Genomic DNA, 144,179 nt, shown 5'->3' on the forward strand with positions numbered 1-144,179 from the left:
CTGGGAGTAAGCCCCATTGACTAGAATGGGACTTACTACTGAGTAGAAATGCATAGGACTGGACTCTTAAAAGCTCAGCATCCCACCTGTGAAAGAAGCAGGACAGCTGTGGCAATGGGGAGGGCTGAGTATGGAGCTGGGGGGGGGAAGGCAATGGAGAACAGCAGCCTTAGTTTCCTTCCATCCCCAAGTGTCAGGCTGCAGCGTATTTGCATAACTCGATGCAATTTAGCACAACACAACAAAACACAACAATTTATTTGTTATTCACAAACAAAATTGGACAGAATGGACCATGTGATTGTGTTGTGATTTTTTTCTTAATCGCGGTGGGTCACAGAACAGAACTCACGCAGGCTCCACCTGTACTTTTCAAACTCTTTTTGATCCACTTATCAGTTTTTTAGAACAAACACTTGCAGAGTAGTTTGGAATTACCATGAAGCTAAAAAACTAGCCATATTTGTGAATTTTACTGAAGCTTTTACCTTACTGCATGTCTGAGTACTGCAGTTGATAGTTTTGCTATGAATAGGAAGGTTCTTTTTACTTATTTTAAAGATTAATATAAAATATATTTCATCACACTGGACAAAATTAAATGTGAATCAGAAAATCCAACCACTTTGTGTTTAATTTATTTAAATCATAGTGCAATATATGGCAATATAGTCATGTAAGTTAATAATAAACTTAACATTTGAAAACTGCAGTTCAGTTTTCAAATGGCTATTTTCCTATTATTGTACACTATTCTCATACTGTTTACAGAACACCTGATTAAAGCATGTCTCAGGTGTACTAACAGTATTAATTGGCACAATCACATGGTCCATTGTGTCCAATTATGTTTGTGAATAACAAATAAAAAGCATCACTTCTAAAGACTATTAGTGGGATTGCAAACTGTAACACAATTTTATTATAGATTCTATTTGTGCTGTGTAAAACTCAAAGTGAAATACAGGTTCAGATTGCTTTTTTGCACTGTAACAGTCACATTAGGTAAGTTGCACATAAATAACTTCTGCAAAAAAGTAGGAAGTCGGTCTAAATACTAACATTCAGGTTTGAGTTCCAGGTTTGGGTAGCAATGATCATGTTCTGCAGAAAAAGAAAAAGTGGGAACATCTGGTCTTCTCTGTTAGGTTATAAGCTTGGAAGACTACTGTTCCTAGCTTGGCAAGTCAAGACAAAATAGACAAGGGTTGTTTTGACTTGGGAAGGAAAATGAATTATCCACAATCTATCATTGTGATGTGATTTAAAAACCTTAATATGTATTCTAAATCTTTCTAAACAGGGTTGTCAGGTCCAAACTGAGACAGATCCAATTACTTCTAGGTTTGGGAGGGGGGAAGCAGCTGTAACCCCTTATGTGACTGGAGGAGGGATGGAAGTCACATCTCTTTTAGAGCTGTGCAGATGTCTTTGGGTAAGATTTGAATGAAGCCAACACAAAACTTGCATTTTGGGCTTACTCCTGAAATAAGTTTACAAATTCAGCCCCCCCCCCCAGGGAATCTTGATGTCCCCTGCACAGGTAGCCCAATCTTACTTAAATTCTCAGAACACGGAAGCCAGCAAGATCTAGATCGGGGTGCTCACACTTTTTTGGCTCGAGAGCTACTTTGAAACCCAGCAAGGCCCGGAGATCTACCGGGGGGAAGGAAGCGTCTGACAGACACCCCCTTTAATGTATGGAGCCCCTGCTGGAGTCTAGTCAGTTTGGTCAGTTTTGTTGCTGCATGCCTGAAGAGCAGCTAAAGTGTCAGTTTCAGTTTCAGTTTAGTGTCAGCTAAATATGTCAGTTTCGTCTAGTCACTAGACGAAACTGACATATTAACAGTTTAGAGAAACAGGGCTCCGCGATCTACTCATTTTGCCTTGCGATCTACCGGTAGATCGCGATCCACCTATTGAGCACCCCGATCTAGATGGAAGTGACTTGATCCTGTTAGAAATCATGTGATTGTGTCACATACTCTGGAACTGCCAGTCAGCGCAGCAAGGCTACCAGCACAATCGCTTGCTGCCATGTGTACTAGCCAGTGGCCAAACCAGCATCTGCTGGTGAAAGTTAAGGTGGCATTGAGTGCAGGTGGTGGAAGTAACAGGAATGGGAGTGGGAGGTATGGGGGAGTTTCTGGACAGGATAGGAGTGGGAAGGGAGGCAGAGCAAGGGAAGGAGAGGGTGTCTTTGGTGCCAAGAGTGTGTGGTCAAATCCTATCCCTTTCTGCTGCTTTAATGTGCCTCGGTCCCATGCCAGCAAAGCAGAAGTCTAGATAAACAGCATCTTTCATTTTAGAACTAATCCAGTTGTAATTCCTGGACTATTTTCACTCCATCAACTTGACAGATAACTTGTGCATTGTGAACGTTGTGATAATGTAGACCAAAACAGATTCATGCTGCAATATTGTTTGGTCCTGCCATTGTGTAGAAGACATTAAAGTTTGAAGACTAGTGAAAACTTTGTACATCGGAGCAACTTTATAATATTATGTCTACAGAAATTTTTAGTTTTCAAGGCAGAGAGCTATCTAATGCAACTTTCTCAATGTTTTTGAATTAGTTTGGTAAAGTATCCAAAAACATTATATTGAATTACTGATTTCAAGTGTGCAGGTCAAAATAATATATAATAAAGAAATATGCTGCATGTCAAGCTTAAGTAGTTCTCAGCTAGTCTTCCTGTAAATGCCTGTCTCAGGAAGTGAGATCTTGCAAGTAGTCTACATTGGTCTTACAAAACATATTTTGGAGCTAAACATGAGAATTTATACGTCAGTGTCCAAAAGCAGTTATCTTTGCCAGCCATTGATCTCTAAAAAGAAAAGATTTATTTTGTTTCATACATCATAAGAGATTGAAGCACATTTGAACACTGTATGCTGCTATGTATGGAAGGACACAATATAAAAAAGATGGAAAGGTTTGTTTGCCTGGCTCAGGCTCAACCTTGATCTTCTGGGAGAGTTGTTTTGATGCTCAAGGTCTGATTTCGGTCTTTGGGGGATAGGGAGAGAGGCAATGTCACCCCACTGCAACTACAGTAACAGTAAAGCAAGACTTCTGGACAACTGTGCTTTTGTTCCCAGGGCTTATCACTAGTAAGTACAATTTAAATTTGGAGGAAATTTTTTTTCCTGGTTAGACTAAAAGAAACTTGAGTCAGACGATCGTCCTAAACTTGTGTAACTGGTGAGTGCAGTTGGATCTTCATTTCTGAATAATTTAAGGGTGATAATATACCTATGTTATCTGATGTAGCAGTTCAGGCAAATAAAGACATCTATGTGGTTTATTAGATTTGGATTTTGGATGAATAGAATTGGGCTTATCCCATAAATCTGGAAAGACACTGAAAACCTTGTCTGCAAGGTTTTACAAGCAGACATAAACTAAAATAAGAAAGGGTCTTGTGGCACATTAAAGACTAACAAATGTTTTAAAGAATAAGCTTTCATGGACTACAGTCCATTTCATCAGATGCTTGGAGTGAAAGTCTCAGCAGGCAGGTAATTTATACATCGTACAACCCAGCAGAGTGAAGAGGAAATGCAACAAAACTGGTCTTGTAAACTATTACTGCAAGCAAACTCTCAAGAACAGCAGGGAATGCTGAGTGAAAAAAGTTGATAGAGTCCCAACCACCCTGATTGCTTCCAATTACTGTGAAGATACAAGGTTTCAAAATAAGTACCATAGGAAAATAGAGGGGGGATGTTTTTGCTGCTGAATGCTTTGAGGCAAAGATGATGTCTTGTAGTTCTTACAAGGCGGACAACATTTTTTTCTCTGGATTTCAGGAAGCCACTAAAATTCTGGAACTGACTTTGAATTACAATGTGACCAAGGGCCCAATCCTATTATCCTCAGCACCGGCGGTAGATGCATATTGCCAGCTCTGGGTGTCGCAAACATGCTGTGAAGCCCATTTGCAACACCAGTGCTGGTCATCTGCACTGGGAGAAAGAGGGCACCGAGTCACCGGCAGTGCAACTTTTCGGGGTGGGGGAAGGCAGTCTGTTGCAGGGGAAGACGGGATGGGGGAGTGACTGACCCCAGTGGGTTGGGACTGGCACAGACCTCCTCTACTGGATCCTTTCCCCTTTGCAAAGCCCAATGTGGGGCTTCTCAAGTCTGTACTGGCAAAATAACTGGCACAGGCTCGAGTAGCCCCATTGTGGAGCCTGGGGCTGTGCTTGGAGTATGAGGACTGAAAGTCTCCATCCCCCGATGAGACCTCTGGTGGCATCCCTGATGTCACTGGATACAATGTAGCCATTTAGGTGCCGCTGCATTGGCAGCACGGGGGAGCTTAGGACTAGGCTCCTAGTTATTCTATGGTGGTCTTGGTTTATATGTCTTCACTCAAAAGTGTTCAGCCAATAAAGCCGTGGAGCTATTGATGACTACAATTCTGCATACCTTGTCCTTGGAGTATTCCAAGATACAGAAAGCTTTGGAAGCAGAAAAAAGATGGTTGTGGTTTACTCTGTATTATTGTATACTTTCCACTCCTTGAACAGTGAGAAGTTCTAGGGACAGCACTACCCACCTTTTGGCTTTCTTTGCAGGAGATATATCTTTATAATATTTGGTTTGTATACAAACGCATGATGAGCTTAAGGTGGGGATAAGCAGCATGCAGTCCTGACAGGCAACAAAAATACCCTATTTCATACCAGATCCTGAGAGGGACACCTGTGTAGTCTAATGTTGTCAATCTGGATTTGAACTGTAGTAAATACTCCCCTTGTGCTGCTTTCCCACAAAAATCTTACTCCCTGCACCAGTTTTCATATTCCAGGTTCTCAAATGTAGACAATCTAATGGGCATACTTTGCAAATCGTGGGAAGTGGGGAGAAAGATAAGTAGCTACACATTTCTATTCAAAATTGCCCCCTTCCAGTGCCTTTTCCTGCAAAATGGCCTGAAGACAGTTTGTAACATTAGTGTATAGCTGAGCCCACAAAAGGCTAAATCAAAACTCCAGAAAGTAGTCTGAGGCTGCAATGCTCAGGGAAGCCTCTCTCAGCCATGATGATCACTGGGTGATGTCGATCCTGGCACAGGATTTTTCTGAGGGAAAAAGGTAAGAGGAAAAAGTTTGCCGCCTGGACCCGTTCGGGCTGATAAATCCTTGTGTTTTTGCCAGGTTTTTAAATCTGCCTTTCAGCAGTTAGTCTTGTTCTTAGTATTAGCACTTTAAAAACATTCATATGATTTGCTTTTTGTCAATGTTCCACTGGGGCAAAAACCCAAACTTTTTCTCACAACTTTTTCTCACAAAAACCCTTGACTTCCGATGAGCGGCCTTTCCTCAAATGAGGAGGCTGGTTAGAAGGAGGTTGAAAGGGAAGGTAAAAAGAGTCCAACCTCTCCAGAGTGCATGGAGGCTGCTTAAAACAACAGTAATAGAGGCCCAGCAGAAGTGTATACCGCAAAGGAAGAAGGGCTTAACTAACTCCAGGAGGGTGACCGCATGGCTAACCAGCCAAGTTAGAGAGGCCGTAAAGGGCAAGGAAGCTTCCTTCTGTAAATGGAAGTCTTGTCCTAATGAGGAGAATAAAATGGAACATAAACTGTGGCAAAAGAAATGTAAGAAGGCGATACGGGAGGCCAAGAGAGACTATGAGGAACACATGGCCAGCAGCATTAAAGGGAATAATAAAAGCATTAAAGGGAATAATAAAAGCTTCTTCAAATATGTTAGAAGCAGGAAACCCGCCAGAGAAGTGGTTGGCCCTCTGGATGGTGAGGGAGGGAAAGGGGAGATAAAAGGAGACTTAGAGATGGCAGAGAAATTAAATGAGTTCTTTGCATCTGTCTTCACGGCAGAAGACCTCGGGCAGATACCGCTGCCTGAATGGCTCCTCCTGACCAAGGAATTAAGTCAGATAGAGGTTAAAAGAGAAGATGTTTCAGACCTCATTGATAAATTAAAGATCAATAAGTCACTGGGCCCTGATGGCATCCACCCAAGAGTTATTAAGAAATTGAAGAATGAAGTTGCTGATCTCTTGACTAAAATATGCAACTTGTCCCTCAAAACGGCCACGGTGCCAGAGAATTGGAAAACAGCAAATGTCACACCGATCTTTAAAAAGGGAAAGAGGGGGGACCCGGGAAACTATAGGCCGGTCAGCCTAACATCCATTCCGGGTAAGATGGTGGAATGCCTCATCAAAGATAGGATCTCAAAACACATAGACAAACAAGCCTTGCTGAGGGAGTATCAGCATGGCTTCTGTAAGGGTAAGTCTTGCCTCACAAACCTTTTAGAATTCTTTGAAAAGGTCAACAGGCATGTGGATGCGGGAGAACCCATGGACATTATATAGCTGGACTTTCAGAAGGCGTTCAACACGGTCCCTCACCAAAGGCTACTGAAAAAACTCCATAGTCAGGGAATTAGAGGGCAGGTCCTCACCTGATCCAATGGAAGTGGGTATTCTGGTCCCTTCTCCAGAAAATGATTTATTTTACAGGAATTTTTTTTGGGGGGGGGGCAGGGGGGGAGATTGTGAGTTGCTATTCCAGTGGGCCTGGGGGTTTTGTTTGCTCTGCCTGAGCCATAATTTGGTAATCCATTCCCTTTTTCTGAACACTGTCTATTGCCCAGCTGTAGGGTCATTTGGGAACTTGTTTTACCTAATGTTTATCTTGTTCACTCCTACCTAATGTGTTGTGAATCTTGCTTGTTTGGTCCCTGAAGAACAAACAAGTTATTCAAAGTTTGTTGGAAACAGTTTTTGGCTGAGAAAGGTTAATACAATTTCAATTTTGCATGGGTGTCATTTCCAAAAAAATTACTCTCGTGTATCTCTAATATAGTGGTTTTCACGCATTTAGCACCGGGACCCACTTTTTAGGATGAGCATCTGTCAGGACCCACCGGAAGTGATGCCATGACCAGAAGTGACATCATCAAGCAGGGAAATTTTTAACAATCCTAGGCTACAATCCTACCCACACTTACCCAGCAGTAAGTCCCACTGACTGTCATTGTTAAAAGCATATACGTAGTAGCCTGCTAAAAGTACAGATCTATCACATTTCCCCAAATGTAGTCACATACCATGGCAGCATCAAGTCTAATATGTTAAAAATAAAATATTGAAATGAGTGGGGACCCACCTGAAATTGGCTCGTGATCCACCTAGTGGCTCCTGACCACAGTTTGAGAAATACTGCTCTAATATATGTTGTGTTTTGCTTGATGCTGAATTAGAAAATGTCCTTCCCAGCTTGTTCTGGCCTGTTCTGGATGGGTTTTGGCTAAGAAGGGATTAATAAAAGCATTCAATTGGAACAGTTGTAGGTATAAAATATTGTTTGCAAGTGTCTCTTACCACATGCTGCAGTTTGCTGCATTTCTTTCATTCATTAATAGCCATTTTTATCTGTTCCATTGTGTTCTGTTCTGGCTTTTAAACCATCCCTCTTGCTATTGCTAGAAGTGTTTTTCTGTTTGTTTGTTATGATTGAAAACACAAAACACCACCATTTTGTGTTTAAAATATCCAAATAAAAACAAAAACACAACAAAACACAAACACACATTTTGGTGTTTAAGATATTTTTCAGAAATTAAAATTCTAACAGGAAAAGCAGAAACAATACTGTGGCTACGTCTGTTGACACTACATCACCTATATCACCCACCTAGTACACTTTAAAAGTTTTTAATAAAAATGATAACTTCGAATAAAAACACATAACACTGCTTTCTGCCTTTCACATCATGAAATCTGTGAGAAAATAAAACCATTTTCAAACACCCCTAGGTTTTGCTATACAGCACTGTTTCTCAAACTGTGGATTGGGACCCACTAGGTGGGTTGCAAGCCAGTTTCAGGTGGGTCCCCGTTCAGTTCAATATTTTATTTTTAGTATGTCAGACTTGATGCCAACGTTGTATGTGACTGTCTTTGGGAAGATCTATACTTTTAAGAGGCTGCAACATATATGCTTTTAACAATAATAGCAATGGTGTAAGTTTGGATAGGATTGCAGCACAGGATTGTTAAAAAATTTTCGTGCTTGATGTCACTTCCAGCCATGACATCACTCCTAGGTTAATGACATCACTTTCAGTGGGTTCTGACAGATTATCATTCTAAAAAGTGGGTCCTGGGTTATAAAGTTTGAGAACCACTACTATACAGTGTATTTCAATAAAGCGGTCTTGCAGTCCTCCTCATTTTACACTATTGTGTCAGTAGGATTTTCAACCATTACATGAGCACCTTTCAATAACATACTGGGATCATGCAGCCTTGCAAACCGTGTCATATAACAAACTTACATATATAACAGCTTGCTTGAAATTGTATGCTTGTTGTGTAGCATGGATAGAGCCCCCCCCCCCCCATGAGAGGGGGGTAAAGTAGATAATTTGTACCTGGGCCCATGGTTAAAAGGGGAGCCCAGGAGCCAAAGGAGGGGGCCCAGAAATTTCCTGAGATCTTATATTTTCTGATTTCACCCAGACTCGCTGCCCGAATGGGATGCTGGGGGCGTTACCATGGCTGCGTGCCATATGTTCCAGGCTAAGGAATGCATAAGTGACACTCCATAACACAGTATCAAATCTGGGTGGAGACTGGCCTGCTACAGAAGCTTGTTGGCTTGTGAATCAGTATCATGAAGGAGTGTATGGGAGCTCAGGGACACAGCTGCGGGACTACAGCTCCTGCAGAATGACGTTTTGGTACATACAGGACACTTCCCATTCTTGTGTGAGCATAAATATGATGATGCTAATATTATGTAATGGTTTTCTATATTGAAAAGATTTTTAGAGAGACTTAGGAGTGTGTTTGATTTTTCACACTACTTATCTAGCTGCCAGCACCACCTTTCTCCATTGCCACCCTGCCCCCATTGTTTTGTTCCCCTCCCCCTTTGGGCAGTCGCCCCTCCAAATAAAACTTTGCACTCCCTGATAAAATTCCTCTCAGTCCCAGAGCGCAGAAACATTTCAAAAGAACATAAGAAAAGCCTGGCTGCATCAGGCCAAAAGCCTGCCTAGGCCATCCTCCTGTATCTCACAGTGGCCCACCAGATGCTTCACGGAGCACACAAGACAATAAGAGACCTGCATCCTGGTGCACACCCTTGCATCTGGCTTTCTGAGGTAGCCTGTCTCTAAAATCAGGGGTTTGCACATACCCATCACGGCTTGTAACCTGTGATGAACTTTTCCTCCACCAGTCTGTCCAATCCCCTTTTAAAGGCATCCAAGAACGATGCCATCACCACATCCTGTGGCAGGGAGTTCCACAGACTAATGACATGCTGGGTAAAGAAATTTTTTCTTTTGTCTGTCCTAACTCTCCCAACACTCAAGACTGGAAGGCAGAACGCTGCTCTGGTGCAGCAGGCTGGCTGATCTTCCCAATGCACCTTCTTACTGCCTCCTCTGAAAAAGATGCATTGGGTTCTATATCTTCTCAATTGCACAGACAGAAAGATGCGATGAGTCTTGCTGGGATGGAATTCCTCCCCCAAGCCTGAAGGGGGAGCCATAGGCGAAGTGGAGGCTGCTTCAGCCTGTGCAACCTGAGGCTGGTGTCTTGTAACCCTGCAGGACACAGAAAGAGAAACTAATAAGGGGAATCCCCTGAAGGCTTGCATAGAGAAGGTCTGCAACGTCAGTCCCTCCAACAGGGAGACCTGTGTTTTCTCAAGCTGCTGTGTAGGATCAACCCTTCATAGGATAAGGTGACAGGAGTTCCCTCTCCAGTTAGTCAATGCTGTTTTATTGATCTGTACAGCACCATTAGTGTGTATGGTGCTCTGCAAGGGGGAAAAGACAAGTCTCTACCTCCAAGGGGCTTGCAATCTAGCCTTTGGCTCAAGGGAGTCAACAGAGGGTAGGGAGGGGATGGAGTTGGGGGTAAATAAGGGAAAGCAGGTGTGTGATTGTTTGCTTTAGTTACCGTACATCCCAATCCTATTCATGTCTACTCAGAAGTCATTCACATTATGGTCAATGGGGCTTACTCCCAGGAAAGGGTGGATAGGATTGCAGCCTTAGGGCCCAATCCTAGCCAGTTTTCCATCTCCGGTGTAGCCACAATGCAGCACCATTGTAAGGGAACACATGTTCCCATACCTTAAGGCAGCCCCAGTGATTGCTCCTCAACCACAGGATGCAGCGCACACCCCACTGGCACAACTGTACCAGCACTGGAAAATGGGATAGATTGGGCCCTTACTTAGCTCAGTAAAGATACAGACTGGGGTCTGAGGACCCAATCGTATCCAATTTTCCAGTGCCAGTGTAGCCGTGCCAATGGGGCATGTGCTGCATCCTGTGGTTGGGGAGGGGGCAGTCACAGAGGCCTCTTCAAGGTATGGACGCATTTGCTCTCTTACCTCAAGGCTGCATTGTGGTTGCACCAGTGCTGGAAAGTTGGATAGGATTGGTTCCTGAGGCTGCAATCCTATCCACACTTTCCTGGGAGTAAGCCCCATTGACAAAAATGGGACTGACTTCTGAGTAGACATGCATCCGTTTGGGCTCTCAGGCAGGGTGCCAAAAACTTGGTAGAAATATCCCTCTTCAACAGGTTTTGCTGTCAGAGACTTTGAGTGATGTTAAAAGCCTGGTAGGGAAAAAAAGATTGTTGTCCATTGCTCAGCAATTTGTCAACTGTGTCACAGAGCTTGCACAGACAGTACAGAGAGCCTAAAACCCTCTGACTGCACCAGGACACTCTCCCAGCTGTGCCTCTGTTACAGGGCATTCAGGCCTACCAGCCAATAGCAATGTCCTGCTGTTCAACATTTGTCCTTTCCAAATGTCCTTTTCAATATTTGCCCTTCTCATTTTTTCCCTGGAGGATAAACGCTCCCCTCTCCGGCAGTGAAACACACACAATTTCCTGCTGAGCTTTTTGCAACAGGAAAAGCCGGCACTACCTCTTTTAAGAGAAGGCTGCTCTTTTCCATTCTGTTTGTACTGAGACAGGGAGTTGGGCCATTATAATTGCTGCCCTTTGCTGTCAAGGGAAGTATTTTGGTACTCTGCCTTCTGACCCCACCAAGGATCACATGGCAGAAAGAGACTGGGTGGGGAAAGGGTGAATTAGACCAAATAGCAAATCTTTCTGTGCCATAGACTTTGGGACCTATTGCACAACATCCAGCCCCTGACCTGTCTTTGTGGCAGACATTTCCACCATGTTAGTAATGTTTGTCAATTGTGACTTGGCTTAAGGAGGAAGGGTTTAGTAGTTTCTAAAATGAAGATTTTGATTGTGCATGATTGTGAAGAGAGTGGGTAGAAAGTTTTTCTTTCTCACAATACTAGAATCAGGGGTCATCCAATGAAACTGATTCCAATGAAACCCCCCCACCCCCACCCCACTTTCAATTCCTGGGTATTTGCTGCACAGTGCTGCATTGTGGCTGGAGCCTCTGGGACTTGTTAAATAGCACTGGGGGACAACAACAAGAATAGCTCGCTGTTGTTGCCTGAAGAGCCCCCCCCCCACTCCCAGGAAACCTCCCCATTGGGTGTGCAGCCAGGAAAGATAACTGTAAATGGGTCAAGAATGGTGGGCAAGAGTCAGCAGCCTCCACTGGTGCTGCAGGTGGTAGCATGAAGGAGGATTCGCATCTGTCTGCTGCCCGAACATAAGAAGAGCCCTGCTGGATCAGTCCAAAGGCCCATCTAGCCCAGCTTCCTGTCTCTCACAGTGTCCCACCAGATACCTTAGTAAGTACACAAGATAACAAGATATCTGCATCCTGTTGCCACTCCCTTGCATCTGCCATGTCAAAGACAACCTACTTCTAAAACCAGGAGGCTGCATGTACCCATCATGGCTTGTAACCTGTGTCAAACTTTTCCTCCAGATATCCTTCTAATCCCCTTTTAAAGATATCTATGCTAGACACTACCGCCATATCCTGTGGCAAGGAGTTCCACTTGCCACTCAATTTTAGTGAATATCTCCTGTTTCTGGTATTGTGCAAAAGGGAAAGAACATCCCTCTATCCACTCTATCCATCCCATGCATAATTTTATATGCCTCAAACATGTCCTCCTTCAGGTGCCTCGTCCCTCCTCCCTGGATACCATGGGGGGGGGGGTGTAAGCTGGCACACACATATGCTATCCAAAGCATTGGGGAGCATGTTGCTGGGTAGTCCTGCATGGTTTTTGCCCCAAAGCTGGAGCAACTGATATGTTTAAGGGCCATGTTGGGCATGGCTATAAATATGTAACATGGCCTGATGAGGAATTGGTTTGATTAACTAGCAGTGTGCTATTTTTAGTAGTGGGGAGGAACTTCCACTGACTTTCAGTGGAGATCTTTTCTCCACTAAAAATAGCCATGCTGAGGACCCCATGATGGGGGTCAAAACTCTGTTACAGCAGAATGCTCAAGCTCCCCTCCACTCTGTTGCATTTCACCATATTTTGCAGGGCAGGGATGCACAGTGCACTATTAATTAATAAAACAATAAATTGTTATATTATAATAATAATTAATAAATATACTAATTTGTAAATAATAAATATTATAATAAAACTCTTGTGTTTATTGGCATATCTATTGTGACCCTAAACCACCTTAATACTTGAGTTGCCCCCCCCCCCTTAAAGGTAGATGCAGTTTTAGGTGTCAGCCCATTAAGCTCTCACAACTGATTTAACTCTATAAATTGATTAAACTGAGGTTGAAAGTGATGTAAATGCACAATTCACAGGCTAATGTTAAAGCTTTTTACCCTTTGGGTAAAGTTATTTGATGGTTAGGAACGCCAAAAATTCCAACCAATTTTTGGCTTCTTGTGTCAGTTTTGCACACTCAGGGTCCGAGCCATGTCTATAGACCTAGGCACAGATGACTGTATGTTTGTTGATCCAGTTTGCACTTTCCTCTCAATGCTAGGGCAGGGGGTGAGGCCAGTGGATGTGTGGAGGTCCACGGGAAAGGGTCATGAGATGTGATCCCACATACCCTGCATATGCTCAGTGAAGGTATGAAGGTGAGAACAGCACCACTGATTTCCTTTGATTTGCAACTGTTGGTGCTTAAATTTCTAGTTTAATAATGTATAACTCTTTGCAGCTGTGAAGTCATTTTTAAGTTTTACAATTGAAAGGTTTCAAGTAAGCTCTCATCTGATAAATCAAACCAGTTGTGTGAGCATCAAAAAGAGTCTTAGTTTTAATTCCTCTGGCTAGCTGTATCATAATATTGTACTTGTGCTTTCATGGAACAATAGTGACATCTGATGGCAAGTCGGTTTAACTACAAATTTATTTTATTTTTCACATTTTTATATCACCCTTCTTCCAAGGAGATCAGGATGGTGTACATGATTCCCCCCTTCCTTTTGTCCTCACCACAACTCTGTGAGATAGTCAAGGCTTAGAGATAGTGACTGGCCCAAGGTCACCCAGGAAGCTTCATGACTGAGCAGGAACTTGAACCTGGATCTTCCAGATTGGGGTCTAGTACCAGAACCACTGCACCATCCTGGCTCTCACAATTACTTTTTGCTGTATGTACTTCCAAGTACATACTGAAGTACATACATGTATGTATGTTCCAAGTGCATGCATGCATGTAGTACATGTAAGTATGTATGTTCCAAGTACATACATGTATGTACTGAAGCAGGGCTGTGTTCTTGCGCCAACCTTGTTTGGGATTTTCTTCACTGTCCTGCTGAAGCATGCCTTTGAAACTACAACAGAAGGCATCTATCTGAAAGCTCTTCAACCTCTCCAGACTGATAGCAAAGTCCAAAGTCAAGCTGAAATGCCTTCGTGACTTCCTCTTTGCAGATGATGCAGCTGTCACTACCCACACTGCCAAAGATCTCCAGCAGCTCATGAATTGTTTTAGCAAGGCCTGCCAAGACTTTGGACTGACAATCAGCCTGAAGAAAACACAGGTTATGGTTCGGATGTGAACTCACCTCCCTGCATTGCAATCTCTGCGCATGAATTGGAGGTTGTCCATGACTTTGTGTACCTTGGCTCAACAATCTCCAACACTCTTTCTCTCGATACTGAGCTAAACAAATGCATCGGTAAAGCAGCTACCTTGTTTTCCAGATTCACAAAGAGAGTATGGTCCAACAAGAAGCTGACAGAACATACCAAGATCCAGGTCTACAGGGCTTGCATCTTGAGTACACTTCTGTCCTGCAGTGAGTCCTGGACTCTTCGCACACAACAGGAGAGGAAGCTGAATGCTTTCCATGTGCGCTGCCTCCGATGCATCCTTGGTATCACCTGGCAGGACAAAATTCCAAACAACATAGTCCTGGAACTTGCTGGAATCCCTAGCATGTATGCACTGCTGAAACAGAGACGCCTGTGTTTGCTTGGTCATGTCGTGAAAATGGACGATGGCCGGATCCCAAAGGATCTCTTTTATGGAGAACTTGTGCAGGGAAAGCGCCCTACGGGTAGACCGCAGCTGCAATACAAGGGTATTTGCAAGAGGGATCTAAAAGCCTTAGGATTGGACCTCAACAGATGGGAAACCTTGGCTTCTGAGCGTCCCGCTTGGAGGCAGGCTGTGCAACATGGCCTCTCCCAGTTTGAAGAGACACTTGGCCAACAGATTGAGGCAAGGAGGCAAAGAAGGAAGGCCCATAGCCAGGGAGACAGACCAGGGACAGACTGCACTTGCTCCCAACATGGAAGGGATTGTCACTTCTGAATCAGCCTTTTCAGCCACACTAGACGCTGTTCCAGAACCACCATTCAGAGCGCAATACCATAGTCTTCCGAGACCAGTGGCGTCACTACGGTTCATGTCACCTGGTGCAGGATGCCAGCGTGTCACCCCCATGCAGTGGTGGTGGGCGTGGTGATGTACCATCGCTCCGCCCCCACTGATTTTTTGGCTGTACCTTTTAATAGAACAAAGATAGAACACATTCTGCATGAAATTATGCATTGACTGATATATAACATGATGGTATTATTCTTCCAAATTATGATTTTAGTGACTTTGGTCACTAGTGGTGTCACCCCCCCCAAGGGTGTCAACTTACTAACACCTTATTGCAGCAGTTCTCAAACTTTTAGCACTGGGACCCACTTTTTAGAATGACAATCTGTCCAAGACCCACCAGAAGTGATGTCACGGTGGAAGTGACATCATCAGGCAAATTAAAATAAATAAGTATAAATAATTAAAGTAAAACAAATAATCAAATAAGCAGAAGCCAGCCCTGTTCCACCAAGTGAATTTCCTCTGTAGCCTGCCTGCAATAACACCCCCCCCCCTCCAAAATCAGTCAGGTTTTCAGCCCTATCCAGTGCTCAGTTCAGTTTAAGAATTTTTAAACCAGATCACTGTCAGGATCCACCTGGCTTTGCAAGTCTCAGAAAAGTTCACCTTATCAGCTGCAGCCTCTGTTTTGATCCTTTTTAGTGGGGGGGGGGGCTGCCTTCTGGAGCACTTGTTTAGCTGCAGGTGCATAGGATCAGGACCATTCTGGTAGCCTTGCACTCTCCTTCACCTGATCTTCCACACCAGCCAAGGCACGTTTGCTTACTTGTGAGTAAATGTGACCGTGAGGCTTAGTTTAGCTTCCCATAGGTCTCAATACATTCATCTGCTTGGAGGGAGGGACTTCCTTCTCAGGTGTTTTTGGGGGCTGCATTCTTTGGATCAGGACCATTCTGGTGTTGTTGGATTCCTCTCAGCCTGCCCTTTCCAACGGTCTAAGGCACATTTGCCTACTCGCGAGTAAATGCGCGATATGGCTCACTTTCACGTTCCATAGGGATCCATGCATTTTTTGTTCTCCGGTTTTTTGGCCATAACTTTTGATAGAAAGGAGATATTTCACTCAGGTTTTTTCCGCATCCAATGGTATATAACATGATGGTATTACTCCTAACCACCGCGATTTTAGTGTTTCACCCCCCTGGTGCGCATCACCCCCCTGTGCGCGTCACCCGGTGTGGCCCGCACCCCCTGCACCCCCTAGCAACGCCACTGTGGACCGAGACTGAAGGTGGCCAACAAAAAAAATGTACTTCCAAATGCAAATAAAGAATTGAAGACTCTCTTGCACTCTCTCTTTCACTCTGTGGGTAGATGTTTCCATTCTAGTGTTTAAAAAGTAGGGAGAGGACATCGCCTCCAATCATTAAAATACTAAGAGAAGGGATGGAGGAGGTTTAAACTGCAGAGAACTGTTCATGTGCAACAGTCCAAAATAGAAGGAGGAGGAGACTGGACCCAAGACACCTTTTATTTTTAGTGAGTAAGCTCTTCATTGTTGGTTACTCTGAGAGATGCCTATCCTGCTGAAAACTGGAAAAAAAACTCTAAGCCAGTGATTTTCAGCATTTTAATTCTCACAACACACTGACCTCTACGGTCTTCGCCTTGTGTGTTGTTTCTTCCAGAAGACTCTTCCAGGTTCTGTGGCTCTCTTTCTAGGGCAACTGTCTGTAGTAATGAATTGTCTGTCCCTCTTCCTATGCAGGCTCTTCCTCCAGCACACTGTATAATGTAGTGTTTATCTGCCACTTCAGGTTCTGCATTTTTTTGAAAATGGATGATAGTTTGGAAGAACGTTGTACTGCAGAAGGTCAGTCTGTACCAGGGGAAGTGGCAGAAGCAAGTGGCACTTGCACTAAAGAGAGTATTCTGGGGCAGAAACAACAGGTATGACTTCTAAGTACATATAGTATATTCATTAATATTCTTTTAAAGCTTTCATATTTTTCTAAAATGTTGCATTTAAGACATTGACATCACTGGCATAGTTAACCCATTTCTACCCAAGTTTGCATATATGGAACACAGACCAAATGGGTACACATGTGGGCCAGGCAGAAATGGATTAAGTCACCTGGTGCCAAAGGGCACAACCATTTTTTACACCCCCCTATACAACAAAATCAAATTTTATTAATTCCCTCACCCTCCAGGGAAGATAGTTTTTATGGAGGCATGTGAGGTGGACTTGGATGTACTCATTCAGTAGGACTCATGTACTCATTCAGTAGGACTAATCCCATAATTTTACCATTGCTCATCCAGTGTTTCTCTCCCATTCATTTTGCTACTGACTTTTCTGGGACAGAGAAAATTGAGAACTGTAAATCTAGTCTGTGCCATTGAAGATGTGTACCTTTTTATTTTAACAGGAGAAAGAGACTGTAGCTCTGAATTAGAATATGTGTTCCTAGCTCAAATCCTGGCATCTCTAGTTCAAGGATCATGGATACCAAAATACTAGGGCTTTTGAATCTCATATGTTAAAACTGGAGCATGGCCTGGAAAACTATGGAAGCCTGTGTGTGCTTATGCCACAGTGCCTTTTTTAGGGCAGAAGAAGAGTGTTCAGTATTAAGAACATAAGAACATAAGAACAGCCCCACTGGATCAGGCCATAGGCCCATCTAGTCCAGCTTCCTGTATCTCACAGCGGCCCACCAAATGCCCCAGGGAGCACACCAGATAACAAGAGACCTCATCCTGGTGCCCTCCCTTGCATCTGGCATTCTGACACAACCCATTTCTAAAATCAGGAGATTGCGCATACACATCATGGCTTATACCCCATAATGGATTTTTCCTCCAGAAACTTGTCCAATCCCCTTTTAAAGGCGTCTAGGCTAGACGCTAGCACCACATCCTGTGGCAAGGAGTTCCACAGACCGACCACACGCTGAGTAAAGAAGTATTTTCTTTTGTCTGTCCTAACCCGCCCAACACTCAGTTTTAGTGGTTGTCCCCTGGTTCTGGTATTATGTGAGAGTGTAAAGAGCATCTCCCTATCCACTCTGTCCATCCCCTGCATAATTTTGTATGTCTCAATCATGTCCCCCCTCAGGCGTCTCTTTTCTAGGCTGAAGAGGCCCAAACGCCGTAGTCTTTCCTCATAAGGAAGGTGCCCCAGCCCCGTAATCATCTTAGCCGCTCTCTTTTGCACCTTTTCCATTTCCACTATGTCTTTTTTGAGATGCGGTGACCAGAACTGGACACAATACTCCAGGTGTGGCCTTACCATAGATTTGTACAACGGCATTATAATACTAGCCGTTTTGTTCTCAATACCCTTCCTAATGATCCCAAGCATAGAATTGGCCTTCTTCACTGCCGCCGCACATTGGGTCGACACTTTCATCGACCTGTCCACCACTACCCCAAGATCTCTCTCCTGATCTGTCACAGACAGCTCAGAACCCATCAGCCTATATCTAAAGTTTTGATTTTTTGCCCCAATGTGCATGACTTTACACTTACTGACATTGAAGCACATCTGCCATTTTGCTGCCCATTCTGCCAGTCTGGAGAGATCCTTCTGGAGCTCCTCACAATCGCTTCTGGTCTTCACCACTCGGAAAAGTTTGGTGTCGTCTGCAAACTTAGCCACTTCACTGCTCAACCCTGTCTCCAGGTCATTTATGAAGAGGTTGAAAAGCACCAGTCCCAGGACAGATCCTTGGGGCACACCGCTTTTCACCTCTCTCCATTGTGAAAATTGCCCATTGACACCCACTCTCTGCTTCCTGGCCTCCAACCAGTTCTCAATCCATGAGAGGACCTGTCCTCTAATTCCCTGACTGTGGAGTTTTTTCAGTAGCCTTTGGTGAGGGACCGTGTCAAACGCCTTCTGAAAGTCCAGATATATCATGTCCACGGGTTCTCCCGCATCCACATGCCTGTTGACCTTTTCAAAGAATTCTGTGAGGTTTGTGAAGCAAGACTTACCCTTACAGAAGCCATGCTGACTCTCCCTCAGCAAGGCCTGTTCATCTATGTGTTTTGAGATCCTATCTTTGATGAGGCATTCCACCATCTTACCCGGTATGGATGTTAGGCTGACCGGCCTATAGTTTCCCGGGTCCCCCCTCTTTCCCTTTTTAAAGATAGGCGTGACATTTGCTATCCTCCAATTTTCTGGCACCGTGGCCATTTTGAGGGACAAGTTGCATACCTTAGTCAAGAGATCTGCAACTTCATTCTTCAATTCCTTAATAACTCTTGGGTGAATGCCATCAGGGCCGGGTGACTTATTGATCTTTAATTTATCAATGAAGTCTGAAACATCTTCTCTTTTAACCTCTATCTGACTTAACTCCTCGGTCAGGAGGGGCCGTTCGGGCAGCGGTATCTGCCCGAGGTCTTCTGCCGTGAAGACAGATGCAAAGAACTCATTTAATTTCTCTGCCATCTCTAAGTCTCCTTTTATCTCCCCTTTCCCTCCTTCACCATCCAGAGGGCCAACCGCTTTTTTGGAGGGTTTCCTGCTTCTAACATATTTGAAGAAGCTTTTATTATTCCCCTTAATGTTGCTGACCATGCGTTCCTCATAGTCTCGCTTGGCCTCCCATATCACCTTCTTACATTTCTTTTGCCACAGTTTATGTTCCTTTTTATTCTCCTCATTAGGGCAAGACTTCCATTTACAGAAGGAAGCTTCCTTGCCCTTCACAGCCTCTCTAACTTGGCTGGTTAGCCATGCGGGCACCCTCCTGGATTTAGTGGAACCCTTCTTTCTTTGCGGTATACACCTCTGCTGGGCCTCTATTACGGTTGTTTTAAGCAGCCTCCATGCACTCTGGAGAGATTGGACTCTTTTTACCCTCCCTTTCAACCTCCTTCTAACCAGCCTCCTCATTTGGGGGAAGTCTGCCTGTCGGAAGTCAAGGGTTTTTGTTAGAGATTTGCCTGGTATTCTTCCCCCAACGTGCACGTCAAAACGGATCGCAGCATGATTACTGTTCCCCAATGGCTCAGTAACGTTTACATCTCTAACCAGGTCCTGCATACTGCACAATATTAAATCCAGAGTCACCTGTCCTCTGGTGGGCTCCGTGACTAGCTGCTCTAAGCCACAGTCATTTAGCACGTCAAGAAATCCGGTTTCCTTATCATGACCAGAACACAAATTGACCCAGTCAATATGAGGATAATTGAAGTCCCCCATGATTACAACCCTGTCCTTCCTTGTCACCTCCCTGATCTGTTTCCTCATTTCAAGGTCCCCATCCGATTTCTGGTCTGGAGGACGATAGCACGCCCCCAGTATTACATCGCTGCACAAGCCTGGTAATTTAACCCACAGAGATTCTATGGTGGAGTCAGACCCACCTTCAATCTCTAGCAGCAATTGTTACCCTGCACATGCCCGATCTCGTCTGATCTCGGAAGCTAAGCAGGGTCAGGCCTGGTTAGTACTTGGATGGGAGACCACTTGGGAATACCGGGTGCTGTAGGCTTATACCATAGTCTTTCGAGACTGAAGGTTGCCAACCAACTTGCTGGATTCTATCCCTTCCTTAACATAAAGGGCCACCCCACCTCCAACACGCCCCTGCCTGTCCCTCCTGTAGAATTTATAGCCTGGGATTGCGGTATCCCACTGATTCTCTGCATTCCACCAGGTTTCCGTTATGCCCACTATGTCAATGTTTTCCCTTGTCACCAGACATTCCGGTTCTCCCACCTTTGCTCGTAGACTTCGGGCATTCGCATAAAAGCATTTGTACATGGAATGCCCCAGGATGGGCTGCTTATTCGCTCCTTTGTCCCCGCATCCTCTCATTGTGCCAAACCGTCTATCACATCCCATCACGCTACCTTTCCCAATTTCTTCTCCTACTCTGCCTTTGTCTTGTTGTTCTCTAACCTCCCCATCCTCATCCCATAGGGATGATTCTCACATGAGTCTCTGGATTGGCAGGCTTAGTATAGATTACAAGAACTTGGCCTTCTGCCTTTTCCTACTTTCAGCAGTATCTTTTGCCATCACCAGTACCCAATTTTTAATTCCAACAATAGATAGGTAGGTCTCAGGATTGAAAAACTCCCATCCCAGTTTTGGATTGGGTCATGGTTGCTCATAGCCCTGACACAGGTCTGGGGAAGGACTCCTGCTGGAGACCTATAGGGCTGCTATAGCATTCATTTGACTCATTTATAAGGTAGCTGCTTTACTTGTACCTTTCTGGAACTTCCAGTTTACTTTTAAAGTGCAAAAGAAGCATGGAAAACTCCTGCAAACATATTAGGAAGTCTCAGATGTCCCACATGCACACTGCACTTTTTCACAAGTATCTAGACTCAGGAGTCACCAGGCAGATTGATTCCCCCAACAAATTTATGTAGCATGTTAGGATGAAAATATACAAATTCTTTAGAAGTTATTGATCAGTACTTACCACAAGCTTTGGTGGCCATGCAATTGACTGATATGTACCATTTTGTATGTGCTGTTGATGGGGCAAGAAAGTGGATTATTCAAGCATATGCAAGTTGCAGGATTTAGTGCAGGGGTGCTCAAACTTTCAACTTTAGGGATGCTGGACCTTTAACAAGTGTATAGAAGAGAGAATTTCAGCAGGTGTAGCTTGTCATCTGTGGGATGACAAGTTGCACCTGCTGCAATTCTCTCTTCTATACACTTGTTAAAGGTCCAGCATCCCTAAAGTTGAAAGTTTGAGCACCCCTGATTTAGTGGGTTGTGTAAGAGAATGTGATGTGTTGAATTGTGTGCAGGTGCTACCCCCAAAACCAAGGAAACTGTGGTGGAGATAATCCCAATCAAACCTCTGATCCATCACACATGGCACTCAGATGCAAAACACTACAAGGCAATATGTTTGGGCGTTGTAGCAAATGGTTATAAAAATAAATTAATCCTGCCTCCAGTTTACATTTCAGGTTCATCACTGATGGGCGGGGCATTTCAAATTGCAACCATAAGAATGGTCATCTGAACACTCCGATATATCAAAGTTCCAAAATACATGAGCACTTCAAGATGTTCTAAAGTGGTCATATAATTTACACCCTTAATCAGCACTGAAAAGGACTTTGTCTACCCAGTACAGAAGAAGGGGGAGGCTGCTTGAAATCCTTCCATGTGGCAGATATTACTGCTGGATAAGCATGTTTGTGGACGCTGGTTTATCTCGCAAAATAGTTGAGTTTGATCATGTTACCACCAGTTCGATATACAAGAATGTAGATCACAAATATCAGGTTGTTTCAGTTTCAGTATTAAACTAATAAAGATAAGTGGAACTGACTTGTAATTTTTTAGGAACCTAACACAATATGACTTTATTCTCCATTTTCTACATTTTGATCTGTGCATAAATGCTAGTGTACAACTATTTCATTATTAATCCAAATCCAACCCTCTCATGCTTTCAAAAAAATCTCCTAAAAAAATTACCCTGAAATACTTTTCCTAGTGATTACAACGCTAGCTTTGGCTCACACATCTTAGTGCTTTCCATAGTGCTCTGCATGTTTTGCTTTTTTTCGCCAATGATTCTTTCTGTACCTTTTCCTTGCCTTCAGATTCTTCAGCCAGGCCAAGGGAATCAGTGGAAAAAGAAGATGGTAAGAGTGTGGGGAGAAGGGGAACATTTGAGAGTAGCAGAATTTGACTTGGAGCAGTTATGCTTGCATTGCAGGTCACTGAAGGCTGGGTTTATGCTATTGTCCATGAAAACAGTCCCAAACGTCCCTAGATACATACTGAGGGAGAGAAACTGAGTATGTGAGCCAGGCAATTGCAAAGTAAGTTACAATCCAGTCAAAAGTTCTTCTACCCAATCCTCATTGAATGAAATGGAGACTCCCGTGCATTTCAAGAAGACTTGCAAAACACCATCTTGATAGCATGTGCCTAGAGTGCACATCCATTCTTGTGATGTGGCAACTGGAAAATGCTGCAGTTGCAGGAATCACTGAGAAATCACTGTGGCTGCCTGGCTCATATAACATGAGGATATTGCTCACTGCTCATGTGGACTAAAGAAGTATGGCATGAACCAGACCTGTGTTTTTAACTCTACCTGTCTGTGGGCCTTCATCTTAAATGTAATTATATTGGAATAATACTATTTGTCAGTTTTCAGAAGTGTTGGAAATTATGCTGCATGCACTCCCCACGAGATATCCTAAGGCAGTGCTATAAAATTTAGAGCATAATCCTATGCTTGTCTACTCAGAAGTAAGTCCCCTGGTCTTTAGTGGGGCTTACTCTCAAGAAAGTGTGCATAGGAGTGCAGCCTTAGTTTTCTTTAGGTGAGAGCACATTGGTGGGTTACTATGTGTGTAATATTTGTTTCAATTACAGATACAGAAGTAGAGCAGGCACTACAGCAAGGAGGCTGATTTAGCATACTCTTTCTATTCTAGCTGCAAACTTTTTTTTTTTTGCTTGCTCTCTCTCCTCTTGTAATGTGTCACCTTCTCCAAACTCTGATGGGTACCTGATTTCAAAAGTTACGGAGCAATTCCAAGCCATCAGAGGACCATCAGGTCTCGTTGCTGAGAAATCGACCACCATCCCTATCTATTGGCCATCATTCAGTATTACAAATGTACCACATTTATTTCCTTTTGCACTATTCAGAGATTTTCAGTGTGTAACAACCATCTTAGAAAGTGTTTTTCAGGAGTGGAAAGGCTGAGAAAATATCTTTCAGAGGCTGTCTCAACAACGAGGGAACCTGAGGTTGAATTCTGAGGTCACAGAATTAGCTCAAATGATCCACTCCTTGGGTTCAACAGGGAACTGTCTAGTCTGCCTAGTATTAAAGCACTTGCAGCACAATCCTATGTCTACTCAGAATTGTGTCCTGTTGACTTACGTCAGTTAGATTTACTCCTAGGTAAGCATGTATAGAACTGCAGTGGTTGGTGACCTAGATGGATGGTATAGTCAATGATGAGGAACTTCACTTTTCTGCATTACTTGTACCCCCTGAACCTTCACCGCCCCTTTTTCTGGTGAAACCAATAAGGTTGGGATGAAACTGATAAGGTTGGGAGGAAAGTCTTACTAGTTTTACCACTGATGTATAATATTTTAAATACTTATTGTGTGTTTCACTGTTGATGCTCACAAATAGACTTGTGAAAAGGAAAAGAAAAAATCCTCATTTTTTCTTAAAATCCTAAAGAACAGCCATTTTCAACCACTGTGCCATGGCACATTGGTGTGCTGCGAGTGGTCCACAGGTGTGCCACAGGACTTTGGGGGAAGGTCCTTTATTAGTAGGGCCAATGGGGATGTGACTCCCCCCCCACAGCAGCATAGTATGCCTTGTCAATTGTCAAAAACCTGATGGTGTGCCTTGATAATTTTAGTGCCTTGTCAGTGTGCCATGAGATGATAAAAAGTTGAAAATTGCTGTCCTAGAACAAGAACAGCCATGATAGGGAAAGGGGTGAAAAAATGCTTGGAAGAGGACCATCAGTGAGCCCAGTGGCTTGATGTTGCCGGCTGCCTCTTCCATGTTGAGCAGCCCCACCTTTCCTTCCTCCATGCACCTGGCAGCCAAATGGAAGCCACCATTGCCACTTGCAGCAGGCAAGCTGTGGGAGTGGTTGAAGCTTGCAAGATGGATGGGGAAATCCCCTGCCTACTAGAAGATGGATATCCAACTTGTTTCATACAGAAGGCCAAAGTTAGCATTCATGGTGCCTGCTGAGAGCCAGAAGTGACATCATTAAGCCGAAAGTGACATCATTAAGTCAGTGATAAGTACTTTATTCTCACATAGAATAATTAGTGACAGATGACAGAAGAGAAAATGTGCAAATCTTGTTCATATTTTCAAGATATGAGAGAGCCCAATTATCACCCTGGGAGAACCCAATTATAAAATGGGGGACAGGTAAACAGCTTTCTAAGTAGTGTTGTGCTAACATGGCAGTCACAAAAATATATCATTTGTTCTCCTCTAGAAGTGCCCTTCTTTCTTCAGGCAAATTCTGGACTGGTGACTTAACATTTTACCTAGCTCACTCCTCTGCTATTAATGTGCTTCCTCAAATACAAGATTCCATTCAGGGTTATATTTCTAATGCAACACTTTCCTTGGGTAGCCAGATGGCTATGTTTCAAGTACACTTGGTTAAAGAAGCAATATGTGATGTGATGTTTAATGGGAAGTATCCCAAAGGTCAGGCCATTAGCCACTCCTTTTGCATGTTTCTGTTTCAATAATGATTTTGTTATCTCTTGTCAAGCAGATATAACTTTATCAGTGTAATTACTTGTTTGTTTGCTCATAGCAACAGATAGAACGGCAGCTGAAATGCCTGGCATTTCAAAATCCAGGACCATTGCTAGCAGACTTCAACCCTGAAACTCGGGAGCAGCAAAAGAAAGCCTGCATGTCAATGATAAGCCAGGATTGTTTTAATATTAAAAAGAAGTAAGATAGTGCATCCAATTTATTCTGTATTTTTAAGTTGGGTGTGTTTGTAGAAGACGATTAGAACTGAAATTGGAGTTGAAATTAAATCTAGGAAAGGTGGAGGGGGGACCCAAAGGGTGGATTATCAGCCTGTACTGGAAGGGCTTGTGCTCCCTATGAATACTCAGGCTTGCAGCTTGGAGGGAGGTTTTTGGATCCATTTTGCTCCTGGATATCTAGGTGGCAGCTTTAGCATGGACTGCCTGTGCTCCTTTCCTAGATCAGGTGACCTGGCTCTGTTTATCCATGTATTGGTTACATCAAACCTGGATTACTGTAGTGCTCCTTACTTGGGGCTACCTTTGAAGATCATTTGGAAACTTCAGTTCAGAATATTGTTGGAATGCTGATTAATACCAGCGGGTTTGCCTGTCTGCTCCACTGGCTGTGGGTTTGTTTCCTAGTACAATTAAAAGTGCTAGTTAATACCTTTTAAAGCCTTAAGAGTGCAATCCATTCTTAACCCTGGCACAAGTCCCTTAACCCTTGCAGGTGCCTTGCACTGGCTTGTGGTTGTCACAAACATGCCGAGAAGCACATTCATGCCACCATGGCAGTCAGGGAGGCTGGTGCAAGGATGCACGCCGGCCTCCCCATGCCAGATCCAGCCCCAGAAGAGATAATTTTGCACCAGTGGCAGGCCAGCAGCACATGGTTTTGAGGAGGGCATTCTGGGGGCATTCTGGGGTGGGGGAGGACGGACGGGCAGGTTGGTAGGTGGACCAGGCCCAGGAGGGGGTTGAGAGGCCAAATCCTAATCTTCCCAAGCAACCCAGCCTTACACTGGGCTGCTCAGATCTGCAGCAGTGATTTAGCTGGCACAGATCCAAGTAGCCTCATTGAGGTGGCTGGGGCATTACCTCTTACTCTGAGTTGCTCCAGATCTATCTCCAACCCTGCCTGTTCCTGCACAGGTTAGGATTGGGCTGCCCATGGCTTAGGACTACCGCATCTGAAGAATGGCCTCCCCTTTATGAAACTGCCTCTCCTTGAGGTCAGTCAAGGCTCTTCTGAAGGTACTGCTGCTGTCAGAAGTTTGGAGGTGGCACCCTCTGGGCAGTAGCTGTTCCATCTTGGTAGTGAACTGATGCTGAAGCAGAATTCTGTCGTATTCTGAAGCAAATGAAACTTTTTCCAATCAATTGTAGCATTTGGGATTTTGCTTTAGCTTAGTCTCATTAGGTTTTTTTTGTGTATGTTCCTTTTTTTGAGGTGTTTGGTTTTTTGGGAGGTAGTTGTATTGTGCAACATCTGTCTAGAGTTTGTTTAATGGTTGTGTCAGCTTTGTGTGTTTAACATTCATTGTAAGCCTCTTTGAAGCCTCCTATTGGAGTGGAAAGCAGGGGGATAGCAATATTTTAAATAACATAAATAATTGCTGTTCTGCTGAGTGCAGACAATGATATGCAATCCTGTACACATTTTCTTTGAAGTCTCACTGAATTCATTAGGACTTTGCTTCTTCAGTAACTGAGCTGTAGGACAGTCTGCCTTTGATTGCTGAATGAATGCTACACAACAGCTCATAAGCAAACCATGATGGTGACAACAACTGCCCTGTTGTTCATACATTTTTATTTACATATACAGCACATACGAGATAAATCTACCCTCCTTTACAGGCCTTAGTGGCCAGTGATAATACTCCGACATCTCAGCAGCCTTTGGTACTGTTTACTATCAATATTGCTTATTCATCTGAAGAACTTCTGTGACTGTTTTTCTCTCAGCCTTAAAAACAACAGCAATACAGCTTCTCAGGTTGCAAATTAAAGTGTAAGAGTGGCACAGGCGAAGAGGGGCTTCTTAACTTCCTCACTCTGCTTTCTGCTGAAAATACCCATCCCCGCTCCAATCTCCTGGTGCTTTCATCTTTTTTACAACCTCTTGCAAGGAAAATTTTGCAGAGAAAAATACTAAGAAGGATGGTAGGACTAGGTATGATGCGTAGTTCCATTCTCAGGGACCTGGTGTTTAGAACACCTTCTTCAACTTAGCATTGGCATAGCTAAGGCATCCGGCATCCAGGGTCACAAAAATTTTTAACGCCACCCCATAAGACATTGTTGTGCCCCAGCTGGACCTCAAAGGGCCTTCTGGAGGCCTTTGAAAGGTGCTTCCAGTTTTTGCCGAGACTCAGAAGACCTCTTCAAGATCTTTGACAGGTATTTCTGGTTTTCAGTGAAAATCGGAAGTACCTTTTGTAGGCCTCCAGAAGGCCCTCTGAGGCCCGGCGGAGATGCAACAAAGTTGTTTGAGGGGTGTCAAGCTAAGAGTAGCTTAAAACGTTGTTGTGCTCCCACCAAACCTCAGAGGGCCTTCTGGAGGCCTACATAAGACACTTCTGGTTTTCACTGAAAACCAGAAATACCTGACAGCAGCCTCCAGAAGGCTCTTTGAGGCCTGGCAGGGACACAACTTTTTAAGGCACCCTTGGTTAGACACCTTCAAAGGTGTGATACCCAGGGCTTTATACCTCCTTCCCACCAGTCCTGCTTTAGCTATGCCAGTGTAACATAGTATGAACCTGCTTGGCCTTTAAGATCATTCAGGGGACTCTGATAATAGGTCAAAAGTTTGGCTGGTGTTGATCTGGAGCAAGACAGTATCCCCACATCTCTGCTGCTGTTTCCAGGGGGGTTTGACTGTCTCCTTTCTGCACTATTTTTAGATAATGTCTCTGAACATAATTCTCTTCTGTAGAAGTGTTGATTTCACTGTGTAATTGGTCCTGGAGTATTCTTACCTTACTGCTCTGTTTTTATTCTTGCTGGTTTTATATAGGTTTTTATTGGTTTTAATTATTTTAAAGCTTGTATGCTGCCTTGATATGTTTTAAAGTGAAAGGCGAGAGATAATAAGGCAAATAAATAATTGGCTTGCAGCCTCGCCTGGGTCCCTGTTGAACCTCTGGCTTCTTCACTTTCTCCACATAAGGAAGTCTTGGGATATGTTGGGCAATGTTTTTTTGAAATGAATTCCCCTCTTTTCTTTGCTTCACACTCCCAAGATCCACTGAAGTTTTCTTTTTTATATTTTACAGAACTATGAAGAAGTACGACAAGCACGGCCAGCTGCTTTGCAGCAAAACAGATTTGTGTGACTGCCTGGACAAGAACTGCCTGGGCTGCTTCTACCCCTGCCCCAAGTGCAATTCCACCAAGTGTGGGCCACAGTGTCGTTGCAATAGGAAATGGATTTACGACCAGATCCAGACAGAGGGTGGTCAAAGTATTAGATTTCCATTCTGAGAAGCTTAGAAACCCAAGGTAGTATTTTAAGTTCAGCAAGTCATGACTAACTAAAGTTAGAATGCAGCCCTCTTGGTCAAAGCATAAGGTGTAATATTTATTTATTTATTTATTTATTTATTTGCCCACCCAGCGTTAAGGGTGTTTTTGAACTGTTTTCTCAATAATGTTTGAGAATGGGTGTTTTTTTACAATCGTTTCTGGATTCGTTTATGGGTCTGAAGCACTGACTAGACTACTGAAAGCCTTACTGGGACAGCGATTCTCTTTAATGGTGGAGGAAGAGTCACAAGCGCCTTCCACCCACTATGCATGGAACATAACATGTGAGATGCGTGAGTGCGCCTGTACCCCTTTTTCTTAAAAAAAAATAAAAATAAAAAAGTTTATTCAAATCAAACTTAGACCTATCCATGGCTTACCTGTTGCATTTTAGGAATGGTAAGGGAATCATGCATGACGGAGGTCACCTGACAACATAGTGTTGCTTCATCATTGAATGATGTCACTGCAGGAAAGGAAGGAGGCAGTGAGCAAGCTTCCTGTTAGAGGAAAATCATGGGCTAGTTGCACGTTGTGTGGAAACACAGCTAGAAGTGTCCCTGTTCTTAGAAAAAAAAATTTGTTATTTAATCAGAAGAAAATCCTTGGGTCAAACTGCATGAAGAAGCTGGGCAAGGGATGCTAAACACTTTCTCCATCCAGTGTTCCTGCTCCACTCCCTGTCCACTCTCAACAGTCTCGTTCCTTGTGGAGTTTGAAGTGCCTGGTTTCTCATGTTGTCAACATAATTTTGTATCTCATGGTTGGGGTAAAACTGTGTGTGGGGAAAAAGGGGGCACAATTTGGAACAGAAGTGGTAGCAAGGGAGAGGTTTAAGCACTTTCTCATGCCGCTTTTTTTTGCTTATAGTTCTCCTCTGACTCAAAGCTGCCTTTCTTAACAAACTGGCATCAGGACTCCATTTCATGCATTTGTTCGGAATGTGGTGCTAGTATGGTCTTGAGTGCTGAACTGGCCCCTCCTGTCTGCTCCCTGATAGTGAATTGGGTGCTGCTGTTGCTTCTGGTACAGAAATGTTACCCTTCCCCTAATGACAATATGGTAGTATGTTATCACATACATGCTTCTGTGTACATCTGAGCATACCCATTTGCCTAGAAGGCTTCCCAAGATTCTGTATGGTGTGGGAGCCTACTATGTTTCCCAATGCCACGTATTGTTATAGTTATTTTCAGCTCTTACTGACACTTCTTACAAAAACGTTCACTTCTGTCGCCTGCGTGTGGCCTCCAGGGCCTTTCATTGGTGGCAATGGACAAGTTGTTGTACCAGCAGCCTGCCCTTATGCTGTCAGATCATGAGATTTGACATCATAAGGACTAGATAGGATTGGGCCCTCAATGATACTTACAGTCATGATACACCTTTTTTTTTATACTCAAGAATAAAGAAAATTGAGGTGGCATCCCTGACTGAAAGTGGATGAAGAGAAGCGAACATGGAAAAACAAGGATAGTGGCAGCCGTCAACTGTGAGATGGTGTTTGATTCATAAATATTTTAAAGTCAACCCCAAAAAGTTGATATGCTGGTATCTGAGGGAAAGGTATGCATTCTCCCAATGTTGACATAGCCAGTCAAAATCTTATGTACAGGCTGAAGGCCAAGAACACTCTTGCATTGCCATCAGTCAAAATGGAACGAGAAGACAAGACTGATGGAAAAGGGGTAGAAGCAGAAATGGCTGCTCCTATAGAATTTCTGTCTGGATACTTACTATTGTAACAGGCGGTATTTTAGGAAAGTACCATGCCATGTAGAGATGCATCAGTTAGAGCAGGGGTGGCCAACCTTTCAACTTTAGGGCTCTTGGACATTTAGCAATTATGTAGAGGAGTAAATTTCAGCAGGTGCAGCTTGTCACTGTGAGATTGTTAAAGGGTCAAGGGCCCTAAAGTTGAAAGGCTGGCCACCCCAAGTTAGAAAGTTATCAGCTGTATTTCTAAGAAATGATTGGGGAAGCTGCACTTTCTGAATTTCTGCCTTGATGTACTCTTCCCCCACCCAACTGCAAGCTGAAACACCAAGGCGAAGTATGGATGCATGGAGCCTAATTTGTAAATCCAACTTCATAGAGTATATGAGACTTTACTGTTTATCTGGCATGGACATTAAGGTAAGCAGCCCAATTGCAAATTTCCATGCTTCTTGGAGTATGGGCTGGGGGAACAGTAACCACCTTAATGTAGATTTATCTTAAACCAGGGGTGCCCAAACCCCGGCCCTGGGGCCACCTGCAGCCGTCAAGGCCTCTCAATGCGGCCCTCAGGGAGCCCCCAGTCTCCAATGAGCCTCTGACCCTCCGTAGATTTGTTGGAGCCCATACTGGCCTGACACAGCTGCTCTCAGCTTGAGGGTGACTGTTTGACCTCTTGCGTGAGCTGTGGGATGAGCTGCTCCACTACTTGCTGTTTCACGTATGTGAGGCAGCAGTGGCAGCAAAGGAAAGGCCAGCCTTGCTTTGTGCAAGACCTTTTATAGACCTTGAGTTATTGCAAGACCTTCATTCATTCATATAAGTTCATCTTTAATATAGTCATTTATGTAAACTTAATAAATGAATTTACATGAATTTACATGTAAATTAATTCTTTTTTTTTTTTGCCTGGCCCCCAACACAGTGTCAGAGAGACGATGTGGTCCTCCTGCCAAAAATTTTGGACACCCCTGTCTTAAACTGAAAGGCTTAAAAAAAACCCTGAATACATTCTGCATAACTGTATCACTCTCATAGTATTGCTTTTTCAAAAATAATTAAATCTGAACATGATCCCTGTGGCAAAAATCACAATGAAAACTTAGATTATATATAAACATTCCGAGAACAATTCACTCGCAGTGAAAGTTAATGCTGATTCCTTTTTCATTCTGGTTCATCTCATGTTTCATATTGTTGGCGTCACAGTTTATTAATGCGCATACACAGATACATGCTTACATTTCATGCATAATATTCTTAAATGGTAAAGAAACTGAACTTTCTATGAAACCAGAGGGTTTTTCATATAAAATCTCATGAAATGTGATTGGTTTCCCATTGCTTTGCCTGACTGTAGCTCTCTGTAGCTTGACACCAATTGACCCCCACAAAATTGGCTCCGTGACCTTGACCTTTTCTGTTCTTTCTACAGAAACAAGAAAAATCAAGCCATTACCCAGTCCCTCTTCTGGGAGTCCTGGTTGTTCACTTTCACTGTGCCCTCATCAGCTGTTAAATATGAGACTGATAGCGGCTGAAAAGAGCAACTGATACTCCCAAGTGCTCCGTTTTCAGCAGGTGTTATCAGGCTCTAGTACAGTCAATGGTCTATCCAGTTGTTTGAGAGTGTAGTGAAATGTCAGCAAAAGGAGAATTTAAACAAACCTAGTTGTTTTTTTTTAAAAGGCTTGAGTTCCAGGCCTTGGAGAGAGATTGTTCATGACTGTGCTAAGCAACGGAGTAAAGTATGAGTCAACTTTTCCCCCTTTCCAACAGAACCTTGGACTTTTGAAATATACACAACACTTTTCTTGTGTCATACAAGACAGTTTATAGTAGAAGTCAAATAATTTATTAATATATAGTTTCTACTATGATAAAGAGAGCAGGAAGAGAAGGCCCATTATAGATTTGCAAGATGTATTTTCTTTTGTGTTACCATAGGAATTACCCCAAACATAATTATACTTGCATGTTCTTTAGATTAGTTCAGGGGTGTCCAAAGTTTTTGGTAGGAGGGCCACATTATCTGTCTGACACTGTGTCTGGGGCCGGGGGGAAAAAAGAATTAATTTACATTTAAAATTTGAATAAATTTACATACGTTTACATAAATGAATATATTAAAGATGAAGTTATATGAATGAATGAAGGTCTTGCAATAGCTCAAGGCCTATAAAAGGTCTTGCACAAAGCAAGGCTGGCCTTTCCTTTGCTGATACTGCAGCAACACAGACGTGAAACAGCAAGCAGTGGAGGAAGCCCTCATCCCACAGCTCACAAAAGAGGTCAAACAGTGGCCCTCACGGTGAGAGCAGTTGTGTTGGGCCAGTGCGGGCTCCAATAAATCTCTGGAGGGCCAGAGGCTCATTGGAGACTGGGGGCTCCCTGAGGGCCGCATTGAGAGGCCTCGAGGGCCGCATGTGGCCCCAGGGCTGGGATTTGGGCACCCCTGGATTAGTTCCACATAAGGTTGCTGGCTGAAGCTATTCTTGATCTTTTTTAAATAAAATATGATCTAATCTTGAGCATTACTGGAGGCCCTGTTAACATCTTCAGGTTGCTTCTGATAGTCACCTGGAGAGTGATGCTGACTCCTGGAGACTCCAAGCCAACCCTGGAAGCTTGGCAACTTTGTAATTCATGTCATTTTTGTATTCTGTTTAGAGATTGCTCCATTATACCTCAGTTCACCTGCCTGGAAATCAGTCCCATTGTGCAAAAAAGATTTACCCCAGAGTAAATATGTATTATTGAAGCCCAAATCCTAACCAGCTTTCCAGCACTGACATAGCTGTGCCAATGGGACATGTGCTGCATCCTGCAGTTGGGTGGCAGTCACGGAGGCCTCCTCAAGGTAAGGGAATGTTTGTTCCCTTACCTCAGAACTGCATTGCCCTTATCTTGCTGCTGGAAAGTTGGTTAGGATTGCGCTATGAGCCACATGACTCATAACCTGTGGTTTAGAGTAGACTAAAAATAGAAACTTCTGCAAGGCTGCCTTGTAAGGTTCATAGCTGAGCATCCAAAGCCAATATCCTAGCCACTAGACCAAGCTAGCTCTCCTGGTTAGTTAATACTGCAAAATCCTATGTCTGGGAATATTAAGTAAATCCTCCCAACCATGGGTAAATGTTCATAGCACCATCTGGTAAAGGGCAGATGGATAATCCTGTAGTAAAATAATGAGTAGGAGGTGGAGGTGCAAGGCGAGATATTTCTGATTTATATTTATTTTTCTGATCCTGATGTTTGGCATCCCTGTGATTCCCTTGTACAATATGCCATAGATGCTGTGCATATGAAACCAGCACCTTCTGGTGGTTACAAATTGGATATGTAGAGACCAACTTAATATAATGTGATTTGTGCTTGGAGAGACCTCTGCTCATGTGACATAATGCAATTTGCCCTAGTTAGTGCTCCACTGCACTTGTTGAACACATAACTTCCTTCTCGTTGCTTAAAAAAACACTTGATTTTTGAAAACAGATGCCATTTGTGTTGAACTGGCTCACTTTGGTTTGAATTTTTTTAAACCCTTTTTGGCACATAGAGCCCAATCCTATGCATGTCTACTCAGAAGTAAGTCCCATTATAGTCAATGGGGCTTACTCCCAGGAAAGTGTGGATAGGATTGTAGCCATAGGAGGATTGTGCCTGACCTTAAACCTATCTGACCTGTGGTTACTTCACAGTTCTGCAACTCCCAGTATATACAAGTGGGTTGGGAGGCACAGTGGTATCCTTTGCTTCAATGAAAGGACCATGTAAAGAACTCGCAGTTCAATCTTATGCATGTCTATTTAAAAATAAGCCCCATTGAGGTTAATGGACTTTATAGCCCAATCCTATCCCTTGATAGTCTATTGCATGCAGCACCCGCTGATGGAACATGCATTGCATGCTATGATTGGGGGAGGGGGGATTGGGGGAGACCAAATGGACCAGGAGAGGTAAGTAAAAATAATTTTTACTTACTTCTCTGTAGGCCACCTGACCATCAATGGGTCTCCTTGGACCTATGCCAGCTATTTACCTAGCACAGGTCTAAGGAGAGTTGGGGTTGGGCTCAGGCTGGGAAAGGGGGTCAGGATCTGGCATGTGCTGCTGTTACTGAGTTCCACCCCCAACCATCACCTGCCCTTCCAGATCCTCTCCTGAACCACCCACAAACTGCTCCCACTGCCACTCTACTTTCTCCAGTGTGGTATACAGGAGCTGCTGTCAAGCCCTTGGGGCCTCTGGCTGATTGTGCTGGCTGCCCCAAAGTGCACGATGGTAGTACACCTTTTACAGTGTTGCATGGTAAACAACATTTTACCATTGGTTAAATGACAGCAGACTGGGAATTCTGCAGAAGTAAATGCCCAGTAGGATTTGCATTATTTCCAGATGTGCGTAGGGTTGTAAACTTAGGCTGCACTTCAGTACATGCTTACCTGGGAGTAAGTCTCATTGAACTTAATGGGACATTCTTCTATATAGACATTGTTTAACTATTCTCCCTTAATCAGTGGTTCTCTCATCACACACCTTAGGGGACCCAAGAGTCCTGTGGCGCTCACTCAGTAATCACAGCAGCCTAGGCTGACTATAACAGTGTGATCCCAAAGTTTTATGGAGAGCGTATTGCATGAAAATATATCTGCATTGATTTAAAATGATGGGCTGTCCTCTCAGAAAGACCTATGGCTCCAGAAAGTCTAGTTGTTCAAATCCCAGATTCTGACCATTAAGTCACTCCTTTGGGTTTCAAAGGATGTATTCAGATATTTTTTTGGCAACATTCCAACTGGTCCCACTTCATCATTTAATGGAACTTGAGTCTGTCCTGTTCCATAGATTGTACCCATCAATGTCTGCTGAGAGGAGAGCTTCGCAGTTAACGTTCACCAGTCTCTAGCTGTTAAAATCACATCCTTTCAACTATTTCCAGCTTCCTTTAAAAAAATAACACTGGCTAACAATGGAAATACTGTTTACACGCAGTTTTGTAGGTCAGAGTAGAGATCCCCTTAAGGACTCCTGATCTCAAATCAGATGCACTTGGAACACAGCCTTGACAAGTATTTCAAGATATGATCCAGATACCCTGCTTCCTGAACCTGTATAATCTTGTAAAGAAGATGACATTTAAGCTGTAGATTACCAGTGAAGCAGATTTTACATTCTGTGGAGTTGTGGAGCCAACAAACACTCATTTTAAAAGTGAGATGGATACACTCTGTGGGACACTGCACAACTAATGTTAATCCTATAATTCAAATGTGGCCTAATAATAAAAATAATAATACAGGTATTTATATACCGCCTTTCATGGTCGTCAGATTTCTCCTCAGACTTTATTTCAAGGCGGTTTACACAAGCAGGCTATACTAAATCCCTATAGGGATTTTTACAATTGAAGAAAGTTCAGTCTTTCAAGAACTACAACATTTCAGATGGATCCTTTTATGATCTGGTATCACATTCTGGCCTCCAGTTTCCTCCCACGCAAGCTGACAATCCTTCATATCTCACTTGAAGCACGGCCAAAGAGCAGATGGAAAAACTCAGCTCGGCTTGCCAGTGCCGGTGGCCTTGAACTGGTGACCTTCAGCTGTTATCTTCAGGCAAACAGGATGCTCTACCCTCTAGACCAGACCTCCTACCTCCTGGCCCAGGGTAAGAAAAGTTCATATGGTTTCTGCTATCAGAAATATAGCAATTTTTCAGTCCTTAGGCTTAGGTACTGATCAGATACTCAGGGCTGGTCCAAGTTCTCCTGACATGCAAAATGTCCAAGCTGGTATGCAAAATGATGCACCCCCTTACGTGATAATGTGCTGGCCTCTGCTTCTCACAATCTCTAGTGCTCTCTAGCACGGCACTCTCCAATATATTTCCTCTTCCTCTCTGTCCCCCTTTTTCTTTCCCAATCCAGGGAGTGGTAGGAGAAGGAGCAGCAGTGGAGGCAAATGGGTAGAGAGAGAGAGAGAGAGATGAGCATCTACCACCATCCTTGTCACCATCTTGGACAGGTGACCATGGGAAACCCCATGTAGGAGAGGTTGTAATAATATTAAAGATTTGAGCCTATCCCTCAGATTTCTAAACAGATGTCTTCTTTGATAGTCTCCCAAAAAGGTGATTCAACTATCACTTCATAGCTTCTTTTGTTGCTGAACTGGCTGTTGTTACACATGTTAAATCCATTTTAATTGGTCACTTGTCTTGGAGTCAGTGCTGGAAGCAGCATGCAGACTATGTATGCCCCAAGGTTCCTGTAGTGTTGCAGAGATCCATTTCTTGTGCTACAGCTACTTCTCTTGGCTGCCTCATAATTTGTGGGCTCCATTTAAGGAAGGAAGAGATTATCCCTTTATGGGCAGTAAATTCAGGCCAGACAGCTTGCATTTGCCCACCATAGGCATATGTTGTGCAGACCTGAGGCTGAGCTACACCATTAATACACAGAATGAAGAATGGACAGCTGCTTCAAAAGAGGGGCTCAGAACCAGAGAAAATCTCATAATCTCAGGCAACAGTCCCATGAAACAGTAACAGAGAATACCACCAATGCTGATAAATCACCACAGTTATTAAGCCCATGTTGCCTTAGCTCCTCACCAATTTCAGCAAACAGGATGACCCAGGAGAAAAGGCCAGTATGCACACTGGGGTGAGTCAGCTGTAATGCCAAGGAGCAGTCAGAAGCTTTGAGCTCGCTCTCTCCCCCCCCCCCTTCCACCTTTGTGCAAAGTAATTGCCTGCCTCTTATCCTAGTTCCAGGAAACTAAAAAAAACTGATCTTTTGTCCAAATGATGGCATTGGCCCCCACAAACCAATATCAAACCCATATTTAAAGATATGAAAGTAATGCTCTGTACAGACTGAATGCAGTTTGGTTATAGTGTCTGGTATAACAATTAGTATTTGGTCATGTAAAGTAAGGTGGAAATGGATCTTAATGCATAGAAACTTATTGTAATGCATTTCAATGCATCTGTATTTTTTCCACATTTATAAAATTAAATTAAAAAAATAAATAAGAAGCCATGAAACCAGGGAGGTTCCACTGAGCATATGAAACTCGAAGGTGTTCTTTCCCCTTTCGTTTTAAAAACAAGAATATAACAATTTATACATACTGGGCTTAATACCTTGATGCTTTAGTTTTAACACATCAACCCATAACACCCCCCTTAACCCTCCCTCCTGAAATAGGAGCCTGTGTATGTTGACTTGAAAGTAAATCCCATTATGTTCAGTGTGGCTTACGCACAGGTAAGTGGGCATAGTATCACAACCTTATGCTTCCATTTAATGTGGCTGCTGCACGTGATCTGGATGAAAGACTTCAAAGTTAAGCTCACATCCTTTTGCTTTGGATGAACAAATGCTTTATAATCACCATCACTTTATAATGCTTTATGATACTTTATAACAGGGGTATCCAAATATTTTGGCAGGAGGGCCACATCATCTCTCTGATACTGTGTCAGGGGCCAGGAAAGAAAGAATTAATTTACAATTTAAAATTGAATAAATTTACATAAATTAATATATTAGAAATGGAGCTTACCGTAGATACTCACTTATAGTACGTGAAATTTCTGCCAAGTAATAAAATCGCCAAATTTTACTTCGCCTGATCTCCGGATCAATCAGAGGGCAGAGCCTTTCAACTCTGAACAGTTTCCTTTCTCAAGCAGCAGGCAGGCAGGGCAGAGATAGTTTCTGCGGCAACTGGGAAATTCCAGCCAAAGTTAACCTTTTAATCTCCTTCCTTCTGCTGCAGCCTGGTTCTGGTTCTGCTTGGCAAATGCTTGCAAAGCAGGTCTGTTTTTTGAAACACCAGGATGGGACCCTCCTTCCCAGGCTACAATTCAGTGCACCATTACTTCAGAATAACACCCATGGAAAGCAGTGGGTCTGCTTCTGAGTAAAAAGGGCTGCAAATATCTCTCTGCTGTGAATTGAATTGCACACTCTCAGTTAAGTGTTATCGGTTGTATGTTGTATGTAGAGCTTCTGGCTTAACACACCAGACACCTTAAAGGTGGATTTGATTCCTGGTTCAACCTTTTTCACTAGCATATCCCTTGGCAGCCCATCCCCATAAATTGTACCCTTTCTATTAGCAAAATGTTTGTAATTAGTAAGACAAGCCCTCATCTCCTCCATATGAAAGCCCAGAATTCATGTATTTATCACAGTGCTTTCTCTTTTTATCTGTTTGAAGAACAGAAGACTCTGCCTTTGCACTGTTTTGCACCAGAAGTGTGCAGAGAAATTCTGGGTGATTGATCACTTTCCATATTATGTTTCAGCTTTTTTACTGTACTGGTTTTCAATCACTGGTTCATAGATGAATTGATGACCCAAACTAGCTATTGGTGGGGCTTCCACAGCCAACTAGCTACCTCCCTTCCTGCCTTGCAAGGCATTCTGGAGCACGGCCTGCCTTTTTCTGCCATTATTTTATTCTTTTTCAAGTACCCCTAAAGGTCCTGTTGAGTGTCCCTGGGAGTGCATGAATACCAGGTTGGGAACCACTGTTTACTGGTATGTTGTTTACAGTGCACTTACTCTGATAGTGTTTACAAAAAGGTGGTGAAGACCAGAATTTAAAAAAGAATAAAAATGTATCTTATTATCTTTTACTGTGTTTTAAATAAAGTAGAGACTCCAGTTCCTAGGTAACAATTAGTGGTAGGTTATTTTTCAGGATCTGGCCTCGGGTAAAATCAGACAAAACTATAGTCAGACACCCCCCTAACTTTAACCCCCAACTTATCTGAGAGTCATAGAAAATTCCATGATTGTTGACTCAAAACTTGCCCTCGACTTATCTGTGGGGTTGACTTATAGGCAGGTTTCTGTGGTGTATGAATGGATGAAGGTCTTGCAATAGCTCATGGCCTATAAAAGACCTTGCACAAAGCAAGGCCAGCCTTTCCTTCACTGCCACTGCTGCATCACAGACATGAAACAGCAAGTAGTGGAACAAGTTGTCCCACAGCTCAGATGAGAGTTTGAACAGTTCATGCTGAAAGCAGTTGCATTTCCCCAGCACGGGCTCCAGCAAGTCTCTGGAGGGCCAGAAGCTCATTGGAGACTGGGGGCTCCCCAAGGGCCTGATTGGGAGCCTCTGAGAACTGCAAGTGGCCCCCGGGCCAGGGTTTGGGTGCCCCTGCTTTATAATATATAAAGCGTTATAATAAATGCTTTATAATCACTATCACTACAGTCACGAATGTAGATTAAAATATCATATCATATTATTATTATTTAGAATATTTAAATACTGCTTTTTGAACCAAAAGGGTTATCAATGTGGGTTTACATAGCAACTGTTACACACAGCAATCTGTGAGGACCAGCTAATGATCATGTAGTCCAGTGCTGAGCTCAAAATGATACCCCGGAAAGGATGTCACAACCCGAAATGATGTCAAGTGATGGCTTTTAAAAATGTGAAAATTGGGGAAAAACCTGCCTCCTCCCCCCAGCAGCCCACCACCCACTTGCTCTGCCATCTCTCCCAGCCAGTGGCATAGCTAAGGCATCTATCTGCTATCTGGGGGTCAAAGAAGATTTTGTAGCCCCCCCAAATCAAATTTAAGTAAATAAAAAGTGTGCCAATACTGGTTAGAGACACTGTGTTGGTGAAGAGGGATAGTTATTCTCCCCCTGCTAAATATAAGAGGAGCACCACCTGAAAAGTACCTCTTTACCCAGTTAGTGGGGTAACTGTATTATGATACATGGAAATGAGAGCTGACTCATATTAACATCTTATTAGTTCTGTGCTTTATCATAATAGCATCTCATTGGCTCTCAGAACAATCAGTCTCATAGGTCAGTTTTAAAGAAATCCACCTTTTGTTCCATAAGGCAGTTGTGTATTCATTTTCTAGTTAATTGGCCATAACCTTTAATAGAATACAGATATTCCAATGCAGTTTGTTTCATTGCATTCTGCATTAAATTACCTTTCCAATGATATATAACATGGTGGTATTATTCATACATACCAAGGTTTCCATAATTTTGGCCACTAGTGTCAAGCTCAGCCTGTTGCCCCCCCCCCCCCAAAAAAACTTGTTGCCCAGTACAATTGCTACCCCACGCACCTCCTTAGCTATGCCACTGGCTCCCATAATTGTCATGTTGCAATATGTGATCAGCTGTCTTAAGTGCATTATTGCATAAGTTCCTCATTTTCCTGAGTGGTGAGTGGTTCCTCATTTTCCCAATTGCATTGGGAAATGCAATTCCCAATTCTGGTTTCTTTGGAAGGCAAGATCACTGGCAACTTCTCCTGTACACTCCTATGAGTGCACAACAGATCCCATCAGATTAGCCCCAGAAAGTATCCCTGCAGCCCACATTCTGTAGAGGTGTGTGCAAAATACAAGCCATATCTAGCAAGTGGTGCTGTTCTTGCAATCAAGAGAATCTCTCCCTTTGGAATTCCTTGCCTTGTGAAGTGCAGAGAATTACTTTGCTTTGAATTTTGGCAGGCCTTTGTTGGTAGGTTATGAATATTGCCTGACAATGTCTTTTGGCAGTTTTCCTCTTCTCCCTCTTTGTTGCTATTAGTGCTGATTAGTTTCTGCTGTGAATGTGTGTATTTGTTTTTAAGCTTGTATGTCCTGAATCTGAAGCCAAGATCAGGACATTCAGGCGGTACTCCATATCCATGGGGGTTCGTTCCCCCCCCAATAAGGAAACCATGGATATGTGGAACACTTTGTAGTGTCCCCCTGTGCCCAATACAAGTACCTTTGTTTTACTGTAGTAGCGCCTTCAGTAAGGGTGCTTCTTGCTTAACAGAAGAACCAGTTGACCAATTACCAAAGAACCAACTAGCGTGCACACTATACAGAGACTAACAGGAAGCTGGAACTGGCCTGCTGTACATTTCTACTATAAATAAATATAGTCAAAACAAGCAATGCTCATTATGAAAGTTGCTGCGAGCAGGACTCCTGCATCAGTGGTGTAGATAGTGTAGCTAGTCCGTCCCAGGTACCAGGTAAGTACTCCAGGGAACTTACTTCTGAGTAGACATGCCTAGGATGGGGCTGTGATGCTGCAAGCACACCTAATGTTTGTTTTGAAGCCTTTCAGTGTGCATTTTGTTTTTCTGATGCTCCAGCGTGAGGACAACACAGTGATGAGAGGCTGTTGTGCTGAAGGAGCCGCCGTTCCAGGGGGTCCCGCGTGAAAGAGGCGACCCCACAGTTAACCGAATGAGGCTCTGCTCTGTTCCTGCTGCGCTCTGCCCAATGGCTCCTGCTGGAGCGCTCTCTGCCGCCCCCTGGCGACCGGGGCCGCTGCAGCAGTCATGACATGACGCAAGCGGCAGCAGGGGCTGGAGGGCGGAGCCCATCCGAGTTCCCGATTCGGGATTGGCTCTCAGTCCCTTCGCCGGAACTTTATTCGCCTGACCATTGGTGGCGCTGTGGGGAGGGTCGCTTGATTGACAGGGGCCAAGATGGCGGCGCCCACTGTTATTCCGGAGACGGACAGGTAGGAGCAGCAGGTGGTGCCCTCCTCGGGGGTCTGTGGCAGGCGCTGCGGGACTCCCCGGCTGCAGGGACCTTGGGACCTGCACTCTCATATCACACTAGTGTTCTTGGACAGGCTGCGTAGGGATAGCAGTGAAGTTCTCTGAGCATGGACAGATTGCTTAGCAGAGGGGGTCTCTGAGCATGTGCAGAGTGCTTATCAGAGGGGGGTCTCTGAGCATGTGCAGGGTGCTTAGCAGAGGGGGGTGTCTGAGCATGTACATACTGCTAATCAGTGGAGATATCTGAGCACGAACAGGGTGCATAGCAGCGGAGATCTCTGAGCATGAACAGGGTGCTTAGCAGTGGATGTACAGAGTGCATCCCTGAGGATGTACAGAGTGCCTGCCTGCTAATCCCTAAGTAGTTATGGTGCACTCTTTCTCCATTGTTGCAATTAGGGAATGGGGTTTCCAGACCAATCCTTCTGATGGCAGGTAAGGTTATCCCTTTCACCTAAGCCTATAGATCCTTTAGGTTCACTGGTTCGTTGTCTGCAGATTCGCTGTCCACTAGGGTTTCCAGGAACTTAACCCTAGCGGATAAAGAGAACTGACTGTATAAGTATGATTAACACACACCACCACCACCAACACCACCACAATCAACAACAACAGGAAAACACATAATCACTGCAAAATGTCAGCAGAGGTGAAAAAGCTGTTCCTGTTAACCTTATGGGGGGGAAAAGAGTTCAATCGGTACTTAAAAAAATTAACAGAGCCTGAAATTGATGAATGCTGTTGTGGAGAGGGTTTCACCTGAGAAGGCTCTGCTATGTTAACCACTGAATGCACTTCTTGAGCTAATGATGGGCCAGAGAACAGAGCCTGTGAAGCTGATCTTGTGGTTTTGGAAGGTTCATGCGGCATAAGTTCCCTGAAATTGTATGCAACAGTGTTCTGTGCAGGCTTGAGCGCTGATCCCTTTCTTGGTAGAAGTTCATCATGAGAAAGTGACAGGTGTGTGTATTTATCTGCTCCCAGTCTTTCTGTAACTGACTCTATTTCTTTCCATCTTGTCTTTTTCCAGTGTCAGAAAGGCAGTGTCCCTTTTCAACACCATAGATACAGGCAAGTTCTCCCGGCTGCTCTCCCGCATCATTCAGAAGCTTCACCTGAAGGTTTGTAGAGAGACAGAATGACGCATATTGTTGAGTGTGATCTTGAAGTCTCTTATGTTGCTGATAGTTGATAGCTTTATTTGATATAGGCTTAGCACTCTTCCTTGCTTTCTTTTCCACCACTGATAGGCAAAACAGCAGAGAAATATATTATTATTATTATTATTATTATTATTATTATTATTATTATTATTATTATTAACAGTGTTTATATACCGCTTTTCAACTAAAAGTTCACAAAGTGGTTTACAGAGAAAAATCAAATAACTACATAAATACAGAGAAAAATCAAATATACTGTTGGTTGTACAAAAGAGGCTCACCTGTTGATTACAAATGTCATATACTTAAGGGTCATTAAGGAGCCAGTACTTTGAAGACTTGACTTTTTTTTCAAGGAGCCAGTACTTTGAAGACTTGACTTTTTTTTCACATTGGCACAGCTATAGCAAATGCAGCAACTGTCTACAATATTAAGGTATTTCTGTGTAGAGATTCCTATGAGCTCTGATAAATGAATGCTGCTGTTGTATTTGGTTGTGTTGTGGATTCTTTTATATGTTGATGATGTTAAGGTTATATTATGATGTGGCGTATATTAGCTGCTTTATGAGGTACAAATATTTTAACTAAATTATACTATGCATAACTGCACGCAAGCCAACTGAAAATTGGCATCTCAGGCTGGAAAAGTTAAGAGGTGGATAGCATAGATTACTAGCACAATCCTATATGTCTACTCAGGAGTAAGTCTCATTGTGTTGAATTGGATTTATTCCCAGGTAAGTGTGTACAGAATTGTAGTCTACGTGTGCAAAGGATGCACAAAGTTCTCTATAACAGGGATCTCTAAACTTTTCAGCCAAAGGACCACATCAAATATCCATTACAGTGTCGAGAGCCTGAAAAATAAATTAAATATAAAATTTCAATAAATACATTAGAGATGGAACTCGGATGCATGGATTAATGAATGATTACAAATCTAATAATGAATGGGCTCAAATGTCCAGGATTTCTCCAAGCACTAGCACAGCCCAAGAAATAAAGCACACACTTAAATGGACTCCCATTTCCCCCACCCCATAAGCACACTCTGGTTGTGTTCTGTCAACTGGGCAAGAGGCTCTGGGGGTCAGAGGCTGGCTGCAGGTTGGATAGAGGCTCTCTGCGGGCCACATCTGGCCCCTGGGCCTGGGTTTGGAGACCCGTACCCTATAAGATGGTACCTTCTTTTTGAGGAGTACATTATCCCTTGCAATTTTATGTGCTGCAGGAAATGTACATATCAAAGACTTCTGCTCTGTAAAATCCATGTTGCAACCTCATGGTGCTTTTTATTTTTATAACATAGTATTGATTGTGGACTTGAATGTGCTTGGCACTGTGTTAGACTTCAGCAGTTATGTAGACCCTAAATTAGATACCCTTATTTAAACCTTTTAAAAATCAAAATGCAACATGCCCAACAAAACTTTACATTGGATTAATTTTGTTTCTTCAAGGTGTGGGAAAAGAGTGGACTTTTCTGACTTTCTTCTGCTTCCACAGCCTGACTCTGGAAAAGAATTATCAAAAGCTCTCCAGGGTTTTAGAAGTAGTTTGTTTAATGGTGTTGATTGCAGGATTCTCAGCTAAGGAAGTTGCTTGTATATAATGTGACTGGTGTCATGGAAAGGTAGAAATTGGGGTTATTTTACTTTAAATACCAAGATTTTTTCCCCTCTTGACCTGGGATGATTGGACCTGTGATTGGAAGGCATCTGTGAGGCTGAATGGGAAGGAAGGGGGAGTGAGCTGTGTTACTTATAAAACCTCTTCCAGTTGGTGGGGAGGAGACTGAACTTTCTTGGGGTCTGTTGAGCTTAATGCTATTTAGAATGTATTGTGGGAGAAGACTTCTTAGTAAAAGATTAATGTTTTATTAGTCTTATTAGGAGTCTATGTGTTAGTATAGAATGGCTTGTCAGTATTCTGTATCTTTGTAGTACTATGTATTTTAAGTATTTGCAAATAAATTACTCTTTTCTTATTATTGGGAGGACTGCTGGGTTCATCCAGATTAGATCAGTTAGTATTTGGAAGCTAAGAACCCTTATTATTGTTATTATTAACAGTATTTATATACTGCTTTTCAACAAAAGTTTACAAAGCGGTTTATGGAGAAAAATCAAATAACTAATGGCTCCCTGTCCCAAAAGGGCTCACAATTTAAAAGATGCAAAACACCAGCAGACAGCCACTAGAAAAGATACTGGTGGGGTGAGGAGAGCCAGTTACTCTCCCCCTGCTAAATAAAAGAGGAGCACCCACTTGAAAAAGTGCCTCTTACCCAATTAGCAAGGGTTTATGATCACATGATCACATGGTTGCCTGCTATAGTAGAAGGGGGTAGGGGGCATGTGTGATATTTATTTGATATGTGTGATATTTGTGATGTGTGATATTTATTTATTCCAGTGTGATATTCCAGTGCATGTGTGATATTTATTTATTCCAGCTGAATTTATTTGATAAGTCCCTGTACTTGTTTTTAATTTGCACTCAGTCATGATTTGTTGCTAATCTAAGTATTTGATATTTATGGTCCATGGCAACTTTTTTTCTTTCAGGCTGAAAGTACTTTCACAGAAGAAGAGGAAGAAAAACTCCAAGCTGCCTTCTCAGTGGAGAAGCAAAATCTCCATCTTATCCTTGAAACAATCACATTCATTTTGGAACAGGTATCTAGTGCTGTAATTCCAGTAAATTGATATGCATTGGATCAAAATATAGAAGATAATTTACAATGCTTCTCTCTTTCTCAGCTACATGTTATTTGGATACTTGACTTTTTGCTTCTCTTATTCAATATTATATTCAGCTAGTAGTTAACATAAAGATTCCATTTGTATATCAAAGTTCTATTTGGAAACTCATGGCCTTATGAGACAGAATTCCTAAGTTTTTTAAGTGAGTAGGTAAAGTTGGTTTTGCATGACAACCCAGAACCCTGCCTGCATGCAAGTTTTCTGTTTCTTTTAGTGATGGATGCACTTGTGCATAGGCAGCATAGTATTTGATTGTGTATAAAGGATGGATGCACTCCCTCCTCCCACCTCAATGACGTAAGTTTTGTAATGTGGGTAATATTTTTTCAGTATCCTTTGAAGACCTTTTTTTTAAAAAAAAAAAATAATAAGCATTTCTGGGAGTTCTTCCAATCAAAATACCTTAATGTAGGTATTACGACAACCCTGTAAGTTGTAATATCATCTTATTGCAGCTGCGGAGCTGAGCTGAGCCTTACAGGTAGTGGTTGATCAGGGCAGAGGTGAGATTCGAACCAGGAAAGTCCAGACTTGCACCTCAGTCTCTTGGCCACAATACTATTCCAGCTTCTGGGAGTGTAATCAAAAATAGCATTTAGAAAAAATGTGCCTTTCTTTTTCCTCCTTCTGTTACAGGCTGTATATCACAACTTGAAACCAGCTATTCTGCAACAGCAGCTGGAGCATTCCCATGTGGATCATGACAAAGCAGAAGTGTTTGCCACCACATGGGCTGCTGCAGGGCCAGAGACAGTGGAGAAGTTCAGGCAGCGGATTTTGTCGCCCCAGAAGGTAACAATTACTGCGATGCAATGCTTGATGCAACACTTTTTTTTGTAAGATAGAGGGAGACAGGTGCACGTTACATGTGGGGAAAAAAATCCATATTTTACTAGCTCAGTATATATGACAAAAGATAAAGGAATATTTTAATAGCCAAAAGACTGTTTTATTGGTAGTCCAACAATGTAAAAACTTCTTAAGAGGGTGTGTGCAAAATGACAAAAGTCATTTTGAGAATTTAAAACTGCTTAGAATAGAAAATCTATGCTCAGCTATGAAATGTTGATATCACAGAGAACCCATTCATAAGAAGCTGCTTTATACTGAATCAGACCATTGATCTATCTAGGTTGCCATTGTCAACACAGCCTGGCAGCTGCTCTCCATTTCTGTGACAGACTTGTCTGGTGAAAGGAATGATCTAAAGGTCTAAGTGGGTGCAGTATTATTCAAATAAGGCTGCAATCCTATCCACACTTTCCTGGGAGTAAACTTCATTGACTACAGTGGGACTTGCTTCTGAGTAAACAGGCATAGGATTGGGCTCTCTGTCAAGAAAACTGTTAACATAAAGGTGGGATCTGGCAGACTTTTATGGGTAGATGCAGCTACTGAATTGAAATAAAGATCATTGAAGTAGCCTGCATTTAGCATAGTCAAAGTAACATGCAAGTAAACTCTTATCGAACTATTACAGAGGATCTTATTCTTCACAGTGTCTCCTGTTATTTTAATTGCTTGCCACTGGGCTGATTGTTTGCTGTTCATGTGAAATTAAAAACACCCTTGTGAAATGAATATGCAAGCAGTTTGACAGATGTTATAATGTACTGAGTTTTAAGAACCTGGGGCAATAAAACCTTGCTGCAGTCAAGTACAGTCAAGTTAAGATGATAAATGGGTTGAGCTTGGACAGGTGTAAGGGAAGTGAAAGCTGCTTCAAATATCCCATTAGGTAAGTTGGCAGCAGAGAGGGCAACTAGAGTCTGGGCCTTTTGTGACTGGCCTTGGTGAGCAGCTGACTCAGCCTACTGGGTGGTTAAGAGAACACATTTGCAACAGAAATTGTGGTTTGTATTCAATGAAAAGAGCTGCTTTGTAAAGAGCGGAATAGAGCTGGCTTGATCTTCTCCTTGATATACTAGTTTTGTGTTTGGCAGTTTTTAGGATGGGGGTCCCTGTATCTGTGGATCCGGTATTCGTGGTTTCAGTTAACCATGGTTATGGGATGTCCCCCTGTGCTCTCCAGAGGTGAGGGGACATCCCCGGTATCTGCATATTCAGCTATTCACCGGGGGCGGGGGTGGGTGTTCAGGAACAGAACCCCTGCAGATACTGGGTCACTCTGTACAGAGGAGTATTCAAACATGCAGTATTCCTCCTGCAGTTTGAAATGACAATGCTCAAGAAATGTTCCTGTGGACCACAGTTCTGATCATCATGTTCTGCTCTTAGGGCCATCTGAAAAGATATCTGATACACTTTCAGATATCCTCCCATGAATGTGCTATTTCTGTGAACTGGCACCTCCACATGGGGTTGTATGCCCAGCTACTGTGGTCTTCGTAGCTTGAGAAAGCAGTGCTGGAATAGCACAAATTGCAACAGTTGCTTGTATACTTCATTATATACCCCATGCTACTTCATTAAAATGTCACTTCCAGTTGAATGTGGTTTAGCTGCATGCTTACAAGTGTCCCCATGCAGTTTGCAGATGTTCCCATGGCAAGTGTTGCTCAGCCATTGATTTACAAGTCATCAGCCCAGCTATCAGGATACTGCATAAGTCAGGAAGGGATGGGGTAGGATGGGAAGGGAAGGCAGAGGTTGGAAGTGGATGCGACCAGGGGAAGGCTAGATGACATAGTCTGATTGTTATGATGTATCGCCAATATGGCCCTATACTGAGTTCGTTGATCCATCATCTTGCCATTGTCTATGCTGACTGGAGTGGTTCTCTAGGATTTTGGATGGGTCTTTTCCAAAGCAACTGGAGATGCCAGGGCCTGAAACTGGGGCTTTCTGTGTTAAAAGATGTGTGTTCTACCACTGAGCTATGGAATTTCTCCACGTGGGAATCTAACAGAAGTGTGTGTAGTAATCAGCAGACTGACGTAAGTGGGGACTTGAGAAAAGGCTGTGTGAAGGAGACTTTGGGAAAGGGAAAGAGTTTAGTCTCCTTCCCATAGACCAGTGTTATTTAGACTGGGGCGTCACGACGCCCCAGCCTGAGGGCCTTGGCCTCTGCCCCCTTAAGGGGCAGGGGGGAAGGCAGCAACGCGATCCCCAGCATTGCATAGCTGTCGGGGCTGTAGGGACCGGGATGTACTCACCAGTCCCTGCAGCAGCCTTTCCAGGGTTCAGGGAGCCCTGTGTAAACGCCTGCAGGGCTCCCCAACATGCAGAACTTACTGCGGCTTTCAAACTCCCAGAGAGTTTGAAAACCGAAGCCATAAACACTGGGTGCCTTCACGTGACCCAAGGAACACTAAGTCCCAAATCTTTACCAGCTTTGCAACACTGGCATAGCTGTGCCAATGGTGCATGTGCGGCATCCTGCAGTTGGGGGTGCACTCCCGGAGGCCTCCTCAAAGTAGGCGAATGTTTGTTTCCTTACTTAGGAGCTGCATTGCCCTTATGTTGGTGCTGGAAAGTGGGTTAGGATTGTGCCCTAAGTTGCTGTGCTGTTGTTGGTGGAAATAGATGCTCCTTGCATTTCATACATGGCCCCTCCTTTCTTGGGGGGGATTTGCATCTCCTAGATTGGTAGTATCTGAAGAAATTTACCATATGATTTTTCTGAATATGTTTTACTTGCTCTTAGGTGTCTGATATTCATGAAAATGCATGTTCTTGGCAGTATGGGGAGCAGTTTTTTTTTTTTTACTTCAAATGACTGTTGTATCAATAATTACCATAGCTTTAAATTCTCTGTGTGCTATACTTGGGGTAAAAAAAATCCATGCATTAGTCACTGCCCTGAAATTCATTGGAAGAAATTGAGAGTGTGAGTGTTCATATTAACAGCTTGATTAGAGTTACTGCTAATGCTAGAAGCAGCAGAACTATTTGAAGTAGTTTTTAAAATGTGTTAGATTGAATGTAAAATGGGATATTAAATTTTGTTTTTGGTCAGGCTTAAATCTAGTGATGACATGTAAGACTGATGTGGCCAGACTGATAGTTCATTGTGAGGGAGATCGATATGAGCTTTTATTATCAGGTCTTAACTTTGTGGTTGCTCTTTTTTATTTTGTTAGTTGTACTATATGAGTCAGCAAGTGTTTTCTAAAGGAGAGTGTTCGTTGTTCTGAAAGAGAGCTGTAACTCTTTTAATGCCCTCAAGACACAACTTCTGGCCAGTCTATCTGAGTAGGGTTCAGGCACTGAACAATAATCTAGAAAAATAAATTGTGGATGAAACTGGTGCACATTTGGTCTCTTGCTGGTCCTCTGAGAAAGTGGCATGGTTTTGCCTGCATTTTTTTAACCTTATATATGGTTTTGAATTCATGAACTGCAGTCTGAAAATTCCTCCAGCCAACCACTAGCAAACCTAAGGCATCTCTCAGAATGGGATGTCACTATGTAAACAGATGTGACTCAACTGAACAGTTGCAGCCTCTTGAAGCCAGACCTGTGTCTGGTTATGCCACAACTGCTCCAATCAACTGCAGCAGTTCTGGTGCTTGCCTGAACCAAGGACTGCACAAAATATCAGCTCCCAGGAGTGCATATGATTGGTTGGAACTTGGCTGCCACTTGTCTGGTGGTCCTCAGGATCAGGTCAGTGCAGAAGAGTTATGGGTTGTTTCAAAACTTGCCCCTTCCCTCAGTGTAAGTACAAACCCTGTCATTTTAGGTCAGTGATGGTGAACGTTTTGGCCTTGGCATGTCAAACATTCAGAAGATGCCTAACTTGACTCTGCTGGCATGTCCCCCCCCCCCCCCCCCGAACAAAAGAGAAACAATTCTTTACATATTCATTTTTAAAAAAAAATACAGTTCAATCATGTGTTGCTACGTGACTCAAAAATGAAATACCAGTAAAACAAACTCAGTTGCTGTCGGGTGTTGGTGAGTGCTGATGTGTCACCCAAAATGTTGTGGTGTGACATCTTTGACACATGTGTCCTAGAACATGATCAGTATTCCGTGATCCAGTGAACCTCATCTATTTCCTCCACAAATGTGTGTAGCTCAGTGTGAGACTCATACAAAAAGATCTAGCAGCATGACAGCGATGTTCAGTGGTGAGTTAATTAGGAATTGGTTGAAGAGCTTTAAAAATAGGCCACATGTGTGAAGGCTCCAGTGAAGTTGAATCTGTTCTGGGAGGAATTCCGATTGGCTGAGAATAAGGAATGCATTTTGGAGAGCTGATGGCTTATTAGCTTCCCATATTGTTTCTCTGTTATGCTACTTTCAGGAGCTAACAGCCACTGCCTGAAAAAATATCCTCATGTGCTAATGTTTAGTGATGCATGTCTTCTCCCTTTTTTAAAGCTTGTTTCCTGTGCTAAAATGAAGTTGGTCTTGGTTGCCTATCTCATTACAGTGATGGCCATTTTAATGCTGTTATAAGTTGTGTTATGTCCTTTTTAAAAAAATGCACAATGTGACCTGTCCTTCCTCTACATTTCCTTCCTTTCTCTCCCCCACCATGTCATTTATTTTTCCCTTTCGAAATCTGAATGTGAGCCTTTTGGGAGCAAGAGAGCCTTCGTTCATCAATTCCTTTGCTGATATGACATGAAACAAGCGCAAATAAGAAACTTTTTTTGTGTGTGTCTTTTCTGTGATGAAAATGAGAAGTAGAATTCACCATTATTCAGAGTCAGGGAGAGACATAATGCTTGTGTGGTTGAAACGGTTACATCTGAAGGACTATGCAAGCTACAGGCCTGAGCAAAGAGTGTTGGCTGTGTGGGTGTCCCCATACAGAGCAAGAGTGCAAAGGAGCTATCGGGAATTCTATGATTCTCAGTTTGCAGATGGTTTTGGCTATGTGTAAGAGCTGCATTTGTGCATTTCTTCTAACATAGCAAGAACCTCCTTAATTATATTTCTCTCTGCAACTCCCTGAGAATTGGGCTGGCCCTGGCAAGGCTGCAGCACTTAGGACCTGACATATGGTGGGATTAGAGTTCGGTTGGACCCCAATTTTTATGTTGGTTTTTGCCAACTGTAACTGTAAATGTTACCAGATGATTTTGTTCTCTGCTGCTGTTTTTCTCTTCCTTCCTTCTCTCAGCCTTTCCCCTACTGAATTCCAGTGATGGGTTATTCACTGTGTTCACATCTTAGAAAGTTTGTGGAAGAGCTTATTTTTCCAAGGTGGCAGGCCCATCTTCCTCAGAAGTCAGTCCCAGTAGAGGCAGTGGGGCTTCCTCCAGGAAAGTGTGGAGAGGACTGCAGCCTCAGAGCCCTTCCTCTGCCTGTCTACTCAGGCTGCAATGCTATGACACTTTTCCGGGAGTAAGCCCCATTGAACACAATGGAACTTACTTCTGAGTAGACATGCATAGGCTTGGGCTCTCAGGCTGCAAGGCTATGCATCCTTTCCCAGGAGCAAGTCCCACTGAGCACAATGAGACTTACTTCTGAGTAGACACGCCTAGGCTTGTGCTGCAGATTGACAGGGGGGCTGCACCAGTCAGCTTCCTTCCCCTCCTCCTCTGCCAAGCCAGTACCTGGGCGTTCCGTGGGTGCCGCAGCCCATCTCCCTGGCTGGCTGGCTGTCTGTCCTCCTCAGCGTTGGTGCGTGTCCCCCGCGCCTTCCACCGGCTTGGAAGCTGCTAGGGGAAGCAGAGCGCGGGGGGAGGCGGGCTGGGCTCAGGCGAGATCTTGGAGATGGGGGCAGGAGGGGGTCATGCGGTCAGGGGCCAGGCGCCTGCACACCCTGCACCCCCTAGCACCCACCCAGCGAATGGCTCTGTTTTGCTCCCCCCCTCCTGGAATGCCTCCGAAGGGCAGGGGCCCCTGCAAAAAGGTGCCGGAACTCCGTTCCCCCACGTTCCATTAGAAAAAAAGCCCTGGTAAGTAACCCACTTCTCTATGCCTACATAGCTTGTCCCATTTTATTGTGGTCATATATCATGTACTCTAAGCAGTCAGAATTGGATGGACTCTTATTATATTCAATCTTCCTTTCAATAAAATAAGTAGGTAAGCCGTTCTGAAGCCCCAGGCAGCATGTGCTCCATTCATCAAAGATTCTGAAAGCGTAGCTATTCTGCTAGAAACGGGGAGGGGGAGACTGCACTTGAATTGCACTGAAAAGTCATACTGTTCAATGTAGGAAAAGAAGGTTGCTGATTTTGCCTTTGCTTGCTGTCTACATTAATCTGCAGCTGGTGTGATCTGTTTAGTACTGATGCAGTTTTCTGATTTTAGAGTTGGAATTAAACCTGAAATGGGAACTTTATTTTTGTTTGCTAAACATTTAATCCCATTTATATTTCATACACAACTCCAGTCTTCTGTTACATGATGCTGTGACATTGCATTGCATGTCTCCATAATACTGCCCATGTTTTGTGTGCCAAAGGTTCTTGGGTTCAATCCCTGTTTCCGGGTAGGCTGGGAAAAAAACCCTTCTGTGAAATACTGGAGAGGCACTGCTAGTCAGTGCCGAGCTAGCTGGACCAATATAAGGCGACTCGTATAATAAGGCGAATAATCTGACTCGTATAAGGCGACCTCCTATGTTCACATTATTGCAAGGTTTGGGCATGAGAGAGGAAGGAACAAGACTGCAGCTAACAGGTACATTTGAAGAGCTTCAATGATTATTGCCGATTGAGCTTGTATGAACAATATGACAGTGCTATCCTTTACCTCTTCACTCAGAAGTAGATCTTGCTGTGTGCAATGAGGCTTACGCCCAGTAAGTGTGCATGGGATTGCAACCTTTGCTCATTTGGGAGAGAAATGGCAATGACTACCTGTTGCAAAGGAGAGTAGATCAGGTTGCTTATTGTAGTAGCTGTCATTGATCTATCTATTCCTTTTTTGTCAGTGTAAGTTCAGGGCCCTGTCCTAGCAGCACATAAGGTGTTCAAGTTTCAGAGGACTGTGTTTTGAAATGCAGTCATTTTTTAGATGGTTCCCAGATTTTTTTGTTTGGGATATCAGTTCTGATGCATGAAATTCTCCTACAAAGTTCCAACTGTAAAGAGCGATTATCATAAGCAGGTGGAATGCAAATCACGCTTTGTATAGCAATTGCCATTTATTTCAAAACACGTTAGGGCACAGTCCTGCCCCTTGCTTGGGCCGACGCAAGTCCCTTGCACCATCCCAAAAGTATCTCAAAAGTGCTGTAAGGCAGGGAGGAGGTGTTTCGGGGTGGGGGAGGGCGGGTGGCAAGCGTTCCTATTGGCGGATGGGGAGCAGGAGGTGGGAGGGTGGCCAGCATGGCTCCAGGCTGCTTGATTCTGTGCCACCTTGTCTGCACAGACCTACTGGGGTTGATCTGAGTAGACCCATTGAGGCATGGGGTAAGACTTCCCCTTACCGCTGGCTGCACTGCTTTTGGCCTCAAACTTGTGCTGGATGCAGCACAGGTCCACTGGCCTGCCTGTTTCCAGCACAAGTTAAGTTGCTCCCTTAATATGAAAAAAGGGGCGTAACTGTCAGAAGTACAAGGTGATACAGGCCTCGGATATGATGATGCAACATCTATAGTTCCTTAACATGAGGCACCCCTTATGAAGGTTCCAGTACAGCTGCCTAGTACATCTAGCTTCTCCTTATATACCCTGTGAGATATCTTTACTGATAAGAGATCATATATGAGTCATCCAATCAGAAGATAGAGGTACAGTGTTTGCAGAATTATAATTATATCCGCTCAGGTCTCAGGAGTCATCCTGGGCTCCAGGGCCACCAGTCCAGCCATGAGGCCAACTGAATGTGATTGCCTCAAGCAGCCGACTGATGGGGGAGCACTTGGGATTTTCTGTGTCTTGTAAACCTACTGTTAACTGCTGTAATTTTGTGATGCCCATTTCTTCCCAAAATCAAAAATTCCATAAAAACGAGCTCGTTACAGTCCTGGACTTAAAAAACCCACTGCATGATGCATCATTTACAACTTGGCTTTAATGCTTGCTGTTTGATCCATTTCAGTAACAGCAGCTCTTGGACCTCATGTTGTTATCCTGGGGAACTGAAAAACAGCTGACAAATCAGGTTGCCATAAGCTTATTATTGTTGCTAGAGTCAGTAGGCTAGTCTGAATACTTCTAGGGAGAAGATGAACAGATTTAAGAAGACCCTATTTTTTATCATGACTTCTCTAGCCCAGTCATCTTTTTTTTTCCCCCCCCTCTGAAGTTTTGGTAGTTAAAATATTTGGCAACTTTATTTTATAGCTGACTTTTTCATAGTGATAACTTGTTCTTGTAACTGGAGTAAGCAAATTGCAACATACCTTAACTTCTCTAAAAGTACACGATATGGACGAATGTAGAAGTCTAGTTCCCTTTGCCGTCCTTGGGCTATCTGTGTTGGCTAACAGCGAACACTACATAGAATTGAAAACTGAAATGTAGCATTGTCTTTATTTGGTGCTTCCGGTACATCTTTTTTTTTAAATGTTCATTTGTGTTTTGTAGCTTGAGACGGTTGGATGGCAGCTGAACCTTCAGATGGCTCAGTCCACCCAAGCAAAACAAAAGGCTCCTCAAGCTGTGTTAGAACTTGGAGTTAGCAATGACGATTCAAAGGTATGAAGGCTTCTATCATATTCCTCTCTTAATATGGTTGCTGCAATGCTACTGGCAATGATCAAGCTCCCATCAATGTTCAGGTTTCAGAAGTACCATTGAATAGCATTAAAAATGCCATTGAATAGGCCTTGGAGTTTAGTGCTCCCTAAGTAATTTGTTCCTGCTAAATCAGGTGAGTTTTGTGAAACTTGTTATGTGTGCTGACAAATTGGTTCTCCGTTTGGTACTACATTATTGCAACAAAATCTTGACTTTTACCTCTGGTGCAAATTGTGTAAGGATTGAAAATGAATCAGGACCCCTACATACAAGAGATATTTACATGACGGGCTATAACTAACGATAAAGTTATGCAGTGTGGCCCTGCAACAGTACTCTGAAACTTCTGTTTACGTGCAGTTGCTTGCACAGCTGGGACTGTCTTAGTTTTTGCATTTTGCTGTTGAGGTTCACTGCTTGTTAAACTTTGGATTTTAAAAAGAATTTGTTGTCTGTCCTGCCCTTCACTTGGTAGAAACAGTTCAGGAAAAAAACAGTATACCAGTTGAGTACATATTACACAAAAAATTACCCAGTGCTTTTTAATGCTTTCATTTGAAGCCTTGCAGCCTTCTGAAATCCTCTGAAAGGTATTTAGGCTCCTCCTTTGATAGCTCTCTAAGAAAAAAGAAACTCTATAGGTGGGGGCAGCTACTAAGAATGCCTTTTTAAGGGTTCTTTCTTTTTGGTGTAAAGAGGTACAATCAAGAGAGTTCTCCTAGTTTAAAGATAGGTGGGTTGATGGAACACAGAGGAGTGATGATATGAGGCACGTTGAATCCAAGCTATTAAAGGCATTATACATAAGACCTAACACTTTGAGGGCTCACAGCCCAATCCTGATCTGCCTGGACCTGCGGGACCCGGCGGTTCCCTGGTGGACTCCCACTGGATCCAGAGCCTCCAGCGCTACTGTCGGAGGCTCCTCGGGAGAAGGGAACGTTTGTCCCCTTCCCCCAGATAAGGGAAGCAGCCCCACAATGGGGCTACTCACTTTAGCGGCGACTGTTTGGTTGCCGCTAAAGTGAAGGTGCTCGTGTAGGGCACGCAGCCCTCCACGAGCGCCTAGGATCCTGTGGAGCACAGCTCCATGGATCCGCCTCTTCCCCGCCCCTGGAACGCCCCCCACCATGCCTCCCCCCTCCCCAGAACGCCTCCCTCACACCCCTGACCACGCCCCCATTCCCCATTCCGCAGCCTGGCGGTCACAGGCACCGGCGAGTCGCGGAACACGGGTGCCCACCTAGCGGTGGCTCAGTGCCGGCCGGAATGAGCCACCTCTAGCGGGAGCCCGGCGGTAAGCCCCGCAAATGTGCGACTGTGGTCTGCGACATGGAGGCGCGGCGTGGACCACAGGATTGGGCCCTTAGTTCTACCCAACTTTTCATCACTGATGTAGCCATGCAAATGGGGCATGTCACAGAGGTCTCTCCAAGGTAGCGTTTGTTCCCTTCCCTTGGGGCTATATTGGTGCTGTAAAGTTGGATAGGATTGGACCCTGAGTTATGTTCAGAAGACAAGGAATGAGTGCCAACAGTTAAGCAGTGGTGTTATGTTCTTGGTGCGATGCAACTCTGCATATGACGAACCACTGTGTACTGAGGTTATGAAGAGTTTACCCAGAGCAGTTCCGCATACAATGCGTTACTATTGTCTATTTTGAGCTTATGACTTATGACAATCTGTGTCCTCGTTGGGTAGAAAGCATTGTAACCTTTTCATATCAGGCCATTGGCTGCTGCAATCTAGATTTCTGGGCACAGTTGTAGGTTGGAAAATGCCCCAAGCCTGGTAACCAGGGGATAATGAATGTGAGTATGGAAGTGAGTGGGTGCTGTGTCTCTGTCCTTCCCAATTCTTTCTGTTGGACTTTTTGAGGGTGTGTTCTCAACAAACATGACTGCTGCCTGAATGCTACCTTAGGGTGCAAGTGCTTTCCAGCACTAACATAAGGGCAATGCAGCTCCAAGGTAAGGGAACAAGCATTTCTTTACATTCCTTACTTTGAGGAGGCCTCAGTGAGTGACACCCAACTGTAGGATGCAGCACATGTTCCATTGGCACTGCTATGCCAGTGCTGGAAAGCACTGACATAAGGGGTTAGGATTGCGCCCTTATTTTGCGTTAATTATTTTGTTGATGAAATCAACACTGTCTGAACATTCTTGCAATAGAGGCTGGAATTCAACCCCTCCCCAGATTTGTTCTCTGTTCATGGGTGTGATACAGTGCTTTCAAACTCAGTCATACATTTATTCATAAAGATGAAACCACTTTTCCAATCTTCCTGAAATTTGCATTAAAATAAGAGGTCAGTCTGCCCAACCACAAGTTTGGTCCTCATCAGATGTGAGTGAATAAATTCCTGCCGTTTTAGACTTGTCCAATAGAAGTCCTGGCTACTGTTCCCTTGCTGGGGGAAAAAAAAGAATGAGGGATGATACAAAATGGGCATATTAATCCCCTTTTTAAAAAAATCATTTACTTTCTCTTAGGCTCTTTGAAGCATCTCCTGTGCAGTGAAAAATAAAGTTTATTCAGCAGCTGTTCAGTCTTCTGTTGCAGACCATAGGAGTAAGTTAGCCTTCCAACAGCTTAAAGCGGTGTTACATACTAGCAAGTTAGGGGGATGGGGGCAAGCCTTCTCAGTAGTGGCGCCACAGTTATTCTCCCTACTGGGGGAATTAAGATCTACCCCTCCCTCATGGCATTTCTTTGAGGGCTTAAAACATTTTTGTTCCATTTTGCTTTTGGGTTGTCTGCCTCCTGTGCCTCTATAGCAGTTCCTTGTGCGATTTTTGCCTTCCTCCACTTGGTGTTGTCCCCCATTGTATTTCCTTCTTCTTTGTTGTATTGTATTTTCTATTTTTTAATCCTACTATATGTTGTATTTTTTAATCTATAAATTTTAAGCTGCCCTGGACATCTGTTTTCAGCAGAAGAAAGCCGGGGTAGAAATCTTCTATATAAATACATAAATAATACTTTGATGCAGTCATGATAGCAAGAATTGTTAAATGGAAAAACTTAATAGATAGGATTCACAGGAAGAGAGCTGTCTCTTTAAAAACAACTTGGTGAATCTGTTCCATTGCAAACCACAAATGTGTATGCCAGCCTGATTCTGGTGACTTCTCTTGAGCCAGATCTTGTAGCTCTTGCGTTGAACTTCAGAGAGCAGCAAGACATTGCACTGCTTCCTGACCGCTTTCCAGGTTCACTCTATGCTAAAATGATAAGCGTCTCTCTCCCTGTCTAGCTCTGAGTCCTGGGAAGAGGATTGCCCTTGAGTTTTGCTGGCCTTCGGTGCTTCGCATGATGTGTGTGTATGTGGGGGAAGGGGTGAAACTAGGGTTAACAATAGCAAGCACAAATTTGGGCTAGTTGCCAAGGTCAGCAGTTTTCAACCAGTGTGCCACAGTACATAGGTGTACCATGAATTGGCCACAGGTGTGCCACAAGAGTTTGGGGGAAGGTTATTTATTAATAGGGGCGTTGAAGGATGTGAGCCTCCTACTGGTAGTACAGTGTGCCTTGCCAATTGTCAAAAAACTGATGATGTGCCTTGACAGTTTTAGAGCCTTGTCAGTGTGCCTTGAGATGAAAAAGCTTGAAAATTGCTGGGTTGCTCTAACCTGGCTTAAGTGGGTTGAGAAGCTCATTGGTAACTTTGGATCAGTTGTGTTCTTCTACCCCTTACCTACCTTATGGGGTAGTTGTGAGGATAAAATGAGAGTGGGTTGAACTGTGTATGCCATTATGAACTCATTGGGGAAAAAATGGTAGATCAGGAGTGTAAGTCAAGTCCCTGCGTCCTTTCTAATGTTACAGTATGCAGTTCTTTTGGGATGATTTTTTAAAGAGTTCTGATTTAGAAAACTCTATTTTTGTATGCAAATATTAGTGAAGATCACATTGCCACTTTTGAATCTTAACAAGACCAACCAAAAGCAGTGTTGTACTGTACAAATCCTTTTGCAAAAGTATGAAACGAATGCTTGCCTTGAGCTGTTCCTTCTAAGAAGAGTATCAGGAGTTGATCCCAAGTTTGTTCTGATGTTTTTGTCCCCTCTCCTGCTACCTCAGACTATACTCTCTTCTTCCCTTTTAACTCTGAGATCAAGTTAATTTTTTTTGGATGAAATCATTAACTTGGGAGACTGTTTAGTGTTTTGTCTAAATATACAAATACTGACCTACTTGTATTTTTTTTTAATTGGTTCGCTAGGGGGCAATAGAGCTCTTTCCAGTATCTGTGTTTCTTTGACAAGGGGAAAGTGTTTTTCTTTCAAATAGCATTATTGAATCAATTGTGAAGTTGGTAGTTGTGGGAAATTGTGTTTACCGTTCTAATCTGCATATAGCAATCGAGTTCTTTTATATGTATCTACTCATTCAGTGCCTTCTAATCAATATTAAAACAGAACTGACATGGAATATGTGTTAATGACTCTGATCACAGAAACAGTTTTGTTTTTGTTCTGTAATTGGTTTTTGATCACAAACCTGAGCTCTGTTATTAAGCATTAAGTGTTCTAAATTGATGCGGGGGGGGGGGGGGATGATCTTGTTTTGGTGTAACAGATGTGTTTGTGAATGGAAAATTGCTGCACCATTTTAAGAAATTCCAACAGTTAGCAAACTTAGGGGACTTCTTACTTGTCTGCACCATTTATAGGATGTTGCCATAGTTTTAAAAATTTAACTGAAGTGTTTCCATGTTTGGTTATTCTGCCAGAATGGGAACCAAAGATGGGGGACCTGCACGTAGGAGAGGAACATGCATGCCACCCAACATTTTGTCTGCTGGGTCCTTTTTGCCTTCTCCATTACTGAACATAGGTAATGGCTTTTATATTGAATCAGACCTCTGGTGCATCTCGCTCAAAAATATCTGCCCTGATAGGCTGCAGCTCTCTAGAGCAAGGATGTCAAACATAAGGCCCTGGGGCCAGATGCGGCCCATGGAAGCTTTTTATCCAACCCTCGGGCTCTCAGCTGCTGAGCAGTGCTGAGGTGTAACTGCTAAAAGGGCAGCCCCCATGAAAATTGGGCTCTCCCTTATCTTGAAATATGATAAAGATTTGCATACTTTCTCTTCTGTCATTTGTAGTTAATGAATTCCTAAGTGAGAAAAAGTGCTTACTTTTGGTTAAGAGTTGTTTAATGACATCACTTCCTGCCTAACGACATTGCTTCTGGCCCTCAGCAGGCATCACGAATGCCATTCGGCCCTCAATATGAAATGAGTTTGACACCCCTGCTCTAGAGTTTCAGACAAGGGTCTTTTCCAGCCCTACCTGGACATGCCAGAGATCAAACCCAAGACCTTCCTCATGCAATGCATGTGGTTTTCCACTCAGCTACTGTCCCAAGAGGCAACAGTAAAAATGCTTGCAGGAAAGACGGGGGTGACCTGCTGCTGAAGAGAAAAGACACTGCTCAATATTTTGTCTTTTTTTCAAACCAGCTTACCTCTTTGGCAGTGGGGACAGTTACAGGTTAAAAACACTATGTGTGCATGGTGGTTCTTTGGATCATCACAATCCCAAGACCTGATGCATTATGTTACCATTGCTTATGCTTGCTTACGCTCTCATCTGAAAGTCAGACCTGACTGAATACAACTTGAAGAAGATGCTTTCTTAGCTTTTTTTGTCCTGGGTGTTGACCACTGGATTAGGAGAATGCAGTGTCTCCTCTGTGATGAGAGTGAATAGTCTTAAAAGGTGCAGTGAGCTCCATTTATGAGAGTTAAATGAAGTCTTGTTTTTCCTTCATTGTTCCATACTGCCTCTCTCTCTTTTCCCCCTTCTCCTTCACTTACTGTTGGTCTTTATCCCTGTGATGAATTTCCCATGAACTTCCCACATGGGTTGAGGCCATTAAGCAGCATGTTTTCCTGTCTCTTGGTGGTCACTGTGTGTGTGTGTGTGTGTGTGTGTGTTAGAGGCCGGGAAACCTGCTTCAAAGTAGTCCTGACTTGGGTAGTGAGTTCTGGTTCACATCTGGCCAGGATGTAGGAAACTCACTCCAGGGATGCCAATTCCCATGCAAGAGATACTGTATTTAGTCTGGCTTTATCCCTTCAGCCTGTCCTTGAGAAGTTGGATGTGGGAGAGAAATGTTCTTGCCATTGCACACTGAATTATCATTGACTGTTGCTGGAAGAACAAAAATAAAAGTGTTAAAAAATATTTCTGGTTGGCAAATTAAAACCATACAGTTTGAAATGAAGTAGATGTAAAAAAAAATTAACTGAATTGTGCAGACCAACAGGTTAAGATTATTGCTTCACTATTTTGATATTTTTGTTGGCATGCCAAAGTTTTGTTCCCTTCTTCTTGAAATATTTTGCGTTTTAAGTTCTAGTGTGTTTAACTGGGCAAAAATATAGCCATTACGAGATCATCAGTGGAGATCCTGGTAAATTTAGATCTAATCACTTCAGATAGAAATATACATAAAATAAATACACCGTTTGTTTGGGGTTATATTTAATCTGTCTTTCCCCAGGATGCTACCATGAAATCACCTTGACAACAAGAGATAATTTATCTTACGGTAAATTGGATTCTGGTTGCAGATGGTACTTTGTTTGTGGAAGAGTTTCAAATTGGAGACAGACTAGAATCTTGTGATGTAAACCTTTAGAAAGACAAACATTTAAGTCTTATTTTTAAATGTTGTTAGATCATTTTCCCCCCAACCTCTTGCTGTTTCAATGTGTTTTGATGCGAAAGTGTTGCTGTTAAGCGTAGCAGTCAATTTCTTCAGCTTTTTAAGGGATGCATTCGTGTCCTGAAATGACACTGACTTCAAGTGAACAGATATTTGAAACAGAATTCTATTTAAAACTGTTTAGAGCTGGCCGGGGATGATCTCTTCACATTTAATGGTAGTTTTGTTAACGCAATAAGGGTGGGTTCCCATCCACTTCAATATTTTATTTTTAACATTTTAGACTTGATGCTGCCATGGCATGTGACTGCATTTGGGGAATGTTACAGATCTATACTTCTAACAGGCTATTGTGTATATGCTTTTAACAATGATAGTAAATGGAACTTACTCCTGGGTAGGTGTGGGTAGGATTGCAGCCTAGGATTGTTAATAAATTTTCTTGCTTCATGATGTCACTTCTGGTCATGACATCACTTCCAGTGGGTCCTGACTGATTCTCATTCTAAGAAGGGGGTGCCAGTGCTAAAAGTTTGAACTAAAAACTTAAAACCACTGTTGTGAGGACAGGACCAGCCCAGCTGTGAAGAAGGCTGATTCAGTTTGCGTCAGTGGCAGATACAGGGCGCTGTTCAGTCCAAGTCTGCTGCTATCTCCCTCCAGCCAGCTATGAACATGAGCTGCTTTGATCTGCTCCTCACTCACTAAAAGCAAGTGGGTATTGGATAATCTGCTTCCCTCCGTCCTTCCTCGGTGTTAAGGGGAAGATGTCCGTTTAAACCTTGGGTAAGGAAGGACTACCTCACTGTTCCCTTTCTATGTCTCATATGGAGTTTAAAGGGATACATTTCCTTTAAACTGTAAACCCATGCAAGGATGGAACATGGTGAGAATGTAGGGTATTTTATTGGTGTTGGTTTTTTGGGGGGGTAGGGGTTGAGCTCACAAGTGCATCCACCCTGACAAAGGTAGCAGTGGTGAGTCAGAGCAATGGCCAGCAGACCTGGTTGTACCATTCATATATGATGATAAATTTGATTTTTCTCTGTAAACCGCTTTGTGAACTTTAGTTGAAAAGCAGTATATAAATAATAATAATAATAATAAAGTAGAAAACTGTGCATGATACCTGGAAACCCTAAGAGAATGGGATAAAAATGTACTAAAACAAATGTAGACTATTGCAAGATTATTAGTCAAATATCATCTCTCAAACAGTTGCCATGTTTGAGTTGCTGGAGTAACGTATCCATACTGTCAGATGTTAGAAACACTGTATAGATATGACAGAGAACAGGTGGCAGTAACAAGTGCTTCAGCAACCATTACGGTCATGCTTCAGATAGGTGAAGATACAGGTCACCACCTCAATCAGTTGTAAGGCCAGCCGTTGACATCAATCTCCTCATGCAGTTTGCAACAAACAGGTTGGCCATCTGCAGCTTCTCTTCAACCAACTTCATTGCACTTGCAGTTGAGTTAACTCTTTTGTGGCTGTTTTACTGTGATCACTGGCCTGGAAGATGTAACTTCCATCTAAGAATGTTTCCAATGTATCCTAACTTGCATCTTCAGAAATTTTTTCTTTTGCCAAAAATATACCTACAGAAAGTTGATCCTAATATAAAATCTGTGTGTTCCCCCCCCCCCGAAATGCCCGTCTTCACCAGTTAAAAGAGATGGATAACAACAACAGCAGTATTTATATACTGCTTTTCAACAAAAAGTTCACAAAGCGGTTTACAGAGAAAATCAAATGTCTAATGGCTCCCTGTCCCAAAAGGGCTCACAATCTAAAAAGATGCAACACCAGCAGACAGCCACTAGAGAAGACACTGCTGGGGGGAGGTGGACCAGTTACTCTCCCCCTGCTAAATACAAGAGGAGCACCCACTTGAAAAAGTGCCTCTTAACCAGTTAGCAGGGGTTAGCATGGATCAAAAAGAAACCAGTAGGGATTTTCCCTGTCATTTGCATATCCATTTCAAAACCTTTTTGCTACAAGAATAGTAAGGGGGGAAAGAGCCGTTTAATTATATGATCTTTGTCTTGGTATGTTTCCCTGTTAAGAAGCAATTCTTGTGTCATCTTGTCTCATCCGAATTCTGTGCTAATGTACAACTAGGCCTGAGAACCAGGGCTGAGTTCTTCTGCGCAAGCTGTATCTGCTCAGTTGTTGCTTGTTTAGGCTGCTGCTGCCTTCCCCATCCTCTCCCTCAGGCTTAACATTCAAACTGACAACATTTCCTGAAGGATCCTTGACCTTGCATATTTCTGTACAACTTATCTATACACTGTGCTGATTTTTCAAGGAATTCTAATCGGGGCAAACTCAGATAAAGTCCTATCAATGGAAGAAATAGCAAGAAATGCTAGAAGCAATATTTGGTGTTCTTCCTTTGCTTTGCTTTTTTACTGTCGCTGTTCAGGGGAGGGGGAGTAGAAAAGGTGGCAGACAAATAGAGGAGTGAAATCCTGCTTGGAAAGTGAGGATTTAGTTTGATTTGGACCAGGCCATATAAGTAGAATGGCAAACGAAAAGATTAGAGACCTTATTCTTGATGATTTTTACTGCATTAGCTTTTGTATAGTTTTTAAAGAACACAGTAGCTACATGGACAGAATCATGGCTAAGGATATACCTGTGACTCTTTATAGGTTGTTCTGTTCCAGTTGTTGGGACAATCTTGGCCATATGTTGGAGCAAAGGGCACAGTATTTTGTACTGTACTGTATCTGTTCTAAAGTTTGGAGCTTCCCACTAACAGCGGTAGGATTGTTTCCATGAAATTTTCTAGTTGCTGTGTCACAGGCAACTTCACCACTGACCTCTGTTAATGCATAAACTGGATTAAAGGCCATCTTTGCTGTTTTCTCATGGCCGATTCTCTGCTCAAGAGAGACGGCACAAATTTTTAGCTCTGCAGCTTCAGAAATAAAACTGGCATGATCTGAAATGTCAGAGGGAATAAACTTGAAAACAGTAAAAAGTGATTTGCACTTCGATTTTATTACAAATTAATTTCAGCCTGGGTAAATGGATGGTTGCCGTTTACTCCTGAATGTCACAGAGATTTGGAGGGCATAGTCATTGAAACAGGAGGTATTTGGTTCCATTCTATTGCTCTTCTTGCTTATTTTTAAGGCTGTTCCACTGTGAGCCTAGAGCAAGACTGTGGCAAAAGAGCTGAAGAATCTGTAGCAGTTTCCTTTTCTGTGAGTTCTGAGAAACAGATTTCAAATAGTTTAGAATTTGAAAGTGTATCTGAACATTTCACCCTACCCCCCCCCCTTTTAAAACACTCACTCTAGTTCCATGGTCTTTCTGTTAAGACCAACTTATTTTAGTGATAATTTTTATTTGTAATGTTCACAAAACCTGTAACTTGGTCAATATTTTTAATAGTTTGTTACAAAAACACAATTGACTTGGTCTTCCTGGACATATTTCTGCAGTCAACATGAAATAAAGACATACATTTCCTTCAAATGTTGCAGTTTTACTGTGAATTCATGGGTCAAATGTGAATATATCAATTCCACAATGTCTGAACTGACTCTGGGGCTGCTTTAACAAATGATGCTAGGAAGGTCTGAGCATGTCTCATGTGAATTAGTTAATGTGAAGTAGAAAACGGAAGCGTCAAACTGATTTATGCATTGCATGTGAAAATGTTTTGACTTTCACTAAATGTTATGAGATTGACAGCATTTGAAGAAAGCTGTCCGAGGGTATGCTTGGTAAAATGAACCAATTCCACATCACAACCAACCACTGTTAGATTTATTAGGAGAAACACCCCATGGGGATTTGTACAGATTGGAACGAATATTGTTCAATGCATTTATTGATGTTTAGTGAATTTAATGTAGCCATGTCTGTCATGCACACAGTACAGCAGGGAATATGGAACTTGAAACAATCCTCGCCTCCCAAAACTGGCGACTGGAAAGAGAATGGAAAAGTAATTAAATGGTCTATTAAGAGATGTTAAACTGTAATACTAGGAATGTTTAAATGCTGGCCTACAAAAAAGTCACTTATGAATGCATAGGGAAATGATTCTGTGAAAGTTTTGAACCCGATGTTCTAAGGAGTTCCTCTAGGTGTTAGATTTAAATCTTTCATAAACTAAAATGATCATGATAAGAACAAGTTCCTTTGTAGCTCTGAAACTGAAATCTTGAATTGCTGTTAGGGTTATTTAATAATTCATTTTGCAGTAATAGTATGGCATATAACCTGTTGAAGCTTGGAGGTTGACCTACTAAGAGCTTGGAGATAGATGTATATCATTTTAGGTCTAAGAAACCTCACATGAAATATGTTTACTGCTTCTTTGTTCTGTGGGAAGAGATATTAATCAATGTGTGGTTGAAGAGAGTAATGAGAGAATAAGCCAGCAGGACTATTTTTTTCTGAAAAATTGAAAATGCATAGATTTGATATATGCATACTGATAATTTTACATACAGTACTTCTTAGTTTTGGATTTTATTTTGTCAATACCACTGTAAAGCTATAATCCTATGATCACATACTTGGAAATAAACCTCAGTGAATGATGGACTTGCTTCCAGTTATACCTCGGACTTGACTACATGCTTATTCTTCTGTAGTCTTCGTTGCTATTGAAAGAATAAAAGATTTTTAAAAACAGACTTGGTTGGCAACCTTCAGTCTTGAAAGACTATAGTATAAGCCTATAGTACCCAGTATTTCCAGGCGGTCTCCCATCTAAGTACTAACCAGGCCTGACCCTGCTTAGCTTCCAAGATCAGATGGTATTGCGCATGTGCAGGGTAACAGACTGTAGTGAAAAATGTAGATCTTTACTCACAATATATATTGGTTTTTCTCCCAAAATATTTATTTTAAAACGTATCCCATACCTGCTCTGCCAGCATGAAGTTTCTTGGGGTCCTTGGCTAACCTTGTACTCCCCCCCCTTCCCAAGTTAACTGACAAAGGCAAGTAGCAGTGGCAGGTAATAACTCTTCCCATTGGTGGATGGGGAAATTTTTTGGCAGTGACAGTTCCTCCTTCCCCAGCAGCCAATGGGAGCATCCTTATACAAAATGTAGGTGCCTCTGGGGAAAGCTCCCATTAGTAAATGGGGGTGTCAAATGCAGCAATGGCATGAGTCCCAGCTGACTCATACCACTACTTTCACCAGTACTGGGTGGGGTTCAGTGAGCCCTTACCGGGTTGTGACCCTGAATGCTTACTCCTGGATCAGCAGGCCTGCCCACTCCTTCGCTACAGTGGCCATGTAAGGCCAGCTGTTCTCTGTGTATGTGAGAGAGATCTCCCTTGTGTTCAACAGAACTTACACATTCTCTATGTATTTTACTCTTGTTGAGTTCAGTATCTGAGAACTTGGGATTTTTTCATCTTTCCTCCTTTTTTCTTCAGCCCCTCCCCTCCATTCCTCTTATTGAGCTTGTTTATGTTATTTTGGTTTTATTTTTTCCTATGAGCTTGTTTATATATTTCCATAATCTCATTAAATGCCTTTTGGTTGCCTGAGCACTTGGGATAGGGCAGGTAATAAGCAAGTGGCCTGCAACAATTAAATCAACTTGTCCAAGGTGCAGCTTTAATCTGTTGTAGCAGTTTCAGTAACTAGATCTTCCCTGGACCCAGAACAAAGTGCAGAAGAGGGAGCATCACACAGAGCTGGATGAAATGCAAACCTCTGATTTATTTGAACCACTTACTTTCAGCAGTTTGGCTATGTGTGTAGTGCTCAAGGCAGCAGCCATTCTCTTTTGGTTTAGAGCAGGGGTGCCCAAACCACAGCCCCGGGGCCGCTTGCGGCCCTCGAGGACTCCCAGTTCAGTCCGCAGGGAGCCTCCAGTCTCCACTGAGCTTCTGACCCTTTAGAGACTTGCTGGAGCCCCCACTGGCCCGACACAACTGCTCTCAGCATGACAGCCAACTGTCTGACCTCTTGTATGAGCTGTGGGATGAGGGCTCTCTCCACTGTTTGCTGTTTCATGTCTGTAATGCAGCAGTGGCAGCAAAGGAAAGGCTGGTCTTGCTTTGTGCAAGGTCTTTTATAGGCCTTAAGTTATTGCAAGACCTTCATTCATTCATATAAACTTAATCTCTAATATAGTCATTTATGTAAATTCATTCAAATTTAAAATGTGAATTCATTCTTTTTTTTTCCTGGCCCCCTGACAGTGTCAGAGAGATGATGTGACCCACCTTCCAAAAAGTTTGGACATCCCTGGTTTAGAGTCAAACTAGACAGTGTTTTAGGCATGAGATTTGGATCAACATGCCTGTTTTTCCATTCTGTTAATGACAGCCAAATTGGGCCTCTGTGAATTGGGATGATGTAGGGAGAGAGGGTTTAACCCTCTGCTTCATCATGGTCTTGATTGACCCCCTCCCCAGCCCTGTGTGTCTACTATTTGCCTCCCCTAAAGATTGCTTCCAGTGGTGCCAATGGAATCCTTCCACAGGAGGTGGGGGTGCTTTTATGATTCTACTGCAACTAGATGCTTGAATCCTGGATTGCTGCCAGGGAGCTGCAGGGTGTTCAAGAAAGGATTTTGGGATGTCTGGTCTCAATCTGTGGAGCCACACAGCGCTGTCCATTCAGCTCTGAGACATCTGGTGATTATGTCATCACTGGGCACCGTGTAGTCTACAGGAGATGTTCCAAGCTGGCTGGGCCAGTTAATTGGGAGAAGATGGAGCTGGTAAGGGCAGGAAATCTCAAAACGGGCAGAAGCAACGGGCAAAATGGGCAGAAGCAAGGGGCAATGCAGTGAACTGAATAGGCACGTTCTCCGAAGCTCCGGATTTCATCCTGTTTCTCACCTCTTTTCTGTGGGTCCAGGAGATCCGATGACTTTGCCAGGAGAGGTTTAGTCATCCTGAAGGTGATACCCGAGTAGGGTGGAGCCCAGCTTGGGGGGCGGGGGAGGCTTGCTTCTCAGGAGTTGGCAGTGGGGAAGGAGAAGTGAAATCAGGTCTAACTGCAAACCCCTGTGGAGATACCATCTACTGAAACAGTTACCATCTATTGAAAGAAGATACTTGGAAGAACAAAGTACTGTTTGTGTTATGCAAATCCTGGCTTTAAACAACTGACTTTGGAAAAAGGAGAAGGGGAGAGGATTACTCCACCTCATCCTTGATTTTTAAATCTCAGAAGAGACATTTGAGTTTTTGGCACTATATGGAGTATAACTTTATCATTACAGGTTTATAAATCTGCAACCCTGTATGAGATATAAATTTTATTGGATGTTGAATTTTGGATTATTTGAGTGTAGAAGGATTTCTTATCACTGAGTGGTGAGTTGAACATTGTTTGGTCGGTGTCTGTGGGAAACTAAATGTTTGCATTCCTTAGCAAAGAGATTGCCCAGTAAAGAAGGCCAATTCCATGCTTGGGGTCATTAGAAAAGTTACTGAGAACAAAACAGCTAATATTATAATGCTGTTGTACAAATCGATGGTAAGGCCACACCTGGAGTATTGTGTCCTGTTCTGGTCGCTGCATCTCAAAAAGGATATAGTGGAAATGGCAAAGGTGCAAAAGAGGGCAACTAAGATGATTGCTGGGCTGAGGCACCTTCCTTATGAGGAAAGGCTACGGCGTTTGGGCCTCTTCAACCTAGAAAAGAGACGCCTGAGGGGGGACATGATTGAGACATACAAAATTATGCATGGGAAGGATAAAGCGGATAGAGAGATGCTCTTTACCCTCTCACACAACACCAGAACCAGGGGACATCCACTAAAATTGAGTGTTGGGCGGGTTAGGACAGACAAAAGAAAATATTTCTTTACTCAGCGTGTGGTCGGTCTGTGGAACTCCTTGCCACAGGATGTGGTGCTGGCGTCTAGCCTAGACGCCTTTAAAAGGGGATTGGACAAGTTTCTGGAGGAAAAATCCATTACGGGTTACAAGCCATGATGTATATGTGCAACCTCCTGATTTTAGAAATGGGCTATGTCAGATGCAAGGGAGGGCACCAGGATGAGGTCTCTTGTTATCAGGTGTGCTCCCTGGGGCATTTGGTGGGGCCACAGTGAGATACAGGAAGCTGGACTAGATGGGCCTATGGCCTGATCCAGTGGGGCTGTTCTTATGACATCTAGTGGACTAAAGGAAAACTGTAAGGGGAAAATCATGGATTCATCAGGAACAAATTGGGAAAATCTATTACAACAAAAGCTGGAATATTTGCTTGATATGAGTCGACAACAAGTGATCCAAATTTTACAAATCCAAATTAGTGTGGAAACAAGCCAACAGATAAATAAGCTTAATGAAATGGAAGTTAAAGCTACAACAATTAAGAATAATGACCAACAAGTTGAAATGACAATTTTAATGGAGATACAGAAAGATGGGGCAGACTGGAGGATAAGTACCCAAAAGGTTTTGGACCAGAATGAGGAAGAAACATCAACCAACAAGCGTAGTTGACTAAGAGATTGACCAAGAGAAGGGGATGACCTGCCAGGGTCTGGATTTATTGGCAGGAATAAGAAGACTAAGAAGAGGATGTATATCAAAGCATGAACTCTTAAGAAACATTCTTGTGAAGTTTATCAGGAAAAAAAGATGGAAAAGAGAGAAATAAAATTTTAGAGATGATATGCAAGATTTGAATTGCTATTCAAGATACTGACATGATTTGGTAGTGGCGTTATATTTGATTGAGATAAGAAAAAATATATCTAGGTATTTTATAGGTCAATTTTGATGAACTAGGTTTAAATTTGTTTGATATTGTTTTGGAATTTATAGATGGGGAAATGATATGAAGGTAGACAGTTAAGTTTAGAAAGCAATGGATATGCAACATATGAATGGTTTGGTAGATTTGTCTATAATTAGATTTATGGTATTTCATAGTAAATTTGTATTAGAATAAGTTGTATTAATAAAAGAGTTTGAGTTTATTGAAAGAAGGAACATAAAGAATGATGGGAAAAGAAGGGGAGAGATGATTATGATGATGAAATGGTGAAGTACATATAATATGAAACCGGGTTTTTAGAAATGAATATGTATTTTTTGTATATCCCTTTTTTCTTTTTATAATTGTTTTCTTTCCTTTTTTTTCTTGATTTTATTAGGAGATATAAGAAATTATTGGTAGAATGAGTTATTAATTAATTGGTATATGGTATCCTGCGACCTCAGTGTTTATATGTATGTGTTTTTGTATGCGTGTTTTATGTGTTTATGGAAAAATAAAAAAATAATTTAAAAAACCAAAAAACGGTCAGAAGCAGTGGTGGAGAGAGATGAGAAAGTGACCAAGGCAAGAGAAACAGAGTGGGTAGAGGACAGTAAGGGAAGGACCCAGCAAGACGGAGAAGGTGAAAGTGGATGGCAAAGGGGCAGAGTATAGGCTGGGGAAGAAGGAAGGTGAAAGGAAGGAGAAGGACAAATAGTGGAGCTGTGAAGATGAAGACAGGACAGCCTTAAGAGAGAGCCTTAAGAGAGGGGCTGAAGCAAAGAAATGGTGCATGCAGAGAGGGACCTGAGATGGGGGGGGAGGAGAGAGAGAGGGCAAAGAAGGACCTCTGATTGAAAAGGGGCTGCCAGTTAGAATCCTTGGCCAGAGAGACTGGCAGTTGGTGGAGACACAGGGCTCAGGTTAGCAGCTCCCTCCCCTTATAACCTTGCTGTGACCAGAGTTTTCACACCGAGGGGAGTTTCCCATGGGGCTAATCCCTTCTTCCCAGGCAACCCAGCTCCACCGACCTGCAGAAGCTCCTTGTAGACAAATTCTAAAATTTGCTCCAGGGAATGTAATTAGGGGGTGAAGAGCAAGATGTAGGGCATTGACAGGTGGGAACCGTTCTGGAAATGTATGCAACAATAAGCTGCTTCTGGTAGCATATATTGGCCCAGTGTGGTCACTGTAAAGCTCCCCAACATGTCCTATCCCACCCCTTTTGATGTTGAACTTCCCCTCTGGCACAAGGCAGATGGAGTGCCCCCCCAAGGCTGCATATTGCAGTGTAGCAATGGGAGGCAGGAGCAATATCTTCAGTTTTTCCTCTGAAACCTTATTTTATGGGAGTTTGCATGTTGTTGTTTTTTTGTTTAAACTGCATTGTAGGCAAAAGCAGCAAGGGGGAGGATGCAGTTACGGGGAAAAGTGATGGGGTCAGGTTGCTTGCTTTCTGCTTTTTTCTGCAGATTGTGTCCTCTTTCCTGCCACTTGTAGCTCTTTAAGGATCTGTGGTTCCAAACCCAGGTCTGCTGCAAAAAGTCTAGTTCAGCCCTTAGTCAAGAAACCTGTGTTTCTTATAACCCTTCTTTCATAAGAACAAAGCCTTTCCTCATAAGGAAGGTGCCCCAGCCCAGGAATCATCTTAGTCACTCTCTTTTGCACCTTTTCCATTTCCACTATGTCTTTTTTGAGATGCGGCGACCAGAACTGGACACAATACTCCAGGTGTGGTCTTACCATAGATTTGTACAACGGCATTATAATACTAGCCGTTTTGTTCTCAATACCCTTCCTAATGATCCCAAGCATAGAATTGGCCTTCTTCACTGCCGCCGCACATTGGGTCGACACTTTCATCGACTTGTCCACCACCACCCCAAGATCTCTCTCCTGATCTGTCACAGACAGCTCAGAACCCATCAGCCTATATCTAAAGTTTTGATTTTTTGCCCCAATGTGCATGACTTTACACTTACTGACATTGAAGCGCATCTGCCATTTTGCTGCCCATTCTGCCAGTCTGGAGAGATCCTTCTGGAGCTCCTCACAATCACTTCTGGTCTTCACCACTCGGAAAAGTTTGGTGTCGTCTGCAAACTTAGCCACCTCACTGCTCAACCCTGTCTCCAGGTCATTTATGAAGAGGTTGAAAAGCACCGGTCCCAGGACAGATCCTTGGGGCACACCGCTTTTCACCTCTCTCCATTGTGAAAATTGCCCATTGACACCCACTCTCTGCTTCCTGGCCTCCAACCAGTTCTCAATCAAGGAGAGGACCTGTCCTCTAATTCCCTGACTGTGGAGTTTTTTCAGTAGCCTTTGGTGAGGGACCGTGTCAAACGCCTTCTGAAAGTCCAGATTTATAATGTCCACGGGTTCTCCCGCATCCACATGCCTGTTGACCTTTTCAAAGAATTCTATAAGGTTCGTGAGGCAAGACTTACCCTTACAGAAGCCATGCTGACTCTCCCTCAGCAAGGCCTGTTCATCTATGTGTTTTGAGATCCTATCTTTGATGAGGCATTCCACCATCTTACCTGGTATGGATGTTAGGCTGACCGGCCTATAGTTTCCCGGGTCCCCCCTCTTTCCCTTTTTAAAAATAGGCGTGACATTTGCTATCCTCCAATCTTCTGGCACCGTGGCTGTTTTGAGGGACAAGTTGCATACCTTAGTCAAGAGATCTGCAACTTCATTCTTCAATTCCTTAATAACCCTTGGGTGGATGCCATCAGGGCCCGGTGACTTATTGATCTTTAATTTATCAATGAGGTTTGAAACATCTTCTCTTTTAACCTCTATCTGACTTAACTCCTCAGTCAGGAGGGGCCGTTTGGGCAGTGGTATCTGCCCGAGGTCTTCTGACGTGAAGACAGATGCAAAGAACTCATTTGATTTCTCTGCCATCTCTAAGTCTCCTTTTATCTCCCCTTTCCCTTCCTCACCATCCAGAGGGCCAACCGCTTCTCTGGCGGGTTTCCTGCTTCTAACATATTTGAAGAAGCTTTTATTATTCTCCTTAATGTTACTGGCCATGCGTTCCTCATAGTCTCGCTTGGCCTCCCATATCACCTTCTTACATTTCTTTTGCCACAGTTTATGTTCCTTTTTATTCTCCTCGTTAGGGCAAGACTTCCATTTATGGAAGGAAGCTTCCTTGCCCTTCACAGCCTCTCTAACTTGGCTGGTTAGCCATGTGGGCACCCTCCTGGATTTAGTGGAACCCTTCTTTCTTTGCAATATACACCTCTGCTGGGCCTCTATTACTGTTGTTTTAAGCAGCCTCCATGCACTCTGGAGAGATTGGACTCTTTTTACCCTCCCTTTCAACCTCCTTCTAACCAGCCTCCTCATTTGGGAGAATCCGCCCGTCGGAAGTCAAGGGTTTTTGTTAGAGATTTGCCTGGTATTCTTCCCCCAACGTGCACGTCAAAACGGATCGCAGCATGATCACTGTTCCCCAATGGCTCAGTAACGTTTACATCTCTAATCAGGTCCTGCGTACCACACAATATTAAATCCAGAGTCACCTGTCCTCTGGTGGGCTCCGTGACTAGCTGCTCTAAGCCACAGTCATTTAGCACGTCAAGAAATCCGGTTTCCTTATCGTGACCAGAACACAAATTGACCCAGTCAATATGAGGATAATTGAAGTCCCCCATGATTACAACCCTGTCCTTCCTTGTCACCTCCCTGATCTGTTTCCTCATTTCAAGGTCCCCATCAGATTTCTGGTCTGGAGGACGATAGCACGCCCCCAGTATTACATCGCTGCACAAGCCTGGTAATTTAACCCACAGAGATTCTACGGTGGAGTCGGACCAACCTTCAATCTCTACTTTGCTGGATTCTATCCCTTCCTTAACATAAAGGGCCACCCCACCTCCAACACGCCCCTGCCTGTCCCTCCTGTAGAGTTTATAGCCCGGGATTGTGGTATCCCACTGATTCTCCGCATTCCACCAGGTTTCCGTTATGCCCACTATGTCAATATTTTCCCTTGTCACCAGACATTCCAGTTCTCCCACCTTTGCTCGTAGACTTCGGGCATTCGCATAAAAGCATTTATACACGGAATGCCCCAGGATGCGCTGCTTATTTGCTCCTTTGTCCCCGCATCCTCTCATTGTGCCAAACCGTCTATCACATCCCATCACCCTACCTTTCCTAATTTCTTCTCCTACTCTGCCTTTGTCTTGTTGTTCTCTAACCTCCCCATCCTCATCCCATAGGGATGAGGAGTCCCGAACCGGATGCCCCTCGGCTCCTGTCGGCCTTCCCCCAGGGATCATTTTAAAAGCTGCTCTGCCACCTTTTTAATGTTATGTCCCAGCAGACTTTTATTAAGACTGTGAAGGCCTATTTTGGAGGTTAGAATTGGGTGCTGGTTGTGGAGGAAAAGTTTATACTGGGAAGGTAAGCACATCATTCAGTGCTTTAGCGTCTTATCCTTAAAGAAAGAGGTAGTCGAGGGAATTGTGACTTAGGAACATAGCACCTAAGTTTTAATATAATATGTAATTAAATGCATTTCATAATTGCTTATTATCTGGTACTAATTGGACTAGATCCTCCAAGGGAAGGTAGTGTAAACAACAATTTTAGTGTGAAACATAAGATGTGCTATGAACTTTTTATGTTATGCTGTTTTTTTGCTGCTAGTTTGTACTGTGAAGACAGAATTGATTACAAATTTAAATAAATGTATTATGAGGCAAAGTAAAAAAACAAAAAAAAACCCCAGAACTGGAATGAATGATTTACAGATTAGGGTACCGCTCCATTGTCAGTGAAACTCCACCAGTTCAACTTGTTTGGCAAGTGTCTTCTTCCTCAAATAGTTTTAATTTAAGTGTGTTAATTAAATACAATATATTGATAGTGATGAAGTACAAGTAATCGGAAAATGTTTTCTTTTAAAAATATCAATAGAAATTGGACTGGATTGTATCAAGTTTTATTCCTTAGTCATGACCAACTAAACTTAGGATGCAACTCATTGATGAGTGGGGCTGGCTAGCTAAGGTAATAATTTGCATCTGGTAGTCAGTATAGGTTGTTTCCTCTTTCTTCTCCTGAATGCAATGGACGATTGCAGGTTTTCTATGTATCATTAGCTCTCTTCCTGGTTTTCAAAAGAACCATCATGTCCCAAGCACCAGAATTCACACATAAGCAGTTATCAGGAAGAAAAATGACACTGTAAGTATAGTGACAGGACAAGGCTTGCACTTGCACCCTGTGATCTGTATAACCTGCATATCTGGGTCATGTGTGAGCTAGTTGTTTTGCTTTTTCCTTAGGGCTCCTGCAACGTAAAGCATTGTGGGGTAAGGGGCTCTATAATAAAGGACTAAAATTGGAGCTCTTCAAGTTGAATTGCATACAGGCGGGCCTCGGTATCCATAGGGGATCCGTTCTTGGACCCTCTGCTGATACCAAATTTTGTGGGTACTCAGATCTGCGAAATTTACCCCATTAACCCCTTGCAAGGGAACTGGAGCTGTGCTCTGGTCTCCTCTGGAGGGCTTTCTGAAGTGCAGAGAGGTAGCACTGCATCTGTGGGCTTCAGAATGGCCTGGAGAGGAGAAGAAAACACTTTTGGTTTCCCAAGGGAAACCGGAAGTGACTTTTTAGTCTTTTAAGGTATTCTAAGGCCTTGGGAAGCCTTCATGCAGGTGATTCATAGATTTCCAGCTGCTAAGTACTGTGCGATAGTGAGTTTTCTCCTGAGGTACACTTGTGATTGAAGAGGGATTAAGCTGAGCCAATGCAGCATCATTTATTTAGTGTGTTCCTATAGATGAATAAGTTTTTCAGAAACCAATTAAAAAACTCCTAGTGTTGGCAGTTTGTTGGTTTTTCTCCTCTATTTCATGAGTCCGCCAGTCTTCAGCACATTTGTAACTTTTTTGGGCTTCCGTGAGGCTTTGTCAAAAATTGGGAATCTTTAGGACTTGCACTGCTGTGGATCTGTGTGTTTTGTGAACAAGAGTTCCTTGACATAATTGTCTCTGGAGAATTGAAGAGAGATGTGTGAGGCATTAGAGTTAAGGGGGTTGTAATTAAATTAAGCCCAAGAGCTTCCTGTTGTAACAGACTTGAAACGGAATCTTAAATTTTTTTGATTTTGACCTGAGTCTGAAGGTTGGAAGATACTTGTACTGTGTTATAGGCTCATGAAAAGTTGGTCAAAACATTTCATGTTCACTAAAATATATGCACAAAAGAGTTTCTTGCATAAAATTGCTAATTATTTACGCCTCTGCTGTCTCTCATAAGGCTACTATGAGGTTACTATTGACCAGTTGGTATCAGAGCCACTCTGTGCTTGGGAGGAAATGGTTTAAAGATTCTTGAAGTAATGGCTAATTCACATATGATAGTTTTCCTATTTGGGCATCACTTAGGAAAAAACACGTAACATATTTATAACATTTAGTATACAGGTGCAGCCTATTTATCCATGGATGTTTTTTATCTCATAGATAGTCTCTATGGTAGCTGTAAATGTTTGTAAATGTTTACAAAGTCTGTTATCCTTTTGCATGATGATGGATTTGTGGGTGTATGTGTGTGGGGAAAGCATAACTGATGGAAATAATAATGAAGGCTTTGAATTGCTTTTGCATTTTTCAGCTGCTATTTAGTCTTATGCTTGTGTTTTGACAGTCATGTTGGTTAAATTTCAAAAATGCATGTTAACATGTTGCATGAATTCAAAGTGAAATATCGGAAAGAGTCTAAAACTTGCCAGCCTAAAGGGAGTACAGGTTGAGTCTCATTATTCGCGAGGGTTCCCTTCCAAGAACTTGGGTAGACGACAAAAAACACACTAAATCAAATCAATTTTAAAAACAAAGTTTCTTTGCTCTGGTGATTTAAAAACAGCCTTGCTGACCTTTGTAATGCACACAGAGACAATTAGTCTCTCTCCAGGCGCTTAGGCTTCACTAGGAGGCAGCAATCTCTCCCTTCACCAGGAGCCCCAGCAAGGGGGAAAGAATGGAGAAGGTGATAATTGCTACCATTCAGCCATCTTCTGTGCTCAGGGGGAAGGGAGGAGTGAAACCTGCAGAGAGAATGATTGATGGATTGTCAACTGGCTGCCCCTCTGGCATTATTAAATGCCAGACAGTCATGACTGTTTTCCTTTAAACAGTCCCTTCTCATCAGCTTAGAAAAATCTGTGGATACTTAGATTATACCTGTAATCACTTGCATGACTGTCTCTCTGCAACAGTAAAAAGCAGTTTTTTAAACTGTGATTTTAAAGGGATGCATTTTCTCCAGGGATCAGCACATTCCCTTTCATTTGCAGGGGCCATTTGTGTTGAGTCAAATCTGTGTATAAAAAATCGGTGTATAACAAATCTGGACCTGTATACTGCCGGAAGCATGGAAATACTTTTATGCCGCTTGCAATGTTATGTTTAGTACTATGCAAAATGCAGTGTTGACCAAAAGCTTTAAAAATATGGAAATAAAGTGCAAGTACTGGGTAATTTGTGAACAATTGAAAAAGGTGAATATTTAATTTTTTTAATAGCTTAAAAATACAATGATCCTTTTTTAAAGAGATGCATCAGGGGGAGTGTTTGGAGTAGTAGTTTTGCAATAGAATACCTATTGCTGCTGTTCTTAGAAGGAGGATGTGAGGACACCATTCAGGAAAACAAAGCTGCAGGGTCACTCCGTTCTCCCGTGTTTGCCCTTTTCAGATATAATTCCAGAATATGTTGAAATCCACCTATGTGCAGCACAGGTGGGCTACTGGAGGGACGTGGTGGCAGGCAGGAGCAAGACCAAGGAACATCGACAGTTTGTAGTTCCTCTGGAGGGCAGTAACTGTTCTGGGTGCTCCAGAAAAAGCATGCCATTCCTTGACCAGTTCCTCTGCATGGACCATGGGGTGGCCATGCCCCAGGTGAACAGCTCGGGGGTGGTGCTGCAGAGGAGGTGTGTTGCCATGCCAGGGAAAGATGATTCTGTGTATATGTCAGTATTGTGCAGAAAGCCAGACTCGGCTCTGTGCTGGGGAGGATGTGAATGAACTTTTTCTACGAGAGGTTCAAAACAAAGTGTGGGCTAATAGTCTGCTCATGTCAGGCATTATCTTTTGTGGTTCCATTCCCCAAAAAGTAATAGTATAAGCTGTTACCCTGTACATGCCTGATCTCGAAAGCTAAGCAGGGTCAGGCCTGGTTAGTACTTGAATGGGAGACCGCCTGGGAGTACCGGGTGCTGTAGGCTTCTACCATAGTCTTTCGCGACTGAAGTTTGCCAACCAACCAACAAGCTGCATTTTTATATTGCTGCTTCTCACTTGTGTGCATTTTTATGAATTAGTTTTGTTAAGAGTTCCTGATGATTACCAACAGACATTGGAACAATTTGGAAGCCTTTTGCTTTGCAGGATCAAGAGCAAAAAATTAATTGGTAGTAATAATGGCCTTTCGAAATATCTCAGGAAGAGATCTCATGACCTTGATTCTGCAGCACTATTGCCATAATACTTGGAAAGGCTTATAGACATAAAATTGTTTATGTGAGTGAAGAATAAACATGTTCAATTGTAAGTCTAAGCAAGGCCAGTGTGCTGCAGAAACAAGAAGTCCTTGTAAGATGACTGATTTTGTGATTTTTTTTGCTGCGATTTTCTCCATACAGCACTTTATTGTCCACTCAGCGACCTTGGAAACTCATTGTTCTGCACTGTTTGAACAGAATACAGGCCCTATTGTAAGCATTTAAAATGATGTCATATTTACCACCCAGGTAAAAAAAAAATGGTAAGCCCCCCTCTTGAGATGGATTTCATCAAGGGTCTCATTAAGTTGTAAAGAGAAGTTTTGAATTTAATGTGGTTATAGTTCCTATTGTCCAATTTATCTTGACCAGTTTTGTCTGATTTCCATTATAATTCCACTTTTTAAATCCATTTTTAAATTGCTACTTTAAATCTAATGTGAAAGGGGAAAAATATCTTCACAAACTCTTGTATTTTTATGTTTTCTGCCTGTGAGAGGTGGCTGACCGGAGAGTAATTAATATGTGGTGTGTGTGGTCTGAGCCAGGCTGTTACTGTGCATCTTTTAATAAAATGGCTGTTATACGTTTCTAGTATACAGAGTAACACTTTTTAAAATATAGAACTCTTACTGGACCACTACCTGGTTTCCTAATTAAACCCTAAGTTACAGATTATAATTACCATCATGGCTTTTTTTTGTTTATGTTTGCAAAGACATGTTCGACTTAATGCCTTATGATCAGGGTAGTAGCAGTCTACACATCTGTTAACACTAAAACTGCATTGTAAAATGCCACTCATTATTGAGCACCATCACTTAAGGTCATAGGCCAGTATAAGCCTCCTGCTGTTGTCCCTCGCATAAATTTTGAATGTGCCCATAGTGCACATTTTAGAAGTTCCTAAGTTTAATTAACTGAGTCGGAGGAAGCAAAGAATTCTAAAATAAGGAGGCCAAGTATACCAATGACTCTTTTCACAGTTGCAGATTATTATTATAGGCAAGAAAGACTGCTGGAGTATAGCCCAGTCCCCCTATCTCCCCCAATATTGTGAGACAAAACTAGTGCATGCACATGCACTTTGTTGATTGTGTACAGCCATGATGATAACTTATCTTGCATTTTACTTTGTTGCAGTGATGGACTCAAAATGGCATTCTTGTATCCCTCACCTTTTTTTTTTATCTTATTCTTTTCTTCTTGTCGTCTTGGAGTTGTGAGGAATAGGGAGGTTATGGGTCTGTGCGTTTTTGTGTGTTTTTTTTACTTAAGCAAATGTTAACTTTTTAAAGGTTAACTTCAACCTTTAAAAAAGAGCATTTGATTGCAACACGTAGACCTGAAATAGGAGTTTACAGGATATTGGCATTTGTTTACATTCTGGCAAACTAATTCAGAGATATTGTAAACTGGAATGTTTGGTGAAGACGAAACTGTGGAATTTAGGCTTTCCACATTGGGGCATTTTGCACTTTGTCCTTGTTAAGGTCACGTATTTTTCTTTTGGCAGGGTAAGAGGTGCATAACAATTCATTGCATCTCTATTTTTACCCTTACTCTTAATGGGTTATATCCAAAACCCTTATTTCACTCGTTTTATGCAAAAGGCGGAGGGCACATTTTTCTCAGATACCCTGTTCCCTCTCCAGCCCCCAACTCCATAAAAATATGCTCATGAAGAGCCCTCAGGTACAGGAGATGTAGGTGACTGAAGAGGGAAAAGAGACATCTGCAATCATTGTACTCTCCCCTTGTGTGACTGCTAGCCTCCTTTTGCTTGCATATGCAAACCCATGTTTTGTATTTGAACCTATAAGCAGAGAGAATGTGCCTCTCTAAAATGGTCAGCCTGTCCAGCCAGAATCACATCAATCCTTTTGATTCTGTTGCCCCGTTGCCTCATCCACATCTTCTCACCCAAATTGAGCATGACAAGCAGTCTTGGTAGCACTGTTCTTTTAACATCTGCTTTCCACTTACCTTCACTTTCACGCAAAATTAGGGGACCTCTTGGCCTTTTTGCTGCCTTCCATGTGTTTAGCAGCACATTAGAGCTAGTAATGTTTGGCTGCCTTTTACTGTTCAAAGAGGTGGTAAGCATGTATGGTTAGCAACAGAATTAATGCTAGTCCTCTGTTAAAAGTATTAATTTGAGGACAATTGAAATGTCTGTTGTAAACCATTGGAAAATGTCCTGAAATTTGTCACTGGATGCCCCATCTGATAGGCTGGAGTTAGTATAGTCTGAACTCAATTAAAGTTTTACTTTCCTCAGTGTTTGTGATAACAGCATTGGTGCCTGATAATGTTTTAAACCTATTTACTTTGTGATCGGAGAAGACCTTAACACAGTCTCTGAATATTCTTTGAATAAATGCACTATTGAGGAGAGAAAGTTGTAGCATTGTGAGTTATTTAAAAGAGAGAAAACTGAGCACCCTATAATGTGTGGCAGTTTTTGATAACATATAGTTGCATGCATATATTATAGATAATCTCCATTTTGCACTGCCTGTGCGGTTCAAACTCTCAACAGTCTTTGACTTCCAGATAGTTTAAAATATTCCTGTATGTAAACATTCCAGGTCTGAAAGCAAACCTGAGTAGCTTCCAAGTTGCTCATTAAATTGATCAGACAAATCTAGCAATGTGGTGTTTTTCTGATTTTGCAGGATAGTATAAATGGGCTTTTATCTGGAAATATTGGCAGAGAAAAATTTAGTAGATAACATTAATGTATTTGCTATATAGAATATCCGTCTTTCAAAAACTGGATTTCTCAAGAAATTTAGTTTCATAACAAACAAAAAACACATTTTGCTCTAAATCTGTTTAGACCCCTGCAGCATTCTGGGAAGGAAGTGCTACTGTCCCTGTCGCAAGAAGTGCCAAGGCAATTTTATCTGTGAATTGAGTGTGGAAAGCAGGTGTGTGTGAAAGGGGATTCTGAAATTCTTTCCTATGAAACAGGCTTTCTGGTGGGAAAATTTGTGGTGAGGATGTTGAGGCAGAAGGAAAACTGTTTACTTGTATTGTGCAACATCTGTGTACCTAGTGTTTTATGTAGAGTGAAAAGAGACACCATAGCTCCGAGGAACTTACAATCTAGTAGTTACTCAAGAGCCAACAGAAGGAGGGTAGGGGGATGGACGCAGGGGGTAAACAGGTTCAAGTAGACCCCCCCCACTGCACTGTGGAGGCTTACCTCTGAGTAAGGCAACAAATGTTCCCTTCCCAGAGGAGACCTACACAGCTGCCCCCATCACAGGATGCAGCAGTAGCCATTTTGGCACCACTGCATTAATGGGGGAAGAAAATAATAGGATTGGGCTCTGTTATGTTAGGGAATATGCACTAAGGTGTAGTGCCCAAGTGGGTTTTAGGAAGGAATTTAAAAAAAATTATATAATGGTATAATTAGAAAACTATATTTCTTAATCTCAAGCACTAGCATAAAATAATAATTACAGGTTGAGTCTTGTTATTTGCAAGGGTTCTGTTCCCAAAACGCATATTAAAGTAAATCAATTTAAAAAACAAAGTCCCTTTGCTAGGTGATTTAAAAACAACCTTGCTGACCTTTGTGATGTAAGAAGACAGAGTCATTAGGCAGACAATTTATCAATCAGTCTCTCGCCAGGTGCTTAGAAAGGCTTCACTTCGAGCCAGTGACCCCCACCAATGCAAAGTGATTATCTTTCTTTCATGTGCTTAGGGGGATAGGAGGGGTCTCTTGCCTTGGAGTGAAGCTGTTCTAAGTGCCTGGAGAGAGAATGATTGATGGATTGACAGCCAGCTGCCCTCTCTCCCATTAACGAAGCTATTGTTAACTGATTTCCCCCCTTAATTTAAAGTACCCTTCTCATCGTGTTGAGATGGATAATTAGATTATACCTATATACATTTTTGGGCATATTGCTGAGAAGACTTGCTGTAGTGTACATCTTTATAGTTGGTATTTGACACTTCCGTTACCACAGTGAAATTTAATGAAATAAGGCTAAAACAACCTTGATGCCAAGAAATTGCAAAACGGATCATTTCCTTACCCCTGTGTCATTGTATTTTATTTTAACTAGTTAGTTATAGGCCATCATTTCTCTAGGAGTTCAAGAAAAATTATGTGGGTTTTTCCCAGCTGCCCTGTGATATCAAGCTAAGAGGTAAGAAGTGAAATAAAGTCACCCACTGAAGTTTGTGATTGTGGGGAGATTTGAATCCAGGTGTCTGTGTCCAACAATCTTGCTATTGTAGCTGAATCCACCCTCTTCCTTAACCCATATCTGCCTTCACATCCTGCAGGCAGCACCTACCTCAAGTGGGTTTTGAGTTACATCAAAGATGTGCAGAAGAAATCAAGATGCCTACAGAATTAGGAGAGGAATTTATGTATTGTTTTGCAGCAAACAAAATGCTGCAATGAAAGCATGTTAATAATCTATTTCAGTGCCTGTATTTGTATTGATGAACCTTTGTGTCAACTTCTTTTTACTTCAAACTTTAAAAAAAATTCTTTTAAATGTTTGTCTAGCATCAAATGTTAAAGCTTTCCCAAAACATGCAGGAATAACTAATGTTTTCTAACCAGAGACTTTGGTGCTTGTATATGATTCAGAAAGAGACATTGTGTCTGGGTAAAATTACTTATCAAACTGAAGATACTTTCTCATTCTAGTAATTTCAGCCAAAGTAGGTCATTCAATAAATGTCAGTAAACCAAGGAAGTAAGTGAAATGTCACTTGAAAGAGGCACGTATGCATAAATTTGTGAGGCACTCTAAAAGCTTTTATAGGTAACATGACTAAAGATATATATGTATATTTTTAATTGGTCTCTAGCGATAAATGAGTGAATGATTACATTAAATTATCAGGAGGTTGGTTGCCTACTTGTTTATATAAAATACCTAACAATGATAAGTGGAGAAAGAGAGCTTCAAAAAACAAAACAGAAACGGTAGAAGTGCTTTTGAAAAGGTGTTCAGATTAGATGGAGAAGGGGGTTCTTATCATTGATATTGGTTTAATAACAATAACTTAATACAAGTTATTGTGTCTGTTGTGATTTCAGAGACATGCTATGCAGTCTTTAAGCTGACTGTTGAATTCATGCCATGTTTTCCACTCGTCACAATACATTATACTGAAGGGACAGTTCAATTTTGCTAACTTAAGAGTGTACAGGTGGCCTGCACTTAACTCTTGCAAATTCAACTGCATGTACTCGGGAAACAAAAAGAGAGAGAGGGAGGGAAGGAGAGAAACAGTTTAAACAGTACAGGCAATTCTGCCAGCTGTCACACTTACTAAATGCCTGCCCAGAGTGAGCGTGAGAATGAAGCTGCTCTTCCTTCAGTAGGGCTCAGCTCCCATGTGTCTCTTGGAGTATTTTAAAGGGACAGTATGTATTTTTTTGATGTGACAGATTTTCAGAATAATTTTGAGTATATGTGATTTTAGCTTTACATACTGACTCTGGAATGTAACCCTTGTGTAATATGTGGGCCGACTGTATAGCATTTATATAATATGACAACTGTGTGCAAATCTTAAAAGAAGTGCCAAACAGTAAAGATGAGAAATTTAGAAACCCAAAGAAACACACACATTTGTTGTTAAATGCCCAAAAGATCTGCAAAGGTGTTAGTTCTGTTCTACTTTAGATCTGTCTTGATATGAAAGCTTTCAGTGGTGGCTGTGGTGAGAGTGCCTTTGTACAGTGGTGCTTTCAGCATCATGAAATCCAATGAGTACAGGACATATGACTCGGAATCCACACAATAAATTGTGAACCTTGAATTGGTGAATAACCTAAAGTACGCCTGCTGGAGTTTCCAAATAAATGAGATACTTTTTTAACATAAGACAGTTATTGAATTTAAGACTTATAATGGCTGAAAAATGATCATGCAAGGTTTTTTTTCCACATTTGGACCTGAAGAAGCACAAGTGTATTGAATATTTCTTGTTTATCTAGGACTTGAACATTCTTGAAATAATGTAATTTACTAGTCTGGGCAGAAGGTCTGGTCTAGAGGGTAGAGCCTCCGTCTGCCTGAAGATAACACCCACAAGGTCGCCAGTTCAAGGCCACCGGCAACGTGCGACCTTGAAGCAGCTGACAAGCTGAAGCCGAGCTATTCCATCTGCTCTGAGCGTGGGAGGATGGAGGCCAGAATGTGAAGCCAGATCAGAATGAAACACCTGAATGTAGTGGTTCTTGAAAGAAAGAACCTTCTTTCAAATTGTAAAAATCCCTATTTAATAAGGGATTTAAATAAAGCCTGCCTATGTAAACCGCCTTGAATAAAGTCTTGAATAAAGACCAAGAAAGGCGGTATATAAATACCTGTTGTTGTTGTTGTTATTATTATTAGGAGATATACTAACCTCATTGCATTTCTTCTTGCTTTGCAATCCTTGTTTATAAAAGGGTGAGCTATGTTACTGGAAAGTTAATGAACAACACCCTAATTCACTCCTTTTTCCTTACACTCCTTTTCCTTCACTTCTTAGAACCCTAAGTCACTCCTTTTCTTGAAGTGGATGGCCATGCATTGAATGGATCAAAATATGTTGTATTGTTTCATTGGTTTGTGGTCTTACATCACAATGGTACAACTCTCCTTTCAGTAGTTGTTTGGCTGTTTTTCTGTAGCATTGTTCAAATCGAGAGCTGCTGATTGCCATTAGACAAACCAAGGAAGCCTTGCTATATATTATTGCTTCTTCAAGCTCTTCCGGTCAAATACACACAAGTCCTTCGCCTTGCAATGCCTACTAGTAAGTTACAGACTGGCAGCCATGTTTTGACGATGTACTATTGACCATAGTGTCTTATTTTTGTTTTACATTTCAGAACTGTCCAGATGCTGTCTAGCCTGGCAGTATTCTGGTTGTCTACTCATATTGTGCCTGGTATCGTGATAGCTCTGACATCTGTTGAGTAGCTATTTGGCCTGGCATTCATTTGTGATACTGTCAGCATTATGGATGAGTGATTTCAATTGCCTGTCGTAAGTGATTATTGCTGGAATGACAGCTGCATGCAGGTGGAACACCTTTCAAGGCCTCTTTGATTTTTTTCTTTCAGCTAATTAGAGGACATGGTTTTCATGGTCCTCTTCGGAAAGATGCATTGAAAGAGGTGCTTCTTTTTATCTCATGTCCTCTAATTAGTTGATGCTATCCAGTGAAAACGGAACAAAATGGCTAGGAAGAAGATTCAATAGGATGACAAATAAATTTTCCCCAAACCCCTTTGATGTAATGAATTGCTGTTCATGCAGCATAATGCAAGCTTTGTACCAGTTTCTTAGATCTAGGTGTGTGATGTGTTAGCAAGCCTAATTCAACAGTTTTCTGATTAGCTTCTTTCCCCTTGATTACAGTTCTAGCAAATCTTGACACGTTTTCAGTACATCCCTCTCTAGATTCTTATCTTGTGTACAGCTTTCCACATCCTCATTGTCCTTGCTGCCTCCCAAAATCAAAGAAATCGGAGTGTACAGGCTGTAAGGAACACATCTGTGGGCTTGCTCTTCAAGTTGCTGTATCTTTTCACACCAGCTGTAACTTTTCAAATTGCCTTTGATCTAGAGTGCAGCAAAGTGCACTTTCCATGCATCTGAAAATGCTTCTCTGAACTGCAGACCAACTACTTCCTCATCAGTGATTATGTGAAATTACAGCTGCTTGCACAGCTTTTAATGGTTGTCACAGTTTGGGAGACAGTGATTTGCATTTCTTTGGTGCTAAAATGGAATGGCTGTCTTGTGGAGAATCTGAAGTTTTTGCTTCATGTGCTTCAGTGTCAGCATGGATGTCCAGCACCTTCATCTTCTGCTAAATTGCAACAGCTTTCAAGTGTATTATCCAGACTGCACAATTTTTCTGTGCAAAACTGGTTTCTTGCTTTTCCGTCATGCTTTCACTCCAGGAGAGGGAAGAATGTCTACCCAAGCCATCTCCGCATGGAAATGTGAGTGCAACTTGTTTCCACTGTTTCTCCCATTTGTATTCAGGACGATCATGTGTCTTGTGCATTTTTATACCTTTAACACCAGTTGGTAAAGCAGAACATCATTCTTTTTGCCAATTTGCTGTTGCGTTGGTTGATGACCAAACTTGGTTAAGTCTTTTCTTTTAAAAAATCTTTCTTTGAACATGCCCATGGCTCTGGTGAACTGCTGACTTAGATGATCTATTTGATGCTTTCTTCACTTCATAATTTGTTAGGGTTTTCCTTTCATCTTGCTTGTATGACTTTGTCACATTTCTCAAAGTAAAGACTGACAATGTGATCAACTGACCAGGATGATCAAATAATGCACATTTTTTTATAGCTGAACACTTTTCACGTTTCTGTAGTTTGGGCCTATTGAAATGCTTGAACACAAAGATTTTTGAACACTCTCTCCACTTATTTGCAAACAAAAAAATGGCTACTTTTTACCGTATGAGTTTCATGCAGCAAAATGCACACTCGCTTATGGAGCTTTAAGTATGGAAATACCCCAACTAAAGTCAGTATATGCTTAAAATGTAAGTATTACTTGCTACTTTTGGCTGGGATCCAAAGAGCCGCTTTGCCAAAGGCCCCGCACTCATCCCGTGGGATTTTTTTAACTTTATCAAAAGATTTCCCCACCTTTGCCACATCCCAGGTCTTTTTTTGTTTGCTTGTTTTTGTTTTGGTTCTTCTCAAATGCTGTTTGCTTTGGAACACACATGGTGGCTGTTCACAGAACACAAGCACAAAGCAACCTTAATACATGGAACTAGTTGCATAGTTCTTTGGATGTTGGCTACTGTCTGGAATAGGTTAGTGGTTTTTTTTTAATCAGATGACTGATCCTTGCTATTAAATGAGAAGTTATATTCTCAATTAGTTTAAACAAGGATTTTATAAAATAGCACTTTATTTTTCAAAAAGAATGACATAATCTAAAAAAGCCTCTTTGATAACATAAATTGTTGCATGTGATGCCAGTATTTGTAAACTTCAAAACCAAAGAGCTGTCGCAGCAAAACATATACGCTTCAAAGGAGCTTGGGTCCAGGCAAATTGTTAGTTAAACAATTTGTGATGTTAAACAGATTCATATTGATAATAAACAAGAGCCATTTGCTAACTGTACTTTTGTAACTAACATCTTGCAGTTCGAGTTCTGGAGTGAAATCTTGGAATGATCAAGACGTAAGTTGTTTTAGTGAAATCTTTGTGCTTGCATTGTGAATAATAGTTGTTTAAGATGAGGACATTTCTGATTTGTTCTTTTTTGGGTACCTTTCAGTCAGTGCACACGAGTACCATTTAGTCTACTACTTAAAAAAAAGAGAAAAGAATGCAAGAAGAGTCCTGTGGGATCAGTCCAAAGGTTATTCTAGCCTAGAATCTATTTCCCACAGTGACCCAGCAGTTGCCTCTAGGAAGTCCACAAGCAGGAAAAAATGCAGACATCTCTCCCACCTTTTCTCAGGGCACAGTGTCTCTACTTTCTTCTAAAAACATTCATTTGTAGAGCAATGACATGAGTTACTAGGTACCTTTTGTGTTTTTTGCAATGTCCTTCCATCTGGCCTGTTGCAGGCTGGATCTGGGGTTTGGAAAAAGCTCTCCCCTCCCTTGAGTGGTGCTTACCATTCTGCATCCCTGTGCCCAGATCAATTTGAAAGAAACACAGTGCTAAGGGGAACACTGCTCAGGATGGGGAAGGCTTTTTCGGGAAACAGCAGTTCGGAGACTGATGCTCTAGGACAGGGGTGTCCAAAGTTTTTGGCAGGAGGGCCACATTGTCTCTCTGACACTGTGTTGGGGGCCGGGGGGGGAAGAATTAATTTACATTTTAAATTTGAATAAATTTACATAAGTTTACATAAATGAATATATTAAAGATGAACTTATGAATGAATGAAGGTCTTGCAAAAGCTTAAGGGCTATAAAAGGCCTTGCACAAAGCAAGGCTGGCCTTTCCTTTGCTGCCACTACTGAATCACAGATGTGAAACAGCAAGCAGTGGAGGAAGCCCTCATCCCACAGCTCATGTGAGAGGTCAAACAGTTGCCCGCACACTGAGAGCAGTTGCATTGGGCCAGTGTGGGCTCCAACAAATCTCTAAAGGGCCAGAGGCTCATTTTAGATGGGGGGCTCCCTGAGGGCCGCAAGTGGCCCCAGGGCCGGGGTTTGGGCACCCCTGCTCTAGGAAGTGAACTAGTGATTTTAGTGATAGTAGATTAGTGACAGTGATTAGTAGATTAGTAGATTAGTGACTAGTGATTTAGTGACAGTAGACCATTGACCACTTTCCTGGAGATCTCACAGCCAGTCCTGTGGACAGGTCAATGAGTTCTACCAAGTTCTTTCTTACAATATTGTTACTGTTTGTCTATGAGCTTTCCTTCTTTACCATTGCTGGGTGTATCAGAATATTAGCTTAACCACTACTCAGCTGCCTGAAGTTGCCAGTAGTGAAATTGTGGCCACAAGTCTGATCATTATTTGGAAATTTCTAGCAGCATTGCTAAACTTCAGTTTTCTAATTTCTTTCGCTCTGACCTGGAGAAGAATTGATTTGAGGTTCCCATTGTGGCCATAGTAAGAGATGAGAACAGAAAGCTAGATTATTTCTGCTCTGTTGATTGCTGCTCTGTCATCTTTCTCCCCTCTTGTAGTTCAGGTGTGTGTATGTCCTTTCTGAGAGCTCCTAGCTCCATTCTGCAGACTCCCATATGCCTGTTTCTGTGCTGATGTGCTGATTTTGAAGCTGATCAGAACTGTTTCAGTTTACACTTGCAAGTCCTCTACTTGCTAACAACCTCTGGGAGGAAAGAGAAGCCAGTAAAGGATTAGCATCGTGTGCGGGATGTCAGAGTTGTAGTTTCCCATTTCTACTTCCCTACACTTCCCATAAGCTGAAATGATTTCTGCAAATGTTACTAAAGTTGTAGTTTGTGCGGAAGTCTCTTATCTTACAGGAAGCGTCAACACACAAGGTTCAAGGAGGCTACATCCTGCTGAGCTGTTGTGTGTGATTTTCTGTACTTGTTTCAGGGTTGGTTGACTCATTAACTGACAAATTCATAAAAACAGGAAAAGCAGTGGAATAACGTGGGCTAATATTTAAATCCCCTTATGTCTGAATTCTCTTCCTTTTAATTTGTTCCTCTTCCTTTTAATTACTCAAAACTCAGTAAGCCTTTGCCTAATTGTGGCACCAATCGAATGGGGGGAAATGCATGGTTCATAATAATAATAATAATAACTTGGTTTTTATATACCGACTTTCTGGTCATTGGATTACTCCTCTGACTTTATTCAAGGCGGTTTACATAGGCAGGTGTTTCTAAATCCCTCAAGGGGATTTTTACAATCATAGAAGTTGTCTCTTTCCAGAACCAACAACATTTCAGAATGGATCTTCCTGGTTTGGTCTCACTTCTGGCCTCCAGTTCTCCCACTGGCTGACAAGCAGCTCCATCTCTCACATGGAGGGCAGCCAAGACGCTTCTTGCTCACACCAAGAGCAGGTGGAATCACTCAGCTCAGCTTGTCAGCTGCTTCAAGTTCTCGCCATTCTCAGCTGTTCAGGGAGCTGCCGGTGTCCTCGAACTGGTGACCTTCTGATGTCTACTACATCTACTACTACTGATGACCTATCTACTGCCGTATAAGGCTGCGGCATGCGCGTGAGCGCGCGCGCACACACACACACACACACACACACACACGCACACCCCTTATGATACAGCACCTCAAGGAAGTGTGCCCCATTCAGTTGCAAGTGTATGTAGGGGCCTTTCCCCAAAACATTCTGAGAATTGTAAGGATTTGGATCATCCTCTGCAGCCGGTGACAAACTCTTTTGCTTAAAATATTGCTCTTACTGGAATTAGTACTGTTTGTACTATTAATGTCTCATTACGACTTCTTTGATTTACTGTTTTTCTCATCCTGTTTTACAGCATGTCGCTGCGCTTGAAGAGTAGATGCTCATTTGTTTTCCCTTAGACTAGTAATAGTTCATCACTAATAGTGGTTTGCCGTGATTTTAGATGGTAGATGAAACATTTCTTTGTGGATGCTGATCTCACTTTTCTAAAGTTTTGGTTGATCATCAACTTGGACTCATCTCCCAACATTGAATAGTCTTTTTGGACCAAAAGGTGAAGAAAGACAAGCTTGAGTGGAAAACTGAAGGAAGTAGTAACCCTTTTTGCTTAACCTTGAAGGCCATAGATCGTAGGTGAAGGCTGTGTTCTGATGCAAAAAACTACAGGTGCTTTTCTACACTTTTGTTTTAAATCAGGGATGGGTAACCTATGGCCCACAGGCTGGATCTGGCCCTCCACCCAAAATCATCTAGCCTCCACAGAAATTAGCTTGGAAGGCAAAGCCTCCCTCACAGTTTGCCATGTGCTGAACAGGCCATGGCAGAGCCATGGTGTGTGGCACAGGGACTCCTTGGGGAGGTGGCAAATTGGGCAGGAAGCTTCACCTCCCAAGCCCAGCTCAGTGCAGCTGCTCCCAGGAGCTTACCATCCAGATGTTTGGCGCTGCCATGATGATGTCATCACCAAACTTCTGGCCCCTTTACCCAGAAACTCCTGGTTTAAAAGATGCCTGAGAGCAGAGTTGGTAAAGATCTCTTTCTAAGACTGGAGAAATGCTGCCAGTCCCAAGAGGTGGAACTGGACTGTGTGGACTAGCACACTGCAAGGCAGCTCCTTTTAAAACAATAACATAATGCAGATAAGCAGCCCTTTGGTTTTCTTGTTCTTTTGTTTTGGAAAAACATCTAGTACCTTTCAAAAGTGCTGTCCTTCTTACAAAGCCTGGCATCTCTTTAGTCGTCCAGGAATTGGGTGATTAAAAACAAGTTACTATTTTTTCCTCGGTAAATGAGAATAAACTAATTTACCTCAGTGTCTTTCAGGAGAATTGCGTAGTATCTATGCTAAAAACTAGGTGATCAAAAATGTTAGTCCAGTCCAGTGGAAATTGGCAAGCTGCCAATTCTTAAAAGCAATTGTTTCAGCTTTTGAAATGTGAACCCGGTATCTAATTTTATTTTCCCCATTATGGACCAAGTCAAGATAATAAATGAAGTATAAAAGTGTAGTACAACATAAAAACAGATGGTTATCCTGGACATTTTTAGAAATAGAATGTAAAACATTGGTTCCCCCTCCTCCCTTTGCCCAGCTGGGCTTGCAATTTATTTCCAGTTCAGTTCTATGAGTCAAAAGTGTTCATGATAATAAATGCATCATCTTTAGTGTGTTCTCCCTCTCTCTTTTAGCATCTGTAGGGGACCTGGTGTAGACCGTGGTGCAAAGGAAGGGAAGATTAATATTATCCTTCTGTACTGTTTTCCTGACAAAAATCTCCCCAAGCTGCTATTGGTGCCAATGAACTTTCCTTCTTCAGGCAAAAAGCAGATTGGGGGGGGGGGAGACAACAGGCAGACAGATTTTCACTAGGAAAGGGCTAGTCTTTTCCTTGTACATGCTGAATTCTTGATTCATATCATGTGCCCCCTGTGGCTACTATTTAAAAAGGAAGAGATGGAACTGCACCATCCTGTAGCCATGGTGAGCTATGAGATAAAACTTTATCTAGGATTACTGGAAGTGACTGCAGTGAAGACTAATGCTTTTTCCAGTCTGCTGTGGATGAGGAGTCAGCTTTTCCCCCAAAACAATGTATATAACATTTAGTGAGTAACTGGCAATTTCACACTTAGACTTTCCTCCCAGATTGTTTTTCCTTTTGAATGTTTTGTTGTGTGTCTGACCCCCTATTTCTGTAATATCACTCTCCTTGTTAGTAATTTCCCCATACTTGTGAGCTGAAGTGACATTCAAAAGCATTGAATGTTATAATCCAGAACTGTACCATGTTAGGAAAGCTGGTTTCCCACCCTCTCCAGGTCAAAGGCCCATCTGTTCCAGCTTCCTGTATCTCACAGAAGCCCACCAGATGCCTTGGGGGACCACACATGTCAACAAGAGACCTGGATCCTGGTGCCACTCCCTTGCATCTGGCATTCTGAGGTAGCCTACTTCTAAAACCAGGAGGTTGCACATACCCATCACGGCTTGTAACTTGTGATGGAGTTTTCCTCCATAAATCTGTTCAATCGCTTTTAAAGGTATCTAGGCCAGACGCCACCACCACAACCTGTGGCAAGGCGTTCCACAGTCTGATTACACACTGGATTAAGAAATATTTTCTTTATCTGTTCTAACTTTCCCCACACTCAATTTTAGTGGATGTCCCCTAGTTCTGGTATTGTGTGAGAGGGAAAAGAACATCCCTCTGTTGCTCTATCCACTTTATCCTGCATAAAAAACAGTACTGGGTTGAATTTAGGGTGGCAACTGGTTTTGCTGAAGAGGCTCCTTGGCAAAGGAAGACTAGAGGGTCGCAAGCTGTGGAGCCACTGTACTTCTCTTTAAGAACTGCCTGCCCATCCCATGAACACAGCTGCTGCTTCATCTGCACAGTGTTCTTGCTCCTTGCTTTGTTAACCAGTGGGAGTCATATTTGATTGAGCAGCCATATTTGGTCTAGGGATCCCTTATTGCAAATCCCTCTGTTAGTCATTCTTCTTTGGTACCCCTTAGCCTGGAAGATTTCCTGCATTATCTCAATCAGGTCAAGTTACTTGAGTAGTACATGGTAAAACGTTAACTTGTTTAACATGTTTTTAATTGTATGTTTCATATACATTTTCGTAAGTCATTTTATAGTGATGTATGTGAGCATGGTGTGCAGGGGCTAGTTAAGTTTTGGTTCTGGCTCATGCAACAGACACTTTGTGTTTGCAGTTGCTATTCAAAGGTTATTATTAATTTCAGCTTTGGCATCTACTATATTTTATAAACCTTTCAACAGAAACTGCAGTATCAGAGCAGTAGGTAATTATTGTTTGGCTGGTTTGAGATCTATTCAAGAGTTCATGCCGCTTTAAATTGTGATCGTATGTTCATAATTATGAAGCCCTGTGTGGAAAATAAAAGAGTTGGCTGCAGGGGTCCTTCCTGAAAGTTATTAGTGAATTCATTGCGCTTGCTGTGAGACTGAATTTCTAGTTATAGATCTTTTTTTGCCATGAACTTTTGTATCCAAACTGAGTAATTAGTTCATCTTCTCAGATACTTTTATTGCCTTTTTGTTTAGGGTCATGAATTGTAATGCTTTTGAAGTGCTATTAAGTCCCTGTTTTGTCACATTTTGCTCTCACTTCCTGTTCAAGCTGTTCAACTAGGAAATCTTTTTCTGTTTTAATTTATTAGCCAAATATGTGGCCACTTGCTCTGGGTCACTGTTCGTTCAGTGCACTGAGGAAAACTTCAATTATTTAGAATATTTTTAGCTTGTACCATTTAGCATGTTGTTCAGCTCTGCTGTTGTGTTAAAATATAATGTGCATTTGGCCATTTCTCTGCACTTGGTCATCAGGATATGACCCCATGCAAACGGGTTCACCACAGGTAATCTGCTTAAAAGCACCATCACTTATGACATTTTTTTTTTCTTCTAGTCCACAGTTGGTCATTACCAGATGGTTTTTAAACCTGTTTGGTTCTCTCTCTAGAGATCTAATGCCCAATATATATTTAGGTAGTTTTAATAGGGTAAAGTAGTAGTTAGTAACTGAAAAGTCTAGGGAGTGCTGAAAGTATACCTTGCCATTGCACAATGCCTACTGGAGATGACTACTCTTGCAGTGTTAATGGAGCACTGTTACAGATTATGTCCTGTGTGCCAAAATTGGTGTGCCAGTTAAAACCAATATAGGTTGTCTGCTTTTTTTTTCTGATTTAATGTGGCTCATAACAAAAAGAATTGAGCATGCCAGTTTGATTTGCGATAAGGCTCTTCGGGGATTTTAAAAAAAATGTAGATATATTCTTATTTGTTTCCTCCTATAGTTCCTTGCTTAAACCTTGCCCACACCTGCAGCAGAATGAGGTGAAAGAGTAGAATGGCATATCTGACACTTTGGGTTGCATGTCAGATATGCCATTTTCTGGTATTCCCCTGTATGAAAAGTCTAACAAAGTTGAAAACATCAACTGAAAATCTCGGTCATATCTAGGACAGAGTTTATAGCCCAGCCCATGTTCTTCCATGCCAATTTTTGTACTTGGCAGCAAACCTTTCATATAAACTCTGTCCCCACCTACTTGCTAAAGTGGGAATAAGATGCACTAGTTCTGTGTTGGTATTATCATTCTGTGCATATACCAAGCGCCAGTGAGTGTAAAACAGAAGCCAGAGCTTGTTACATGTTTGTCCACCTTTCAGTGACATGTGAGAATATCTCCTCCTGTCGTGTATATCCTGGAATCAATTCACATGTACTTAGTGCTGAAAATTATGTATATGTGGTGGGGCAGCTGCAATTGGGATCCTGGCCCCTCTGCCTCCCAGGGCCAGCACTACAAAGTGCTGCCCCCATGCCACCCCACCCTCCCCCCACTGGGCATCTCTGAAGGCCTTCTGAGGCTTGCGGCCTGTCCTGCCCCTTCCAGAAGGCCTAAAAATGTTACTTCCAGTTTTTGCCAAATGTCACTGGAAGTTATGTTTTTGGGGCCCTCTGGAGCCTCAGCAGGTGTCCTCGGCACTCAAAAGGCCTTAGAAAGGCCAGTTTTAATAAAAGGTGGCAGGGGTCATAGTGGCGCCATCCCAAGTGGTACCCTGAGGCATTTGCCCCCGACCTCCCCTCTCCAGTTACATCAGTGGGCAGCAGACACCCATGCACCTTGGCATTCATACAGTGCAGTGTGTGTGCCATATCCATGTACTTGTTTCCTACCATTTTTCCGCCAATGTTCTTTTGTGGTGGAACAGCAATGGGGATTGAGTGTGCCCTGTCACACGGTAAATAATACAGAAGGTTGATTGCACATCCCTTGATCTGTCATTTATATGGTGTGTCTGGAAATGAACAAACTTCTTATTTACAAATATTGCTGCAAGTTCCTAGTAAAAAATATCGCTAGAACTTTATAGCTGTACAAAAACCAAAACAAATACCTCATATTGCAGATCTCCTATCTTACTTGACTGTTTACTCCAGAATAAATACTAGAGAAATAAAGCCAAGCATGGACTCAGATTTAGATGAAATGCTCTGTTCTTAATGTGCATGAGGACATTTTATACTGCAAGCTTTAAATATTTTATTAAAGAGAGTAAAAAGCCATTCTTTGTTTTCTTTTCTGTGTGGTTTTAATATAGAACCAAATGTATGGGCTTTGTTTTTGTTTTTTTGCACCAGCAGTGGGTACAATTTTAAAATAATGAAAGCAATATTCTGGTTTTACAGAATTAGTATCTGTGTAGGTATTGGCCCTGAATCAACCAGCCCACCACAAAATAAAGAGAGGCTTTCCAGTTATCCTAAGTATACTTCATAAATGTAATTTCTGTCCATTTTTCTTTTAAACTGTTAACATATGAGCCACAGTTAAGCTTATCAATGAGCGTAGGACTCCAGAATTAAGTTTAAGTATCTGAAGGCACAATTCTAACCAACTTTCCAGCACTGGCATAGCTGTGCCAGTGGGGCATGAGCAGCATCCTGCAGTTGGGGGTAGTTACGGATGCCTATTCATGGTTAGGCAATGTTTGTTCCCTTATCTCTGAGTTGCATTGCCCTTACCTTGGTGCTGGAGAGTTGGTTAGGATTGCACCCTGATTTGTATATCCAAGCTAGTAGTGGCTCTTTTGGTTGCTTCACACTAGAGCTGAGGTATTCAATCTGTGCGTCCTGCCTCCCTAGTGAGGCGTGGCTAGCCTCCAGGGGTGTCACCAGGCATCTTGGGGAGAGAGGTGGCTGAAGCTGCTCTGCTCAGCTTAGCTGCAGGTGCTACCTCCTGACTTGCTGCTTTTCCGAGGCTGAGAATGAGGTGGGTGGGGCAGCATGAGGTGGGGAAGGTGTGGGAAACATGGTGGGGGGAGGTGGGAGAGAAGGCTGGCTGGGCAGCTCAGAGGTGCTGCATCTCATCAGCACAGGGCTCACTCCTGGCAGGCTTCAAACTGGGAGGGAGGTCTTCCCCTCCCCCAGCAAATTCATCACTTCTTCCCCCCTCCCTTTTCAAACCCCTCCAGGTGTGCTGCTAACAAACTCAGGGCACAATCCTAACCAGGTCTACTCAGAAGTCCTATTTTGTTCAATGGGGCTTCCTCTCAGGTAAGTGTGGTTAGGATTGCAGCCTCAGAGTGCTGGCAGCTGTTTTTTTGGTTTCTAGTGTATAATTATAACACCTTCATCCCCATTTTGGGGGTAACTGAGGTGAGGTGTTGTAATGGAGTGCCGCAGGCTGGAAAAGTTTGAGAATCACTGCTCTATAGGTTTCTGGCAAAAGTTGAGGGCTGCTTTGTCATTAAGACCAGCTGCTCCAGAGACTTGCATAAGGACGAGTGTCTTGTTCTGTCAGAAAAGACTGAGTTTGTGGACAAACATAAGCAATTTAAATTTTTGAGTAAGGAAAAGTAGGTCAATGTCTTTTTATGGCAAGGAAATCTTCTGTTTTGTTTTTTCAGATTTTGTACAATGTTCTGTCCCGAGACAGAGAGTGATATGTGGTAGAAAATGGGGATGGGGCAACTGTTTGATGTGAAGGAAGCTGGGGTTTTATAGGTGCATGGAAGTGCCTGTAAATACCTATTAATGGGACACCTAGATTTGGGAACTTCTAGGATACCTCAGATTCTTGGCTGCTTCTGTCTCCCAGGCATTGAAAAGAAAGTTGTGCCTTAAAGGAATGGAGTGGAACTACATGTTACAAGGGAAACATGAACTCCCAGCTCCATAATGCTAACATGTGGGCTGGGAGACACATTGAGGTCTGGCTGACAGCAGACATATCTCTGTCTTTGAGTCTTCAAAGTGACAGAGGTGTGTCTGGGACAATCCACCACAAGGTCAACAACCCCACAGAGGAACAACTCTGGTCACACTGCACAACTGAGCATTTGGAGGGTCCTGTGTTCTCTTCCTTTATTGGAAAGCTCCCTGTGAAGAGGAAAGACAAAGAGTGTAGAAAGACATAGACAAGCAGCATCAGCTACACATGAGTTCACAGTGCAGATGCGGTATTTGTGAAGGAGAGTGGTGCTCCTTGGGTGTACGTGCAGCAGTGCTCTGCTGTGGGCTGAGCACAGGGTCTGAGAGCATCATCTTTCTCTTTCCCTACAGGGGTTGCCGGGGGGGGGGGGCTCTATGAGAGAGAAATGACTGTTCTAACCCATGAGCAATGCTGCAGTCCTGCAAAACAAAAGAACTCCAGGTGGGTGTTTGCCCAGCAGCGGCAAATGTTTGGAATGCCTGGCATTCACCAAGTGAGAACAGACATTCGCTACTATCAGCTGCTGTCAAAGGAAAAGAGGGTTCAGCCACACAGTTCATACACTGTGCAGGGACTTTTGGCATGTGCTTAGCGATTGGACAGCCAACCCTCTCCATCTAGGTCAAGGGGGTAGCATGGAGTTGACCAGGTGGGCTCTACTAACTTAATCAGGTGACCATCTAGCTCAGCGGTTCTCAATTTTTTTTGATCTCTAGAGCCCTTTATGCTCTTAGGTAGAATCTTGGGAAGCCATGCCAGTGCATGGGTGGAATCTTGGGGGCCTCAGAGTGCCAGTGCATGCACAGAGTGGGGCAGCACCAAGCAGATGGTGGCCACTTATGGTGTGCTCATGCAGCACCTGAAGGGGTCTTGGGAACCCCAGGGTTTATAGGAGCACACTGGGCTAGCTAGATTGTGATAAAGGACTTTTTGTTGCTTTGTCTGCTAAATGATTCCAACTAGCCTGCAAACTTCCCCAGGTTTACAGCTGTGTATTGGGGTTGGGGGAGGGCTGGGAGTTTGTTTGACATCCTAAGTTCATCTGCTGGGTGTTAATGGTTACAGCATTCATTTGGTGAATATTTTTCTTTCTGCTTTCCAGCCAAGGTCAGGCATCTTCCATCAGCCTGCTTGTACTTTCACTGCCAACCTTTCTTTCCCCATATTGTTTAATTCCTTTTTGGTTTAACACCACCTTTTTGGTTTGTTTGATATTTTGACCTTTTGTCTGCCTGGTCCGTGTTCATGGGCAATTCAGTGGATTGCCATGACTCTTCACCTTGCAGACACTACTTTGGATTTTGTAATAAGGACCCCTGGGATTCTGTGCTCTCTTAAGAGGAGGGATATTTCCCAGATGGCCCTCTCCTGCCCTGTATCTATAGCCTGGAATGGCCATTCACTGCCAAAGTGAATACAAACTGCAAAGGTTTTTCCCCTGTTCAGCTGCTAGTCCAGTAGAGGGAAAGCAGGGAATAGGAATAGGTCATGCATGCTAACCACTAGACACAACTCCCCTCTGACAGCTACAGTTTTCTGACTCTGTGTGTGGCTATCTGCTAGTTGGTTTTAAGAGCTATAAACTAAACAAGTCTGATGTATTGCATAAAAATATCTGCTTAGGATATCTGTAAATAACTCAGCACTAGGAATTAAATTATCATATTCAGTATTTTCACTGACCTTTTTAGTACCTGAAGGAACCTTCCCCTGTGTGTGAGACATTGGTCCGATATGTGTGTAGAATAATACCATTAATTTGATTGTGACATGTAACCAAAGATAAAGTTGCAAAAAAAAACCCTCAAAATAATCCTGGTTGATACAAAGGGGTTATCATCTGAAGAAGATTCAGGCTTGCTTTTTCCGTGTATGACCTATTCTTACTAAGAGCAGCAGAAAGAGCCCATATTAATTGCTTGATTATTATTAATATATACTGTCTGCTACTGACCCACTTTGTTTAGAATGTGTGTTGGATGTAAAGTGCCAAAAATTTAAGGGTTATAGATGAAAAAATTCAATTTGAAATATCTCCTGCCATCATACATTTTAATAGAGTTTACAGAAGAAGGTCTCTACGTGTTGCCAAGAGCAAGATAGTAAAAGTATTGAATTAAGTGTCGGTTCTCTTATTGTCGTGTAGAGGAATTGCTAATCTGGGTACTGAAATTAATTTTCTTAGAATGAACAGATGGGTTTGTTTAAAACCTGCACGCTGCTTGAGTCAATTTTTGGGGAAAAAAGGAGAAATGAATGCAAGTTCAGATGAGACCGAAGAGTGTGTGCAATTAACATTCGCGCTTTCAATTTGCTGTTCCAATAGAAGGGGTTGTGAACACGTGCAAGCTTTTGGTGGTGTGTCTCCATAATAGCAAAGCATTTAAGCACTTGCAGATAAAAATCATGTTCAATCAGTTGTGTTCATAATAAAACTAAAGGGGTGTGTGTGTGTTTCATGTATCCTTTTAAAAAAAGTAGCTTGTGGATACCATTCAGCGCTGGTAAAATAATGTCAGGCTTATTGATTCTTTTCTGAAACACAACCATTTATTTAAACAATGAAAAATGTACTCTTTGTTTATCAGAGGCACCAATAACATATTTTTCTCATCTGCAGCACAAATTGCTATATTTTGCATTTAGTGTTGTAGGTAGGGGACAGAAAGGGAAAAGTATACCCTAAACCAACCTTTTTGGCAAACAGACCAGAATTAGGCAATAACATCATCACTTAATCGCCAAACTTCTGAGTTCTTGAGCTCCTAGAAGTGGCTACATGGAGCTTGGCTTGGGAGGGGAGTATCCCACCCAATTTGCCATGAGCCTGCTGTTCCCTGTCTGTTACGCTGCAAACTGGGAAGGAGGCTCAGGTTGCTATAAACATACAATCTTATAGCCACATGCAGACTGCCTGCTGGCAGCCAGAACACTTGAAAAGACTAGATGGAGGTTAAAAGGAAGCGGAAGTTAACTGCTTCTTGTTAACCTCAATCTAGTTTTTCATTCTAGATCAAGGGTGTCAAACTCATTTCATATTGTGGGCCGAATAGCATTCATGGTGCCTGCTGAGGACCAGTAGTGACATCATTAAGCAGATGATGGCCATAAATAAGCACTTTGTTCTCGCATAGAAACTCATTAGCTGCAAATGACAGAAGAGAAAATGTGCAAATCTTGTTCATAATTTCAAAATATGAGACAGCCCAATTATCATGCTGGGAGAGCCAAATTATAACAGAGGCCAGAGAAATTGCTTCTGGGGGCCGCATCTAGCCCACAGGCCTTACGTTTGACACCCCTGATCTAGATCTTCCTGTTAACCTCGATCTACGGAGGCAGCCTGTGTGTCACTATGTTTGTATGCTTATAGCTGCCTGTAAAGCAATAACATTTTCGGTCTGATAAGCATTTAAATAACATTAATTGGGGGGGGGGCGCGGATCCACGGTTAATTGAAACTGTGAATACCAGATATGTGGATATGGGAGGGGGGTCTGTACTGAACTGATGGAATTCTTTTTAGTTTTTCCATTCTTCAGTGTTACATTCTATAGGGCAATTGTTAAGATGAGGAACATCGTTCCTGGTCGTCAGCGTTCTGATTCCATCTGTTGAAGTTCATAGCTGACCTGCTAGTTGGTATCTTACTTAAATTTCCACGTGTTCAATTCATAGCTAACAGCATCTACCTGCTTTTCATCTTCAGCAGGGCCAGCCCAAGACTGCCTGGAGCCTGTAGCGGCATACCAAATGCTATCCCCCCCTTACCTGATAGCACAGCCACAAGGTTTGGTCTTATGAATCAACTCACACTGTGTTGGGAAGATTTAGCCTTCATATCTGGTCTTTGTTGATGTTCATTTCATTGTTTTCTGCTAGCTTTTCAGTGACATCAAGGACCATTTTGAAGCTCAGTTTAAAGAATTCCCCCTTTGTGGATAAAAAAGAAGGAAGGTCATCAAAAGAGGCAAGCTAAGGGATCTATTTTAGGCTTTGCACTGAAAGGATCATAAATCTTACAGATGATACACTCACTTCTGACAGGCACCAGTAAAAACATCAGCTCAAACTTCATCCTGTTTCTGCCAGTGTATTGGCAACAGTCACATTCAGGATAGCTAAAGCTTAAACTTTCTATTGATTTCCATCTATACTTGTCTTATGCCTGAATTTTATGTCTTGCTTCTAGAAAACAGTATATGCATTGATCTTTGCCTAATCCACATGACATTGCAATTTCTAGGAACCAAATGCTCATCTTTGTATTTTGTGACAGTTCCACAAACTACATAGCCAGTTCTCAGAAGGCCAGATGTTCACCCGAACATCTAAAAAGATGCAGGGAGAGCAATAGGTAGATGGAATATTAGGGCCAAACATTGTCAGATGATGTGAATTGCATTACTGGCCATGAGTTAATTTTCCTTGGTAAACAGCCAAAACCAGACATTCTGTGGACTGGGACTATGGCAGGGGGTAAGGACAATTCAATCCTATCCTTGACCATGGTCTTATCTGGATCAGATATCAAATCTGTATTAAATAGCATGTATTTTTTGCCCAGGACACGACACTTTCATTGGCATGAGGGAGATCTAGTTATGACTGCAGCAGTGGAAGGTTTGTGTACAGTTCTATGATATTGCTTTCATATTGCCACAATTGGGAGAATTGTGAGGTATAAATTGAATGCATGAATTTCACCCCTGCTTTTAAATTAAGCATGTGAAGTCCAGTGACACAATTAATGTCATATATAATTTGACCCTTTGTGTAAAGGCATATTTCTCAACTGTGGAATGAAGTTTATGTGAACCTGAGACTAGAATATGTATAAGGTTTCAGCAACATTAAGTTAGATGTAAAGTGTAAATTCTGAATGCTTAGGCTTTCAAAAATCCTGGGTATCTGAAAATGCAATACTGGCACTGAGAAAATGGTCAAATGAAAGCCATGAGCGGGACTGGAAAATATCCAAAGTAGCTATTGTCCAGGTAGTTTCAATAATCTGAGTTGTGGATAGATACATTTTTACCTGGTTTTTCAAATCTGGCATGATAGAAACATTGTTGAAATGTATTAACTTGCAATTCTCATTGCCTTTTCTTTCCATCTTCTCTTGTTCTGTAAATTACCTCATCACTCCAGAGTTAAATTGCAGTAAAGCAATTTAAAAGATAAAGTAGTATGTTGATTCATTTCTGTGATTAAAATATTACTGTTCTAGACTGAAGAAGGCAAAGAGTTTTCTTTTTTGCCTCTTCATTTGTCTTTGCTCAAATCTCCAGCTAATTACAGTTGGCATCCTTCAGTCTCGGAAGATGATGGTATCGCGCTCTGAATAGTGGTTCCGGAACAGTGTCCTCTCTAGTACACGAAGCCTTGGTAAGGTAAATATGGAGGATAGACTGTTACCCAAAGCAGCAACTGTTACCCTGCACATGCCCAATCTTGTCTGATCTTGGAAGCTAAGCAGGGTCAGGCCCGGTTAGCACTTGGATGGGAGACCACCTGGGAATACCGGGTGCTGTAGGCTTATACCATAGTCTTTTGAGACTGAAGGTTGCCAACCAATGCAGCAAATTCCCCCTCTTCACGTTGCTGAAATGGTCCAATGGAAAGGCAGAGGCCAATACGGTTGGTTCCAGCGGCGTCGCAGGAGTTGCCAGAACGTGACTGGGTTCAGCCAAGAACTGCCTCAGGGACTCTGGCTCCGGATTTTGCCTCGAGGTTGACTCCTGAAGCCTTTTCCATAACTGGATGTAACCACAAGGCAGTGGAGGTTTGGGATCAGAGTTTTCCTTTTTTACAATACTTTTTTTTTTTTTACAATACCGGGATCAGAGTTTTCCTTCTCTCAGATGAGCTGCCTTCTCAGGCTAACCAGTACCATCTACCCGCTGGCTGTTTAGTCGCCTATTTAGTCCAGCTAATACAATGAGATTAAGGTGTATGCTCCTGCAATTGACGAAGCCTGCTTCGGCAGGAAAACAAAAGTGCAATTTTTAATCTGTAAGGTACAATTTGTGGAATAAGATAATGAATAATGAAAGTGTTGTTGCAATAGAATCTTTTCCCTAGTTTAATCAGTGGTTTTCCGGTTAATAGTAAAAGGTCCTGTCGCAGAGAAATGCCAAACCTTAACAATTTTCAAAAGCAACCCGAACATATATTATAATAATAATAATAATAATAATAATAATAATACAGGTATTTATATACCGCCTTTCTTGGTCTTTATTCAAGACTTTATTCAAGGCGGTTTACATAGGCAGGCTTATTTAAATCCCCGTAGGGATTTTTACAAATGAAAGAAGGTTCTTTCTTTCAAGAACCACAACATTCAGGTGTTTCTCTCTGATCTGGCTTCACATTCTGGCCTCCATCCTCCCACGCTCAGAGCAGATGGAATAGCTCTGCTTCAGCTTGTCAGCTGCTTCAAGGTCACACGATGCCGGTGGCCTCGAACTGGCGACCTTATGGATGTTATCTTCAGGCAAATGGAGGCTCTACCCTCTAGACCAGACCTCCTGCCCATTTGATTATATTGCATTTGATATCCACGGCTAAGCTTCTTTTTTTCTAATAAGATTTTAAATCAAGGTGGCATATCTGCACACACAGAGTTTTTTTTTTATATACAGCAGTTAATCAATTCTATATTCTGATTGGCAGGTGGTCGGTCACCTAAGTTGCTCAGTGTGTTCTGTTTAAGAATGTAAGGCTGCAGTCCTAACCACACTTTCCTGAGAGTAAGCCCCATTGAACAAAATAGTACTTAGTTCTGAGTAGACTTGGTTAGGCTTGTGCACTAAGAAGCAGAAATATTGTTGCCATTAAGGGGCCAACTCAAAAGGAAAATAACTCTGGGCTAATCACAGTATCCCATTGCTGAGCTTCCAGCAGGTACAGGATAAGGAATGTATTTATTTTAAATATATTTGTCCCACTTTATTTTTAGAAGATAAACTCACAGCAACCAAAATACAAAATCCATAAAAACACAAAAAATCAAATTTGAAACCTTAAAATACACACATAGGGTGTGTGTGTGGGGGGTGAGGCAGCAGTGCATAAGATCAGGTTAGGTATTGTCTATGTCCAGCAGAGGGCCCACCTGGCTGAACCAAACCCTGTGCCTTCACAGTACTGCTGGTAGTGGTAGTGCCCAGTTTGCCATCAGGGATTGACATGTTTGCCAGGCACTTTGTGGATAAAATCGCTCAGATTCGCCATGACTTGGACTCCATGTTGACAATGTCTAGTGATGCCCCCATGGCACCTGTCAGTTGTGTTTTGTGGAATTTTTTCAGCTTGTAGAACCTGAGGATGTGGACAGGATCCTTTGGAGTGTGAGGCCGTCTGCCTGCCTGCTGGATCCATGCACAGCATGGCTGGTTAGATCTGCCCTGAAGGAACTGACCGAGTGGACGGAGAGGGTAGTAAATTCATCTTTGAGTGAGGGGGTGTTACCTCTGGCATTAAAGCAAGCAGTGGTTCGCCCCCTCCTGAAAAAGCCCTCTTTGGACAATTGGCTAGCCCTCTTTGGATAATTGGATAATTATCGACCAGTCTTGAACCTCCTGTTTCTGGGCAAAGTGATCGAGCAGGTAGTGGTGTCTCAGCTCCAGAGGACACTAGATGAAGCAGATTATCTGGATCCCTTTCAATCTGGCTTCAGGGCTGGCTTTGGGACGGCCTTGGTGGATGACCTACGCCGAGGGCTGGATGGAGGGAGTGTATCCTTTTGGACCTCTCATCGACTTTCAACATCATTGACCATGGTGTCCTTCTGGGATGGTTGGCCGAGGTGGGGATCGGGGGCACTGTTTTGCAGTGGTTCTGGTCCTTCTTAGTCCTTCCTGTTGAAGGTCAAGGCACAGCAGGGTAAAGCAAGGTCTTGGCAACCAACAACTGATTATAAAGATGTCGCTGGAAATGGATTGGTTTCTTGGACTATTGCCTACATATGAAGGACTCTTGGTGATTGGGTCCATGCTAATAAGATGGAGTTTAATGGAGATAAATGTAAAGTCCTGCATGTAGGTACAAAAAAAATCAGAGGCACAAGTTAAGAATGGGGAAAACCTGGCTTGTCAGCAGCGTGTGTAGTGTCTGAGTGGCAGTCTTCCTCTCCATTTCCCTAATGACCCTGGCATGGCATTTGCTTTCATCACTGCTGCTGCACACTGGGTCAGCTGTAAGGTAAATAAGTAGAATTATTCCCATGTTGCTGCTGGGGAACTGAGGCTGAGAGGCTTGCCCAAGGCCACCTAGATGGTTCATAGCAGATTTGAATCAGCGAAGTTCCAATTAGCAGCCCAACCTCTTGGCCACTCAGCCATGCCAGTGAAGTTGTTTTTTTTTGTTTATCACATGACCACATGAGTGAATGAATTCACATGACCACATGAATGTTTATGACCACATTCTCTGAATAGTTCATGTTTGGAGCTATAGAAATGCGTAAGAGGCTCTGAATCGTGACAAACTCTGATACTATTAGATTAAAAATAATTAACACATTTCATGGAAACCAAGATCTTATCAAAGAGACTGCTCTATCATGGCATTTCTAAATAGTTTTAGACTTTTTAAAAAAGTATTTTATTCGATATGCTCAAAGGTACATTGATGCTTTTCTTCTGCAATTTTGTGTGAACTTAAGCTTCACAATTTTTGGCAGCTTAGAAACACGGCTAACCAGTGCCAAATCTCAACTGACAGTTAAGCAAATTGACCAAGTTTTGTTTATTTAGCAAGAAGAGCAGACTTCCAGTAATCTTTTCTAATATTTGTTTGTTTGCATTTCATAACTGTGTGTTGGCATTTATTCTGATCACAGGTAATAAACTGGAGACTGGGATACTGGGACGTTGTTTAGAAATGGATTTTGTTTTCTTCTTCCGCTGAAACCACTTGTAGACTCTCCCTTGCTTTAAGAGCTGACAGAATGTCTTGCGAATCTTTTGCTCTGCTTTTTGCATATTATGTTCTTTATACAGAAGACCAGCGGGAATCATGGCAGGAAGAGCCCCTTTCCAGTACTTCTGTTGTTGTTCACGATTCCATTCCCAGAATTCGTTTGTTCCCTCCATCAGAGTTAAGACTAGTCTCTCATACAAATGACTGATCCTTTGTAAGTTTCCCTAAATTGGTAGAAAGGGCCTTTTTTTTGCAGAAAAGAGGAAACGGCATTGAGGTAGACACGCTGGCTCCAGTGATTTTATGGCTGCTAATAACTGCTCTAAGGAGATGTACAGGGCAGTGTGTTTGCTTATCTGGAGGATTCAGTGTACCAGTCCCAGTTCTCTGAACTAGTTTGGTCCATGGTAAAATCTGTACCATGCAACCTCTGTTTTCTTTCCTGTCTTGAGCCAAAGGCACGTATAAAGTGCATCTTAACCCACTGGAGGGAAGGTTGCATCTTAATTTAATTGTGCTGACCAGGGACAGTAACACAGCTGATTTATCTGCACCATTACTGTTCTAACTATTGAAAGTCTCACTTGTGTGTATCATATTTGGAGAGGGCAGAAAGCCTCCCCTTTATATACATAAACAGTAGTACAGTTTTTATAATTGAGGCTGCAATCCTATGCACTTGTTCCTGGGAATGAGTCTCCTTGAACATGATAGGACTTAATTCTAAGTAGACATGTTTAAAATTGCACTACACGTCCTTCAAATGTATGAACAAAAAAATCTTTCCCCCTTTGCTACTTAATTTTTTAAATAATAGAAGGTGAAACGTTTATGTTGCACCTAGAAACTAGCAAAATGCTAAACAGCAGTGTTGTGTTACACAATAAAACGTCTTTCTGATTCTCTGAACTTCCACTCAGGAATGTTTGTCCTTGCATGCTGCCCTCTTAAGGACAGTAGAATCTCTGTTCTTAGACCCAGGGTTTATTTGCGAGTAGAGGTGTAGAAGCAACCAAGCCAGTCAGAGGGTCTGTGACAAGAGGGTAGAGCAGGGGTGCTCAAAGTTTTTGGCAGGAGGGCCACATCATCTCTCTGACACTGTGTTGGGGGCTGGAAAAAAAGAATTAATTTACATTTCAAATTTGAATAAATTTACATAAATGAATATATTAGAGACGGAAAATGACTGAATGAATTCAAACCAGTTTATGATTCCATTCACCCTAATAGCGGGGGGGGGGGGGAGAGATCTTCATGCCAGTTTTTGATTCCATTCACCCTAATAAGGGGGGGGAGATCTTCATGCCAGTTTATGATCTCATTCATACACACAAATGGGAGTGGATCTTCCACACTTTCACACACATACACCCGCCTGCTTGTCTGCCCCCTTGCCCTCCCTCCTTGCCTCCCTCGTTTGCTTGGGAGGGATGTGCTCTTGCCCAGCCACCCACTTGCCCACTTGGCTGCCTGCCTGGCTGCCCAGCTGCATGCCTGCCTGCCTGCCTGCCTGCCCACCTAACCGCCCTTCCTCACTAACTAGGGCAGCATGTGCTGCTGCCGCCTGCCTGCCTGCCTTTCTGTCTGTCCGGCTGGCCAACCAGCCCTCCCACCCTCGGATCCCTAGGAGGCATGTGCTGCTGGCTGGGCTGGGCTCCCCTCCCACACATGGGATCTCTCTCTCTCTGCTGGCTCAGGTTGCAGGAGGGGAGGGGAGCCGAGCCCAGCCGAGCGGAGCCCGGCCCAGCCCATGGGCAAGGCAGGGAGAGTCCAGCCGGCAAGCGCGCAGGGTCTTTTATAGTGGGAAGTAACTCGAGACCTGCAAGTCTCACGTTACCTTCCCACTATAAAAGGCCCTGCGCGTCAGCTGGTCTCGTCTTTCCTTCGCTGCCACTGAGCTCAGCGGCAGCAAAGGAAAGCAAGGTGTGGAGGTCACGCGGCAGGCCAGCGTGGGCTGGGGTGAGAGCCGTGCCCATTGGAGATGGGGGGCCCACTGGGGGCTGGATGGGGACCCGCAGCGGGCAGCAAGTGGCCAGTGGGCAGGGGTTTGGGAACCCCTGGGGTAGAGGATTGAGATCAGAGACCATTGTGGCATTTGGCAGATTAGCCAATGTTAGCTAATCTGATTTGAATTACCCATTCCATGAGCACCGCCTGTGAAATTAAATACTAACTGCACAGTCCTATGCGTGTTTACTGAGAAGTAAGTTCCACAGTGTTCAAGTCTTGCTCACAGGAAACTGTAGAATTTCATCCTTAGTAGGCCTTTGTGCCTTAGGTGATAAAATTTTTGTTGCTGCAGATCTGTTAAGCAATTTTGGACTTGGTTCAGTACTTTTGAAGCAAGTCTAGATGTAAACTAATATTCCTTTAGGATAAATCAAAAAGTTATAGCCATACTGGTTTCTCAGAACAAAATCGCGAAGTGCATGAAGTTCTTTTCAGCTGTAGGTGTTCAAAGCAACAGCAATAAAAGAGCAAATTAAAAAAAACAAAACCCAAGATTTTGAAATGTCTGATCTTACTAACCATTCATGTATTTTGTAAATCATACTTTGACTATTTAAAATGCTGTCTGCTCTAAGACCATTTGTCTTTTTGCTACTTTTCTCTTCAAGGTATACCTCATGGTGGCTTCTTCATATGTTTGTGCAACAGCAAACATACAGAAGGTTGGATACAGTAGGTCCCTTTGAAAAGTGGATGTCATTGCCCTTCACCAAAAATGTGGCTCTGTGCAGTCCTCCTTTGGTTATACAGTTGTCCCTGGCTGTTCTGGGACTATTGATGTACGTACATTGTGGAGGTCAGCTATGCACGTTCCCCTCAAAATCGGCATTCAGCTTTGCACATGAGACACAGTTCTGTGTGTGAAGTATCCTTAAATTCAGTGGAATTTGCCTGAAGGAAGCATGCGCATAATCATGCAGCCAAGAACCCCATATGGGATCTTGATTTCTCTGTACAGGTGCAGCCTATTTATCCACAGATTTTTTATCTGCGGATTTGTCTCAACGAGAATGGGGTGGGGGAACTGAAAGTCACACACACCTTTGCCTCCTTTGCCCTGCACTGGCATCTCCCTCCATTTCCAGGCAGCCCAAAATACTGCAAAAAGGCTCTGCCTCGCCCAGGCAGGGAAATAGCCCTGGAAGAGGTTCCCCTTGCAAAGGAACAGTAACACTCCTGGAGCCCCTGAGCCAGCAAAGAGGCTGAAGAGGGGAAGGGGGGCTGAAAATCTCTGTAGCCAGAACACGTGCAGCAAGGTGGAGCTCACACAGGGGCAGGTGTGGTAGCAACAGAGGGGATTGCTTTAAAAAACCCAGGGAGTGTTTGCCAAATTTCCCCCCCCCCATTGAGATGGTGCAGGCAATCACAAGACAAGCAACCCCCCCCCCCATGGTGCAGGCACAAGCAAGCCTACCCACCAAGCAAAGCATGAGATATAGCCTACAATCCTCTCCACACTTTTGTGGGAGTAAGCCCCATTGACTGGAATGGGGCTTCTGAGTAGAAACGCATAGGGCTGGACATAGGGCTGGATCAGCATCCCGCCTGTGAAAGAAGCCAGGCAGCTGGCAACAGGAAGGGCTGAGCGCGAAGGGGAGGGGATTGATAACAGCTGCCTTAGTTTCCTTCCATCTGGAAGTGTCTGGCTGCAGTGTATTTGCGTAACTCTATGGAATTTATCAACGCATTTTTTCTTAATCTCACTGAGTCATGGAATGGAACTAACGTGGATAAATAGGCTCCACCTGTATATTTCATAATTTAACATAAGTTTTCTGTGCCATCAGCTTTTCTTAACACTTCTCTCCTGCTCCCAATCTACAAGAGAGTCATACCAAGGGGAAACCTTTTTAGAACACATCAGTAAGGTAGCAAATTGGGATGTATCAACTCCAGGCACGTCAGTTTTTCAGTAGTGATGAAAGAGCCAATGTTGTGTCGCAGTGATTAGAGTAGGTGAACTTGGACTGGAAAGACCTGGCTTCAGATTCCTGCTCAGACATGAAGCTTAGCAAGTGACTTCAACAGGTCATTGACTTCTGGTCAAACAACCCCTGATGGTTGTTGCATCTTACAACACTCATATGTACTCCCTGGGCTTTTCAGAGAAATGGGCAGGATGTAAATATGATAACACTGCTGTGTAGCAATAAGCATATTTGCATCAGGCTTCATTGACTTCCTGTTGCAAATAGCCCATGAAGCCGAATCTACATATGAAAAATAAATAAAACAAGGAAGGCATTGAGTTTAACTTTCCAATCAACATAGGCGTTGCCATGCACAGGGTTATTACCTGCCATCTGTTTTATTCACCCTGCCTTCAATCAATTGTTCCTTTTTGCTTTTAGTATTTAAATGCTGCTTTGAAGCTGCAGTGTTAATTGTTAACTTTGGTTGAATGTCTGTACAAATAACTGTAGCAAACTCAGCATGGTAGGATCATAACTGTTAGCTTAATTTGAGGTATTAGCTCTGTGCCGGTGAACCACTTTAATGGGTACGTCACATACTCTGTCTCCAACATCTCATTATGATGGTATTTACTAGCTCTCAAAAGGACTGCTGACAATGTTGAAATGTAATCTTTTGTATTTTATGTGTCATTAAAAAAGTAATAATGAAATCATTTTCTTCCTAACATCTATTTTGCTGTTGTGGCTTTGACAGTAACTTACAGAGGAAAGTGTGTTATGAAGTCCTTTATGAAAATGTAAAGTTCATGTACCGTGGACATTACAATCTATACAGTATTTTGTTGGAATATTGCTGCTCTTATATGTAGTATATAGCTAAAATTAAAACGTGAAGGGCAGTGTACCACTAACAGTCTTGGGAGTTGTAAATTGCATTACTTAATCTTGCTCCTGAGGCATTTTCTTCTCTTTCACAGGCGTTGGAGAAAGTGTTTGTGGAATTCAGCCATCAAGAACTGTTTGAGTTCTACAACAAGGTCTGTACTGGTGTTTTTACAGACTTTCTAACATTTTGATAACCTTTACTTTACCCTTAATACGTCTTTATTGCAAATCCTTTTTTGGTTGTAGCTGCTCTTACTTTGAGCTTTCCTTGTAAACATGTAATAGCCTCGTTCCCCCAAAGCTCTGCCTCTTTGAGTTATGTCTCGTATAAAGCTCTAACCAAATGCAGGTTTTACATTTGCTGTTAAAGTGATTTTGAACAAGGTGATGCTTAATATACTTTGCTCTTGAATACAAAAAGTAACAAAAGGGCAATGAGAAACTTTCTGAAAGACACAACTTGGGAAGGTATATTTTTCTTTGCGTTTGGATAAAACTGGATAAGGTCACAATTTGTGTGGACATTTACATTGGAAATTTGCAGCGAAACAGCTATGCATATATAGACAGAAATCAGCTTCTTTTGCATATGATTCCAGTCAATTTCATAGAAAAACACATTTATGGGCACAGAATGCTTCCATTGCTTATGAATGTTATTTGCATAATTTGGTTTTTTTTCTTTTGTGAAGATGTCTAAACCTCTTACATGAATGCTTTTTTTTTTAATAGTTGGAGACTATACAGGCACAGCTGGATTCCCTTACGTGATACTGCTTGAAGACTACTTTCTTCATCACATTCCTGCCACTTCAATATTCTGATGAGGAATTCAATTGTTTGCTTTCAGTAAATGTCTCTTTTCTTCTTTGATCAGTAACATTAGCATACACTGAGGCTGTAAAAGACCGCATCTGCTTTTCCATGGCATTCAATAACAACTTTACGTGGGGGGGGCAGGAGGAGAGATCCTCTAGTGTTCTGCATTGCTTTGAAATACACATGTGTTAGTTAAAAACAAAAGTATGCTTGAAATATCTTAAAATATTTCAAAAAGATGATTTATCAGGCACTGAACAGGTAAAATGTTGGTTCCAGCAACTGCATCTTAATGACAAGCAATAAAGATACGTTTGTTCTGAAACCTTTATTTTATATTCCTCAATTCCTTACACTTGTTCCCAGATTTTTGAGTTACAGTGAATAGCAGAATTGGTAGCTAGTGGTTGCAAAAGAGTGTTAGCGGACAGCTGTCCTTGCACAAGGGACATGAGAGTGGAATAATACTCAAGAGATTACAAGCACTAATTAGTACACTTTATCAAGCAACTGGCACTTAACACCAGATGTTAATGCTATGGCTCTGAATTTTGGAACAAGGGGGAAAAAAGAAAAAGTAGAACATGTTACTCTGGTTGGACCTTCAACACAATATGCTTTTAAAGTGGCAATGAATATGTGCAACTGCTTCCTACAATGTAGCAAATAAGGAAACCACTGCACATGCAGGATCTGGGTATACTCTGTGGAGTTCTTATACATTCAAGATGCTTCTGGTGTCAAATTTGGGAATTTTTGAATTAACAATTTAACCCAGTGGTTCTCAAACTCTCTGGGAGTTGAGAGCCACTGAGTTCTTGCGTGTGCAGGAGGGGGAAGGCAGCAGGGGTGGAGGAGGGCAGCAGCGCGACCCCCAGGATCGCGCTGCTCAGGGGGGCTGCAGGGCCTTGGGTACACGTACCCAAGCCCTGCAGCCTCCTGGGAGTGCGAGGAGCCTGGCGCGACCTGCAGCAGGGCTCCTTGCAGCAGTGAAAGTAGATGCCGAGCGATCGTGCCTCACCTCCGCTAAAGTGGAAGTAAAGTACGATCGCTCCGCATCTACTGTCATTGCTGTGGGGAGCCCTACTGCAGGTTGCGGCGGGCTCCCAGCACCCCCAGGAGGCTGCAGGGACTTGGGTACGTGTACCCAAGCCCCTGCAGCCCCCCTGAGCGGTGCGTTCCTGGGGATTGCGCCACTGCCTCCTCCCTGCCTCCAGGCTGTCCCCGCCCCTTAAGGGGGCAGGGGCCAGGGCCCGCAGGCTGGGACGTCGCGACGCCCCAGTTTGAAAAGCCCTGATGTAACCAAATGTATTGTTGCATTTTAAATTATCAACTTGACTATACTGGCTCTATACTAGCTTACAGTGGATTTGCCTTACTTCACAGTTTTTGTTCAAAGAGCAATAGTTGTGTCATGGTTCAGTGATTATAGCCATGGGGCAAATAGTTGTTCCAAAGATCTTGTCAGTTCAGTGAAGCCCAGTGCATCTGTGGTCTGCATTGAATTTGGTCTCTAAACTGTATCAATAAGGGGAAAATGCAGTGGGCCCTCCTTATCTGCAGGCTTGGCAGCCACCAATTTGACTATCTGCGGATGCTGAATCTGCAGCTGTAGGGCTTCAGAGGACCTTCCAGGCGTGATCAAAAGTGGCTTCTGTTTGCATCCAGGGGGTGTTCTGAGTCTAGGGAGTCTAGAAGTCACATGCGACTAGAAGGCATTTCCATTCAAGTCTAGAGGTGTTCTGAGGTGCAAGCGCGACCTCTAGAGGGCTGGGCGTGGCCCCGGGTAAGCTGTTGCAGTACTGCATGTCCTTCCCCCTCTAGCAGATTCAATCAGTGGAATTTGATGGGGGGTCCTGGAATAAATCCCCCACAGATAGCTAGGATGCATTGTCTAGAATTTTATTTAAATTTTATTTTTTATTTATGCACTGTCTAGAATTTTATTTTAATCTCTCAGGAACAGTTTTTTGGGAGGCTTCTACCCTTCTAGTCATAGTGATATGCAGAAATCTAGAAAACTGGAAAAGAAATCAAATTTTGTGCTCGGCTGGGCTGATTTCTCTTGCTCTTTCTCCAAGTTGGATGCTCTCTGTGGCGGTATTTACCTGTTCATTGTAACTATACCCCTGCTGCCCTGCCTTCAAAGAGCTTCTATAATATATGGTTCCTAGCCATTCTCATGCTCAAGAAATAGTCAGGGCCAGAACAATCAGTTCAAGTACTGTATGTTTCTATCTCGTAGTACTTAAAAACCTGTTTCTTAAGGCACCAGATTCTGTCAAGGTGCTGAGTTGTTGAATAAGTTTTTAAATTTTCTATCTTGTATGGATACAAATAGAAACCTACAACTAATTCATGCTGTGCTTTACCACTTCAGAAGGATATGGGGAGAAGAATTAAATGTTTTAGTGCTTTCTCGTGCACTGAATTCCTACACCTGTAAAAGTGACACATCGGAAAGAAGGCTAGGCTATGCTAGAACCTTTTCTCTGACATGCTGTTTTCAGATATGCAGAAAATCTTATGTAGGAAGGCACTAAACATTTTTTCTCTGATGGAGAAAAGTTCTGCAAAAGGTGCTGCTGATCCCATACAGCTGTCCTGACATTTATCAGTATATATTGTTAATCTGTGCAAAACCTCTTCTGTAAGAGATGATATAACGGGATCTCATCAGCTTATTTCTTGTCCTTTAAGGCAGAGCTCTCCAGATCCCAGCCTGCAGGCCGGATCTGGTGCCCTGCCTAATCCCTATCCCCTGTGATCAATGCTTACTGCTTTGCTGCAGTGTCTTATTGCCCTCCATTGCTGTACAGCAGTGTTTCTCAAACTGTGGGTTGGGACCTACTAGGTGGCTCACAAGTCAATTTCAAGTGGGTCCCCATTCATTTCAATATTTTAGTTTTAATATATTAGACTTGATGTTACCAGGGTATGTGACTGCATTTGGGGAAATGTGACAAATCTTTACTTTGAACAAGCTACTATGTATATGCTTCTAACAATGATAGTCAATGGGGCCCACTCCTGGGTAAGTGTGGTAGGATTGCAGCCTAGGATTGTCAAAACTCTTCCTGTTTGATGACTTCACTTCCATTCATAACATCACTTCCAGTGGGTCCTGACAGATTCTCATTCTAAAAAGTGGGTCCGTTGCCTGAGAATCACTGCTGTACAGGCAGTCCTACCGCACTGTCTGCGGAGACACTGGGTAATAGACATGATTGCCCAGAGTATCCCTGTGCAGTAGTGGAGGGCAATAAGATGCGGTGCTCCGTCAGAATGGGAGGCACTGGCTGGGACGGGGACGGTTTTTCCAGGATGCAGTTCTTTAAAGAACTGAATTGAGCAAGCTTGTCTAGAAAACTCTATCTGGGAAAACATGGCTATACTTTTAAGCACCTAAGCATGAATCCACTTCTTATAAGGAGGCAAGAGAGTAGAAGGTAATAGGGGATAAGTAGAACAGACACTGTGTCCTGCAGCTATATGAGCATTTATGAAGAAGCTAAAGCAAAATGTCTGCATGTGCTGAAACAGTTATGAATCATTTCCAGATTTCTCTCTGATTTATTTTGCAGCTCAAGTTACAGCCTTGGAAAAGGCTTCAGCAGCATTTTTATACCTTTTGTAGGAAAGAATATAAAATCCTAAGATACTGGTGACTTTAATTTCCTGCTAAGAGGTATATAGTTCATGATCAAAACAAAGATAATACAACCCACTTTCAGTGGATGGAAGATTTGATTCTCGCAATGATAAAAGATGCCAAATGTTTGTGCCTTTAGAGCTGAAGACAATGCTGTGTTATCTCAGGTAAGCAGAATTGATTTAATATATTCCCTTTAAATATTCTGTGAAGATGCCAATATCGAGATAGTGCAGCTGGAGAAAGAATGCAGAAATAATGTATTCCTTTATAGGAACTTGTTTGACTCTAGACATTTAATATTTCAACAAAAGTATACATAAAATCAAAAATACCTAACTTTCAAAAGGGTTTCAATATGCATCAAGGTTTCTATATTCCTTTCTTTTGTGCCTGCACGGACTGCAAAAACAGAAGGGTTATGTTAAGCCAACATGTGAAGTCACAATATGGAGCTGCTGCCTGGGCCAAGCTAATTGATGCTATCATTAATTTCTTACTAGATCAAGATGCTATTCATTTGTGGTGTTTGTTTCAGCCTTCAGTAATAATCATAAAACACAAAGCATTTCATTGTTTTTTAATCAGTTTTCAGATGATGTAAAGGTCTCTGAAAAGTGACATAGTGCCTGTAACATAACCTTAATGCAATTCAGTGTTTTTTTGTTTTGGTATATTCCGCTGCATTTGGGATGTTTGAACTGGAATTAATTTGAAAGGCTTCAATCTATAAAAACAGTGGGTAAAAGGAAATTATGGCTTGAACACAATGGGCCATTTCATAAAGTCTCTACATATCAGTTTAGACAACTAGTCTTGTTCTGTTTGAGTAAAATGATTCCAGAATGGAGATTATTGAGCAGTTGTTTCCCCATGGTACTCTGTTCAATGCCTTTAGAAAAATAAACGTTTTATTACCTCTGTAATGTCTTCTGGTTTGAATTGTACCTCTTAAGAAACTGTGGACAAAAACTCAAATATATTGAGCACAGGAGCTGTTGCACCAGGTGGGCCAAGTTATGAGAACTTCAGCATGTAATCTAGATTGTTATCCTTCAATTTGCCTTTGAAATGGATTGTAGTCTGGTTCTGGCATCACTTATCAGGATTTTGCTTGCTAGCTGTGCCCTGCCCTATCTTGGTCTTTTGCTTGCTTTTTTATTCCTGGTAGTTTCCTTGTCTTTCAACTTGAAGAAGCTGTCTTTTTCACCAGAGGGTTGCTTCAAGAGATTAAGTGCAGCTTTTTATGGACTCTTGTCATGAGCACTTAACTTTCCATGTCTGCTCTCATTATTTGTCCTGGTACCAACCCCAACCCATCCCCCCTGCCCCACACAAAAGACACAAGATTGGATATATTGGGAGTATGTATCACTTTATTGATGATCAAACAGCAGGTCTTATCTAAGGGGATCCTCCCCCCGTAAGTGTGGCACCTACACTGGGGGAGATGGGAAGCCTGTAATTCCCACCCCCCCTGGTGTTACACTGGGGGAGATGGGAAGCCTGTAATTCCAACCCCCATGTGTTACCACCCTCATTCAAACCTGGATTAGCCAATGGCCATCTCAGCTTCTCCATACCAACCCCTGCAAAGGGAGTTGAGGCAGCTGAATTGTTCACTACATCCCAAACCACAGCTTTTGAGGCAAGCCGCGCACTTCAAGCTAATGGGGTAACAGCTTCTCAAAGCCAGACAGTCTCTTGATAACAGATTGCCTGGCGTCTCTTGTTCCTCTCAGGGTGCACACCAGATCTCTACTCCTAGTCCCTGTCCTGCGCTATTCCTACCAGAATGGCCACCTAGCTAAATTTACCTTCAAAAACAGTCTGGGGAAGGAGGAAGAGGAAACACACACACAAAACATCAAAAGTGAATCAGTTTAAAAGCAGAAACCCAGCCACTAATGACTAGCCCCTGGTGACTAGTTACTCTCAGACTGAACTATAGGATGGACAGGTTGGGCCTTACTGCAAACCAGCCTCAGAATGTAGGTGAGGAGCTTGGCATCTGCCTTCTAAGACTTGCTCCACCTCCCTCCAACATACAGGTACCAGTTGGATATCCGCATAGAACCTGCCTGCATGTAGTACCATGGCACTCCCTTACCATACAGGGGGCAGGACTAGGCAAAGAATGTTCCCTGGCTGTAGAATAGAGGAACGGCATTCTAAGCATGAATTGTTCATCTGTGGGCAAAGTTAGGGTGAAGCTTGGTTATTCATTGTTCAGTGGACCATGCTAAATAAAATGGGTAACCTCCATGTATATTCTCATGAGCTCGTTGGAGTAAAGGCAGGATACAAACATGACAGATAAATAGCAATGTCCTATAATTGATAGTGGATGCAAAAATGAATGGGTATAAATGACATCATTTTGGAGTACTACCTCCTGTTTTGAAGTTCTGTGAATACCAAAATGAAGCCAGCTAGAATTGTAACCCTTGAAATGCTGGCAGCTGGTGCTTGGGGGCTTACAATTTTAGGCAGTGATGCTTGTCATTTTCTGTGATTGGTTGGCAGTTGAATGAAATTAAATGTGAACAAGAATTTTGTAGCTTCTAGGATGACAATTGTGAACTATTTAATGTTGCTGTCATATGTAACGTAGGATAAAACTCAGGGGAGAGAGGCAGATTGTAAGAGGTTTGAAATATGATGGGAGAAAAGTAAAGATAAGTAAAACACAAATCAGGATTATATTAAAATAGTCTTTAAAAAATTATATGTCTTTAAAAAAAATTATAACCTCTTAATTCCCAAATGCACATTCTCTCATTCATTCTCTCTCTCTCTCTCTCTCTCTCTCTCTCTCTCTCTCTCTCTCTCTCTCTCTCTCTCTCTCTCACCAAGTTCTGTAGACTGCATGCTTATTTCAGAATAAGCCAGTTGAAATCAGTGGGACTTAATAAGCAAGCATAGAATCAAACTGTAAAATCAGACAATGTTTAAAGAACAGTAAAACTAGTTGGAAATAATAGTATGAGTCATGGCCAAGCATAAAGACAGAGATAGGAATTCACAGCCTGAAAGACGAGAATGGGAAGCTCAGATTATCTAGTCCAACCTGTTGCATCATACATGAATTTCCATTACATGGATCTCTTCCGATATCTATCTGGGCTGCTTTGCATGCTGCTTTTGTACACAGCTTGAGTTTCAATATCAGGCAGTCTGTTTCTGGATCCTGCTTACTGTTAAGAAACATTTCTAGTCTTTTATCCAAATGCTTAATCATATTACTACTCCTTCTAATTTTAAATATACACAGTAGATTAGCAGTGTAGGAGGCACTCACAAGATCCTGTAAAGTTCTTTTTACACTTTCCCACTGGTTTTTATGATAGCTTTGAAATGTAACACAATCCCACCTTCTCTTGAAATGGGTTTCTCCAGTTTATATACGTGTCTCTCTTAATCACTCATTCCTAAAAGGTTACCGGTCCTCCACAGTGGGAATACAAATCAAAAAGGAAAGTCTTACAATCCCAATCTATGCATATAGGAGAAGAAGTTTTGTTATGCTCAGGGGGCTTTAGTGCCAAGTAGGACAAATAGGATTGCAATCCAAGATGTAGGGTGAGTGGCATAGTACAGAAATTAAGAAGCTGAGCTGCAACTTCCCCGGTTTGAATCTTGCCTTTGCCATGAACTCACTGGGCGCAAACTTCCCCTTCTTGGCCTGAGCTCTCCAGCCAGAATACAAGGATAATAATACTTATACCTTACAATAGCAGTTGCCAAACTTTTTCAACTGTCAGCTGTCTTGACTGCTCCCTATTAGGGCTACAATGCTATACATTTTATAGGTGGCGGCTCTCCTGGCTGATATCCGCGGCTCACAGTTAAGGAACCACTGCCGTACAAGGTTGTTGTAAGGATTACATTAAATTAATAAATGACATACACTTTGCACACTCAGAGTGCTACACAGTTACTAGTCATATTAAGGGTGCAATCCTAATCAACTTTCTAGCACTGAGGTAAGGGCAATGCAGCTTGGAGGTAAGGCAATAAATATTCCCTTACCTGGAGGAGGCCTCTGTGACTACCACCCAACTGTATGATGCAGTGTATGCCCCACTGGTACAACTGTGTCAATATGGAAAAGTTGGTTAGGATTTGGGCTTAAGTATTGTATTAAGACAGATTCTGACAGGTGAAGGAGAAAGTGGATTTTCCACATTCTCAAAGGCTTTTAAAAATTTACCCCATCGTTCAATATTCTGTGATAAAACAACTTTTTGCTCTGGAGGAGGAAGGGATGGCATTCCTAACATCTGGGAAGCCCCTCCTCCTGCGAGGTAGGGTCAGTCCTTGGAATGAAGGGGCCTCCCTCTGCGTGATCCTCCACTTCCCCAGACCAGCCCTGCCTTCCAAGGAGAACAGTCATCCTTCAGGCAGAGTCCAACCCCCACCCCCCAAAATTGGAAGGAAGAAGAATGAAGGATAAAGAAAAGAGAGAGCAGCCCAGGTTCCCTGCGAAGGCTGAGCCAGGGCAAAGAGAGAGAGCGCGGCCTCGCCACCCTCTGGGAGATGCTGCTGCAAGGAGCCTGATCACAGCCCAGGCCACACAGGAGCATGACCCCGAGCCTCAGGCCTCCAACTGCAGCAAGGAACACCCAGCGAGCGCGGCACTAGCAGCGCTGACCAACAGCTCGCCAAGCACCCCTGTCTTTGATGCTCCAGAGTGTCTTTCTGAGCCTGTTCTCTAGCGTCTTTCAGAGTATTGTGGTTGGACTGGGCCTGGGGATAAACGTAAAGGTCTACTTGCAGAACACCACCTCTGGAGCAGCCTCCTGTTACCTCTCCACATGGCCATGCAACCTGGAGGACCCTTCCCTTGCCCCTAGCTGCTATTGAAGAGCTGAGCAACAGTCTGCTGGCTGTTTTTAAATTCATATCATTCATTTCAGCGCTTTTACTATGATATATCACGTGTTAATTTTGAGAGGGGCCTGGAATTTAACTCATTGTCTTCCCATTGGCTTAAATGAGGAACAGGACCCCACTGTTAATTGAGAGCTACCTATACTTCCCTGATTATTCCTGCAGGTCTTTTCACTCTGTGTAATGCACCATGCTCCACACTGGCATCTTTTTTGTCTCACAAGATCTCTACTTTAAAAGAAACTTGTCAGTTTACTTAAAGTACAAAACATTTTTGCTAGGTGGTTTATTTAGCACATTTTGTGTTGACAAAGTGTTTCATTTTCTTTCTTTAACACTTTTTGTCAGTGGTCTATAAAATACACCTGGGAGAAAAGACTGTGTTATCCATCAATGTGATTTTAGATATGTGTTTATCAAATATCATTGCTACTTAAAGGAACAGTACAAGTGGGAAATGGTGTTTGTACAATGTGACATTCCCTGACCTGGGTGTATTTTGCTGAAGAGATGGTTCATACCAGGAAAGAAATGAAATCACAGGGCTGCAGGCACAATTTGCTAGGTGATTACTCAACTGACAGTACAGAACTCGAGTCGAACAGCTCCCTGGTCTCCGAAGACTGAATTCATTCTTTCTTATAAACAAAGCATGCCTTCCCTGTGGGATTTTCAAGTCTACATGATTTCTTTTAAACAATTTACCTGAATAGAAATCCAACCCAAGGTGTAAAAACACTTCATTTCATACCTCAATTACTCATTTTCAAAAGGTGTCAGTGTGTCAAGACTTGTCTGTGCTACTTTTTAGATGTGTGTTCCTTCTGTTGATAGAGGAGAATAATAAGGCCGCTTGATTCGCCTCGGTCAGATGATTAGATCCTTAATGGTATGACCTCTAAACTGTGCGACATTTCCACTCCAATTTCAGGGTGTGGGAAGATGGAAAGAAGCTGCAGTAGTTCATCAAGAATGTTATCTCTGAGCAGGTGCAGCCTGCTTCAAGGCAGGATCCAATTTTCAAAATGCTGTAGCAGCTGCATATAGCTTAGAATCAGCCACACTTTTATAAATAGGCTTTTGATGAAATAATTTAGTACACTTAATAGAGAAAAATATACATGTACGCAGACAAGCTCACACAATCATCTCTCCCCCATATGAAGAGATTTCGTTTGCTTCACCTGCCTTGAGTAGAATAGCTTAGGCCAGTGGTTGTCTACTTTCTGTGTTGTCAGTGAATCTACTTTCACTGCTGCGGGAAGCCCTGCTGCAGGTTGTGCCGGGCTCCCTGCAGCCCCCCCTGAGCGGCACGATCCTGGGGATTGCGCCGCTGCCACCTCCCTGCCTCCAGGCTGCCCCGCCCCTTAAGGCTGGGGCGTTGCGACGCCCCAGTTTGAAAAGCCCTGGCTTAGGCATTCTGGGCTGACGATGAATCAATATCTCAAATTTAACCCATCTTCAAAAGTCTTGACTCTTGAATACTTCTAGACATGAATAGGCCTGAGCTCTGAAAACATGTTCAACAAGATGAAGATGCCTGAGGTACCAGACCACCAGTGAGTGTTAGAAGGGTGAGGAGATGGTTGGACTTGGGGGTGTGAATCATAATGTCATTGGTAAATGTGCAAAGTTTAATGTCCAGCATTGGTTTAAAGTGACATATTGCTGTTTTAAGTGATTTTACTTATATCACTATAATTAAGTTGATGTCTTCAGAAGTAAGAAACGTACCGGTGACTGAAACCTTTCACAGAACTCTGCTTTGTAACTTAGTAAAATTACTAGCGTTGTGTGTGCACTTTATGTTCCTCCAGAAGGAGCACAATTTCCTTCATGTGGCAAGTAAGGGTTTATACATCTTCAGGGGGAATAATTGGCTGTATGTTGATGACAACACGAGGTAGAGGCTGCTCCTGATACAATGAGCTCTCAACTGCAGCTGCCCTCTCCTTTGATCTGTTAGTTGTGTTGCTGGAGATCCAACATGAAATGAACTTGCAGGTCTGCACTGATGCAGCCACATTATTGAAATGTTGAGAGGTGGCATAGCATAGTAGCTGAGAGGCTGATTTATGAATCATGACTTCCCCAGGGTGAAGCTTGTCTCTGTCAAAGACACACTGAGGCAAGTCACTCCCTCTTAGCCTCAGCTGCATCATGGGGATAAGAATACTTACTTTGTAGGGTTGTTGTAAGGACATTGAGGTAATACATGTGAAGTGTTTTGTGCGTTCAAAATCTTGTTGGCATCCTTCAGTCTCGGAAGACTCTGGTATCGTGCTCTGAATGGTGGTTCTGGAACAGAGTGTCCTCTCCAGTGTGTGAAGTCTGGGCAAAGTAGATATGGAGGATAGACTGCTACCCATGCAGCAAACCCCCCCCCTCCATGTCGCTGAAATGGTCCAATGGAAAGACAGAAGCCAATACGGTTGGTTCCAGCGACGTCGCAGGAGTTGCCAGAACGTGACTGTGTTCAGCCATGAACTGCCTCAGGGACTCCGGCGCCGGATTTTGCCTCGAGGTTGACTCCTGAAGCCTTTTCCATAACTGGATGTAGCCACAAGGCAGTGGAGGTTTGGGATCAGAGTTTTCCTTCTCTCAGATGAGCTACCTTCCCAGGCCATCTACCCAGTGGCTGTCTAGTCGCTTCTTACGACAAGTACAGCCAAACTGAGGGCCTATTCTCATCCCCAAGCCCCGTACGTTCAAAAAGCATGATACAAATTCTGAGTATTATTCTGCTGTTTATTGGTCCTACCCTCTTTAAAACAAGAAACCCCAAATGTGTATTTTAAGAAATGTAGAGTTCCAGCATCATTACTGTGAACTGGGGGTGAAAGCAGGCAGGGAGAAAGTGTTTGGGAATGAGTTTCCTATGTAATGTCAATAATGAAGTGAGTCAGTGAAAAAGGGAGTTTCTTGATGAACAATGGGCGAAGAGAATTGCAGTGAGCAGAGTTAAATGAACTTGCATCTAAGATCCATGAGCCTGATTTGCACAAGCTTCCACTAATAGGATATTCACCCAAGTAGCATAGAGGAGTAGGTCTTCTGATCTATAATGGGCTCTCTGATCTGTAATGAGAATGGAGACAGGCATGCAGCAACGATAGTGCTATCAATGTGTATGGGGCATTACAATAGAAGATAAACCAAGTCCCTGTGTTGCAGAATTCACAATCTAGAGACAGACGGGGAGACAATAGAGGAAGGGAAGGCGAATGGTGGCATGGTACATGGGGAAGAATATATGTTTGTGTGCACTTATTGTGTGCACCAAGCAACCCCACCAAACATGCAATTATTCCATGTGAAAATGCATCAATGAGTCATACCTGTGTCAACACACATGGGACTTGCTTACCTCACATTCAATCCAACTTGGGGGTTTCTTCGTGGCAAAAGCTACACAAGTACCACCTCCAGCACTGTCAGTCACCCTTCCTCTAAGTTTCTGTATCTGCATGCATCCCAGCTCCCCAAAAGGGACAGGAGCTTCTGCCTGAGCTTGCCATTCTGAGGGTAGAAAACTTCCTGGTTCAGGCATGGCATGAGATTTGCCACTTCCAACTTTCACATGGAAGTTTTTGCCCCTTTGTTGTTCAGTACTGTTCTTTAACCAAACAGCATCTTTTGGCTGCCTTGGAGCAGGGAGGTTCTCATAAATTGATTGATGGTGCCTGCTAGTTGTTTGCAGTCACCCAGAATGACCTATTCCAGTTGGAACCAGGGAAGGGAGCCAAGAGGTCACAAAATCCAAGAACTGCAGAAAACCCTCAAATCATTTCAGCTGAATGACAGCTGGCCAAATGTGCTCCTACGTCTTTCCCTATACTCAAAGTTCTGAGGACCGCATCAAGATCAAGGCTGTTTTGCAACAGGGAATATGAGCAACAGGAGGTAAGTTGGGGATAAACCACACATTTTACAGCTTTGGGTTTTTTAAAAACAAATATTTCTAAGGAAAAGCTATGTACCAAGCAGTTACATTAATAAAATAACTTAAACTATTTCATTGGATGATTAATTAACACCTCGATATGTAATGTTCTTCCCAGTAACTGGTGTGGCAGTGGGTGGAAAATTACTACCATTGTCCAGTTTCAGTTTGGCAAATCTGTCTAAAACAGACACACCAGGCCCAGGCATATTGCTTGACTGGCCAGTCCAACTTTACTAGGGGAAGTTCTTTTGCAATATTCTGTTCTTTGACTCTGAATGACCTATCCAAAAGGAACCAGGGAGGAGAAATGGTGGATTGACAGCTAATGTGAGTGGGTGGCACTGCTGCGTCAGCATGATTTCTACCAAAAAGATCAATGACCTTCTCTGTGATTACTTCAGAGGTGTGGGGCTGAAGTGTATCCTAAGCAGGGTGTTCATTATGTTCCAATGGAAGAGCAGGTAACAGACAAAATACACACAAAGTAAGTGCTATGTTCTTATGTAACAAAAGGTAATTTCAACAACAGCTATGTACAAATACACACAAAGCAAGTGCTGGCAACTGAGTCCATAGAGGGGAGTTACATGACCCCCTTAGTGACTCAACCACTGAGTTCTTCTTCCCCCTCAGCTTGGGGTGGCTCATGCCTTGAGAAGTAAGCATCCATCACAACAGTCTGCCTCCCCACGAAGGCTCTCATCATGCTCTGAGTACCCTCAACTGCCCCAACCAGCATCCTGATGTCCTGCTGACTTGTCTCCCCAAGCTTACAAAGCATTGATTTTAAACAGTACATTATTATTATTAATTATTAACAGTACTGTATTTATATACCGCTTTTCAACTAAAAGTTCACAAAGCAGTTTACAGAGAAAAATCCAATAACTAAATGGCTCCCTGTCCCAAAAGGGCTCACAATCTAAAAAGATGCAAAAGAATACCAGCAGACAGCCACTAGAACAGACACTGCTGGGGTGAGGTGGGCCAGTTACTCTTCCCCTGCTAAAAAAAAAGAGGAGCACCCACTTGAAAAAGTGCCTCTTACCCAATTAGCAGGGGTTAATAGCATTACTTGTCTGACCCTGGCCAGACTGGCTCTTATGGAAGTGTGAATAACAGGTACAATTCAAGTTCTTGTCCTGTCCCCCAGCACCTTAAGGTGGACAGTTTCATTTAGGGAAGATTCAGGGGTGAAGACATTGAGGGCATAATTCTAACCAGGTCTACTCAGAAGTAAGTCCTATTTTGTTCAATGGGGCTTACTCTCAGGAAAGTGTGGTTAGGATTGCAGCCTTAGACTTTCACAGTTTAAATTGGTCCACAGCAATTTAACTTTAGCTGTTATTCATCAAATCAATTTAAAGCTTCCAGCCTTCATTTTTATAAATGATAGAGAATGCCTGTTCTGTTCAAGATATATTGTGGAAGTCAATTTAGTAACCCAGCATCATATCCATCAAAAATGCAATTCAGTTTGAATGCACTGTTTTGTCAAACCATTTCTGCAGATGTCATGCTTGTGTCAGCTATTTAGGGCAAGCAGCTTCTTTTTCCTTCACCTACGTCATATGATGCTAATCAAAGCTCTGGGGGGTTAAAGTATGATGTCACTATTGTGTTCAAATCCCAGTGTATTCTTTCTTAGTTATCCGTTAAATCATTGTGATGCACAACAGGGGATAAAATTTATTATCATTTCTTTAGCGGTTTTTGTTCATCAGGAATACAATTCTATTTAAACACTAAAGTCAGCAGTTATAGCTCTGAATGCAGATGGAAGAGGTCTGTTATATAAGGAGATGTATTTTGTTTTCCTATTTTGTTTTTCCAGAGCGGAGGTGTCCATTAGTTCTTCACCACCTAGCAACAGCAAAATGTTTATATAAAGGAGGACTCCTACTTCTGCCCTCACTTTTAATAACTGCTTGTAAGATCTACAGGTAATCTGGGGAAATGTTCTCTAATGGGAAAAATTAACACTGTCGATTTAAACTTGAATATAAGGCAGTAGGTAGCGAAATGTGTGGCACAGAATGTGTTTTCCTGAGATAAGAAAGAAACACAAAATCTGAAACACTTGAGGCTCAGTTGGCCTGGAAAAATGTGGAAACAATGGTGTCCAAGCGCACGTCCCTTAGAGTGGAAGGACGTCATTGACTTGTGTTGGTGCATCAAGCGTGGACCATGCCTGAAGAGGTTCAGCTGTCACTTCCAGAGAGAGAGCAAGAAAGAGAGAGAGTGTTGGATTTGCAGCAGAATCTTCTCAGTCCTCTGGAGTTCCTCCCCAAATTTGTCATGGTGGGTCCCAAAATTTACAATTGCTTTCTGGGTATTTCCTGAATCCAGCAATAATCTTGCAGGTGTTCTGTTGTATCCTTCTTCAAACGTGCTGTACACTGAAGTGTTTTAGTATGAAGAGGTACCACTACATTATTAAAAAATGGTGGCTGTTGTTACTAAGAGACTTTCTTACAGCTGAGTTAGTCTCATCTCACTTTTCCTGCTCTGCTTGCTCTGAATTGTGATTTCATATGACAAGTCTAGGACTGCTCAGCTCAAAAGACAGGGGAATAATGTCTGTGTGTTTGAGATTCAGTAAAATTTTACTCTATATGAGAAAATGCTTAGACATGAATTTTCTGCCTCAAAGTCTTAGAATGGGATAGCAGAGAAAAATATATAAAATTATTAAAAATAATTTAAAATATTGACAGACAGCTTTTCAGCAAAAAGAGTTCACAAAGTGGTTTAATAGGAAAAAAAATGAAGAGGTGGTACCTTAGACCAAAAGAATTCACAATTAACCCATTTTTGCCTGGCCCACAGGTGTACACATTTGGTCCCTGTTGCGTATATGCAACGTTGGGCAGAAATGGCTTAAAAGCAAACAAACATGCAACGAGCCATTGGCAGTCAGTGGAAAAAGATGCTGTGCTGTGGTGAATTGGGGCAATTGGTCTCCCCCTGCTTAATATATGAGAACCATCACTTAAAAGGTGCTTCTTAGCCCAGTTATTAAGTGCTCATGTGAAATGCATGAGAATTAAATTTTCTAATTAAGGGTGCAATCCTAGCTTGCACTGGAAGCATGTAGCACAAGTTTGGGGCCAAAAGCATTGCAGCCTGAGGCAAGGGAAAACCTTTCCCCTTACCCCTTGATTCTCCTTGATTCCCCTTGATTTTAGAAATGGGCTATGTCAGAATGCCAATGCAAGGGAGGGTACCAGGATGAGGGCTCTTGTTATCAGGCGTGCTCCCTGGGGCATTTGGTGGGCTGCTGTGAGATACAGGAAGCTGGACTAGATGGGCCTATGTCCTGATCCAGTGGGGCTGTTCTTATGTTCTTACCCTGTGTCACGCTGCAGTGGTCCCAATGGGTCTACTCCGATCTGCGCTGCCTGATGAGGAGGCACAGATCCAAGCAGCATGGATCCATGCCGTGCTGCCCAGGAATGGGGTCAGGATAAGCATAACTGCAGGATCCTGGCCCTGCTTCCCAATCCCCACCTGCCTACCCATGGAATGCCTGCCACCCACCCTCTCCCACCCCCAAAAGCCTCCCTCCCACCTCTCTGCCCTCCCCTTGCCCCCAGGTTCCTGTATCAGCCGAGCTCAGCCAACACAACTCACCCTTTCCCTTGTGCCTGTGTTGGCATGGGGTGGCCAGCGCACATCCGTGCACTGGTCTATCTCCCCTTTCAGTGGTGCAAAAGTACTTTATGGCACTTTTGCGACACTCCCAGGCTGGCGCAAGGGACTTACGTCGGCCCAAGTGCAGTTCTGGATTGGGCCCTTAAGGACATAATGTGTTCCTGTCTTCCATGAGAAGATCTTCTATCATATAAGGAAGGTGCTATTCTCTCCCACTTCCCAGGCCACAGACTAACTTGTTGAGGAGGGATGTGTGTCAAGCCAGGAAGGGAGCAGTGGCTCAGCTGAGATCCAATCTCCCTTCCTTGCCTTGATCCACCTTCCAGGGTCCACTCAGAATTGTGCCAGCAACATTGCTAGCACAGGTCTGAAGAGATCCATTTGGGTGTTGGAGGGTTGCCTCCGGGCAAAGGAACAGATTTTCCTTTATCCAGAAGAGACTTCCGGGACTGCCCACCTAGCAGGATGCAGCATGTACTCCAGTGACATGGGCTGCATTTTTCTTTCTTCTTTATTTTGAATTAACACACACAAACATACAAACATCTAACATTTAGGAGTGCTAAATACCATATACTATTACTCATTAATCATACTATATCTCCTAATCTACTACTCATCTACTTCTGCCTCTTATTAGTTTATCCATTTATTTATATATTTATAAATCCATTTATTTATATAAATTTTTCCCTAATGCCCTATACTATATTTTCTAAATTTTCACTTTCTATCAAACATAAACTTACTTCAATTACTCATTAATATTAAAACAAAATAACCTAATTGCCAAAATATAACAACATATAAAACAATTCTTCCATCTACTTCTACTCATTTATATATTTCTTATAGACAAGAACAAAAACAAAGATTTTAGTTTTTTCTAAATCTTGGACATTGTCCTCTTGGAGGATCGACAATTTAGTATTCCAGCAAGTTAAATCCTTCAGATACTTAGGAATTATTTTTCACTATTGACATTCTTGGTTGTTTCACCATAGATCTGCAATCTCCTCAGCCCTGTTATCTCAGAATGCGATTGCTCGGTTCCACTTTTATAAAGGTAACCAGTATATCCCTGCTGCCATTCATGCTCTCCAAATACAAGTTTATCCTCAATTATTATATGGAGTAGCTGTTTGGATTGAAGCAGCTAATCAGGAGATAGATAAGGCAACTGCTAAATTTTTGAGAAGAATTCTTGGAGTTCCAAACTTAATTAGGTTGTCCACTATGATTTTGGAACTGGATATTCACCTTCCCACTACTGTAGCTTGGACTTTCACTTTTAAGTTTTGGCTCAGACTCCACCTTAATATTCACCCGAATTCTATTCTCTTAGATTTATTAAAAGACCCTTTTTCATCTAATTGGTCTAAACTTATTCATGCCAAATTATCTTCCTTAGATCTTTCCCCTGATCTTATAGTTTATATGGACCTTCAAAAAGCGCATCATCTTATTAAACTCAAACTCTGGGAGCAAGAATACGTATCTCTACTGTCAAATCTAAATCCGACCTGTTCACCCCTTTTCTTTGGATTGTCCCCCTCCCTTGGCCGCCCTGCGAATTATTTTGTCCAACTCACTAATCCGAGCTTTCATGTAAGGGGCAAGCTTTCATGTAAAGGGCTTTCATGTAAGCAAGACTGAACATATTTCCATCTGTAATACATCAAGGGAGATTTTCTAAAACCCCTCGTTCAAATAGATTATGTTTGTTTTGTTCAGCTGAACCAGATACCCTGGATCATATCCTCCTTCAGTGCTCTGCCCATCATAATCTCAGGTTCCACCTACTTGGCCCTTTTCTTTCTTCCCTTCCTGTTTCCCTTGTTGATCCTTTCCCAATCCTTCTTAGCAATTATTCCCCTTCCATCACCAATTTGGTGGCGGAATTTTTAATGGTAGTCTCTATGGCAAAGGCCAGAAGCTAATACCCGGTAAAGTTGTATATATCTGCTATGTTATATTTATTATTGCCTGTGGACTTCTAATATGCCAATAAAGGTTTACCAAAGTAAGTATATTTCTTATATCAAATATAATAGATTTTTCCTAATTCCCTATATCTTTTCTAAATATTCACTTTTTATCATCTTAACTAGTTCAATTACTCATTAATATCAAATAATAATAATCTAATTTCCAAATTATAATAAAACCAACAATCTCCTATACGTATGTTCTTTACGATTATCCAATCTAATTCTCCAATCTGATTAAATTTTTTTCTTTAACATAATAACCACCTATAAAACAATTCATCTACACGCTACCATTTCCTGCTATTTTTTCTATTTCATTCTAATTCATATATATCCATTTTGTATATATTTATTTTTTAAGTAAATTTAAACCAGTTATTAACTAAATAAAATCCTCCAATTTTCTTTAACCCTCAGGTTAACCCTCAGATTTCTGACATGGCTGCATTGATGGGGTTCGATGGGATTGGGCTATTAAGGTTGCAATGTTATACTGGAACTAAGTCCTATGGAACTCAATGGGAGATGCTTCTAAGTAGACAAGCATAGGATTGCATTGTAAATCATGATTAAAGCCATAGTATTGGAACCCCAAAAACAGCAAGATAAAGTATTTTTCATCTGCTGCCATTTTGAAATAACATTCATCAGAGCAAACTTTCTGCATGGCACTGAATGCATGTGGCATGCAAAGGCTTCAGTTAAAGGATGAGGTATAACAGCTTAGAAATATGAGTCTTTTCTCAGTCATTATTGGACGCAAATTGCTGTGAGCCCATTTGCGCAGCTCCCATTAATTTTGAAAGGGGTTGCACAAGAGAACATCACAGTGAAGAGTGTCCATTTGTTTACAGCTACGTATTTTCTCTGGCAGAGGTATACAGAAACAATGGATGAATAATGAGAATCCTACACTATAAAGGTTGCAGTGTATCATAAATTGCAAACTCGGAATCAAACAGCTGGTTAGCTGTTGGTTTGTTGGAAGCTCTCAGAAATTATTACTTTCGTGTTTGCCGATTAATAGTTATCGTCCTTCTGAGCCATGTTGTGTTTTTCTGTATGCTATATCACCCCCCAAAAAGCATGAATAAATATAGCAGCTATGTGGGCGAAAGTACCACTGTGTAGCAAGGAACGTGTTTCTTGTCTCAGAAATGGCAGTATTGCTGTATCAGACACACAAATCTCAGGCATAATATTTACCCTCCTTAGCTGATGCTTCACCTTATGTGCGTATTTGTGTGTTTGTCTTTAAGTGTTTACGAAGAAACAAATAGCCATTAATATTATATGAGAAAGTCACATAGTATTATGTGAAAAATCCTGCCTTTTTCCCTTTGGGAGGCTCAAGGTAGCTTCCCAAATCAATTCAAAACACCAACAATGCAAAATTATAGTAAAAGCAAGCAACAACAAACAAAATTGTGAGGCTGGTCGACAGCTACTGAGAACTAGCATAACTAACTGAACATACTCCCTCTGTCCAGTTCCTGGTGTAAGTCACCCATTACAGTGGCCAAGACTATTTTGGTCCCAACTCAGGTCAGAAGCCAGACTGAAAAGGTCCAAGATAATTGTCTGTCCATCCCCCTGGAATTCCTGCAGTTGGGTCACCACTACAGGTTGGCGCACCTTGCCAGACAGAAGATCAGAACCTGGGTGGTTACTATCCAACTTGATGTGATCACAATAGAGCTTTTTTAACAGGGGGTGCACAACTCACCGCCATTTTCAGGCAAGATGGAGCTCTGTCTTATGCCAGCAAAGCATTAATTACCCTCCCATAATTAATACCGGCTCATTTGGCTAACATCCCTAAATGCCCACATCTTTGTCTGGAAATGGAAATTTGCAAGAAGTGGCCCATTCATCTCGAGAGAGCAGCATGACATCCCTTCATTCCAAATTTCAAGCTGCCTAGCCACACAGCAGGAGAGAGATTCATTTTAAAGTAAACATGCTAAGAACTGGACTTCAAAGAAAACAAGGCAAAATTGTTGCTTCCACACTGGAAATTCTCAGAAGTGTTTGCCCCAGTGGTCTCTGGCTCCCTATATTTCCTGCTAAAAATTAATTGCTTCTCTTACTTAACCAGAGCAATTAACTCAGAAAAAAGAACACTTGCAGAGAGTTCCATTGAAGAAGAGAAAGAGCTAAGTAGTAGTTCCAACATAGATCAGAAAAGACAAAATTGGGAGGTGTTAGGGCAAAGCTATGTAAAACCAACACCTCATGTTTTCAAGGCACCAGCTGTTGGGGAAGGCTGTGATTTCCTGTGCAAGGAAATCATGTAGCCTACTATGGGATGATAGGTGCGTGGCATGCATGGCCTGCCTCCACATGCTGCTATTAGTCCTAATGAATGTTGGTTTCATAGAACTGTCCACTACTACTCCCACTGAATCCATCTTATAATGAGAGGAGGAACACCCAGTCAAAGGCACTGGCTTCCACAAACATTTGGCTGACACTGTTTGCGCTTTTCCAGCTTTTCTTTAAACAAACACACACTGCACCATAATTTGTTTTAAGGGTAAATTGTTGCTAGATTTAGCTATGTTTAGAGTGTCATTGCAAATGCCAAGATGATTAAAGAATGGAGCATTGCACTTGAACTTGTGAAACTTGAATCAAGTCATTGCATACATGCATAAGACCTTTACTGGCATAGATAAATGTAATTAGAAAACACAACAACAAACGAACAAGTCATTGCATTAAAATGAATAGGTTGTGGCTTATCTTTTATGATTGGTAGAAGATAATACAAGGAAGCTTTCCTTACCACTGACTCAGCTCTTTCACCTTTGCAGTGGCATCACTATGGTTTGCGCCACCTGGTACGGGTGACCAGCGTGTCACTCCTATGAGAGACCTCCTCCTATGCAGAGGGCAGGGCAATGCCCAGAATGGTGGGTGTGGTGATGTACCATTGCCCTGCTCCACTAGTCTTTTGGCTATAATTTTTGATAGAACAGAGATATTTCAACGTGGTTTGTTTCACTGCATTCTGTATTACACACAGATTGATATAGAACATGATGTATTGTTCAAAAACATCACAATTTAAAAATTTTTGGTGAGTAGTGTTGTCACCCCCCTCTGTGCACATCACCCGGTGTGGCCCACACCCCGCGCTCCTCCCTAGTGATGCCACTGCATCTTTGCTGCTAGGGTTGCCAATCCTCTAGGATTGGCCTGGAATCTCCAGGAACTCCACTGATCCAGGTGACTATTGCAAACAGTTTTGGAAACTTCAACATAAGACCACAAGAAAAGCCCTGCTGGATCAGGCCAAAAGACCATCTAGTCCAGCTTCCTTTCACACATGACCTTCTTGACTTTCAGCACAGTCTTGCTTTTCTGCTCATTTCTAGCAGGCTGAAAGTGGATCAGTGCAGGCTGCATCCATGGTGGAGGGAGGAAGTGGCAGACTCAGAATGAAAGGCAACCCAAATCCTCACGAACCTTATAGAATTCTTTGAAAAGGTCAACAGGCATGTGGATGCGGGAGAACCCGTGGACATTATATATCTGGACTTTCAGAAGGCGTTTGACACGGTCCCTCACCAAAGGCTACTGAAAAAACTCCACAGTCAGGGAATTAGAGGACAGGTCCTCTCGTGGATTGAGAACTGGTTGGAGGCCAGGAAGCAGAGAGTGGGTGTCAATGGGCAATTTTCACAATGGAGAGAGGTGAAAAGCAGTGTGCCCCAAGGATCTGTCCTGGGACCGGTGCTTTTCAACCTCTTCATAAATGACCTGGAGACAGGGTTGAGCAGTGAAGTGGCTAAGTTTGCAGACGACACCAAACTTTTCCGAGTGGTGAAGACCAGAAGTGATTGCGAGGAGCTCCAGAAGGATCTCTCCAGACTGGCAGAATGGGCAGCAAAATGGCACGCTTCAATGTCAGTAAGTGTAAAGTCATGCACATTGGGGCAAAAAATCAAAACTTTAGATATAAGCTGATGGGTTCTGAGCTGTCTGTGACAGATCAGGAGAGAGATCTTGGGGTGGTGGTGGACAGGTCGATGAAAGTGTCGACCCAATGTGCGGCGGCAGTGAAGAAGGCCAATTCTATGCTTGGGATCATTAGGAAGGGTATTGAGAACAAAACGGCTAGTATTATAATGCCGTTGTACAAATCTATGGTAAGGCCACACCTGGAGTATTGTGTCCAGTTCTGGTCGCCGCATCTCAAAAAAGACATAGTGGAAATGGAAAAGGTGCAAAAGAGAGCGACTAAGTTGATTACTGGGCTGGGGCACCTTCCTTATGAGGAAAGGCTACGGCGTTTGGGCCTCTTCAGCCTAGAAAAGAGACGCCTGAGGGGGAACATGATTGAGACATACAAAATTATGCAGGGGGTGGACAGAGTGGATAGGGAGATGCTCTTTACACTCTCACATAATACCAGAACCAGGGGACATCCACTAAAATTGAGTGTTGGGCGGGTTAGGACAGACAAAAGAAAATATTTCTTTACTCAGCGTGTGGTCGGTCTGTGGAACTCCTTGCCACAGGATGTGGTGATGGCGTCTAGCCTAGACGCCTTTAAAAGGGGATTGGACAAGTTTCTGGAGGAAAAATCCATTATGGGGTACAAGCCATGATGTGTATGCGCAACCTCCTGATTTTAGAAATGGGTTATGTCAGAATGCCAGATGCAAGGGAGGGCACCAGGATGAGGTCTCTTGTTATCTGGTGTGCTCCCTGGGGCATTTGGTGGGCCGCTGTGAGATACAGGAAGCTGGACTAGATGGGCCTATGGCCTGATCCAGTGGGGCTGTTCTTATGTTCTTATCCTCCACCACAGTCTGTCACTGATGCAGCCCTCATCACCTCACCTAATGGATTGGCTGCCCCTGGTGTGCTGTGTCTATTCTGTGCTTGTTTACAGTTGTATATAGTTTTCATGCTTTTAAGGTTTGTTGTGAGCTGCCTTGAATGCTTCCTATTGAAGGGGAGAGGTGCTCATTGTGAGGAGCAGATGCTCATCGCAAGCAACATTGACAGTTTCCACTCCACTGGCAAAGAGCTCTGCACTCAAGTTGAGAGTTTTAATAGAAGCATTTCCTTGAGTGCAGGGGTTCAGTGTTGCATCCTTACTTGATTAGATCCCTGCATGTTCTTGTTACTTCTGGTAGCATCACCTGCCTAAGCTGCCAAATGTCCTTGGTTTCTGTTCATCCAAAGTCTTCAGAAATTGGGGCATTCTGCTGTGATATCAAACTCATTAACCAGATGCTGGTTTGATAGATGCCTCAGTTAGGTTGTTGGAAAAGGGCATCCTGCATTTGTGGTAAGTTTTGCATAATCTTCCCTAGACTAATTGGGTAGATGTAACCTTTTCCTAGACTAAGGACATTTCAGAATCAAATGCTGGGCTAATCTTAGGATCAATGTACTCTCTGTACTGCAGAAAATTGGGAGGCTTTACATGGAATACATTCAATCTGTACATGCAAACATATGTACATACTAAGTACGTTTGCATGGACATGCCTCACAGAATCGGTTCCAACAATACAAAACAAGAACCTCTTCCGTAATAACTTCGAACACAGTCTATTTGCATGTACACTATACTGTGTGAGCAACAAATTCTCATGGGATTGATCATGTCCTTGCACGAACCAAAAAATCCCAGCTTCTGTTCATGAACAGGAAAATGGAAGCTCATTTGAGATATTGCCTGCGTATTTGATGATTTGTGGGCAGACTGTTCATGAGACCAATTATCTGTGGAAGTGGACACCATTTTATATTATTGAGAAAAACTGTGTGGGTCAAGAAAAGTAAATTATTCACAGCCCAATCCTATCTTCCCTGGTGCTGCTAATTACAGTGGCACAAAAATGGCTACCGCTGTACCCAAAGGGGCCAGGAAGGCCGCTGGAGTCTCCTTGGAAGAAGGGGACTTTTGTCCCCTTCTCCTTAGGAAAGCCCCAGGCCCCGCAATGGGGCTACTCAAGTCTGTGCTAGCTATTTTGAGAAACCTGACTTGGGTTTTGCAGCATGATGTGGGGGGGGGGTCTGATGTGCAGCCTGATAGGACACCTCCGTAGGTCCTGCTCCCTCCTGGGCCAAGGCAATCTTCTTCACCTTTTCCATTTTCACTATATCTTTTTTGAGATGTGGTGACCCAAACTGGAAGCAATACTCCAAGTGTGACCTTACGATCGATTTGTACTATGGCATTATAATATTGACCATTTTATTCTCAGTACCTTTTCTAATATTCCCAAGCATGGCATAAGCAACCCCACCCTTCAATGATTTTTCCCCCCAAAGGTTCTTGTAGAAATTGAGGGCTATGGCACCTTGCTGAAATCATGCTTGACTAAAGAAGGGGTTAGTCCGTATTTGCTTTTTCATTCTTACTGAGTACTTTGCTGAACTGTATGGAACATTTCATGCCAAGGAAGGTGCAATTCCAGGATCCATTCTTCTCCATCAGTGACAAATACTATAGGTGACTGCAGGCTACAGTGTGTGTCTTGCACTGGGTTACTATTACTACTACTGATAATAATAATAATACCAATTTTAACAAATGCCTCTGATAAATCATTGCTAGGCTCTGTTAATGTCAAAACACTTTCTGTTTAAGTATGGCTAAAATGTCAGAAGCATTTAAAAAAATTTTAAACCCTTTTATTCCTACTGCAGAGTTTCAAGCTAAATATAGAAAAAGACTTGATGCTTTTAAAGGCACTGTTATGAATGTCAGAACCATCCCTATATAGCACTAGATTGTCAATCTCAGCAGCTCATGCCTAATTAGTAATAATTAACCAGAGAGCACATTTATCCCACTGATTCAGTTGTTGAGAAGCACCAGAAATGATTCTCTATTGATGTGTCTCAATTCAGCTCCTTGGGCGAATGAATTCATTTGAGGATTTGAAAAAAAAAAAAATGTATTCGGAAAGGTAAAAGTAACAAGAAATCCTTTCCAGATGTTTGCATACCTTTTCTTTTCTTTTTGAAATGTTTTGAAATAGGATTTTATGCTGTTCAAAATGATCTTTCTTATTTAAAGGAATTTAAAAATGCTTTGACATTTTTGAAGAGACCCTGCTTAATAAAGGCATATTATAACAGTGAAACTGGCAGCCCAATCCTAAAGGTGCCACTGCCCCCAGGTGCAGTGGCACAAAGTGGGCTACTGCTGTGTCCCGTGGCCCTGCAGGAGCCTCTGGAGGTCTTCTTGGAGGAAACAGACTTTCATCCCCTTCCCCAGGGGAAAGCTCCAAGCCCCACAATGGGGATTCTCAAGTCTGTGCCACCTATTTTGCAGGCGCAGAGTTGAGAGAATCTGTGTCAGGTCTTCTGGCCTGACACGAACTTCAGGATTTGGCAGAACAGAGCTCTGCTGTTCCCACTCTCTCCCACCCAGGATCCTGCCCCCCTTTCTGCCCACTCCCTGCCTCCCCCCCCACCCTGATACCACTCATTGCCAGCCAACACTGCTGGAGCACGGGCTGGCCCCCCGAGCAATGCTGAAGCTCAGTGCCAACAGGTGCTGTTGTGCCAGCAACAGCAGTCGCCTCCTCTCTGGGTGCCACAGATGTGCCTTGTGGCACATTTATGACACCCAGTGCCAGTGGCATGCTTATACCACCGGCGCTAAAGGATTGGGCTCTAAGAATCCAATCCAACATTTTCTGTCATCTTCCTGTGAGGAAACGAAAATGTGGTCAGACCCACTGTGAAATATTTGTAATAATAATAATAATAATAATAATAATAAACTATTTATATACTACTTTTTATCCCGATCGCCCAATTAAAAGGTGATTGGAGTTTGTTTGGCCTGGCAGGGACACGAGAGTCCCTCCCCGAGGGGCAGGAGAAAGGGGCTGGGGCTGGCAGCTACAGCGGACCTTTTAAAAGGGCACGAGACCCAGCCCTCTTCCTCCTTGTGCAGGTGGGCACCGTGGGAATACCCACCCGCCCGCCCTAGAGGCAGTCTGAGTTTAACTGGTCACCGTTTGCAGCCGGGTAGGAATTTTTTGCTGCCTGTCAAGATTGGCTGAAGGACAGGCAGTTTTTTCGCCTACCCCAGACTGTTGTGGGCCAGGGGGTTACACTCCCCCTGTTTGCAAGCTGCCATTGGTCACTTTAAGAGGGCAGGTGGTGCGGGTTAGGAGGCGTGAATGGGACTTTTGGCATGCACCTTCAGGCGGCATAGGCAGGGCGGAACCCTATTTCAGTCCTCAGGGGCTCAGCGGCACGAGGATGTAGACGGGGCCCTGGCCAGGACCGTGGGCCACACCTCAGAGGTTCAGCGACTCGAGGTGGCGCAGTCCGTGGTCCAGCTGCCTTCCCCTTAAGGGATAGACATGGATGAGACACGCCGCCCAGCAGCAGGGCGCGACTTGAGTCGAGTGCATGCCCACCTGGGGGCAGAGGTTTCTGGTACCGCCCAGAGGTCCCTCCCCACACTACAGGGGCTTTCGCTGCCTCGGATGCTGCAGGTCTCAGCCTCTGCTTCTCTTGCTAATGTGAAATCAAGTGGCCCTTTCTCCCATATCTGTTGTCTCGAGTGTTCATTGGACAGTGCCGAAACAAACAAAAAGTTCCCAAAGCGGTTTACAGAAAAAAAATCAAATAACTAGTGGCTCCCTGTCCCAAAAGGGCTCACAATCTAAAAATTTGTGTTCTATGAACTGAGATTTTTCCAATCCACTGATTGGATTCCATCATTAAGGGGCAAGAGAGCATGGGATAAAGTTCAGAAAGCAAGATTTTCCAAGTCACAGGTTTTTAAAAATTTGAAATATTACTATCAGTGTGCACTTATTAGTCCAAAGGTGTGGTGGTAGATAACAGACCAGAGAAATGCAATAGACCGTGAAGGGGAAGAGAAAGATTTGATAATAATAGTGACAATGGCCTAATGCAGAAGACCCACAGCTAGAAATGCACAGTTCAGGAATAACAGCATTTTGAGAATGGAAAAAATCCTGACTTGGCAGTCTCTTGCCCAAAGGGTTCAGAGAAGAAGAACTTACCCATCATGAGAGTTTGACTTCTTTTTCTGCTTTCCTCTTTGGCTTCTCCTCCTGCATAGAAGATAATGGATACCTCATGCATGCAAAACAGCACACACCCCAAAGACACTAACAAAACCCAATAATGTGCCAATATGAAACACAACCAGCCAACACGTATCAACAGTACCCAGTAAGAAGAATTCTTAGATGAAAAAAAGAAATTTCTTTGAACACCCGTCAAGGAAGCTCAGGTTGAATGCATCAATGAAGAATGCATTCTCATTCTACACAGCTTATCTGCCACTAGTAACATTTATCAAGCATGAATAAAGTGCTAGCTGTTGAGCAGAGCATATCAGGCGATGCTAGCCCTGCCTACCCAGTGTACAATTCAAGTAACGTAGGCTAGTTCAATGCCCAGGTGGAAAAAGTCACCAATACATGTCTTCTCTCAAAACTGTTCATTAAGTGTAGCAAACTTGGGGTGGCACTTCCACATAATAAGATGTGAGATGCCACTTCTGGGAAAGCACATGTCATTTCCATCTTACTAGATGGGGGCTCCCAATTAAGAACATATCACAACGTGACAGGTAACCTTGTCATGGTGAATGTTCTATCTTCATCTGCTATATTAAATCAGTCCAGTTTAGGACAAATGTGGAGAGAGAAAGGACTGCTAACAGACAGTGGGTGTTGTTTTTTAGGACGTATTTGAAAAAAAAAGGCGATTTAACTGATTGCCTCATAAGGGGGTGGCTTTTCCAGATTTAGGAAGCTGCATTGTAGAACGAACAGCCCAATCCTATTCTTCCCCCTGCCAGTGTAGCAATGCCAAAATAGCTACTGCTGCTTCCTGTAGGAGGGGGCAGTTGCAGAGGTCTCCTCTGGGTAAGGGAACATTCGTTCCCTTACTTGGGGTAAGCCTCCACAGCATGTAGAGGTCTGCTCAGGCCTGTGCTAGTGAATTCACTGGCACAGGTTCACATAGAACGACACTGTGGAATGTGGTCCAGGAAGGGGGTTAAGATTCCCTCTCGGAGGATCGCTCTGGACCTGCTGATACAATGTGGGGGTGGGGGAGTGGGGGGGGATCAGGGGCAGGGGAGGAAAGAATGAGGCAGTGATGGGGAGGGGAAGGGTGGAATGGGGAGGTAACGGGGGCAGGGGAAGGGTGGGTTGGGTCCAGGAAGGGGTCACGTTCGGCAGCAGTGGTGGCAGCTCATGGGAAGACTCTGGAATTCCCACTAGTGGTCTGTCAGCTGCAACTCTGTGTGCTGCTGGAGTGGCTTTTATGACTGCTATAAGGCAGTCAGCGAGGGTGCTAGTTCTGCCAGAGAGCCTGTAGGATTGGGCTGTGAGATTGCGTTGGAAAACTGAGAAGAGGAAATAAACCATTTGGCACTCATAGCGCGTAAATTAAATTTTTAAAACTTATATAAGCTAATAGAAAATTGGCTGGAATGTATATTTTGCTTCTCTTCAGCAGCTCCACATCAATAGAATTCACTTAGCACAAATAGTGGATTTGAGGTTCAATTTTTTTTTGTGGAAAAAGAGAGAAGGAAGACTTCAATGAGTCAAGTGATGAAAATGAGGAGTAAGAAATGCTGGCTGGAGATGTGCAACTGAGGAATCCTTTTATTTAGCACATTCTCCTGCATGTTTTCTGCACATTTTTGGTTTAAACTGACTATGATTCAAATACAACCGAAGCCTGACTGTACCTATTCACCAGTAGTTTGATTTCCATTTGCACAGCTATGAAGGACACAAAGAGTTTGAAAAAAAACATGCAAAGTTTTGTACTTCACCCTTCCATATAAAGCTGGAGGTTCATTCTTTCCAGCAGCGGAAACAAACTCACCTCATAACCTATTATTACTTGAACTGTACTTTCCTCTCATTAAGCCACTTTCTCTCTCCCAGCAGCCTTTATTGCTGTAACACTGCCTGAAAAGGGAACGGATGGTCACATCCGTGCTTTTGTGGAGATGAAAACCCAGCCATTACACTTTCATGCCTGCTGCTTCTTAAACATTGTCTGTATGTGGCATGGAGGAATGAGTGCTCGAATTCTGCTCAGGTGTCCTTGCTGAGTGCATATTTATGAGTTGGTGACGCAACTGCAATATGTGTCATTCTGGATCACAGTTAGCTTCTGACATAGCATTAGCTTCTGTGCAGTGCACCAAGGTGATTTAATTGAACTGGGGAGTGAGAACAAGAATGTTCCCTTTCCTGTTTCCTCATTGCTCTCAGCCTCAAGGCGGAATCCTCAGAGGATGCAAAAATCTTAAGCAGGAGCTTGCTTCAGACATTGGCAGATAAATAAAGAGGGACCTAGAAGGCTTGGTGAGCGCGCAGTTCCATCTCTGTTAAGGGGAGTGTCACTGAGATGGTACTTGCCCCATCCTCCAGCTGTTCTCTTATGCCACAGGGATTCTCTTCTGCAGGAAACACTATCCTAAACCAAGGATGACTAGTAGACCAGAAAACCTTTTGTCAGTGAGTGTTTTGATATGTTAGCGTTGCCCTAATTCCATCAAGCTAATTTGATCACTTGCTCATTCAGTCAGCTAAGGCAAAATGCACCTAAGAGGCTTGCTCACTCTTCTCATTAGAAATCAACTAGTGTGGTGTTTGTTGAAGCTAAATTGGATCAAGGCAAGAAATTGAACTAGACCACAAATGTGATGCTCTGGTTGCACTTAGCAGAAGAGTCCTGTCACAAGGTGTACATCTTCCTCACACATATGTTCCCACTTCAGCAGGTGGATTCATTAAGCACTTACCAAATCAATTTGTTGCACATAGACACATGACAGAATCCAAACTCATCCTGTGAAATTCTTATACAGAAAATTCTGCCTTCTGATGTCCCCTTTCATGTGAGAGCCAGACCAAGGCTTTGGTGCCTGAATGTGGGTAATTGCAGAGCTCTTACCTTTCTATATTTGAGCATGTTGGAGACCTATCCTCTGACCAAGAACAGAAAATCCATGTTCAGGACTCTTGATAAGATCTAAGAAGACCCCCACTGGATCTTCTAGGGACCAAAGGCCCATCTAGTCCAGCTTCCTGTATGGCACAGTGGCCCACCAGAAACCTCAGGGATCACACAATAATAATAATAATAATAACTTTATTTTTATCCCGCCTTTCTCCCCAAAGGGACTCAAGGCGGCTTACAACATATAAAAACAGAATTTAAAAACAAATAAAAACATATTAACACATCATAAAAAACAGCAGTCAGAGTAAAAAATAGGTAAAAAGAGCATAGAGCAGCAGCAAGTCATAAAAGAAACAGGCCTGTAAAAAATATTAAAAGATGTTAAAAGGCCGAGAACTCAGAAGGCCTGTTTAAACAGAAGGGTCTTCAGGCCTCGCCAAAAGGTCTCAAGAGAGGGAGCCATTCTTAAGTCCGGGGGAAGGGAGTTCCATAGCGTTGGTGCCACTACTGAGAAGGCCCTATTTCTTGCAGCCGCCCCACGTACCTCCCTAGGCGGCGGCACTTGTAAAAAGGCCTTCTCTGATGACCTAAGAGGACGAGCCGGATTGTACGGGAGCAGGCGATCTCTAAGATACCCTGGTCCAGAGCAGTATAGGGCTTTAAAGGTCAATACCAGCACCTTGAATTGGGCCCGGAAACGAATGGGCAGCCAATGCAGCCGCTGGAGAAGCGGACTGACAGAGTCGAACCGCCTACCTCCAGTAACCACACGGGCCGCCGCATTCTGCACTAGTTGCAGTTTCCGAACCGTCTTCAAGGGCAGCCCCACATAGAGCGCGTTACAGTAATCTAATCTCGATGTCACAGAGGCATGGATCACCGTGGCCAGGTCTGCACGATCCAAGTACGGCCGCAGCTGGCGCACCAGCCGAAGCTGAGCGAAGGCCCCCCTAGCCATAGCCGCCACCTGGGAATCCAGGAGCAGCTGCGAGTCCAGGTGGACCCCCAAGCTGCGGACCTGCTCCTTCAGAGGGAGTGCAACCCCATTCAGCGCAAGCCGATAGTCCAGCACCTGCATTGAGGATTTCCGAACCAGGAGAGCCTCTGTCTTATCCGGATTTAATTTCAGCTTGTTAGCCCCCATCCAGATCCTCACTGCCTCCAGACAGCGCTCCAGGCCCTCAACCGCCACCCTGGAATCTGGAGGAAAGGAGAGATAGAGCTGGGTGTCATCGGCATATTGATGGCACCCCACTCCAAACCCCCGGATGACCTCTCCCAGTGGTTTCATGTAGATGTTAAATAGCATGGGGGACAGAATTGAGCCCTGTGACACCCCGCATCTCAAGGGCCAGGGTGTCGAACAGGCATCCCCCAGCACCACCATCTGGGACCGACCCTCCAAGTAGGA

The 144,179-nt window shown here is 42.8% G+C and overlaps 2 protein-coding genes and 1 pseudogene across 3 annotated transcripts; all 3 read left to right on the forward strand.

The window, feature by feature from the left end:
* The first annotated feature begins 9,662 nt into the window (after positions 1 to 9,662).
* Positions 9,663 to 28,813, forward strand: ARL14EPL (ADP ribosylation factor like GTPase 14 effector protein like). Its single transcript, XM_066618174.1, has 5 exons — positions 9,663 to 9,737; positions 16,546 to 16,678; positions 22,334 to 22,375; positions 25,064 to 25,206; positions 28,292 to 28,813. Exons 2-5 carry the CDS (start codon positions 16,565 to 16,567, stop codon positions 28,497 to 28,499), a joined length of 507 nt encoding a protein of 168 aa, XP_066474271.1. The 5' UTR covers positions 9,663 to 9,737; positions 16,546 to 16,564; the 3' UTR covers positions 28,500 to 28,813.
* Positions 20,125 to 20,244, forward strand: LOC136643087 (5S ribosomal RNA; annotated as a pseudogene).
* A 12,906-nt stretch (positions 28,814 to 41,719) lies between the features above and the next one.
* On the forward strand, positions 41,720 to 113,000 carry COMMD10 (COMM domain containing 10). 2 transcript variants are annotated; one of them, XM_066616968.1, is made up of 7 exons: positions 41,720 to 41,784; positions 42,855 to 42,945; positions 45,558 to 45,668; positions 46,392 to 46,547; positions 55,160 to 55,270; positions 111,945 to 112,004; positions 112,585 to 113,000. In XM_066616968.1, the coding sequence occupies exons 1-7, from the start codon at positions 41,750 to 41,752 to the stop codon at positions 112,621 to 112,623; spliced, it is 603 nt and encodes a 200-aa protein (XP_066473065.1). In that variant the 5' UTR covers positions 41,720 to 41,749; the 3' UTR covers positions 112,624 to 113,000. The 2 variants fall into 2 exon arrangements, with proteins under 2 accessions (XP_066473065.1, XP_066473064.1); XM_066616967.1 differs by lacking the exon at positions 41,720 to 41,784 and adding an exon at positions 42,165 to 42,259.
* The last annotated feature ends 31,179 nt before the right edge of the window (positions 113,001 to 144,179 follow it).

The sequence above is a fragment of the Tiliqua scincoides genome, chromosome 2 (genome assembly GCF_035046505.1).
Source record: "Tiliqua scincoides isolate rTilSci1 chromosome 2, rTilSci1.hap2, whole genome shotgun sequence".
Lineage (NCBI taxonomy): Eukaryota > Metazoa > Chordata > Lepidosauria > Squamata > Scincidae > Tiliqua > Tiliqua scincoides.

Coding starts and splice junctions, on each gene's coding strand:
- ARL14EPL (XM_066618174.1), top strand. CDS start 16,565: ATGGATGATAGTTTGGAAGAACGTTGTACTGCAGAAGGTCAGTCTGTA. Junction 22,376..25,063: donor ATCAGTGGAAAAAGAAGATG/GTAAGAGTGTGG, acceptor GTTTGCTCATAG/CAACAGATAGAACGGCAGCT. Junction 25,207..28,291: donor TGTTTTAATATTAAAAAGAA/GTAAGATAGTGC, acceptor TATATTTTACAG/AACTATGAAGAAGTACGACA.
- COMMD10 (XM_066616967.1), top strand. CDS start 42,192: ATGGTGCACTCTTTCTCCATTGTTGCAATTAGGGAATGGGGTTTCCAG. Junction 55,271..111,944: donor TTAGCAATGACGATTCAAAG/GTATGAAGGCTT, acceptor TCTCTTTCACAG/GCGTTGGAGAAAGTGTTTGT. Junction 112,005..112,584: donor TGTTTGAGTTCTACAACAAG/GTCTGTACTGGT, acceptor TTTTTTTAATAG/TTGGAGACTATACAGGCACA.